General features: G+C 50.2%; 3 protein-coding genes and 1 pseudogene across 5 annotated transcripts; 2 read left to right on the top strand and 2 right to left on the bottom strand.

The window, feature by feature from the left end:
• Positions 1 to 763: 763 nt before the first annotated feature.
• On the bottom strand, positions 764 to 32,691 carry ANKDD1A (ankyrin repeat and death domain containing 1A). The gene is given in 17 exon segments (XM_029236391.1): positions 764 to 825; positions 1,810 to 1,881; positions 1,884 to 1,913; positions 3,871 to 4,075; positions 6,826 to 6,887; positions 6,890 to 6,920; positions 7,991 to 8,073; positions 8,076 to 8,088; positions 9,509 to 9,607; positions 12,953 to 13,051; positions 15,934 to 16,032; positions 16,567 to 16,665; positions 20,027 to 20,125; positions 20,796 to 20,900; positions 25,673 to 25,771; positions 30,023 to 30,151; positions 32,581 to 32,691. Coding segments are annotated over 17 exon segments (1,434 nt in total). The 5' UTR covers positions 32,629 to 32,691.
• A 50,840-nt stretch (positions 32,692 to 83,531) lies between these two features.
• On the bottom strand, positions 83,532 to 106,041 carry PLEKHO2 (pleckstrin homology domain containing O2). The gene is made up of 6 exons (XM_029237949.1): positions 105,898 to 106,041; positions 99,798 to 99,947; positions 94,805 to 94,921; positions 90,445 to 90,549; positions 88,829 to 88,927; positions 83,532 to 86,515 (listed from the first exon to the last, which is right to left on the bottom strand). Exons 1-6 carry the CDS (start codon positions 105,907 to 105,909, stop codon positions 85,490 to 85,492), a joined length of 1,509 nt encoding a protein of 502 aa, XP_029093782.1. The 5' UTR covers positions 105,910 to 106,041; the 3' UTR covers positions 83,532 to 85,489.
• Positions 106,042 to 114,917: 8,876 nt separating this feature from the next.
• PIF1 (PIF1 5'-to-3' DNA helicase) lies at positions 114,918 to 125,109 on the top strand. 3 transcript variants are annotated; one of them, XM_029237528.1, is made up of 12 exons: positions 114,918 to 116,265; positions 116,981 to 117,557; positions 118,416 to 118,548; positions 118,633 to 118,758; positions 118,877 to 119,030; positions 119,122 to 119,236; positions 119,312 to 119,418; positions 120,636 to 120,775; positions 121,142 to 121,248; positions 121,951 to 122,038; positions 122,195 to 122,340; positions 122,957 to 125,109. In XM_029237528.1, the coding sequence occupies exons 2-12, from the start codon at positions 117,000 to 117,002 to the stop codon at positions 123,356 to 123,358; spliced, it is 2,076 nt and encodes a 691-aa protein (XP_029093361.1). In that variant the 5' UTR covers positions 114,918 to 116,265; positions 116,981 to 116,999; the 3' UTR covers positions 123,359 to 125,109. The 3 variants fall into 3 exon arrangements, with proteins under 3 accessions (XP_029093361.1, XP_029093362.1, XP_029093360.1); XM_029237529.1 differs by lacking the exon at positions 114,918 to 116,265 and having other exon boundaries at positions 116,856 to 117,557; positions 122,957 to 123,148; positions 123,359 to 125,109; XM_029237527.1 differs by lacking the exon at positions 114,918 to 116,265 and having other exon boundaries at positions 116,856 to 117,557.
• Positions 125,110 to 135,381: 10,272 nt separating this feature from the next.
• Positions 135,382 to 137,152, top strand: LOC114904090 (annotated as a pseudogene).
• The last annotated feature ends 5,245 nt before the right edge of the window (positions 137,153 to 142,397 follow it).

Below are 142,397 nucleotides of genomic sequence, written 5' to 3'. Positions count from 1 at the left end.
AGCAAAAATAAATTAATTAATAAACTCCTACCCCCAACATCTAAAAAAAAAAATAGTATCCTAGCAGTGTTACTTTCCTGGTTATGTAAGATGTTAATATTTGGGGAAGCTGAGTGAAGAGTATTTGGAAATTCTTTGAACTATTTCTGCAGCTTTTTCCTAAGTCTGAAATGATCTTAAAATTAAAAGTTTAAAACTTTAAAAGGTACTTTGAAAAAGGGAAAAAATGCGAGTGTGTGCCTCCTGGAACTGTCAAAATGTACAAATGAGCTGAGAATAGAAACAGTTATGGAGTGAGCACAGCATTCATAAAAGTCAGGGATTGAATTAAGGGCGGTCCTTCTCATAAGGGATGGATGGAGCCCTTCACCAGGTTGGGGAGACAGGAATGCTCAGTTTGGCCCCTGACCTCACCACCTGATGAGCTGCTTATCCACCCTGTGCCCAGAGTCCTCTCTGAAAAGACATCCCTTGCACCACAGGGGGCTGCTGTGAGGCTCCAGTGAGATGCAGGAGATGAAAGTAAACTGAGAGCTGCAAAGGACCATACCTCTGGGAAGGGATTACCTGCAAAACCTGAGACAGGCCCCCGTGAAAAAGATCACAAACATTTGCCTGCTGGTCCTGCCTAATACGGGTTTCAGTGGAAGCAGCTGGAAGTCTGTTTACAGTAATTGTTTTTTAAGCCCTTAAACGGTGGTCCTCCTCTGTTCAGTGGCCCCCACTCTGAGGTTCCATGCTCCTGAAGGTCCAGGCCCTCCAGTTACATGGCTGTGCACCTCCTCGGGGCGCTAGAGTCATCGTTTGCTTTCTTCCTGATGCTTTCTGCCAAAGACAAGAATCCTGTTGCCTCTTGTTGCCTGAGCGCTGCCTCACAAGGCTAGTTTGATGTTTTAATTGCCTGCAAGAGTTTGTGTTAAATATTATTCTGCATCTTCTTTTAAGAACATGCTGGAAGAAGAACCAAGTCATCCCTAATTCCTCCCCTCTGAAATGACTGTTTTCACACCTTGTGTGTGGCAGCTAGGGGAGACCGACCACACAGGGGACTTTCCTCTTGCCCCTTGATAACGTGTTATCGACGCTTTTCCTTGTTGCCAAGTGACCGATGTACCTTCATTACTATGGATGGCTGCCTAGTACCCCATCCTGTGGTTGCCCTGTAATGCACCATGGCAATGGAGGTTACAGAGTTTAAGCCTTTTTCATCATGAGCCAATTTTGTTTTTAATGAGGGATCATTACTAGAACCTGTTACTCCGCTTGCCTGATGGTTCTACATGGTGCCCTGAATCGCAAATCCCAAAAAACGCTTTTGGGATTGACAGACTCAAATAGGTTGTGACGGCCTCAGAAATTTTATTTGACCAGATCTTACTGGTTCAACTCATCTTAAGCCAGTTTTGGCCCATAGGTCTTAATGTTTGTGAAAAACAACCCTGCAGGCTGTTCCCACCTTATTCCAAACTGGAGAAAGAAAAAAAAATCAATGTAGTATAGAGAGCTGGATAGGAAGAGATTGTAGCTTCAGTGGCCTTGGGGCTGTGAAGGTGATAGGGATCGTCTGGGTCACCCTCATGGCACAGATGGGGAGACTGGGGCCAGGAGGTACTGTGAGTTGCCCGTCTCCGTCTGGGTTCCAGGAGGAGGCAGGGCTAGGACCATCAATCTGAAAGGTTCAGAGCCAGCGCCACAGCGCCGTGGTCTGAGCAGCCTTGGAGGGCCCTGCCGCATTCCAGCGGGGCCATGCAACTCTGACTCTGCGCCCGGTGCTGCCCTGAGCAGCAGGTGGGCAGGGGAGACACTTACCAGCCAGGTCCCTCCTGCCAATGGCGACGAGGCCTTTGAATAGCACTCTGCTGGGTTTCTCACTGGCTGTGACCGGTGCCCGTGCTCCCGGTAGCTCTTGGTGCCTGAAGATCATGAGGGGAGAAAGAGAGAGAGAGAGAGAGAGAGAAGGCGCCAAGCCCGCCTGCCTTACCAGAGCCAGGCCTGAGCACACCCCTTACCGCCACCGGAACATCAGACCCTCCTCTAAGCGCCAGCAGAACTCAGCCCAGATATGGGGAGGGCATGGGAGGAAGGGGAGGAGCAGCCTCAGATGGGATGGGGGTGGAGTTTCGTATCAGGGACACCTGGATCTCCCCAGTGCCAGGCTTTCCCCTGAGCATCCACCATGTATCCTATTGGTGTCACTGGGAAGAGAGAAAGAATTGGCATTCACTGTGGTACCACAATGCACACACGACTGTACAGTTCATCTCTCTGGCGGCTCACAATAACCTGTGACTTGCAAGCTAGTGGCCCTGTTCTTTCCCCTGAACCAGTGGTTCTCAGCCATAAGTGCTCATTGGAGACACCTGGGAGGCTTTAGCAAACACTGACACCTGGGTCCCCCTCCCCGCTCTGAGATTCCTAGTACTTGAGTCTGGGTGTGGCCTAGGCAACAGATCAGTGTTAAGCCTTCCCAGGTGATTACAATGTTTGGAAAATAAGTGCCCATGCTCTTCAGTGCTGGTGGTGGGGTTAACTTGTTATTCAACTGTGACCAGGTCAGCTCTCCCAGCTGGGGACAGATGGTCTGGCACAGCCATGGGGGCACAGCCATCAGGTCCAAGTCAGTCAGCCACTGCGTCCCTGATGTTCTGGTGTCCGTGGGCCCCCAGCAGGCACTTCCTCCTGGTGCTGCTCGTGATGTAGCAGTTTTATTTGACCCGTTTATTCACTACCCCTTGTCCCCAGCCCTGTAATTTACCAGTGCTCCTTTATCGTCTATGAAATCCGCATCGGTAATAGAGTTCGCTTGTGGACTCCCCACTCTAGTCCACTACCTGATTTGCATATGTTTCTGTCAGGTATCTCTCTGTGTTAAATATTCTAGCTTTCTAACGTTGAGTCTGGTTGAGTTAGACCCTCTTCGCTTTTTTCCTCCAGAATATTCATTTATATATTCCCTGTTTCTTCTTTCAGACGAACCGTAGAATCCTTTAGTCAAGTTTCAAAAAACCTCCTATTTTGATTTGATTAAAATTGGATCAAAGCTTTAATATGGGGAAAATTAATATCTACATGACACTTCTTTTAGCTGGAAATACAGAATGTCATTCTACTTACACAAGTCTTCTTTTACAGTTCAAATAATTTGTATTGTCTTACTCATATGTCATTCATATTTCTTCTTAGAAACACACACTATTGTAAATGGAGTATATTTTTACATACATTTTAAATATATATTATATATATATTTTAAATATTTTAATATATTTAAAATATACATTTTTACATATATATATATTTTTTTACATATATATACCTCTATATATTTTGCCCACTTATTGATGGTACAGAGGAATACTATGGTGTTCGTATATTTCATCATGTTTAGCCATTTCATTGAATTATTTTATTCTAAGAGTTTTTCCGTTGATTCTTCTGGACTTCCTGTGTGTGTGTGTGTATCTTATCTGAAATTAATAAATCTCTCTCTTCCTTTCCAGTATTTACACTCAATTTCTATTTCTGTCTCATGCCTTAATACCAGGGCCCGAATTTCCAAATAGATGTTAAATAATAGTGGCAACAGCAGCTCCTCTCCTTTTTACAGGGAGCACCTTTAGTTTCATGTGTGAATGATGGGTTTCAGCTCAAGCTGATTCGTGAAGAATGTGAAGTTCACAGGTCAATGTGGAGGGAGGGGCAGAGGGCCCAGTCTGTGTAAAGGCCTGGAGAGGGGAAGAGCACGTGATGGGTTGGAAGTGGCGTGTGGCTTGCTGAGGCTTTTCCCCCAGAAGAACAGAAAACTGAACACACCCCACGTGCCCCCACCCCTCCACCCGGTTGCTCTGGGGCACCAAGGCAAGGTGGTACCTGTCCACTGTTGCTCGATGGCGTGGACGTGGGCCTCGGTGAACTCCCAGCAATACGCCAGCTTCTTCCACTCGTGGGGCTGCAGGTACCTGGAGGCCAGTCACCACAGCACAGAGCGGAGCTGCTGTGTTTCCTGCCGATGGTCCTGCTTAAAGGTCAAACTCTTCCCAGAGGGGTCACAGAGGTCCCTGCATGAGAGCTGGTCCTGTGGGGCAGATCCCAGAAGTGCAGCAGCTGTCTGGGGGAAATCCCTGCCAGGCTCTCCCTTGTGAGCCTGGACACAGAACTGGTGTCATCACAGGCCTGGAGCATAGTGTCCATTACTCTGGTTTCTGACTCTGTGCCTTGCTTTGAGTGTTGGAAACTGAGTTGCTTACACTGTTTCTTCATCCAGAATTCCTTTTCTCACCTCCCTGTCTCTCAATCCCATTGCCACAGTCAAAAGACCACCTGGGTGCCACCTCTTCCAGGAAGCCTTCCCATTTCTCTCTTTTCTTTGTGTTCTTATAGCACGAGTGTCAGTAGAATGACTCAGCAGCTGTGGCTAAAACCAGGCAAGCCAAGAATCAGGCACGAACTAAACTTGCCAAACGACAACAAGTAGAGAAGGTCTGCATTACAGAATTCTTTCTATGCAAAGCAGGTGATAAAATGAGAGGTTACCAAAAATTATGTAATAGCTTAAGTTAAACCCACAAAAGTATTACTCAGCCATAAAAAGAAACGAAATTGAGCTATTTGTAATGAGGTGGATGGACCTAAAGTCTGTCATACGGAGTGAAGTAAGTCAGAAAGAGAAAGACAAATACCATATGCTAACACATATATATGGAATTTAAGAAAAAAAAAATGTCATGAAGAACCTAGGGGTGAGACAGGAATAAAGACACAGACCTACTAGAGAATGGACTTGAGGATATGGGGCGGGGGGAAGGGTAAGCTGTGACAAAGCGAGAGAGTGGCATGGACATATATACACTACCAAACGTAAGGTAGATAGCTAGTGGGAAGCAGCCGCATAGCACAGGGAGATCAGCTCCGTGCTTTGTGACCACCTAGAGGGGTGGGATAGGGAGGGTGGGAGGGAGGGAGACGCAAGAGGGAAGAGAGATGGGAACATATGTATATGTATAACTGATTCACTTTGTTATAAAGCAGAAACTAGCACACCATTGTAAAGCAGTTGTACTCCAATAAAGATGTAAAAAAAAAAAGAACCTGCTGTATAAAAAATCAATAAAATTCAAAAATTCAAAAAAAAAAAAAAAGCCACAAAAGCCCCTGGAAAGGATGTGGCTGCAGATTTCTAGTTGTTAAAAAGCTCAGGTGACCACTGCAAAGTAAAGCAGCTGTTACAGTGGAGGATTACTGGACAGAATGTCAATATTATGACATAGTATGAGTGTGTTTCGTGTTTGTTAATTGCAATCATTGTTGCTTTTGTTGTGGTCATCCATTTACAATGCTTGGTGTCAGTTTATTTATCTCTTGTAAAAATAAAATACAGTGTGTGTGTGTGTGTGTGTGTGTGTGAAAAAAAAAAAAGCTCAGGTGAGTTCTAGCATCTGCAGCTCTGAATCTTACATCCTGGTTAACTGTGTCTGGCCAGTCACCTGGGAGGTGACGACCTGGGAGCTTGGCTCTCTCCTTGGGTGGTAAAAACTGTTTCTTTCGAGCTGTGTTCTCAGCTGCATCTTACATTGGGATCATCTGGGAGCTTTAAGAACCACTGAAGCTTGGCCCTTATCCCTTAGATTCTGATTGAATTGGTCTAGGGGTAGGAAGGAGGGATTTGTGATTCTAACTGCACCACTGCCTTAGTGTTGAAAACTTTTAAAGCCTGAGGTGGTTTAAAATTAAGCATAGAGATGAATCAGTTCATCAAACCGTTGGTATTAATATTTAGGAGTAATCTGTGGTATGTAAAGGGGTTGTAATATTTACAAGAATCCAGCACGTCAGTGAAAGAGAAAATCTTATGATTCCTATGGAAATTTATCAATTGATTGAATTTTGGACAGTGATTTTTTTGAGAAGTGTAAGAGAAATTTACTAAATTTGTAAACAATATCAGAATGTTTATGGTATTTGAGATTCACTTTATAGGTTTAATTTATTGCATTTAATGGGATAATTTAAGAATTTAGGAAGCATTTGAAGTGCTTAAAAAGAAAACCTATTATATTAAATTTATTCTTTCAGTTTAAAACCTTTAAGGTAGTTTAATTAAGCTTAAACATGGGACCAAACTTTAATCAAAAGGCTTCCTTGAAAGTGACTGTTAAAATTTACTAGTTGTATAAATGTAATAAGAAGATTGTAAAAATAAATTTAAAAGTTTGAGGAAAAGTAGGATTTAAATTTTGTAAACAATTCAGTATTAATTTCTAAAACTGAAATAAATGCAAAATTTTATTTTCTGTGTATAAAAGCAACCATTAAGGACAACAAAAAATCTCTCAACCCACCCCCATTTGCCGACACTGGAGCTGTAAATGCAGGACCTTACAACTGCCACTCCTCTTTCCCAAATCCACAGCAAATATCACTAATCAATCCCAGCACACTTTCCTTCTGGGCTCAGAAAGTTGCTTAAGTAGAACACCCCAAGCCACAATTCCAATCACCTGGAGCTGACAGTGAGCTGGAACCAATTTGCCATTTCTTTATTCATGCATGAATGCATTCATCCATCAACCAGGAGCTAGAGCAGGGTCTACTAGTATCTCCACACTGGCACGGACCTCAGTCAGCCTTATTTCAGTGTGGTTTGGGTGTTCACCCATCTCTGGATGCCCTCAAAGAACCCTAGTGTTAGGTAAGGCAGGGATTATCACTCGCTTGGAAACTGAGGGGCCCCTGAATTGGTCAGGGCTGGGGTTCAAAGCCAACTCCACCTGAAGCCATGGCCACTCCCTTTCCAACACGGAGAGACCAAGCACAGGGTCTCAGTACCTTCTCCCATCTGTAGAAGCGATCGGCTTTTATGATCATGTCCACCAGGCTGACATGGTTGATGTGGTGGCCACTGGCAAGGCAGTTTTTCCTTGCTGCGGGTAAGAAGGGAGAAGGGAAGCCAGAGCTCCTATAAGAGGGTGTAGGATGGCCTCTAGCACTGACTACAGACCCTCCTGCCCAAAGAAAGTGGTTTCCAGCAGTCTACACTGGAGAGCAGAAGGTTTTCTGGGAGTAACTCTGGGTGTGGAAAAGTCACAGGTAGAATAAGGCAATAATTCCAACAACCACCTCTTGTGTTCTTCTAGAATAGGAGGACTTAAGGCTTATAAAACTCAGCCTGCATAAGTCTTCAAGGTCACCTGTGAGATAGATGTTACCAGCCTCATGTCTCAGATGAAACCAGAACCCAGAGAAGGGGCTTGGGCTCCTGTGTCAAGTTTGCTGCCTCCCCTCAGGTTTCCAGCCCTTTGCTCCAGGCCTCTGGCACAGTGCTGGCCTCCACCACCTCCAGGGACCTGCGGGGAGATGGGAAGCTCCTCTTCAAGCTTGGCCAGCTGCCCCGGGCCCCAGCTTCCCTCCCAGGAAGCAGGAAGCCCTTCCCAGGTCCAGCCTCAGGGCCTGTTCCCTGCCCCCATCTCTTTCCCACACCATCCCAAGGGCTGGGCCACATGTGCAAGGGCCCTTCGCCTCATGAGCCTGTGACCTCTTCAGCCTCATACTAAGCCTTCAACTCTTCTCAAACTTCTGGCCACCTGAGGAGGTGGCCACCCCAGAAGCACCGTGACCCAGGAAGCTTCCCCCAACCCTGTTTCACATGTACGGAGTTGTGGGGTGGTGACATGCCGTTCCTCTAACTCTCTTCCCCTCTCCCCAGCAGATGACTCAAGGAGCTCAAAGTCTGATGGGGGCCATGAAACAGAAGACAAACATATCACAGGCAAGGACCAGGAGAGGGGTGGGCCAAGTGCTGAGGGACCTCAGAGGACGCAGGGGAAGGTGATGGAGGGGCAGGAAGGCTTCCTGGAGGAAGTTGCCTTTGAGCTGATATATAACAGATGGGAAGCCTTGAACATTCTGGGAGCAGGAGGCATTTGCATCAGGATCTCTGGCAAAGAGGGAGTCATGAAAGCTCGCAAGGGAGGCTGGTTGTGAGCAGAGGTACCTTATCTCTCAGGTTTAAGTTAACCCCAGCAATGAGGAGAATACCTACTATGTCCTGCCAGGCGTGCTCGGCGGCAAGGTGAGGGGCGTCTGCTGCCTCTGGAAAACAAACCAAGAGGACGGAGAGCAGAAAAGCATGTAGAGATGGTCTGTGGCTCAAAGCCAGGACAGGACCAAGGTGGGTACACTCCCAACTGGGCCTTAACAGAGTTTCTCTAAGAAGTTATGTGGGGCTTCCCCGGTGGCGCACTGGTTAAGAATCCACCTGCCAATGCAGGGGACACGGGTTCGAGCCCAGGTCCGGGAAGATCCCACATGCTGCAGAGCAACTAAGCCCGTGTGCCACAACTACTGAGCCTGTGCTCTAGAGCCCATGAGCCGCAACTACTGAAGCCCAGGTGCCTAGAGCCCATGCTCCCAACAAGAGAAGCCACCGCAATGAGAAGCCTGCGCACCACAACAAAGTGTAGCCCCCGCTTGCCACAACCAGAGAAAAGCCCGCGTGCAGCAACGAAGACCCAACTCAGTCAAAAATAAAAAAAAAAAATAATAATAAAATAAATTTATATTAAAAAAAGAAGTTACGTGGGAGGGTAAACTGGATTTAATCATAAACATAATACTCAGCAAACTTAGTAAATAACAAAGAAGTAGAAAGAACAAAGACAAAATACCACTCGCTATCCCACCTAAGTCAACCTCTGTTAACAGTCTTAGTACATTTCTTCTAGTATTTTCTTTAATGCAGAATGTTTTTAGTTTTATGGTTTTACATATTTGAGATCATCCTGTGTATACATTTTGCATCTGTATAACTTCCTGCATATTATAAACTCTATAAACACCATTTTTTATAACTCCATAAGAGCCTATCTACGCCTATACCATAATTTAACCGATCACTTCTCTCTTATTAAGTATTTGGGGTCCTTTTTGAAATGAAAACTGATAGACTGCTACAACAGATATCTTGGTGCATGAGCTCTTAATATATTTCTTGAGGCTCAATTCTCAGACGTGCAAATACTGACCATTTCAAAGGTATATGTTATATTCTGTCAAATTGCTTTCCACCACTAGTGGTTGTGCGTGGCGGCCCTGAGGATTGTATGGTTGGGGGGTGGATTGTGGGGATGGGGATTTTAAAACGCTCCTGATGGATCGCAACTTCAGGACTCAGAGACCTCTTGTTATACGAGATTAACCCAGTCACCCCTGCCCTGGGAATTTTCCCTAAGGGAAAAAAAAAATCAATGAAAGGAAAAGGTTGCATGTAGCAAAATGTTTACCACAGTGTTCTATACATCATGACAGAAACTTGGAAATACTCAAATGTTCAAAATAGAGGAATGGTTGATAAAATAATGCTACCTTCAACAAATATTCAAACAACTTTTGACAAGCTGAAAGAGCGATTCCTCAATTCTGGGCCAGGCTAGTAGACCACAGTCAAGCCCTGCCAACCTGGGAGGGTGCCCAGAGGCTCCATGGGGCCCAGATGGTTTCTGCAGCCACTTACATTGTCAACGGCGTCCAGGACACTGCCGGTGTCAATGAGGAGCTGCACCAGGACGGGGAAGTTGTGCCTCATAGCGATGTGCACAGGAGAGGCGCCCTGCTGGGGGCGGTGGAGAGGCACAGATCAGTTGATGGGTCCCTCCCAGGACTGCCCAGCTGCAGGCTGGTGCTAGAAGATGGGAGTTGGGAGGAGTACAGTAAGTTCCCTACGTACGAACCTTCAAGATGCGAACTTTCAAAGATGCGAGCGTGCATGCGCATGTCTGATCACATAAATTAATTCACACGTCTGGCGTACATTGTCAGATGCGTGCATCCTCTACTAGTCGTGCTTTTGTGTACTTTACTGTACAGTACTTTTGCTGTGCAACACGAGGAGCTTACTGATGAAGACCTGATGGAACTGGCTCAGAGAAAGGACAAAGAGACACAAGAGGAAGAAGAAGTAACTGAAGAAACGAAGTGATTCACGACGCAGGAAATGGCGAGGGGATTTTCTTCATTTGAGGAGGCACTGTCAGTTTTTTTTTTTCATTTGACAACTTGTATCTTTTTTTTTTTTTTTTTTTTTTTTTTTTTTCGGTACGCGGGCCTCTCACTGTTGTGGCCTCTCCCGTTGCGGAGCACAGGCTCCGGACGCGCAGGCTCAGCGGCCATGGCTCACGGGCCCAGCCACTCCGCGGCATGTGGGATTTCCCGGACCGGGGCACGAACCCGTGTCCCCTGCATCGGCAGGCGGACTCTCAACCACTGTGCCACCAGGGAAGCCCCACTGTTAGTTTTTGAGGCACAGGACCCGAACACAGAAAGGTACACGAAAGTTGCAGCAGCCGTTCCGAATGCAATCCAGTGCTGCTGTGTCACGTATGACGAGAAAAAAAGAGCTACTACCCAGACATCACTGAATCATTTTTTAAAGAGGGTAGATAGAATTGAATCCAGCAAGGAACCAGAACCTCTGCCGTCAAAGTCAGGCATGAGTGAAATTGCAGCTTGCCCTCTGTCTCTTATTGCTGACGATCCTTCAGCTCTACCATCTCCCACCTCCTCTCCCCCCTCCAGTCAGTGACTCTTCTTGCCTGTCCACTCAGTGCCAGCCCCTGTATGCCGGCTGTTGTACTGTACACTACTTTTCAAGGTACTGTACTCTAAGATTTAAAATGTTTTCTTTATTTTGTGTGTTTGTTTTTTATGTATTATTTGTGTGAAAAGTATTATAAACATATTACAGTACAGTACTATACAGCCAATTGTGTTAGTTGGGTATCCAGGCAAACGTTGTTGGACTTGTGAACAAATTGGACTTACGAATGTGCTCTCGGAATGGAACTGGTTCATGTGTAGGGCACTTACTGTATAGATAGTGCTTCTGAGTTTGGACCTTCTCACATCTCGGATGACATGAGTGGCCTGAGGAATTTACAGCCCACAGCCTGAATCCCTTGGGCCACAATTGATCCTCATGGTGGGCGGGAGCCTGAAATCCCAAGTTTGAGACCTTGCCATGCCAGGAACTCACTACGTGACTTTGGGCGAGTCATCTTCATCTGGCAAGTGATGCTTGCTGAGGTCCCTTCTAGCAACAGCACCTTAAGATTCTCTGCTATCTCATTTACTCCACACATGAACCTAGCAAGTATATAGGAATGGTATTCTTATTCGTACTTTCACCTTACAAATGAGAACACTTAATAAGTTCATAAAACTTACATGACACACCCAAGGACACGTAACTAATAGAGACCCCGTGTTACCGGACTTTCTACCCCCGGCATCTAGGTAGGTGCTCAACAACTATTTATGTATGAAATGAATGAATGAGAGAGCCAGCCGGGACCAGAACAGAGGTCTCACCCAAACCCAACATTCACCCAAGGCCTCACTCAAGGCTGGAGGACTCCATCTCCAGTGGTTCCCTGTGAGCACTGACTACATGACAAAGTGGAGATACTGCCACAGCAAACTTCTGTCTAGGTGTATGGTGACACACATCTAGTAGAACAGTACAAAGCCAGAAAAGTCAATGGGATAGATCTATACTTACTGTGGAAAAACACCCTCACATGTTGAGTACCAAAAGGTGACAGAACAGAACACGCACACATACCACAAAAATGCCCGTGACTGCCATTACTAGTTTAGGCCAGAAAAAAATAGTTTATGGATATTGGAAAAGAAGATTTAAATTATACGATTACTTGTAGGCAACGTGACTGTATATCTACACAGGTCAAAATAGTTATTATACCCCCACCAAAAAAAAAAAAAAACCTCTAGCAAAATCAGTGAAAAGTCATATAGAAGATAAAAATACCAAAGTCAGTAGCATTCCTGTATTGAATGCCCACAAGAAATGATATATTTTAAAAAGATAGTCTATTTGCAATGACGGTCAAAATATATAAAGTACCTATGAAGAGTATAATTGGAAATGGCTATTACAAAGGCAAACAAAAACCATAGAACATCACTGAGGGATTCAAAAGAAGACATAAAGAAATGGCAAGACACGTTTGTAGTGAAAAAATAAAATATTACAAAGGTGACCATTTTCTTTTATATTATTTACAGGCTTAATGTAATCCCAAACCCAAATAGCAATAAATGACAAAAAGTATTCTGAAACACATCTAGAAAAAAATTTTAAAACCTAGGTAAAACTACCACAGAATTTCAGCAGTGTCCTCAGATCATTGCTAGATAACTGTGAAATCAAAATCAGGCCAAAAGAAGGTCTCCTGTGAGAGTGAATGGGCAGACACTGGAAACTGGCTCAAGTGCACAACGCGGATGAGCTAGGAAACTTATCAGAGCTCTAATGGTGGCTCTCCAGGAAGCAGCAGGCCACGGAGATAAAATAACCAAGGAGGCTGGATATGGCCTCCATCGTCCTGGAAATAGGTCTGTGGGAATGTGGTAGGAAGGGGGAGTGGAAAGAGAGCAAGTACTGCTTTTCATTGGTTTACATTTTATTTATAGAAACCTAAAGAACCAGAAAGAACAAAAGGTATCTGGTGAAAAGCCTTCTTCCCACCCTCAACACCCATCTGCTCTGTTCTCCCCACTCCAATGGTAACATCTTAGAAAGCCACAGTACAATATCCCAACCAGAACACTGACATTGATAATACCCACCATCTTACTCAGATGTCCCCAGTTTCACTTGTAGTCATTTGTATACATGTGTGTTCTATGTAATTTTATCACACGTGTAGGTTCGTGTATCCCTTACATAGTCAAGATGCAGCACAGTTCCATCACCATAAGGGTCCCTTGTGTAGTCCTTTTATAACCACACCCTCCTCCCTTCTCTGCCCCACGCCCCCATCCCTAGCCCCCCGCCACCACTAATCTGTTCTCCATTTCTATTTTGAGAAGTGAGGTCCTGGGAGACTCAGCAGTGTATCCCCTGCCTCCCCCCCTTCCATCCAGGCCCCACACGTACATGATCAGCCACGTTAGTGCTTCCTCCTGCATGGACGAGGGCCCAGGCCATGTCCTCAGAGCCACCGAGGGCTGCGTAGTGGAAGCAGCTCTGCTTTTTCTAGAGGGAAACAGGCATCAATGCAGCATCCTAAGGACCCCTCACAGCAGGGTTTACAAAGCACTTTGAGATTCATTTCACAGCTCACAACCCCCATGGGACTATTATCCCCATTAAACCCTGAGGCAGGAGAAATCAATGACTTGCCCAGGCCTGGTGACTAGTAAAAGGAGTTCACTATGGTCTCAGGATTTTCCTCACCTCCAGTCACAGACCCCAGAACAAAGGCCAAAGCCTTCACAGTTCCTTAGCCAGTAAAGACACGTGGAGTATAGATGCTGAGGAGATGGTTTTCAAGGAGGGGGACCAATAAGATTTACCTGCACAGGGCAAATCCCACCCAGCATGTACTGTCCAGCTGGAGCTGGTCTAAGCACATCCACAGAGGAGCCTGGCAGCGCCAGAGGGAGGGCTTCCTCCTGGATGAGACTTCATCTCAGGCGGGACCCACTAGGTAACCAACTGTCCCAGATTGCCTGGGACTGAAGGTTCCCTGGATGCGAGACTTTCTGTTTTAAAATCAGGCAGTATGGGTAGACCAGGATGAGTTGGTCACCCTCCCAAAGTCGAGTCTGAGCAAGTTTACAGGGTGGGTGGGAATCCATCCACCTCCCCGTGGGAAATGCAATCACTTTGGGTTTGCCCCCTCCTCAGAGACCCTGCTGCGCGACACTGCCAGAGGTGGGAGTGTCGGAATAGACCGTGGCCTCTGCCAGAAACCTCAAGTCAAGGCTGGAGCACGAGAGCCGGTGAGGTGGGCAGCTCCAAGCCACCAACGACCACCAGCTGGATCTAACCCCCTGAGTCTCTAAGCTCCTGTGCTGTTACTGCTGGGGAGGTGGCCATGGCATGACCTGTCTGTGCCCCCTCCCAGTGCCTAGTGCTGGGCACAGAGAAAGGGCCTTTCTGACTAAGGAGCAACACCTTGCTGATGGAAGTGAAACAGGAGTGAAGAGGGCAGGGCACAACCTTTAAAAGAATGACATATGGGCTTCCCTGGTGGCGCAGAGGTTGAGAGTCCGCCTGCCGATGCAGGGGACACGGGTTCGTGCCCCGGGCCGGGAGGATCCCGCATGCCGCGGAGTGGCTGGGCCCGTGAGCCATGGCCGCTGAGCCTGCGCGTCTGGAGCCTGTGCTCCGCAACGGGAGAGGCCACAACAGTGAGAGGCCCGCGTACAGCAAAAAAAAAAAAAAAAAAAAAAGAATGACATAGCCACAGTACATGATGAAAACTAATGAGAACCAACTAGGTCCAAGATGGCAGAAGATTCGACCTCCAGTAGACCTTGAGCCTCATTGTACGCTCACCGTAATACCTTAGCATGCTAAATGACACACCCACCAGCGCCATGACAGTTCTGAGGCTAACCGTAAAAGGCCAAAAAGTGGGCAGTGGCCCAATTCCTGGAAATCCCCATCCCTTCCTCAAAATAGTTGGAATAATCCTCCCACTCTTTAGCCTATGAAATTACCCAGTCCATAAAAACTAACCACGCCATATTTCGAAGCCTCTTCCTCTTGCCTTCCGAGATAGCTCACACTCTGTCTGTGGAGTGTGTTTCTCTCTAAATAAATCTGATTCTTACCTATCACTTCGTCTCCAAATTCTTTTGCAATGAAGAAAGAACCTTAAATTCACCAGCAACAGAAGGACATGGCTGGTGCCCTGGGACAGCTACTTTCCCCCTCTTGGCTGTAATGTCCCCCGCTATGTCCCTGGGGTAGTAGTCTCCACACCTTCCAGGGGAGCAAATTAAATGTTTTGTGGTTTATAAAGCATTATTCACATTTAAGGGAATTTACGATTTATATTATTATTATATTTACGTTTGCCATTTTGCTATTTCTTTTCTTTTCTTTTTCCGGCCGAGCTGCGCAGCTTGTCAATCTTAGTTCCCCGACTCGGCAGTGAAAGTGCAAAGTCCTAACCACTGAACCACCAGGGAATTCCCTTTGCTATTTTTTTTCTGAATGTCTCTTGTTTTTTCTTGTTCTGTTTCCCCTTGACTGCCTTCTTTTGTGTTAAATATTTTTAGCATATCATTTTCATTCCTCTGTTTTTAAACTATTTTTGCTATTATTTATATTATTCACTATTAATATTATTTTTGCTACATTATTGAAATTTAGAACAAAAAGAGAATTCCAGACTCTGCAGCTGTTCAACCAGCCAAGAAAGAGTATTTGTCACTGATCTAAAAATAAAAAGCAAAACAAAACAAAAACACCAACTTTCTACCTAAAGAAAGGCCACAACCCCCTTTTCAAGGACACAGAGAATTTCTAATGGCCAACTCACAGAGTGCAATGGTAAGGGAGAAAGAGGCCTGTCCCAGAGTCACACCCAGGCTCCGGCTCTAATTGCGGTGTGGGCCTCATGTTGCGGACACCCCACCCCTACCCCTGCTGGGCAAGGCAAACGTTTCAGGCCATGAACTCTGGAGTCAGGGGAATAGGCTTTTCAGACTCAGCTTCGCTTCTTACCAACTTGTGACCTGGGAAAGTCACTGAACCTCTCTCATCTGTAAAATGGGGGGAATTTTTCTGAGGTAATAGTTATGAAAGGGTTTTGTGAACTGTCACGTGCACAGCAATAAGACACTAATGGGTACTGAGCTCCTATTATGTCCCAGGCAATATGCTAGGTATTTAGCCTTCATAGCAATATAAAATAGTATATATCACCTCCAATTTATAGTTGAGAAGCGAGGCTCAGAGAGATTAAGTAACTAGCCCAAAGTCACAGAGCTCAACAGCTGAGCCTGTTCCCTCACAGCCTTGTTCACACAATGTTCAGGAATCATCGTGGCTCCTACAGTTGACACAGTCACGTCTCTGCAGGCAGCCGAGGGCACACACCAGTCGTGAGGAGGCACGGCTACCTGGGTGAGGGCGTTCGCGCTACTCCCGGCCCCGAGGAGGAGTTGCACACAGTCGGGGTGGATCCCTTCAGCAGCTGCGTGCAGGGCAGTGAGACCTTCCTGAAACACAGGGGAGCGGTGTGAGGATGGCAGGAGGCCGAGGCCAGAGCCCAAGACCGGAGGACACCCCTTCTGCCAGGGCGCCAGGGCTCTTTGAGCTCTCCCCTCCCTGCAGACATGACCTGGCGATCTGTGGTTCCCTGAGCCCCGCCCCTGATTCTCACCTTGAGGGGCATATGGTGTATTCACTCCCTCCGCCACAGCTCTGCTCGTGTTCTCCTTGCCCTCCAAGCCGCCTCATCCCTGCTCTGTCTATTCCCTCCTACTCCATCCTGGCCACAGTGACCTCTCCCTTCTTTGAACGCACACTGTGCGTATGACTGCTCCGTGATCCCTCAGGCCCGGTGCCCCTCCGAGCCTGGAGTTTTGTGCTGCTGCTATCTTTTCCCCGTGGGCTGTTTGAGAACACGTCCTCGCTCTTGGCTTCAGAGCCCCTACCAGGGGAAATCAGGCTGCACCACGGGCTGCGGGCTCCTGGAAGGCAGGGGGCAAGCCAGTGTCACACATCTCTGCATCCTCCAGGTGGTGACTCACCGCATTCCTCTCCTCCAGGCCCAGCCTGACGTCCATGAGTCGCTGCAGCACTGCCAGGTGGCCCCAGCGGGCGGCCAGGTGAAGGGCTGTGTTCCCCTCCTGCAGGGAGAAGGGCTCCTGAGGGGTCAGTGGAATCATAGACCCTTGCAGGCCCTGGGGACCCACTGCAGCTGAGATCCAGAGAGGGGAGACATGTCCAGGGTTATAGAGCAAGTTGGTGACGAGCTGCAGCCCTGCACGCTGGGCCAATGCCACCCTGCTCTGAGAACTGTGCCAAAAACTACCAAAAACCAGGGGCACTTTCAAGGGCCAAGTTCTGGTCTCTTTTCGTACACTTTAAGACGGACATATTACTTTAAAAAAAAAATTTTTTTAATCCCTATTTTTCCATGCTCCAGTCTAAAGCCAGTCCCAACTCGGTGACCCCGGATGCATCCCCTCTCTCTGCTCAGGCCACAGCCCCAGAGACTCTCCTTGTGCTCAGGCTGTGCCCAGCAGCCACACGGCCCAATCGCTCGCCTCCTGCGCCTTTGCTCAAGATGTCAGCTTCTCATTGAATAGTGCAGCCCACCGTGACCACAATACTGAAAACCACAACTCCCACCTCCTGTTCTCCTGATCCCCTTACCCTGCTCCACTTTTCCTGTTCCCCCATAGCACTGACCACCTAACACCCTCTACAATCCACTTGTATACTATGCTTGTTGTTTATTGGCTGGAAATAAGCATCACAAGGGCAAGGATTTTTGTCCATTTTGTTCTCTGAAATTTCCCCAAGTACCTAGAATAGGGCCTGGGCATGTGACTGACACTCAGTAGATATTTGTTCAATGATAATACATAATGTGATGCAGAGCTTGACCTGTGTCTCCTGGAACTCGAGAACCAGAGGATTGGGAGCAGCCTCACCCTTGAGAAGTCTAAAGGTGACAGTGACAGAGCCAAGAGAGGGGGCTCCACTGGGCGGGCAAAGGGCACAGTGTTCTTTGCGTTGGAAGTGGTCCCACAGAGGGCAGCCTATTTGGGATCGTCTTTAAAGGGAACTTGCTGCAGGAGGGTAAGGGGCCCCAGGGAAGAAGAGGCAGCTGGACGTGGCCAGCCCGAGAAAAGGTATGTCCCTACAGAGGAACCACAGATGGGGGACCAGGACAAGGACCCTGGAGGGACCCACAAGAGCACCCAGAAGGGAGGACCCAGCTTCAGCCATGTATCATGCCCAGAAGGCCATGGGGACGATCGAGCTGAACCAGTGCTTTCCTCTGCCCTGGCCTGTCTCAGTACCTTCCCCAGAAGACGTTCAGTTTAGGCACAGATATCTATAAAGGGCTCAATGAGGATGTGAACACATACAGAAGCCAAAGCAGTACTTAAAGTAGTTAAAAACATACCCTGCCCCCGTGATAGATAAACACACACACATAAACAGCTCTAACTATCTTACAGGGTCAAGGAGGAAACATCTACATTTCCTTTATGATCATTATATTATATTAATAAATAAAATTAAGTTTAAAAAATCCCCTCAACAGCTTTTTTCGGCTCTTCTCCCACCCGCTCCGTGGTCGGCTCGCCACAGCAGGCAAGGGTCAGGCTGTGGGCGGTGTAGCCACAGCCTGAAGTCTCTGTGTTCAAAGAGACCGGAAGGAAGTGTGTGAACATTGGGGTTTGGCACGTGCCCCCAGTTAGCAGAGCTGTGGAAACAGGGCAGGGCTTCCCTCTTCCTTCTGGATTATAAATATCTACTTCCTACCCTTTGAAGCTGCAGATGGCACGGACCCCCTGCCAGGGTCCTCACACTCTGCCCAGGCAGGACAGGGGGCTGGGTGGAAGGAGGCCTCGGCCTTGGGCCTGGCCTCTCCCCTCCACCCGTGGGGACATCCAGCCTCTCCACCTCTGTGGGGCCCTGTCAGCCTCTCCTTGACATTTCCGAAGGAATTAATCACTCTCTCCGGGCTCTCAATGCCTCCCTACCATAGCACCTGCAGCGTGAGGTATGTTGTCATCCGTTCTGACAGGTCTGTCCCCCTACACGGGCTGGCGGGTCCTAGCACGAGTCAGGCCTTCAGTGGCCCAAAGCCTTGAAAAGCGTACTGTGCCCTCTCCCCAGATAAAATTCAAAATGAAAACATTCCTCATTGGAAAATACAACACTTAACAGGGACATGTAATTTTAAAAGCTTCTTCCTAGCATTTCTGATTGCAAGATTCTGGGTGAGTTCACCAAAGCTGAACTTTTCTTGCTTTCTAGTTTGGTGCTTCTGCTCTCTTGGGGCCCTGAGTACATCATTTTTTTTTTTTTTTTTTTTTGCCTCCTGGGTAGATGTGTCCTGGCAAGGGTCATTCTTTACCCCTGTCCGTACTCCCAGTTCCTGGCTCAGGGCCTGGCACAGAGCACAACCTGCTCCGCCCATGTTTCTGAAATGAAGGAAATCAGCCTGATCTGAATCTCAGAACCTAACTTAGCCTTTTCATCCTGAAAGGCTGAGTGTCGGTGGACAGATTTGGTGCAGACCCCCAGGGCTCAGGGCCGCAGGAGGCAGCCTGATGAAGGAGGAGCACAGGGGGGCATCAGGATGCTGGCCCCAAACCCAGCTCGACCTTTGGTCTTGCTGTGTGACCTTGGCTACAGTATCCCCTTCTCTGGGCCTCAGCTTCCACATCTGTAAAACGAGAAGGTTGAACTGGCCCTTGATCTAAGATCCTGTGATTCATTGGTCTGTGAGCTCTGTCACTAGCTTTGTAAACAGAACTCCTTGTATCCTAGCCAAGCATATTAATCAGAAAATTAACAGTGGAATTCTTCCCTTTGTTGGAAGCACTGTTTAGAATTTGCTGCAACACATTTGCCTAATGATTCGCAATGGTCCATTGATACAAGTCATTTGTAGGGTAGTCCCCTTGGGTCCCAACCCCTCATCTATTCTCAGATAGGTGAATTCCTGCTCATAAGCTCTCCACCCTGAATGAACTGCTCCCTCCTCAGCGGTCTCATCCTACTTTTGCCATAATCATAGTAGATTACTAAAACACAAAGAAAGCAAATAACCAGCAGGCATGTGGCTACCGTCCCCCAACTCCTGCCCATTCCCCCCAGCAACAGACATCCCCAGTGGAATCACAGCCCTGCTCAAACCCACTCCAGGCATCACTACCAACCTATCAGATTTGCCATCCTGGCTCCCCACATTGGCTCACAGCTCTTTCCTAGGATTGTGGTTGAATTCCTTGATTAAGAAACTGTGTCTTGGGCATCTTTGTGCTCTTCACCCATAGCACACGGCTGGCCCATAGTGTGTGCTCAAAAAATGCCTGCTGCATGAGCATCAGACACACGCTGGTCTTTGGGCCACCAGCCCCTCTAGCACGCTGCAGCTGGCAGTAGACACAGGTGAGCTGCCCGTGACCACCCCGGTCAGCAGCCCAGAGCCCGGCCCTCCCCCGGGACCCATGGTTACAGTACCTTGTCTTTGACACTGTGGTCACAGCCAGAAGCCACAAGGAAGTCCAGAGAATCCAGCTGCCCGTGCTCTGCAGCCCGATGAAATGCTGTCCTTCCCAGCTGGCGGGGAAGGAGAACAAAGTGAATCTTCCTCGCCCTGCCCACCTGGCCTCAGTTTCCCAACCACACTGGGCTTGCAGTGCTCCAGACACTCTCCCCCACCTTGCCTTATACACCCTGCCTGGAAAGCCCAGACCATCTTCCCAACAAGACCCCACTTGGTGGGTCCCTCCCCCACTGAAATCCTCCTGTGGCTCCTGAATAAAGGACCCATTTCTGAGGCTGGGGGTTGAGATCTCCATGAAGGCCCCTAACAACCTTTCAGGCCTTCATTCCCAAGATTCTAACCCATCTGAACTCACACACCAAAAGCTCTTTTCCTCTAAAGCTCTAGCAATTGTCTCTCCATCTGGAATGTCCCTTGCTTTCTAATCTTACTGATGAAATCTATTCATTTACCAAATTCCACCTCCTCCAGGAAGCAGAAAGAACTGTCTCCCCTCTCTAACCTGTCTAGTCCATATCAGAGTCTCTCTGAGGGATCTGACCATGTGCTGCTGGCGTCCTGCTCATTTGTGCCCTAATGCCCCTTCTAGACCAGCAACTCCCTGAGGTGGGGTCCAGTCTGCACTACCCATGGCTGAAGGGATGCACTCAAGGAATGTACAGGAGAGGCCCCAGGAATCCCAAGCCCGATGGGAAGGACACACAGCCTTGAGGCCACACTCACCTTGTCAGTGTGGTCCAGGGCCACGTCCTCCAGGTCCTCTGTTATGAACGCCAGCACTGGCATATGGCCTTTTTGGGCTGCGCAGTGCAGTAAGGTCAGGCTGTCCTGGAAACAAGGCCAGGGTGGTCCCTGCAGTCTGCGAAGGGAGGCCCTGCTCACGCAGTGGCTGTCTCCCAGACAATGAGTGTTTAGAATCAGAACAGCTTTCCAAAGGAAACCACACTGAAAATGGGGATAGGCCCCTGGGACATCCGCAGGACCCACTTAGTCTCGCGGGGGCTGGTGGGACTCAGGATGCCAGAGTTCAAATCCCAGCTCCAGCATTTATCAGCTCTGGGGTCTTTGGCAAGTTACCTATACCTCTCTGAGCCCCCATTTCCTCATAGGTCAAGTTAGGATAATACAGGCTTATTGTGCTTCGCTTTACTGAAGGTCTCTTAGCCCCAGAAGCAATATTTAAGTGAGGGAGGTTTGCAAATCCTATGTTTATAGTCCAGAGCTTCTACCCTGGCCTTGCATTACAGCTAGATTATTTGGAGTACTTTTCCAAATAGATTGTAACCATCAATGGGTCATAAAAATCAATGGAACAGTCTTCTACATCTTGACAGTGGTTTGGGTTACAGAGGAGTAGCACTTGTCAAATTTCAGTGTGTAGGGACTTCCCTGGTGGTGTAGTGGATAAGACTCCACACTCCCAATGCAGGGGGCCTAGATTCCATCCCTGGTCAGGGAACTAGATCCCACATGCACGCCGCAACTAAGAGTTCACATGCCACAACGAAGGAGCTGGCAAGCTGCAGCTAAAATGAGGAGCCCTGGAGCTGCAACTAAGGAGCCCGCAAGCCACAACTAAGACCTGGTGCAACCAAATAAAAAAAAAAATATATATATATATTTTTTTTTTTTAAGACTCAGCTTGGGCTTCCCTGGTGGCGCAGTGGTTGAGAGTCCGCCTGCCAATGCAGGGGACACGGGTTCGTATCCCGGTCCAGGAAGATCCCACATGCCGCGGAGCGGCTAGGCCTGTGAGCCATGGCCGCTGAGCCTGCGCGTCCGGAGCCTGTGCTCCGCAATGGGAGAGGTCACAACAGTGAGAGGCCCGCGTACCGCAAAAAAAAAAAAAAAAAAAAAAATAAGACTCAGCTTGTATTTCATTGTATACAAAGAATTTGAACTCTAGTTACTAGTATGCATGCTGACATATTTAGAGGGAAGTACACTGATGTGTGCAATTTATTTTGAAATGCATCCAAAATCTACAGAGAACCCTAAAAATTCATCAATAAGAAATTACCCCAATTAAAAAATAATCTGCACACCAAAGAAGATATATGGAATGGCAAATAAGCACATGAAAAAATATATGACATCATTAGTCATTATTGAAATGCAAATTAAAACGACAAAGAGTTTCTAACAATAGAGTATGGAAAGGGAAAAATGCTAACATTCCAGTGGAGAAACCTGGCCGACACCACTTTAACCAAGTGATCAAGCTTGATATTATGATTTATAATAAGAAATATATATTCAGTCTTTGTCCTGGCTCCTGGCACAGAGCTCCTAAAACCCTAGGAATCTCCTAAATGGTAACAGTGATAAAGGTGTCTTTTATGATGTTAACGAGGTGACTTGAAGCCCCTAAGTAAATAAAGGATGGGGGGCTGGTTGCCAGGGGAACCAACAGTGATTAGAGGGTTGGAACTTCCAGTCCCACCTCCTCACCTCTGAGGAGAGGAGAGGGGATGGAGGTTCAGTCAATGACCAAGGGCTGAGAATTTAATCTATCAAGTCTATGTAATGAAGCCTCCATTAAAACCCCAAAAGGACAGGGCTTGGAGAACTTCCAGGTTGGTGAATCAGATCACATCCATGTGCCGGATCCCAAACTCCATGGGGACACAAGCACCTGCGTTCAGGACCTTGACCTATGCATCTCTTCATCTGGCCATTGATGATTCATATCCTTAATATCCTTTGTAATAAACCAGAAATATAGTAAGTAAACCGGTTACCTGAGTTCTGAGAGCTGCTCTAGCAATTAATCGAACCTGGGGAGGGGGTTGTGGGAACTTCTGATTTACAAGCAATTATATAGCTAGGCAACCACCTGGGCTTGTGATTGACATCCAAAGCGTGGGTAGTCTTGTAGGACTGAACCCTTAACCGGCAGAATCTGACACTATCTCCAAGTAGTCTCAGAAATGAGTTAAATTTGTGGACTCCCGGTCAGTGTCCACGGGGAACTGAGTTAACTGCTTGGTGACGTGGAAAAAACACACATTGGAATTGGTGTCAGAACTGGATCAAGAGACCATCACCAGTGACGAATCACAATGGTATCACATGCCCCGTGATAGGAGGTAGTGAGAAGGGCATTTGACCTGTGGGGTCTTCTTCCCCAAATTCCATAACCCCAATCTAATCATGAGAAAAACATCAGACAAAACCAAATTGAAGGATATTCTACAAAATACTTGACCAGTACCCTTCAAAAGTGGCAAGGTCATGAAAAACAGGATGGACTGAGAAACTGTCCCAAGATCAAGCAACAGGACTGTGCTACTCTTCACATCAAGAGGAGGAATCCCATATTTTCCTCCCCCTGAAACGAGGCTGACCCTGTGATGGGCTTTGACCAGTAGAATGCGGTAGAAGTAATATCTCAAGAAACCTTGCTACTTCTACTCCTGCTCTTTTGATGTCCTGGGGCTGTCAGAGAAGGAAGTCTCCATGAATGTCAGCTACCACCTGGAGACACTGGCCACACCATCCGCGACGTTCCCTCTTCCTGCAGAGGCCCCAGACGTGTGTTGACTGTGTCCTCATAAGTGAGCCCAGGCAAGGCCGGAGTAACTGACCAGCCAATGATATTATGAAAAATCATAATGTTACTTTAAGCCACTACATTTTAGAGTGGTTTGTTACCAAAAACAGAAAACTAATATGGAGTGGACCTGCTTAACTAGAAGATCCACTACTCAGAGCCCTGCCCTCCACACACACTTAAGACCTCACCTCCCTCATTCTAGAACACTGAGGCTCATTCTGTGTTGATAGCAAATTTCATCGCCAACAGCTACTGGATTCTGCAAGACCACTGAGACTCTCTCTAAGGCTAAGCCAGACAGGCAGGACTGGACAGGAGGGCCCTCAGCTTGAAACTGGGCTTGGATCCCACACTCTGGGCTTGGATCCTGTGGCCCATAGCCTAGGGGTATCCTTCACTGAGAGCTGTCAGACATTTCTACCACTGCCAACAAGATCCTAACAATGGTATAGGGCAGACCTCCTGTGTGCCATGGCCCTTTTTGGTGTCTGGTGAACACCCATCTATTATCTTACAGTTCTGGAGGTCAAAAGTCTAAAATGGGCTGGGAGGGCTGCTTCTCTTCTGGAGTTTCTGGGAGAATCCATTTCCTGGCCTTTCCAGCTTCTAGAGCCTACCTGCATTCCTTGGCTTGTGAGTCACATTACTCCAACCTCTGCTTCCTTCAATCACATCTCCTTCTCTGACTCTCCTGCCTCCCTCCTTCTTTCCCCTAAAAGGACATGTGGGCACATGTGGATAATCCAGAATAGTCTCCCCATCTCAAGGTCCTTAACTTAATCACATCAGAAAAATTCCTTTTGCCATGTTAGGTTCTAGAGTTCACAGGTTCTAGGGATAGGGATATGGACATCTTGGGGCAGACAGTATTCTGCCTACCAGAAAAGAAAAACAATGATATTGAAATAGAATTATCAAAATATTAAAACCCAAATTTTTTATCTAGTAGCATATGTGCTTTATTGATCCATTAAACAACAAGATCTAGGAAAGGTCTAATAACTACCGCCATGATTTCAAAGTAATGATGAGCGTAAACAGTATTTTGAGATAACTGCAAAAACTGTAATGTGATATGAAAAGAGCTACATTTTGTCTTAGAGACAATGTCACAGGTAATATTAATTCTACCTGCATTCATCATGGAAAGAAATGCTAAAATTTTAAGCAGAGGGCAGTTTAAAAAAAAAAGGTCCTTGTTTTCCCTTCAAAGTTCATGGATCCCCAAATTCTGTCTCTCTAAGGACCAAGGTTGAGAACTCCTGGCTGAAGGTATTTGGCCCAGAAATGTTTGCATTTTCATAAGGGCCACCAACCCCCTAAAAGTTGAGACACCAGTTCAGGGGTTCTGGGCACTCTTGACTCCCTGGGGCTCTCCTCCCTCAAACCATAGCACACACCAGTGAGCAACGGGGGACTTGCCAGGGTCGCTAACATGCCAGGCACTGGGCCAGGTACTTTAGACACAGAACTGCAATTACTTCTGCCTCAGCTCAGAGATGGGTACTAGCACCCCTATTTCCAAATGGGAAAAGTGAGGTTCAGGGTGGTAAAATAATTTGCCCAAGGTCCCAGAGTTTGGTAAATGGTGCTTTGCTCCTTCTACCTGGCCATACTGACCACAAGGGAGCCGGGGCCCCGTGGGAGGGAGAAGGTCCTACCTCCTTCTCATTTAATCTTCTGAGAGTGTTTCTTTAATTCCCCTTTGTGAACAAGAGGCTGGCCAGAGGACTGGGGACTGTCCCAACATCACAGAGTGGTAAAGAGTAGGGGGATCAGAAGCCAGGGGCTTTCAATGCTGATGAAAGAGGCATCCCCAGGCCCTTCTCCCAGCCCCAGTGGAAGTAGTGAGGGTCCCAGCTTCACAAGGCTGAGCTCAGGTGGGGGTTCAGGACACTTCTCAGAGGGTCGAGGCAAGCTGGGGCAGACAGAGGCACATGAGGGGACAGAGGGGGCAGTGATGGGGACAGGCAGCAGAGGTGGGGGCAGCCCTGTGCAGCAGGAGGTAGAGAGGGGGCAAGTGGGCTGCCAGCTGAGGCCTTACCTTGTTCTTACAGTGGATCTTGGCCCCGGAGTTGATCAGGATCTGGAGGATCCATAAGTGACTGCACCAGGCAGAAAGGAGAAGCGCATTCATCCCAAACTAGGGGAGAGGACATGGGGGGGGGAAGGGAGGAGACTATGAGGGGGCGTGGCTGTGCCACCTGGGCCCAAGTGTGTTTTGCACAATCGTGTAACCATAAGGGACCTTAAGTTTCACCCAGGCCGGGGAGCTCTGGGCTTTAGGAATTTAGAGTCCAGGAAATTGTTTTAAACAGAGGCTGATATACTATTGCAAACATTTCCGCCCCCCAGTTTTATTGACAAATAATTGACATACATCACAGTATAAGTTTAAGGCATACAGCATGATCGTTTGATTTACATATATTGTGAAATGATCACCACAGTAGGTTCAGCTAACAGCCATCTTCTCACATAGATACAATAAAAAGAAAGAAAAGAAAAAAGGGAAAAAGATTTTCTCCCTGTGATAACTCTGAGGATTTACTCTCCCAACAACTGCAAACTTTTGTGGGGATACCGAATAAACCTTAAAAATAAAAGAGCTGCCATCTCCTCTCACCACCAGTTCACAAAGATGAACCGTTTTACCACAAAAAAGTTTGGAAGGAGCTGATCTCAGAGTATACTCTTTCCAAATACAGCTTCATGAAACATACACTCCATTGTTCTAATTTTCTGATTTGCTGTGACTGGTGAAGACCTCACCCTGGACTGGCATTTGAGAATCAACCGTTTGAATCTCCTGCGAAACATCCTCCAGGCAGATGGCTTAGGTCTGCGCACATGAAGGGACGGCATCTCGCCTCTGCACGAGACAGCCACTGCACCGTCAAACACTTCTCACCGTGAAAAGCCCCTCCTCATGCGGAACTGAAGTCTGCATCCCTGTGCTTTCTACCCTACTGGCCCTTTGGAGCAGCTGAAAATACATCTAGGCCGCCTTCTGATGGCAGCCCAGATCCTCTCTGCAGGATGCTCTTCCTCAACATGTGCAAAGTGTTTCCAGGTCACCAGAGCCCCTGCACTGCCCTCCACCTTCGTGCATCTGAGGGCAGCCTTCATCCCCACCTCTGCTGAGTCTTTCCTTCTCTGTGAAGAGCACCCCCAGGCCTCCAAACTCACCTCCCGGAATGCACTGACAGCCAGCCACCCTCTTAGAAGTGGTTTCTCTCTGTCTTTCCTTGAGTGTGGTGGGATGTGGCAGGGTCTGAGCAGAACAGAGGTCTGGGAGATCATCACCACCTTCTGCCTACAGACCGCACTGGCCTCCCTCAGCTTTGGGCAGCCCCAAAGTTTGTCTCCAAGTTGGGCGTTCAAAGACCAGAACATATTTTTCCCACAGAAACAGGGTCATGTGTGGCTCTGGGTCCCCTGGTGAGGCCAACAGCCTGTCATTCATAGAATGAGCCCACAGGGTGACCTGGTACTGACGGGCCACAGAATCTGCCCACAAGCATAAGCAGGCTTGCAGTGGGAAAATGCTCCCAAGTCCAGCTGGGAGCAGAAATGCAGAGCCCACCTCAGGAAGGGCTAAGGGATCAGTGTCCCCTGATGTGTCCTCATCCCCAGCACACTCTGAGCTGCCAGAAGAACAGGGTTGGCCTAGTCCTGAATCCGCCTCAATTTCACAGTCTGGACCTCTGGGGGAAAGGGTGCCTCACCCCAGCACCTGCACAGAGCACCCTAGTCACAACCGCTTCCCCACTTGGCTCCACAAAGAGCTTCTGGGGAAGCACCAGGAAAAGGGGTCTTAGTGGCTGGCACCAGAATCCCTCTTAGGGACAGAACTGGGTTTGGGTAAAAGCTGTGACAAGTGGTTGGGATGAAAGGTGAAACCCAGAAAGGACTGACTGGGCATGATGGCAGGAATTTGGAGGCAGGGCAGGGACAGTGCAGACAATGACAGCATTGAAAGTGGGACAGGGGAAGAGGCCAAGTCCAAGACAAGAAAAGGACCAAGGGACTTCAAAGAACAGGAATGGCACAGAGAACAAAATTGTGGTTGCCAAGGGGGAGCGGGGGAGGAGGGAGGGATGGGCTGGGAGTCTGGGGTCAGTAGATGCAAACTGTTACATATAGAATAGATGGACAAGGTCCTACTGTATATATAGCACAGGGAACTATATTTAGTGTCCTGGGATAAACCATAATGGAAAATAGTATAAAAAAGAATGTATGTATATGTATAACTGAGTTACTTTGCTGTACAGCAGAAATTAACACAACATTGTAAATCAACTATACTTCAATTTAAAAAATAAATCTAAAATAAAGAAAAAAAGAAAGCATATGGTAAAGGAAAGAAAATAATAAAGAACAGGAATGTCAAAGACAGGATTTTAGGATTTTTACATTGTTTTTGTGTGTAATGTAAATCCCCTCCACCTCTTATTTTGGAAAGCCTGCCCCACATCAAAGTGTGTGAATGGAAAGTGGGGAGAAGGACTGTGATCCATGTTAGGGGTGATGCCAAGGTAGAGACAAAGGACTATGTGCAAAATTTCAAGAGGACGGCGAAAACCGAGTAGAAGCTGGAAGTAAGAGTCAAGAGTGACCACAAGAATTTAAGCCCTTCCTCCTGAAACCTTGGGAAGGTGCTGGATCCACCATAGCACCTCAAATGGGGACTAGAGTTGGTCTCAGCTAGAACCAAAGAGGCCAGGAGACCCAGCACTGGCTCAGAGTTCAGCTACTGGTAGAATATCAGTAACTGTGGGCTGGCTGGCTGACGAAGGACAGAGTCCAAGGGGAGAAGCCCACAGGAGCTTGGGAATGAAAAGGGTCAAGGCTCAAGGCTGGGGGAGGAGAGTCATGGGAGACAGAGCCTCTTGCCAGTTCGAACCCCAAGATATCTCACTGTCCTAGTTCCAGGAACTATCTAGGACAGAGCCCTGTGGCTTTTCACTAGAGACCTTCCCCCCAACAACAGGATTTCCCTTCTCCAGTGTCTCCTCTACCCTCCTGTTATTAAAGTAGGCACGCTTACCAGCCTTCTTATTTTTCAAAACGTATTTATTGCTGTTTGCAAAGGAAACAGAGAAGATTTGTAAGCACCCTCTCTTACTATTCTCCCTCATATCTTCTTTTCTCACTCAGTCCCTCAAGGAAGAAATAACAGAGCATGGTGGTGATAGTAAGGGTCTTTTTTTAAAAATTTATTTATTTTTGGCTGCGTTGGGTCTTCCTTGCTGCACGCAGGCTTTCTCTGGTTGCGGCGAGCGGGGGCTACTCTTCGTTGCGGAGTGCGGGCTTCTCATTGCTGTGGCTTCTCTTGTTGTGGAGCACAGGCTCCAGGCGCACGAGCTTCAGTAGTTGTGGCACATAGGCTCAGTAGTTGTGGCTCACGGGCTATAGAGCGCAGGCTCAGTAGTTGTGGCGCATGGGCTTAGTTGCTCCGCGGCATGTGGGATCTTCCCGGACCAGGGCTCGAACCCGTGTCCCCTGCATTGGCAGGTGGATTCTTAACCACTGTGCCACCAGGGAAGTCCCAACAGTGAGGGTCTTTGTGGGCAAAAGGCTGATGCAAGAAGTTCCAGTGGTTTATTGGGACACTCAGACTAAGGAAACCAGACACTCTCCTTCCAGGGTCATCTCTAAATGAGGTCTAAGCAGGAGCAGGGAGGAGATGGGGTGAGGGAGTGGGGAGGTAGGTGTTGCTGCCCCACCCCCAGCCCTGATTTGTAATCAAGCCCCCTTCATGGTGGGTCCTCAGAGCAAAGAGAAGTCAGGACAAAGAAAAGTATTTCCATGGAAGCTAAGTTTCTGCAGAGAAGTTTATAATTTTTAAAAAATGTATCCCTGTCAAATGCCGTTGTCAGATTCAGCTCTTTATCCAAACCCGTAGAGATAAATTTGTAGACCTTGTTATTATTCTGCTCTCTCTCTTAGCAGTGTGCTCCCTGCCAATTTGTTAAGTAAGGCTGTTAGTCTTTATCCAGGTTGTGGGTTAGTGTTTGCCAGGGCAGAGCCCTGTGGCATATCATGAGAGACCTCCCTCCCGATGACTTTACTAATGAGGCCTTTGTCAACCCACCCAATTACCTGTTCTATAGCCCATATTTCTCCCTGTTCACATGACATCACGAGGGACTGAAAAGGCTGAGAACTGAAAGGCCCTTGAAAATGAAGAGATCTTTATGACTGTGCAAAGGGAAAGTAGGATTGGTACAGTGTCATTGGCCCCTGAAGACTCACCCACTGCCCAGCCTGCACCTGTTCGTCTGTGTATCAGTGACAACCTCGGCAATGACAGCTGGCTCATAGACCCAGAATGAGTTCTGATGCCCCTGCCCCACCCTGAGACAGACAAGAAGACGAACATGCACACACAGACATGCCTGCGTGAGGGGACCCGTACCGGATCCTCATCATCCACAGCAGCCTCGTGTTCCAAGAGCAGCCGCACAGCCTGCTCGTGCCCTGCACCCGCAGCCCGGTGCAGGGCCACCCTGCCCACCTGCCAGGAGGGAGAGGAAACCTGTGAGGCACCAGCTGGCTGCCCAGCCCACCTCGCACAGCCTCCCTACCTCCCGGCCAGGACAGCTGGTCTGCGGGGTGGAAGGACCTTTGCTGGCTCTGGTGACCAGTCGGCTGGGGCCCCAGCCCCACTCTGACCCCCTCCTCTTCCACTCTGCAGCTGCTGAAATGAACACAGTAAAACACCATGTCTAGATCCGTCTGTCCCCCACCTAAAACTCTTCCCAGCTTCCCACTGCTCTTGGATCAAACGCCTAAACCTTGGGCCTATGAGGCCCTGCATGGCCTGGCACTGCTTCTCAGAAATGCCAGACAACATCCTGTCTCTAAGTCTGCTCCTGTTGCTCCCTCTGCTGGGCAGCCACCTGTGTCTGAGGATTATTTTCCAAATCCCTGAGGAATCCTGAGTGCCTGGGTTCTGTCCCCTCCTTCCTTCAGAACAGGGTTGAAGGGCTCTGACCTACCCCCCACCCCCAAACTCACTGTCAAACTGCCCTGGCAGTTCACCCTGGTCTCTGGCCCTCAGCACATCTGAGCAGGCCTGGGGGAAGCCAGCCTCCAACCCATGAACCCACTTCCCTCCACAGTTTTCAGCATGTGATGGGGCAACAAAAGAAAACACTAATTTTCTGTGTGGTATCTCTGGGGACGAGTTGTCCCTTCCTTTCCCATTCTGTCCCCTCTGCCTGAAAACACTGCCCTTTTTCACTGGCTCCCACAAAAATGCCACTTCCTTGGGAGGACTTCTGGCCGAGAGGGCCCCTCTGACGCCCACATGCTCTCAAATTGTGACAGTGGGAATGAACTATTTGTGAGATACTCTATTTAATGTCTGTTTTCCCCCACAAGACCATCAGCTCCAAGAGGGCTGGGACCATGTCTGCCATGGGTTCTGCTGTCCCCATCACCTACCACAGTGCCAGCACAGAGTAAGCCCTTAATACTTATTGAACAAATGAATCATTCAACAAGTAAATGAATGAATGAATCTGGCATTAGCATCCTATCATCCATAAGATGCAAGTTCAACTTGCAAGTCCATGTTTCTTTGCAAGTGCTTGTCCAGGAGATGAGACCAAGGCTCCAGTCACCAATAATGTGCTGTGTGACCTAAGGTGACTTGCTGCCCTCCTCTGTACCTGCCTCCATCTATAAATAGGACCAATCCTTCCTGCTCTCCTCCCCTCTCCAGGGGTGAGTGAGAACCACCAGGACACAGGTAGATGAGTGCTCTGAAAACCAAAATACACCAGACACACCCTAGAATTCCTACTACTATTACTGAGCCCTAGGCAGGCTGTGAAGACCCAAGTTGTACCCCTGTCACATCAAACCAGACAGAGGATAACTGCTGCAGTCAGGAATCCTGCATCCAACCCTTACAGCCTCCACTGACCTCTCACCCAGGCCCTGGCATCTCCTCTAAGGTGCTCCTGACAGCTAGAAGCCCCAACACATGGAGAGGCTACCCCACGTGGTACCCAGGCCCATCCCCAGTGTCCCCAACCAGAAGAATGGCTTTTCCCTCTGCCCCCTTCTCCAGCAGGGCTGCGAACCACCCCACCTGCACCCTTCCCTGAGGCCTGGTCTGCCTCCCCACCAGGCCAAGGGCAGGCCTGGGCCCACAACAGTTTTACACACTCAGTAGGCACAGCGGGCCCTCAGAGAACTGAACTGCCTAGGAGACATTCAGGCCAGGGAGGGGCTGTTCCCCAATCCTCCTTACACAGTGTCGGGGGTCCTCCGCCCTCATCCTGCACCCCTTTTTGTCCACACAGTGCTTCCTCTGGAGAGGCAGCTCCATGAGGCTGCCCGCCAGAACCACGTTGGGAGGATGCCTCAGGGACCTGGTGGTCCAGTGGTTAAGACTTCGCCTTCCAGTGCAGGGGGTGCAGGTTGGATCCCTGGTCGGGGAGTTAAGATTTCACATGCCTTGTGGCCAAAAAACCAAAGCATAAAACAGAAGCCATATTGTAACAAATTCAATAAAGATTTTAAAACAAAACACTGTAAAAAAAAAAAAAATTGCAACTGACACATCAGCCTCCCTTGGTCCAGAACCCCTGGACTTCTGACCAGAGGCACCAGGCCACGTTTGTCTCTCCAGGTGCCTGTCCCTATCTGCCAGCCTCCGACTCCTGACCTTTGACCCCCATCCCTCCTGACTCTAAATCTGTTTCTTGGAGGAGCCTTCTGGATGGGTCACAAGGATTAAGAGTTAAGAGCGCTGGAATCCTGACCCTGACTTTGGGCCTCAGAGATTTTGAGACAAAGTGGACAAGGAGGCCAGGGCCTGAGCCTCCCCCAAGTTAACACGTGCCGATGTGCCTGCCCCAGGCTCCGGGAACTGTCCCTCCTGTGTGGAGGTGACACTATAGCATTATTCCCAGCCGGAGCCCCTTTACACACGTGATTTCTGGCCCTGATGTGTACTCTCCTCCCGATCGGCTCCTTCATCCTCCCTCCCAGGGAACAGCCCCTTCCTGGCTTGAATATCTCCTGGGCAGGGGGTCTTCCAGCTCAGAATGGTGGGTGGATGCTTCTCCTCTTTCTTAATGTTGGAGACTTCCCCAGACAGGCTGCTTCTCCTTCCAGCGCACCTCATGTCCATGTGACCAGGACTCGGCAGAACCCTAAAGCTGGGAGACCGTGGGCAAGACCATCCACAGGAGCCAGGTGTGTGCCCCTCCCCTCTCAGAGGTGCCCTGTCATCCAGTTGTCCTGACTGCTATTGCTGTTCTTGAGGAAGGAAATGCAATTCATTCCCACTGGAGTCGATAACCACCTTTCCCATGGCTCCATCAGTGAAGCAGGCAGCCAGGATTTACCGAGCCACCCACTGCGTCAGGCCCGGGCGAGGCCAGAGGCGTGTGTTCACCCGGCTTCTTTGTCCTCGTCCCTCCACCTCTTCTCTCCTCATCCCCTAATCCTAACCAGCTTTTGCCTCCTGGTTGTGGGGCCCTCTCTGATTGCCTTCTCTGTGGTCTCTGCACTCCTCTCATCCTTGTCGCTGCACCTTCACCTCAGTCTCAGACTAGAAGGAACCTCCAAGCCCCGCTTCCAGCCCCTTGCCATGGCCAGCGGTGGGCTCAGAGGGTTGGTGGCCAGGCCAGGGGGACTCAGGCCTGATGACGTGGTCCAGGGCTCATCTCACCAGAACCCCATGCTGCTGTCATCCTGACTGCTCTTGGCTTATAAGGATGTCCTGTCTCTTTGGCTGGACCTCAAGCTCCTTGGGGGCTCTGGCCACACCTGACACTTGCCAACCCACCCACACTTCACAGTGGGCCCAAAGCTGAGCACATGGAGGAATCCACAAAACTCTGCTTCCATGAGTGACACTGATAATCCCCAAGCTGACAGATGCCTGTCCCCACTTCAGAAAGGCTTAGATACACAAGCACAAGGGACAAATATTGGGCTGGCCAAAAAGTTCGTTTGGGTTTCCCCATAACATCTTACAGAAAAACTCGAATGAACTCTTTGGCCAACCCAATATTGGCTGGCCCTTTGCACAATCAGTACAGGGCATGTAATTTGAGGTTTTATTGCGGCTGAGCCTACATCCTGCACATTTGGTCCACTACAAATGTCCAGACCCAGCCCCTCTGTGTATCCAGGGACAGATCGCCAGTGTCTTGGCAGGGAAGGCTGGGATGCATTAAAGTGACAGAGAAGACTGCCATCAATTTGTTTTTTCCAGATAAATTCCACGTGGCTTTCCAAATACAGGAGAGGGTTTGGGGCTTTCTGAGGCCTCACAGATGCAACCTATGGACCTCAGAGCTGCTGCCCTGTGGCTGAGCCATTTCCTGGCTGTGTGACTTAGGTTACTTAATTTCTCTGTGCCTCAGTTTCCTCATCTGCAAAATGGGGACATGAGCTGCCCTGCAGGGTTATTGTAATGATTGGATATAAGTACGTGAAAAGCTCCTAGCATGGTATCTGGCAAATAGTACCATCGTCATCATCACTATTATTCCTCCAAAACAAAGGGTCAGAGAATAAATTCTGGTGGCCAGAGACCTGGGGGTTGGTGGGGCTTCCTTCGTTCAGGGCTCTCTGAGCCAGTGAAGCCCCAACCAAGGAAACACCCTCCCTACCCACCTCCCTGCACTGCTTTTCTCCACACCACCCCTCACCACTGGCCTATGCTATATTTACATATTTATTAGCTTTACTGTCTGCTTCCCCCATTATAATATAAGCCCATGAAGGGAGAGATTTTTGTCTGACTTGTTAACTACTATATCCCTAAATTCAGGCCCTGGCATATATTTGCTGAATGAATAAGTGACACACAAGTCATTAAGTCTCTTCAGGGCTTTTGAACTATATAAGATGTGGCCCCAGCTGAGACTCATTTGTTCCCTGGAAAACCAAACCACAAGCTCAGGTAAATGGCAGGAAAGAGGTGTATGGGGACAGGGGGAGCTTCATGTCAATACTTCAGGGGAAAGGGGGAAACATCTCCTTCCAAGTGTGGTCCCCATTGATGGCGCCACCCTTCCTCACCCCTAAAAGGGTCTGCCTTTCCTATAGGGGAGGAGAGGGCCCTTCTGGAAGAATCCCTCTCAGATCTCAAACACCTCCGGGAAGCAACTGTGTCCTGAGCATTCCTTTCCTTAAACTCTTGGACGAAAACCACCACGATCCAGGTTCAGCAAAAGATCTGGTAGTTCAGGCGTAAGCTTAGGGAAGCTGGGGTTTAGTTCCCGCACTGCCACCTTCTAACAGCAGGAAACATCCCCCTTGGGGGCCTCAGTTCCACTGTAGAATCAGGGGAGGGTGAAAAAGTGATCTGTAGAGATTCCTACCAGCTCTGACTCCCTTTCTCTTGACGGAAGCCTGGGAGAGTGGCCTGGTTTGTGTTGGCAAACAGCCAAGAGCCTGAAGAAGAGCATGGAGGCCCTGGAGAGCGCCAGTGAAATCAACTTCAGTCTCATCCCTTCCATGCACCTCAATCCATGCATCCTCTTTCTGGTCGCAACAGACACACACTGCACTCTGGCCTCTGAGCCTTTGCCTATGCTGGGTCCTCTGCGCAGAATTCCCTCCCACGCACCCCAATGATCCATTGCTGCACATTCTTTAAGGGCCTGCTCAAGTGATGTCTGCCCCAAGCAGAAACCTCTACCTGTCTGAAAGGCTTAGCACCTGATAGAACCCCCACTCCCATCTGCATCCCAGTGAGGAAAATGGCACAGTCCTTCTCTCCCTTTACCAGGCAGTGCAGCCAAAGGTCCCCCAAGCTGGCTGAAGTCCACAGGGATGCCACTGCCTGGCCCAGAGGCCCTAGCAGCCAGGCACACTCCTGGAGGGGCCTTTGAGGTGCCCTGATCCCCCCTGCAGCACACCATACCTCCTCCACTCCCCATCCAGCCCCGACATTCTAAGGGAGCTGGGACCCTCAGCATTTCTACCACTTTAAGGCTGTGTGACCTTGGGCAACTTGTTTAACCACTTTGTGCCTCAGCTTTCTCTTCCGCAAAATGGAGATAACAGTAGGTCCTACCCAGAAGGCTGCCGTGGAGATCAAATGAAGTGCCAGCCCCGGCTCAGTCCGGCACACAAAGTAAGCACCCAATAACGGATCGTATTCCCATCTTCTTTCGAGCTAATGTCTCCTCCACCAAGCTCCCCGCTCCAGGGCGGGGAGCACCCCCAGTCCCGGGTGAGCAGCCAATGTCCCCTCCGCCAGGTGCGAGCTCCTCTCGGGGCCACAAAGAAGCCCAAGACGCAGGTGGCCACGCGGACCGCGCAGATCTCAGGCTCGGTCGCCCCCGCTGGGCTGCGGCGCATCCTCTCGGCCTCTACCCGCCCCTGTCCCGGCCCCCGCTCCGCGGAGTCACAGCCCTGGGTCTCCCACGCCAGCTCCTCCTCCATGCCGCCGCTCCGGAGCTCCTCTATGTTCTGCCTGGTCGCGAGCGGCCCATCGGCCCGACCGGGCCCAGGAGCTGAGGGAGGAGGAGCTGAGCTGGGGGTGAGGACGAGGCTCCCGGGAGCGTCGGAGTGCAGGTGGCAGCCACTCCTCCAGAGCCCTCGCCCCTCCTCGGCTCTTGGGTATGATGCGGGCGCAGCTGCTCCGACCTCCCGACCGCCTCCCATCCCGGGCCAGACTGCAGGTCTCTCTACGGGCTCCCTCGACCAGCCCACGGCCCAGCGGTTCGGAGCCACTTGGGGCTCCGCAGGTCCCCCTGGGAATGTCTCCTCTGCGAGCTGTCCCAGCCTCCCGGTCCCGGATGCACGACCTCCCGCAGGCCCGTGGCTCGCGACTCGGGAGCCTGGTCTGGCGCCCCCAGGCGCTGAAAGTCAGACCCCAAGCACTTGGGTGGGCATTTAAGGAACAGTAACCTCAGCAAGCCTGCAGGCATATGAAGAGATGGTCGGATTTGTTCATGATCAGAAAAATACAAATTAAAATGACAGTGAGATACCACTTACACCGATTAGACTGGCAAAAATTAGAAAAACTGGATAATGCCAAATGGTGGTGGGGAATGAGGGGTGTCATGGCCAGGTGCACTGCTGGTGGGGGTAGCCTGGGACAGCCATTCCGGCAAAGAGTCTTGGCAGTAATGAGGGAAACTAAACACAGCGAACTCTGACCCTAAAAGCCAGTTCCTTCTCTTGCAGGCTCATCAGGAGACATGTTAAGAGGATTTTGTTGCTGGGTTGTTTTGTCGTTACTGGGAGCTGGAAACAACCTCTGGGTTGTTTTGTCGTTACTGGGAGCTGGAAACAACCTAAGTGTCCACACTGGGGGAATAGATGGATAGGTAAAATGTGGTACTACTATGCAACTACAGATGCAAGGACCACGTGTATTTACAGCAACATGGACTGAAACACCAAGTGCTGAGCAGAAAGAGTAAAACAACCAAATGAGACCTAAAACACAATACCAATAAAAATGCTTGCACACAAAACAACACAGATTTGCAAAGGTACATACAGTACAAACAAAAAGATACACATTAAACATATCAGAATGGGTTGTACTTCAGACCCTGGGGGATGTCCATGTCTTCTCTTCTTTGCCTTTTAGGCATCTACAGCCTCTTTAGATTTGGGGATAGTGGGGTCCCACGCATCTCTATCCCAAGGCGAGAAGTCATTGCTATTTCTTGTGGGATCAGAGGAGGACAAATATCTTTCAGTCATTAGTGTAGATCAGAAAGGCTTCCTGGAGGAGGAAGTACTTGGAATGGCCTTTGAAAAATAACATAAGGATAATAGCTAACAGTTAATGAGCCCCACGGTAAGACTTTGTGTGGATTATCTCATTTTGTCCCCCAAACCACCCTGTGAAATGGACATTATCACCACCAGATTATGGGGGTGGAACTGAAGCACAGGGAGGGTAAATAACTCTTCCTACCCCCCACAGTAAGTGGTGAAGCCAGGGTTCTAACCCAGCTGGTCTGATTTAAGAGCCACAGCATGAACATCTGGTAGGTGGAAAGGACATTGATGGAGCCAAACCTGCAGACAGCTGGTGGTTGGTCACTCTCCAAGCCCTGGCCTCCCTGATGGATGCAGAGGTGCCAGGGAGCAGTTGGCTGGCACAGCTGCCCAGCTGCCATTCTTGATGTCCATGGTCCTGAACCAGCAGAATGAAGTGACTGCTGCTTTATCATCTTCCTCCTGCAGCCACTGCTGTCTGGAGATAGTCTGTGTCTCCACACCTTCCCTGGGGCACCTGGAGGTGAGACCCAAGTGACCATGAGTCAGCATTAGAGAAACCCTTGGGAAGTGGGTGACTGACAGAAGCCTGGCTGTCCCCACCAGACCAGCCGCCCTGACCCAGGCTAGGCCACACCCATCCAGTGCTTCCAGGTAAACCCAGAGGTTTCTATGGGCTTCCTCTAGGAGGCCTCCCCAGCCTTCAATGATCCCACATTCTGGCCAGGGATTTTTAAATTCATTATCCCACTTAATCCTCACAGCAATTCTACAAAACAGACATTGTCACCCCTATTTAATGGATGAGGAAACTGAGGCTCAGAAGGGTCCAATAACTTTTCAAGGTCACAGCAACAAATAGTAGAGGCTGGATTCAAACTCACTGCACCACACTGCCATTTCGGTCTGGACCAAACTGGCCCATTATCCAACCCCTTTTCATCCTTCAAGTTCAACTCCACAGCACCCACCCCTAGCCTCCAGCCTCCCAGGAAGGCTCCCTTGTAGATGCCATAACTAGCTGGTGATCTAGGTCAGTCCCTTCCCCTCTGTGGGCCTCGGTCTCCTAAAACCACTGGGTTGGAGGTGGCGCCTGTGAGCCATCCAGCCCTGATGGTCCATGGTTGGACAAGGCACAGTGACCTTTCCTAAGATCACTCAAGTGGGTTGAGGGCCTCTAGCACTGGTGACACGTTTCTCCACAAGATGGCCCTCCTGGTTTTTCTTTGTTCTTACCTCGTATCTTAAGAAATTAGAGAGGGTTTCTTTGTTTTACAAAATAGAACTGTGACTTGTGTTTCACAATCTACCTAGTTGATTTCATGCTCCTTTGTTATTTGGGTGACATTCCGTTAGAAAGACAGAATCCCAGGCCCCACCCCAGACTGACTGAATCAGAACCTGCATTTCCACAAGACCTCTGGTGATTCCTGTGTACATCAAAATATGAGAAGCACTGCTCTAAGCTGTCAACGCTACTTCATTCCAATCCATCGTTTTCGGGCTTTTATGCCTATTTTCCCAAGCAGGTCTAATTAATCTCTTTGAGCTGTCGTCATTTCTTGAGCAACAGCTGTGTACCAGCCACTGTATCAGTTCTTTATCAGCATTATTCCCTGTACTCTTCCCAACCTCCCTATGATGCCTTTTCTTCCAGAGAGAGGTCACAATTTGTAATTTTGGAACACACAAATAACACTGGGTCCACCTATTCCCACTCAGAGCCCAATGCCCTTTCATTTCATACTCAAAAGAATCACTAGCATGGTTCCAAAGCCTTGAAAAATAATGCAGGGGACTTCCCTGTTGATCCAGTGGGTAACACTCCGTGCTCCCAATGCAGGGGTCTCGGGTTCGATCCCTGGCCAGAGAACTAGATCCCACATGCATGCTGTAACTAAGAGTCCACATGCTGCAACTAAAGATCCCACATGCCACAACGAAGATCCCGTGTGCCGCAACTAAGACCTGGCACAGCCAAAATAAATAAACAAATAAATATTTTTTAAAGAAAGAAAAAGAAAAAGAATACAAGTGATATTGTCTTTGTCAACAGTTTATTTAACATAGGCTCACTGCAGAAATTATAATAATTTCACAAGCTATTAGCATACAGGATAATGTCTCTTAAAAAGCCAATAGAGAGGGAGCCATTTTCAAGAATACAGCATTGAGAGAGAAGTGCATTGTTGAGACCATCTGGATGGTCTACATGAACCCAGTTCAGGCCTCTATATAAATTCTTAAGAATCTCGTGGGTGGGTGCAGAGATCTACTGGTTCTGCAGGCACCAAGAGAAGCCTGAGGATGTCAGCTCCAAGCCCCAGCAAGATATAACAGACTTCACTTTGGATTAGTTCACCCACTCCTGCTTCATTAAAGAGGATTTTGAAAAGAAAACCCCAATCAAGTCCCCTTTCCAACCCCACTTTGTTCCACAATTGAACAGAAACAGTTTCCTGTTCCAGCCGTGTGGCTAAAAGGGTCTTGGTGCTCTGGCCAGGTGTCAGGCCTGTGCCTCTGAGGTGGGAGAGCCGACTTCAGGAAATTGGTCCACCAGAGACCTCCCAGCTCCACATAATATTAAACAGCAAAAGCTCTCCCAGAGATCTCCATCTCAACGCTAAGACCCAGCTCCACTCAACGACCCAAGCTACAGTGCTGGACACCCTATGCCAAACAACTAGAAAGACAAGAACACAACCCCACCCATTACCAGAGAGGCCACCTAAAATCATAATAAGGTCACAGACACCCCAAAACACACCACCAGACATGGTCCTGCCCACCAGAAAGACAAGATCCAGCCTCATCCTCCAGAACACAGGCACCAGTCCCCTCCACCAGGAAGCCTACACAACCCACTGAACCAACCTTAGACACTGGGGGCAGACACCAAAAACAACGGGAACTATGAACTTGCAGCCTGCGAAAAGGAGACCCCAAACACAGTAAGTTAAGCAAAATGAGAAGACAGAGAAACACACAGCAGCTGAAGGAGTAAGGTAAAAACTCACCAGACCAAACAAATGAAGAGGAAATAGGCAGTCTACCTGAAAAAGAATTCAGAGTAATGGTAGTAAACATGATCCAAAATCTTAGAAATAGAATGGAGAAAATACAAGAAACATTTAACAAGGACCTAGAAGAATTAAACAGCAAACAATGATGAACAACACAATACATGAAATTAAAAATTCTAGAAGGAATCAATAGCAGAATAACTGAGGCAGAAGAATGGATAAGTGACCTGGAAGATAAAACAGTGGAAATAACTACTGCAGAGTAGAATAAAGGAAAAAGAATGAAAAGAATTGAGGACTGTCTCAGAGACCTCTGGGACAACAGTAAACACACCAACATTCGAACTATACAGGTCCCAGAAGAAGAAGAAAGAAAGAAAGGGACTGAGAAAATATTTAAAGAGATTATAGTTGAGAATTTCCCCACTATGGGAAAGGAAATAGTCAATCAAATCCAGGAAGCACAGAGAGTCCCATACAGGATAAATCCAAGGAGAAACACACCAAGACACATATTAATCAAACTATCAAAAATTAAATACAAGGAAAAAATATTAAAAGCAGCAAGGGAGGGCTTCCCTGGTGGCACAGTGGTTGGGGGTCCACCTGCCGATGCAGGAGACGCGGGTTCGTGCCCCGGTCCGGGAAGATCCCACATGCCGCAGAGCGGCTGGGCCCGTGAGCTGTGGCCGCTGGGCCTGCGCGTCCAGAGCCTGTGCTCCGCAACGGGAGAGGCCACAACAGTGAGAGGCCCGCGTACCACAACAACAACAAAAAAAAAGCAGCAAGGGAAAAACAACAAATAACACACAAGGGAATCCCCATAAGGTTAACAGCTGATCTTTCAGCAGAAGCTCTGCAAGCCAGAAGGGACTGGCAGGACATATTTAAAGTGATGAAAGGGAAAAACCTACAACTAAGATTACTCTACCCAGCAAGGGTCTCATTCAGATTCAATGGGGGAATTAAAACCTTTACAGAGAAGCAAAAGCTAGGAGAATTCAGCACCACCAAACCAGCTCTACAACAAATGCTAAAGGAACTTCTCTAGTCAGGAGACACAAGAGAAGGAAAAGACCTACAAAAACAAACCCAAAACAATTAAGAAAATGGTAATAGGAACATACATATCAATAACTACCTTAAATGTAAATGGATTAAATGCTCCAACCAAAAGACACAGACTGGCTGAATGGATACAAAAACAAGACCCGAATACATGCTGTGTACAAGAGATGCACTTCAGACCTAGGGACACACACAGACTGAAAATGAGGGGATGGAAAAAGATATTCCATGCAAATGGAAATCAAAAGAAAGCTGGAGTAGTAATTCTCATATCAGACAAAATAGACTTTAAAATAAAGACTATTACAAGAGACAAAGGAGGACACTACATAATGATCAAGGGATCAATCCAAGAAGAAGATATAACAATTGTAAATATTTATGCACCTAACATAGGAGCACCGCAATACATAAGGCAAATGCTAACAGCCATAAAAGGGGAAATCGACAGTAACATAATCATAGTAGGGGACTTTAACACCCCACTTTCACCAATGGACAGATCATACAGAATGAAAATAAATAAGGAAACACAAGCTTTAAATGATACTTTAAACAAGATGGACTTACCTGGTATTTATAGGACATTCCATCCAAAAACAACAGAATACACTTTCTTCTCAAGTGCTCATGGAACATTCTCCAGGATAGATCATATCTTGGGTCACAAATCAAGCCTCAGTAAATTTAAGAAAACTGAAATCATATCCAGTATCTTTTCTGACCACAATGCTATGAGATTGGATATCAATTACAGGAAAAAAGCTGTAAAAAATACAAACACATTGAGGCTAAACAATACACTATTTAATAACCAAGAGATCACTGAAGAAATCAAAGAGGAAATCAAAAAATACCTAGAAACAAATGACAATAAAAACACGACGACCCAAAACCTATGGGATGCAACAAAAGGAGTTCTAAGAGGGAAGTTTATAGCAATACAATCCTACCTCAAGAAACAAGAAACATCTCAAATAAAAATCCTAACCTTATACCTAAAGCAGTTAGAGAAAGAACAAAAAAACCCCGAAAGTTAGCGGATGGAAAGAAATCATTAAGATCAGATCAGAAATAAATGAAAAAGAAATGAAGGGAACAATAGCAAAGATCAATAAAACTAAAAGCTGGTTCTTTGAGAAGATAAAAAAAATTGATAAGCCATCAGCCAGACTCATCAAGAAAAAAAGGGAGAAGACTCAAATCAATAGAATCAGAAATGAAAAAGGAGAAGTAACAACTGACACTGCAGAAATACAAAGGATCATGAGAGATTACTACAAGCAACTATATGCCAAGAAAATGGACAACATGGAAGAAATGGACACATTCTTAGAAAAACACAACCTTCCGAGACTAACCAGGAAGAACTAGAAAATATAAACAGACCAATCACAAGCACTGAAATTGAGACTGTGATTAAAAATCTTCCAACAAACAAAAGCCCAGGACCAGATGGCTTCACAGGCGAATTCTATCAAACATTTAGAGAAGAGCTAACACCTACCCTTCTCAAACTCTTCCAAAATATAGCAGAGGGAGGAACACTCCCAAACTCATTCTATGAGGCCACCATCACCCTGATACCAAAACCAGACAAAGATGTCACAAAGAAAGAAAACTACAGGCCAATATCACTGATGAACATAGATGCAAAAATCCTCAACAAAATACTAGCAAACAGAATCCAACAGCACATTAAAAGGATCATACGCTATGATCAAGTGGGGTTTATCCCAGGGATGCAAGGATTCTTCAATATATGCAAATCAATCAATGTGATACACCATATTAACAAACTGAAGGAGAAAAACCATATGATCATCTCAATAGATAAAGAAAAACTTTCGACAAAATTCAACACACATTTATGATAAAAACCCTCCAGAAAGTAGGCATAGAGGGAACTTATCTCAACATAATAAACACCATATATGACAAACCCACAGCCAACATCGTTCTCAATGGTGAAAAACTGAAACCATTTCCTCTAAGATCAGGAACAAGACAAGGTTGCCCACTCTCACAACTATTATTCAACATAGTTTTGAAAGTTTTAGCCACAACAATCAGAGAAGAAAAAGAAATAAAAGGAATCCAAATCGGAAAAGAAGAAGTAAAGATGTCACTGTTTGCAGATGACATGATACTATACATAGAAAATCCTAAAGATGCTACCAGAAAACTACTAGAGCTAATCAATGAATTCGGTAAAGTAGCAGGATACAAAATTAATCCACGGAAATCTCTTGCATTCCTATACACTAATGTTGAAAAATCTGATAGAGCAATTAAGGAAACACTCCCATTTACCACTGCAACAAAAAGAATAAAATACCTAGGAATAAACCTACCTAAGGAGACAAAAGACTTGTATGCAGAAAACTATAAGACAACGATGAAAGAAATTAAAGATGATACAAACACATGGAGAGATATACCATGTTCTTGGATTGGAAGAATCAACATTGTGAAAATGACTACACTACCCAAAGCAATCTACAAATTGCTAATCCCTAATTTGATAGGGATTCAGTGCAATCCCTATCAAATTACCAATGGTATTTTCTACAGAACTAGAACAAAAAATCTTAAGATTTGTATGGAGACACAAAAGACCCCGAAAAGCCAAAGCAATCCTGAGAAAGAAAAACAGAGCTGGAGGAATCAGGCTCCCTGACTTCAGACTATACTACAAAGCTACAGTAATCAAGACAGTATGGTACTGGCACAAAAACAGAAATATTGATCAATGGAACAGGATAGAAAGCCCAGAGATAAACCCATGCACATATGGTCACCTTATCTTTGATAAAGGAGGCAAGAGTATACAATGGAGAAAAGACAGCCTCTTAAGTAAGTGGTGCAGGAAACTGGACAGCTACATGTAAAAGAATGAAATTAGAACACTCCCTAACACCATACACAAATATAAACTCAAAATGGATTAAAGACCTAAATGTAAGGCCAGACACTATCAAACTCTTAGAGGAAAACATAGGCAGTACACTCTATGACATAAGTCACAGCAAGATCCTTTTTGACCCACCTCCTAGAGAAATGGAAATAAAAACAAAATAAACAAATGGGACCTAATGAAACTTAAAAGCTTTTGCACAGCAAAGGAAACCATAAACAAGACAAAAAGACAACCCTCAGAATGGGAGAAATTATTGCAAATGAAGGATTAATCTCCAAAATTTACAAGCAGCTCATGCAGCTCAATATCAAAAAAACAAACAACCCAATCCAAAAATGGGCAGAAAAACTAAATAGACATTTCTCCAAAGAAGATATACAACAGATAGCCAACACACATATGAAAGAGTGCTCAACTTCACTAATCATTAGAGAAATGCAAATCAAAACTACAATGAGGTACCATCTCACAACTATCAGAATGGCCATCATCAAAAATTCTACAAACAATAAATGCTGGAGAGGGTGTGGAGAAAAGGGAACCCTCTTGCACTGCTGGTGGGAATGTAAATTGATACAGCCACTATGGAGAACAGTATGGAGGTTCCTTAAACAACTAAAAATAGAACTACCATATGACCCAGCAATCCCACTACTGGGCATATACCCTGAGAAAACCATAATTCAAAAAGAGTCATGTACCACAGTGTTTATTGCAGCTCTATTTACAACAGCCAGGACATGGAAGTAACCTAAGTGTCCACTGACAGATGAATGGATAAAGAAGATGTGGCACATATATACAATGGAATATTACTCAGCCATAAAAAGAAATGAAATTGAGTTATTTGTAGTGAGGTGGATGGACCTAGAGTCTGTCATACAGAGTGAAGTAAGTCAGAAAGAGAAAAACAAATACTGTACGCTAACACATATATATGGAATCTAAAAAAAAAAAAAAAAAACAGGTTCTGAAGAACCTAGGGGCAGGACGGGAATAAAGACGCAGACCTACTCGAGAATGGACTTGAGGACCCAGGGAGGGGGAAGGGTAAGCTGGGACAAAGTGAGAGAGTAGCATGGACTTATATATACTACCAAATGTAAAATAGATAGCTAAGGGAAGCAGCCGCATAGCACAGGGAGATCAGCTCAGTGTCTTGCGACCACCTAGAGAGGTGGGATAAGGAGGGTGGGAGGGAGACGCAAGAGGGAGAAGATATGGCGATATATGTATATGTATAGCTGATTCACTTTGTTATAAAGCAGAAAGTAACACACCATTGTAAAGCAATTATACTCCAATAAAGCTGTTTTCTAAAAAAAAAAGCCGGGCTTCCCTGGTGGCGCAGTGGTTGAGAGTCTGCCTGCTAATGCAGGGGACACGGGTTCAAGCCCTGGTCTGGGAGGATCCCACATGCCGCGGAGCAACTAGGCCCGTGAGCCACAACTACTGAGTCTGCGCGTCTGGAGCCTGTGCTCCGCAAGGAGAGGCCGCGATAGTGAGAGGCCCGGGCACCGCTATGAAGAGTGGCCCCCGCTTGCCACAACTAGAGAAAGCCCTCGAACGAAGACCCAACACAGCAAAAATAAATTAATTAATTAATAAACTCCTACCCCCAACATCTTCTAAAAAAAAAAAAAAGCCAATAAAGAAATAACAGGGCTTCCCTGGTGGCGCAGTGGTTGAGAGTCCGCCTGCCGATGCAGGGGGCACACTTCGTGCCCCGGTCCGGGAAGATCCCACATGCCGTGGAACGGCTGGGCCCGTGAGCCATGGCCACTGAGCCTGCACATCCAGAGCCTGTGCTCCGCAACAAACGATAGATTAATTACACTATTGTTCCAGGCAGGGGCAGATGTAGAGCACAAAGCCCAAATTCAATTGGGGTGTACCCTTTCTACCAGTTTTGGTTTCTCAGGAGAGACATCTTTGCCAACAGACAGCTACATTCAGCTATCAATGCAAAAATAAAAGTCCCTTGTTGCTAGATCATGTTGCTAGGCAACGATGGCACCTGTATTATCTGGCAGGCAGGTGTCCTTCTAGGCTGCAAGGTTTGTCACCACCGCTGATAAAGGAGTAGTCTTTACCAGGGCAGGAGCTAATGCCCCAGGATCTTCGGAGAGCTAGATCAGCAAAAGGTAGCTTTGCCCAAACTGAAACTCTCATATATCCCCCGCAAAACTCTCAGTATTTATAGTTTAAATGCCCCTTGCCATAGTGGCTTCTCCACACATTCTTACTGATAAGCCCCCATTGGGGCCCCTCAGCAGCTGAGCTACTAAGTGCTTATCAACAGCAACAGATGAGATGAAGGCATCCTGACACAGCTTACTTCACTCATATCAAAACAAATTTACTTCTAAAAACAACTCTTTTTTTGCTTGTCTTTGACACAAATAAGTAGATTAAAACAGCTGCACGTAAGTCATAAACAAGTGGGTTTGAAATCATATCAAACCAATACACAAGTGGCAAGGATTTCAGGGAAATTCAGACACTGAAAAATGTCCTAAAAGCCGTATTTCAATATCTCTTTCCCCAAAGGTCCACTCATCCCAGTAGGGCCCCTACTTCTTCCAAATCTCCTCTGCCGCTCTTCTCCTTAACCAGACTGTTTGTAACATCCAAATATTCTCTGCGCAGCCTTGCTTTTCATATAGAACAGTTTTGTCTGCTCTGAGCCTGCGCGTCTGGAGCCTGTGCTCCGCAACAAGAGAGGCCGCGATAGTGAGAGGCCCGCGCACCGCGCACCTCTTCCTGCCACTGGGATCTCCTCCACTGCCCCAACAGCCCTGTGGGGTGCCCCCAAGCAGCCAGTCTCCTCCTTCAGAGGCTTTGAAGACTCCCAGCTTAATACTTTTGAATATGTCACGTGAATGTTTGTTTACTGGCTTGTTAGCTACCTCCCCTACTTCCCTTTAAGCACTTTTGTTCACCATTAAATCACTGGGAGGGACAGTGGAGGGCAAGTCTCAACTGTACAGGACTCTCTAAGTTGATGGGAGCCCTGAACGAGAAGGTCTGAAGTTCCAGGTGCCCTAGGCAACACTTGGGAGGAGTCCAGAAATGCCTGGATTTTATTCCTAGCTCTGACCTTGCTGGGTCGGGGGGGGGGGGGGGGGGGGGGGGGGGGGGGGGGGGGGGGGCTGCTCCAGGTGGTATCCTGTGACCATAAGACTTCTTCCAAGCCCAAAGGACTGTTCAGAAGGGCCCCTGGGGGCACAAGGTCTGGGCTGTGAGGACTCCTGCTGGGGCAAAAGGATTAAGACAAAGCAACTATTTCTTTTCTCCTAATGTTTTGTTTAGAAAAATTTAAACCTACACAAAAGTTGAAAGAATAGTACCACATATTAATATTTTGCCATCTTTATCTTATCTAAGAGATATGAGTCTTGTAAATACTACGGAAATTTTTAAATATACTCAAAGATAGAGAGAATAATATAATGAACCCCACATACCTATCTATCATCCAGTTTCAACAATTAACAATCCATGACGAACTTTCTCCTCCTCCTGAATTATTTTGAAGCACATTCATAAATACCATCTGATCCATAAAGGTGAGTATCTCTGTAAGTAAAGCCTCATTTTAAAACATAATAAAAATACCATTTTCACACCTAAAAATTAACAGTAATTCCTTAATATCATCAACTATTCAGTCGGTGTTCAACTTTCTCCAATTACTATAGTTTATTCGAATCAGAATTCCAACACGCTCCATACACGGAAATTGGCTGATTTGTCTTAGTCTACAAGTTCCACTCCACTCCCTCCCTCTCCCTCCCTCTCCCGCCCTCTCTTTCTCTCTCCTTCCCACCCTCCCTCCCTCCCTCTCACAATTTATTTGTTGATTCACTGTACTGGGTCGTATATCGTGTAGAGATTCCCACAGTCTGTTTTGCTGATGACTTCCCTAGGATGTCATTTAACACGTTCCTCTGTCGCCTGTGTCTCCTATAAACTGGTAGATTGATCAAAGCTTTGTAAACGGAGTTTTGGAGAGGCTCCTCTCTATCAGAAAATACACAACGTCTTGTCCCTCTTTGTGTGTTAGCGGCCGTTGATGATTTCCTAAATCCATTTTTTAAACCACTCTGATATTGTGATTCATAATAAGAAATATACATTTGGTCTTTGTCCCTGTTCCTGGAGCAGAGCTCCTAAAACCCTAGGAATCTCCCACGTGTGGAGAGCAAGAAAGGTGTCTTTTGTTATGCTAGTGAGGTGATTTGGGAAGCCTCTAGGTGACCTAAGATTGGGGTCTGGTTGCCTGGGGAACCAATTGAGATTAGACAGTGGGAACTTTCAGTCCTCTTCCCTCCCCAGCCTCTGAGGAGGGGAGAGGGGCTGGAGTTTGAATCAGTCAACAGTATTCAATTATTTCATCAATCAGTCCTATGTGATGAAGCCTCCATAAAAATCCAAAAGGAGGGCGTTCGGAGAGCTTCCAGGTTGGTGAACACGTGGAAATTCCAGGAGAGCAACGACCCAGAGTGGATGGGGAAGCTCCACACCCTCTTCCCATACTTGCCCTGTGCATCTCTTCCCTCTGGCTGTTCCTGGGTTATATCCTTTTATAATACATTGGTAAACATAGGGATGATAACTGCTACTGGGTTGGTCTTATTTCTGGGACCTTTCAGTGGATAGGGCTAGGAAATGTTTGTTCATTTGTTTTTCTTCTGATAAAATGCATCATGAGTTCATACTCATGACTATCAGCTCAAATTCAAGACAACAGGGTTTTACCTAACATCATCAAAATTACATCTGTGTTTTCCTTCTCCCATGTTGGAAATCCTGCATTCACTTTACCCTATAATCTACTCACAGCAGTCTCGGAATAACAATTTCAACATAATAACCAATAACATGATTCCTGAAAACTGTTTTTAAAGTTTGTCTGGTCATTTGGATATATCCCACTAGGGGCATACAGTTGGCCCTCATATCTGCAAGACCTGCATCCAAGGATTCAATCAACCCCAGATCGAAAATATTTGGAAAAAAATTCCAGAAAGTTTCAAAAAAAAAAACTTGAATTTGCTGCATACTGGCAACTATCTACATAGCATTACACTGTATTAGGTATTACAAGTAATCTAGAGATGATTTAAAGTATGTGGGTAGGCTATATGCAAATACTATTGAAACCGTGCAACTCATATTGGGACTTGAACCCACGTACCTGGACTCGAACCCTGCCAAAACCCAGATTGGGACTTGAACCCACAGTCTTTTAATTGAGATCACACATCTGGTTTCAGGACTTAATGAAGCTCAGCTTCTTGATGTCTCCTCGAAGAAAGAATTCAGTGAGAGACAAAGGGATAGATAAGAAGTGGATTTATTTAGAGAGAAACACACTCCACAGACAGCGTGAGCCATCTCAGAAGGCAAGAGGCCCTGAAATATGGCGTGGTTAGTTTTTATGGACTGGGTAATTTCATAGGCTAATGAGTGGGAGAATTATTACAACTATTTTAAGGAAGGGGCAGGGATTTCCAGAAATTGGACCACTGCCCACTTTTTGGCCTTTTATGGTCAGCCTCAGAACTGTCAGGGCACTGGTGGGTATGTTATTTAGATGCTAACATATTACAAGGAGCATGTAATGAGGCTCAAGGTCCACTGGAAGTTGAATCTTCTGCCATCTTGGACCTAATCGGTTCTAACAAGTTTTTGTCATGTCCTATGGCTGTGTCATTCTTTTAAAGGTCGTGCCCTGTCCCCTTCCCTCCTGTTTCACTATGCCACTCCATAAGGAACTTGAGCATCTGCAGATTTTGGTATCAGGGGTCCTGGAACCAATCCTTCCAGGATACTGAGGGATAACTGTAGAGTCACACCACTGTTTTAAAGCCACTTGGAACAGTTCCTCTCTATGTGATTATGCTACTAACTCAACAGGCATAGGTTTGTTTCATTTTGCTTTTTAGATTTTTTTTCCTTCCAGTTTTATTGAGCTGTAATTGTGCTATAATTGACATACAGCACTGTGTAGCTTTAAGGTGTATGGCATAATGATGTGACTTACATACCTTATGAAGTGATCACCATAATAAGTTTAGTGAACATCCATCATCTCAAGTAGATACAACATTAAAGAAATAGAAAAAAATTTTTTTTCCATGTGATGAGAAGTCTTACGATATATAACATACAGCAGTGACTCTTTAGATTTTTTTTTTTTTTTTTTTTGCGGTACGCGGGCCTCTCATTGTTGTGGCCTCTCCCGTTGCGGAGCACAGGCTCTGGACGCGCAGGCTCAGCGGCCATGGCTCACAGGCCCAGCCGCGGATCTTCCCGGACCGGGGCACGAACCTGCGTCCCCTGCATCGGCAGGCGGACTCTCAACCACTGCGCCACCAGGGAAGCCCTTTAGATATTTTTTAACATTAATTTTGTTTTAGAATTATGTAAAATGTTTACAAGTTTCAAAGTCAAGTCTCTGAAGGTTGTCATAGTCAGTTGTCTAAGACCTGCAGCTTCCACCTTATTCTCTCTCTCCTTCACTCCATATCCAGCTTTTATTCCCAGCTGATGACACAGTTGACCAATAGTGGCCTCCTGCCACCACAGATGCTCAGCGGCAGACCCAGTGGCATCCTCTACACAGAGGAAACAGCTTCCCACAGACCTCCTGCAGCTTCACCTCTGGTTGCATTTCACAGCTGGACCAACTTGGTTTCTCAGAGTGGCTAGTGCCTCCTCTGATGCTCTTACTCTCCTTCTGGTCTCTGTCTTCCCCAGCTCTTCCACAATTGTGCAAAGCGAATTACCATCAAAAAGCCTCCATCCCGGACTTCCCTGGTGGTCCAGTGGTTAAGAATCTGCCTACTAATACAGGGGAGACGGGTTCAAGCCCTGGTCCAGGAAGATCCCACATGCCATGGGGCAACTAAGCCCATGCGCCACAACTACTGAGCCCACTCACCGCAACTACTGAAGCATGCACGCCTAGAGACCGTGCTCCACAACAAGAGAAGCCACCGCAATGAGAAGCCCACGCTCTGCAACGAAGAATAGCCCCCGCTCACCGCAACTAGAGGAAGCCTGTGCACAGCAATGAAGATCGAGCACAGCCCAAATAAATAAATTAAATTTTTTTAAAAAGCCTCCATACCACAACCTCAAAGTGATTCTGTTCCCCAACTGAATCCTGACTGACACCTGACTGATAAAACCTTTATTGTTGTTGTCGCTTACCCTTATATTGTTTAATTCAATCATATGTACATAATTTTTTCTCCCTTTCCTACAGTAGCATGCTATACACACTTTTCTCACATTGTCTTTTTTTTAGTAACAGCTTTATGGAGATATAAGCTACATATTGTACAATTCACTCATTTAAGTGTACAATGCAATGGTTTTCATGGGTAATCATCACCAGTAAATTTTAGAACATTTTCATCACCCAAAAGAAACCTCATACCCACATACCCTACAGTTTTCCTTCCCCTCCCCAGTATTCCCATCCTCCCATAGCCCCAGGCAACCACTAATCTACTTTCTGTCTCTACAGATTTGCCTATTCTGGACACCTACCTTGCTTTATTTACAGAACAGCTCACCTCAGCCATCCCTCTGCAGTACTACAAGCTCTTTCTTATGCCTTTTGCAGCCTCAGAGTCCTCCAGCATGTGGCTTATTCAACCAGTTCCTGCTGATGGATGTTTGCCCTGTTTCCAGTCTTTTGCTATTACAATAGCGTTATGGTGAGTAGCCTCCTGCAAGCATCATTTGGTAATTTTTTAACCAGTGCATCTAAAGGATCTATTCTTAGAAGTGGATTTCTGGGTCAAAGGGTCAATACACACTACACACGCAATTTTGCTAGCTATTGCCAGATGCCCTACGTAGGATCTATACTATTTTGCACTCCCGTCAGCAATGTATGAAAGTGTTTCCTCACAGCCTTCCCAACAGAACTTGTCCAACTTGGATTTTTGCCAATCTGATAGGTAAGAAATGCTAACTCAGTGTAATTTTAATTTGCATTTCTATCATTATGAGCAAAGTCTTTTTCTATGTTTAAGAAACATTTTCTTTTTTTCAGCGAACAATCTGTTCTTACCTCTAGCTCATTTTTATGATTGTTGGCTTTTTCTTTTCTTCAAATTTTTATTAATTTACTTTTGGCTGCGTTGGGTCTTCGTTGCTGCGCACAGTCTTGCTCCCCTGCATGTGGGATCTTCCCGGACCAGGGATTGAACCCGTGTCCCCTGCATTGGCAGGCGGATTCTTAACCACTGCGCCACCAGGGAAGTCCCGGCCTTTTTCTTAACAGAATTTTAGAGCAACTTTTATTTCTTGTATTATTAATAATGTTTATTACTAAACAAAATTTAAAACGCAAAGAAGGAAAAAAACACCCACAATTCATCTACCCAAAGATGCCACTGTCAGTCACTTGCTATATATGTTAGCCCCTTTCTGACAAGTGCACACGCACGCACACAAGCACACACAGTGGTAAAATATTGGCTGATCTTGTGCCAGCTCTTGGGAGCCAGAGGCTGCACTGGTTTCCTCTCTGCTTAGAGCATTACCCCTGTGAGGGGAGAGAGGCCCAGAGTGTGTGCAGGAGGGAGAAGAAGGGAGTGGCAGAAGGTCCTGACAAGTGGTGACAGGAGTGGCCAGTGGGCAGCCCCTGGAGAGGAGCCTGTACTGAGTGGGCAGTTTGATTGTGGGTGGGAAGGAGCATTCCCCCTCTCCTAGAATTGCTCCCCCCAAATCAGGAGGATGGGTGGAAGAGCAGGAGCACAGGGACAGAACCGAGCTCCAGTCCAGTTCTCCGCTGCCGGGCCATGTGACCCTGGACAAGTCTCTCCCTGGCTCTTCATAAGGAAATAGGCATGGATGGTCTTTTTTTTTTTTTTTTTTTGCGGTACGCGGGCCTCTCATTGTTGTGGCCTCTCCTGTTGCGGAGCGCAGGCTCCGGACGTGCAGGCTCAGCGGCCGTGGCTCACGGTTCCCAGCCGCTCCGCGGCATGTGGGATCTTCCCGGACCGGCGCACGAACCCGCGTTCCCTGCATCGGCAGGCGTACTCTCAACCACTGCGCCACCAGGGAAGCCCATGGATGGTCTTTTAGGTCCCTGCCCACTGAGGCATTTTATCAATAAGGCATGAATAATTCATTATAAGCCAGCATTGATTAACGACACAAAAGGAGGCAAAGCTGGATATTCTTCAGGCCTCTGAGCACACCCCTAAACTCACAAACCTTGGACCACCACCCACACCCCCAGCACTTGTGTACCCATGTCTACCTGAGTCCAGTCCCAGCTCTGCCTCTCTGGACGTCTGGGAAAATCACTAAATCTCAGTTTCTTCCCTCAATTTCTTCATCTGTGGATGATACCTTTTTATAGGGCCATTTCAAAATGCCTAGAGCAGTCCCTTGCACACAGTGAGTGTCCCATTATGATGGTGATTACTATCTTGCTCTCCACCTGCCACCTGGATCATCCCATTGAGTTACCTTACAACCCAAGTGCTAATAAATCTAAGCTCCATTTTACAGAGGAGACAGGTGAAGTTCAGAAAGGTTAATGACTCGCCCAGAGACACACTGCAAGCAAGTGAAGAGTTCAGAGTGGGCTTCTCCAAAGGCGAACTCAGTGGTCCCCAAGGCGCCGCAGCCAGTGCTGGTCCCGTGCAGGGCCGCGGGAGCGGCTACAGATGAAGCCCGAGTACGTCTTTCGGGCCAGCTTCCGCTGGGCACCCCAACTCTAGGGGGCAGCTCTGGCGTCAGGAAGGAAAGCGATTTGGGGGGAAACCTCAGAAAACAGCGCAAGCAAGTCCCCCTGTACGGAGGAAACAGACGAGAGAGTTACCTCGCGCGTGACGGCCCGGCTTCCAGAAGCGGCGCCTCCTCCAGGAACTCCGCCGGAAGTGGGCGGAGCCGGTTTGGCTCGGCTGCAGTTCCTGTTTTGGACACACTGGGGAGCCAGAGCCGGCAAAGAGCCGCAGTCAGGAAATACCGTAATTCCCTCCAGTGTGCGCATACGTAATCTGTTCCCATCACCAGAGAGGCTGATGGACACAGGCTGTAGTCTGACCTGAGGTTGGCCATGTCCTCCAGTGAAGGAGGAGGCTCTCCCTGCTGGGTCCTCCACTCCGGGCTTCCTGCTGCTCTGCTTTATGAGGCTTTCCCCAGAATTCCCAGTGAAGGTCCTTGAACGCCAGGCTAAGTACTTGGGTGAGGCCGGGGTGAGGGAGAAAGAGTTGCGGCAGAGATGTTAGTAATGTGGGGTTAACTGCCAGTTTAATTCCCACTCCCCTTATTTCCCACTTCACAAGGACCTGAGGGAAAAGATAGAATGACTTTATTCACACAGAGCTTTGGGTAATTACTGTGGGTTCCTGTCAGAGTGATGTGCATTTAGAAAAATGTAGAATGTGGCAAATGCTTAACCCAAAAGAACTTCTGAAGGCCTAATTTCTGAAGGAGATGTTTGCCTGGAGAAGGGATGGGATAGGATGACCTAGCATTCCTGGGTTGGGAAATGAGGCAGCTTCGTGTGGTCTGGGCCTCAGAGCAGTGGCAGGGGCGAGCCTGCTGTGAAAGCCCAGTCCACCTGGACAGTGGGGTCTGGGTCCAAGGCCTCTGGAAGGAGGATACCCAGCCCTGGGCAGAGTCCATAGGCAAGTGCCCACAGCCCAGGGCTCTGTCAGCCTAGCCAGCATGGCACAGGATGTGGGGCAGGAGGCTGGGGGTAGAGGTGATGGGGGAAGCACAGCAAAGAGAAAGGGAAAGGCATTTAAGAGCTGGGAGGATGGAGCTGGGCAAGACCTTCATTCTCCAGGACTCAGTTTCCTCATCTGAAAGGTGGAGATAATACTACTACTTAATGCAAAGGGCTATTGTGAGAACTTAATGAGTCAGTGTTCTAAAAGTGCACTGTAACCAGGGCAAAGGTTAGGCAGGACACCTTCTCAGTGGGGACTTCCCTTATTGCCCCAGACCCAAAATGCTACTCTTTCTTGGGGGTTCCCAGAGCCCATGGTCCAGCCTTTGGTGCCAGCCCTGGCCTTGATGGAAATAAATGTTTGCAGCTATCATCCCCCACTACACTGCTCTCTCCACTCCATTCCTTGCCAGACAGTGAACTTTTCAAGGCATGCATGGTGGCTGATTCATCCCTAAACTCATTCGAAAACAAGGCCTGATAATACTTGGCAAAACGATACTAAAGTTCACTTAAAAAAACAAACATGTGAAAACAGACAGTAAAGGTATGGAAACAAAAGCAGTGGAAGGAAACTGGGACCAGATAGTGAAACAATTTGACAGGAGTTATCAGAATTTTTTAAAATGTACGTAGACTTTATGCTGAACACCTCCATTTGTAAGAATCTACACCACAAAAGTAATAGCAGTGAGAGGGCAGAGATAAATGTGCAAGGATGTCTGCTGCAGTATTGTCTGTAATGATAGCAAAGAGGTGGAACCAACCCAAGAGTCCATCAACAGAGGATGGTGAAATAAATTGAGGTGCAGCAATTCAATGGAATGCTGAGCAGTTGTTGAAAAGAACTGAGTGAGTCTATGAGTATTGAGGTAGGAAGAATCTCCGAAAGATAGCAAGATGCAGAATAGAAAGTACAGGATGAGTCCATTTCTTTTTAAAAATTTTTTTATTTATTTATTTTTGGCTGTGTTGGGTCTTCGTTGCTGCGCGCAGGCTTTCTCTAGTTGTGGTGAGCGGGGGCTACTCTTCATTGTGGTGCGCGGGCTTCTCATTGCGGTGGCTTCTCTTGTTGCGGAGCACGGACTCTAGGTGCGAGGGCTCCAGTAGTTGTGGCATGCGGGCTCAGTAGTTGTGGCTCAAGGGCTCTAGACAAGTTCAGTAGTTGCGGTGCACGGGCTTAGTCGCTCCGCGTCATGTGGGATCTTCCCAGACCAGGGATCAAACCTGTGTCCCCTGCATTGGCAGGCGGATTCTTAACCACTGCGCCACCAGGGAAGTCCCAGGATGAGTCCACTTCTTGAAAAACATTCTCCCACCACTGCCTTCAAGCCTTTATTTGTTGACTCTCCCTTCCCTGTCCTAGGATGGCAATCTGGCAGATCCTTTGCTATGCAATCCCTTTAGGATATTGACAGTCTTGTCCAGCCCAAGTTAAATTCCAAGTTCTTTGCATCTTCAAAGTACATATAGCACAGATACATACCAGGCTTGTCATTTTAACTCGCTTATTTCTCACCACAGCCATCAAGTAGGTACTATGATTATCATCCCCATTTTACAGATGAGGACAATGTGGTGTAGAGAGATTAAACAATTTTTCCCAAAGTCACACAGATCATAAATTATGGCAGAGACAGGGTCTATGGCTCCAGAATCTATGCTCTTAACTATTCTGTTATGTCACCCGAAGCTCACAGGACCATGAATGAGACTTTTTCTTGTCTCAGGATTTCAGCGGGCACAGTGTATAACTAGATGTATTAGAATTGATTTAGCCATTCCCCTAATGATGGGCAGAGAGATTTTTCCAGTCTTGTGCTATCACAAACAATGCTGCGATGAATTTCTTCAGTCAGGTGTTTTTGTGCACTTGTGCAAACATCTCAGTAGGTCAGATTCATAGAAGTGCAACTGCTGGCTCAAAGAATACCTTTAAATCTGGATACTGTTCCAGGTGCCTATGGCTGTATAACACACTACCCCAAAACTCAGTGTTTAATGCCACCATTTTATCTTACTCGTGATTTGGTAGGTCAGAAAGGGCTCAGTTGGATGGCTCATCTTTTATTCTCTTCCGAGCTGGTTTCATCACTTACATAACTGAGGCTCAGTGCTCATTGACCTCTCTCTCTCCACATGCTGTTATATCCTCCAGGGATTTGCCACATGGTTTGACCTTCATAAGAGCAGGTGATGTCAGGTAATCACAGTTTAAGTAAGAGGTAAGAAGTGGAACCCACTGGACAAGTTAAGGGAATACACTTGGATTTAGGGTTATTAGTCAGAGAACTCATAGACTAGCCCAAGTTCAAGGGAAGGGGACCCCATCTCTCTGTGGGAGAAGTGTCAAAGTATTTGTGGATACCTTTACTTCACCACAGTAGCTATTTCCAAATCGCCCTCCAAAATGTTGGTCAATTTACATTTCCACCAAAAATGTCCAAGTCTGACTTTCCCCACAACCTCACTGACACTATCCATTGTAAAACATTTTAATTGGTGCCAATCTGGCAGTTGAAAATGGTATATTTAATTGCTGTTTCATTATGCATTTCTTTAATTTTGAGTGAAGATGGGTATCTTTTCATGTAATAACTGTTAATTAAAATTTTTTCTTTCCTTGTGAATTGTCTGTTTACATACTTTGCCCATTTTTAAATTTGGTTGTTTTTTTTTATATTGATTTCTGAAATGTGTATATTAAGGAGATTAGCTCTTTATCTGACATTGTGTTACAAATAGTTTTTATAGCCTTTTGCCTTTTTTTGTAATTTTCTCCATTCAGGTTTTTCAATGTTTTTACATGTTCAATTTATCAATCTTTTACTTTAAGACTTCTGAGTTTTATGTGGAGTGTTCCTTTCCTTTTTCAGAATTTTCCTGCTAGTTTCAAATGTTTATTTTTCCAGAAGAAGATTCGTATCATTTTCCGAGGCTTCCTCTCGGAAGCACCTATTGGTGCTTGGATTGAAATAGCTTTCAGTTGACAGACCCCGTAAAGAAAACGCACAACTTTACAATTGGAGGGCAGGGCTGGAAGTCACCTTGTTTTGAATCTTCTCTTCCATAGGACATCGAGGCTTAATGAGGGGGTGGCAGTGCCATGTCGGGGAGCCCCAGCACTCTGGGTACCTATCGAGAAAGAACCCAAGAGCCCAAAGGGCAGCCCTGGGGTCAGACAGGCTCCCCACAGCCCTCTCTGTGGGAACCTGAGGCCTGGCCATAACTCCTAGACCTCCACTGCAGGGTGAACTCAGGCCTCCTTGAAAGAAACATTCCTTACAGGCCCAGGAGAGGGGCCAGATGTGCCCTCAGAGAGCTGATTCACAAGGTAGGAGATTTCACAGAGTGGTGCCTTGTTCAGGAGATCAAACACAGTAATGCCTTTGCCAAGGACAATCCTCTGGTCTCAACATCACAACCTTGGGGAGAGGCAGGGATCTGCTCTGGGAACCAGAGATAGGGGAGGCTGCTCTGAACACAGGCCTTCAGGCTTGCCTCCCACCCCAGTCAGGCTCCGCCAGCCGGCCGATCCTGAGCCCCAGACAATAGCGTTCTCCACCCACTCCTTCACCAGGCAGGGCCCAAGGGACCCAAAGGCCTTCCCCCAGGTGCCTAGGGAGACTGAGTGGGCATTCATTTATTCAGGGATTATTTATTGATGCCCACTATGTGCCAGTCAGTGTTCTTGGGATACAGTAGAGAATAAAAGAGATCAAAATTCCTGCCCTCCTGGAGCTTACAGACAATAAAAATAACCAGAGTGAAAATGTAAATATGTTAGGAGAAGTACCCTGGAAGAAAACAGAGCCAAGCAAGAGGACTTGGGAGTTGGGGGCAGAGGAGCAGAGGTTACTGGGGGACGTGCATTTGCCCTCCAGCTGGATGCAGCCTGTTCAGGGGAGGCAGGAAGGAGAGGAGAGGAGAGCCTTTCCCTGGGGGGGGTCACAGCTCTGGCCAGGTGGCCCTCGCCCCCAAGCTCTCCTTTCCGATTCTGGCAGCCACTGCTTTCCCTCCCGCTCAGGCCAAGGAGTAGCAAAGGTGCCCCACGCTGCGCTGCACTCTCCCTTGGGGTTTCCTTACGTCCCATCCACACTTCTGCATAGTCCTCGAGTAATCCTAACTTAAGTGCTGTATTCTGCTGAAACGCTGAGAAATACAGTGACATTTGAGCAGGCTGAGTATCAAGCCATGCTGACATCCAAGGGAAGAGTGTCCTAGGCAGAGGGAACTGCCCATGCAAAGGACTGGAGATAGGATGGTACACTTGACTTTTTTGAAGAAAGGCCAGAGTGGCCGGAGCAGAGTGAGGGGAGCAGTAGGAAGTGGTATCGAAGCGACATGTGTCGGGAAAGGGGGCTATTGGCGGGCTTCGGTCTGAGGAGTGATATGATCTTTAATGTTATCACTCTGGCTACTGTGTTGAGAACAGATTCTGGAGGCCAAGCGTGGAAACAGGGAGGCCAGTGAGGGGGCTATTGCAGAGTCTCGGGGGAGAGACAATGGTGGCTCAGTTGGCAGTGGGGAAGGAATGAGCCAACAGGGTTTGCTAACGACTGGATGTGGGGTGTGAGACAACGGAGGCAAAGGTGCTCCAAGGATTCTGGCCTGTTGGATTTAGCTGGGCTACTGGATTTCTTGTGGCTTCTCTGCATCCACCCAGCCTGGGCCTCTGAGTGCTGCAGGTGCGTGTACATGCTTGCATGCGTGTCTCCAGTCCCTGGGGCTGTACACTGCAGACCCATCTCCTCTCTGGCAGGCTTAGAGGTCTGCCAGCCTTGGCCAGGAGGGGTCCTTGAGCAAGACGCAGCCCCCTCTGCTCAGGGCCATCTCTCTGTACGTCCCTGGTTCAGGGTCAGCCGTGGATTCAGCCCCTGGGGCGCTGGGAAGGGAAGCTAAGCCAGATCCCCAGAAGCAGCCCCAGTGAGTGAGCTGACTGAGTTGCCGTATCGGTGACCTGCTTTCTGGGGCACTCCCAGACCCACGCTCTTTTTTTTTTTTTTTAATGTAGAGAAGGTACTATTTTTATTTTTTGAGGAAGATAATGTACACAGAATTACAAACAATAATATATCCAAGACCTAGAGTTAATAATGGTTGACATTTCTTCATATTTGCTTCTAGATTTTTTTAATCTAAAGAGATTATTATTATTATACACTCTGGCTATTATAGATATGACTAACCTTTCCTTTTACCAACATCTACATTCCTATTCTTCTTCCAACTCCAGAGGCAACCAATACCAGACATTTAGTATTTATCATTTTATTCCATTTTACACATAGAGGAACGCATTCACAAACAATCCAAGAGTATTATTTTTGGTGTACGTTTTAACTGCCACACATTAAAAGATGATGTATAGATAGATCCTTTTACTTCTTGCGGCATTATATTTTTGAGATGTATCCACAGTTTCTCTGCTTTATGATGCTCCATCCTGAGATCATGGCCTAACATATGAATGTTTTTATCCATTTCTCTACTTGTACATACACAGGTTATTCCCTTGATTTTGCTGTTAAGGAGAAATGCTTCTTTGTGTGTGTCTCTTTGTATGCGCGTGTAAGAGTTCTATTAGGTATGCACTCAGATGTGCAAATGCTGCATTGAGCCATGTGGTGCACACATTCTTAAATTCACTGCTGAGTGCCAAATTATCCTCTAAGGGACCCACGCTCTTCAACCTGGGTTCTGGGGGTCAGCCAGAACTGAATGTGACCTGCTCCTTCTTCCATCACTCACTCGACTCGCTTCCTCTCGGGCTCCAGCCCTCAGTGGGGGCATCCAAGGCGAGGGGAGAGTAAAGGTCCTGCTCAGGGGTGGCCCAACTCCCTTCCTCAGGGCCCTGAGCCTTTGCCCCTCCTGCTGGCCATGGTTTTTCCAAATCCTGGCTTGGAGGACCTCCTCCCACAGCATCCCGTGGGGTCACCTGGCTGGGTCAAGCCCTGCCCCAGCCCATGAAGTCAGGCTGAGCACCTTCTGGGACAGCCGGGCCTGGGCTCCACAGATAACAGCACCACCCTTCTGCGCTTTCCCTGGGCCGGCTCCATGCTGAGCTCTCTGCAAGCCTATCCTCACAGGCCCTCTGGGGTCCATCTAGTACAGAGGGTTGGTTAGAAAAGTGGGTTCTGGGGCACAAGCTCTGCCACTCACCTGCACTTGACCTTGGGGAGTCACCTAACTTCTCCAAGCCCCCACTTCCTCAGCTGACCTCGTGGTGTCCCTTGCACATTGGAAGCCCTTGTAAGTACTTTCTGAATAAATCACTACATATAATATGCCTAACACAGTGCCTGACCCATAGTATGTACTCAAGAAAAGTCAGCTGTTTAAGTTGTCCCCATCTCCAGATGAAGAAACTGAGGCTCAGAGAGGAATGGAACTTGTCCAAGGCCACAGCGCTGGGAAATGGTGGAGCCCAATTCCCCTGTGCCCGCCCCTGCACTTGTCCCCTTCTTCCCTGCCTCTATACGGCCAGCACAGAGTAGGTGTCAGCTCACAAATGGAGAAGCCAGGAGCTTACACTCTGAGAACCCCCAAGGGGAGGGGAGGCTCCTGTCATAATGGGAGATACAAAGATTAATTAAACACAAGCCCAAAAGAGGCTGCTCATTCTGAAGCCAAGAGCCACAGCACTCTGGGAACAGTATCCTACATAAAGGATCCAGAAACCTCTGTGGAGGGGTGACACCTGGGTCCCTGATACAGGACTGGCTCATTGAATCACAAAGGTCATAAGAAATGGTAAACATACAACCTGAATTTTTAAAGACAATCCAAGTTTCAAATATTCCAACCCACTGTTGGAATAAAGCATCAAGAGCCCCAAAGAATCCAATATTGTGGCATCTAAATAACTTCTCACGGCTAGATGGGTCACAAAACTCCATGTGACTTCACATGTCCTGAGTTCGACTTGGGGAAATAGAGTCCCCATTATTCCAGGCACAGAGATGCCAGCTGTCCCCGCTTCGTGGATGTGTGCATGTCCACACAGGCACTAACACCAGCCAAGGCTAAGGGTCACCCAGTCTTGGGGCATTAGGTGACTCCATGGCTTGAGGAGTGCCCCTTCCCCCTTTCAGCAAAGATCCTAACCCCCGTGTTAGGCACCGTAATGTCTGGAGGGGCCTTTTGAATCCTCAGAGAAAAGAGCCTCTGGCCTTGCACACTTCTTGTCAGCATGAAGGGCAAGGTCTGGTCTAGGTGACACCAAGGTTGCAGCTAGGGAGTCTCTGACCAGTCAGTTATGAAGGCTGTGCTCTTTCAGTGCCACTTTGCAATCTTAGCATCTTGCTGCAGATCTGCTGTTCACGTTGACTCCTGCCAGGACTTTTGGTTTCAGTTTCTGAGAGCAGAAACGAGTCCTACCCTTTCCCTCTGCTGCCCGCCTTACTCTCCTTCCTCCTCCCTTGTCTCTGTCCTTCCTTCCCTCTCCCACCGTGGTGGGACATGGCCCCCTGCTCCCTGGCTCTGTGGGAAGGGGTAAGGGAAAGAAGAGAGGGGATAGAGGGGATAGAGAAGTGGGAAGAGGTGCCAGAGAACTCACTCCATTTTCAGGGCTGGGCAGCCACTCACAGTTGTACAAGTTGTGCACTGCACAACTCTAGGGGACGCAGTCACGTCAAAGTCACCAAAATTTTCAGTTATTGGCACACTTTTCAGGCAGATGGCAGTAAAGTTCCTGAGAGGGGGCATCTGTCTGAAGTGAGCCGAGTGGGATGAAGGGGCTGAGTGCCTTTGGGCTCTGATCTCCAAGAAGCCCCAAGCCATCCCCTGTCCCACAAGCCACCGCTCCCCGCCAGATCTGTGCTCTAACCCACTTGTCCCTCATTGCTCAGCTTCTCAGCTGGGCTAGAGCTCCAGTGAGAGACTCTTGTTCAAAAGAGGCTGGCCAGTCACCTCTAGGGCCATTTGTGGGACTCCAAGCAAGTCTGTTCCTTTCTGAGCCTCAGTTACCCCATCTGTAATATGCAGAATGGACAAAATGATCTCTAAGGGGCTCTCTGGATTGAACATCTGAGTCTGCACTGCGGGTGCCTGGGAGGCAGATGAGTTACAGTTAGGTTGGCCTCAGAGTCCCCTTTTCACTGAAGGAAGAAGGCTGTCATTGCCCTGACTAAAAGCAGGGCTCAGAGAGGATCCCTTTGTTGAAGGATGATGGTGGAGGCCCCATGAGGTCACCCAGAGAAGCTGTGTGATCTGGGTCAAGTCCCCTAACCTCTCTACACCTGTTTCCTCCCCCATGAAATGGGGGTGATACTCACCTTGCAGGTGGCTGTGAGGATTAAAGGGAATACTGTATGCAAAGGCGCTGGCACAGAGAAGGCACTCAGAGAACGGCAGAGGAAAGGAGCCCTGGGGGACACAGCGGAGCCAGGCTCCAAGGCTCTGATGGAGGGACAGCAGCCCTGCAAGGCACAGGCCCACCACTGCCTGAGCTCAGGTTCTAGGGCAGGAAATTTACCCGGCTTCCTCTGGGCCTGACAGCCTCCCGCCTTCCTCCCCGTGTGGGCTCCCCCAGTGTGAGCTCCCCTCCCCTCTCTGCATGACCGCACTGCTGACAGGATGCCTTGTGCCTGCACAGCTCGGCAGGAAACCCAAAGAGCCTTTAGCCTGGCATGCGAGGCCCTCCCCTCCGTCCCTGCCGCTCCCCAGCCACGAAGAGTTACCTGACACCCCCAAACAAGCCATGCACTGTCACACCTCCATGCCTTTGTCCATGCCCTGTCCCTCTACGTCACATGCCTTTCCTTCTCCCCTCTCCCTGCCCCCCCCCCCCCCCCCCCCCCCAGGAGAGCTAAATCCTGCTCATTGTTTAGGGCCGGGCTCAAATGTCACCCTCTCTGGGAAGCCTTTCCCTGTCCTTCCAGTAAAGAAAATAATCACCCTTCCTGTTGGCTCCCTCAACCCAGGACTCACAGTCAGGAGTGCTGTGGAGCTGAGTCAGTCACACCCTCACGGAGCCTCCGCGCCATTATCTATAAAATGAAGGCAAGTCACCTCTACCTAAGGGGGAGGGTGTTGGAAGAATTCAAGAAAAGGAGATGTAAAGCCCCTAAGCACAGTGCGGACACACAATCGGTGCCCAATAAACCCTACGTGAAACTTCAAGTCCAGCCGGCCGAGCCTGCAGTGGGCAGGAAGGATGTGTTAGGCACGTTTCCATTGTTCTACCAGCTCTTTTCAGTGGGTCCTCAGGTTCCTGCCCAAGGATACCGCCGGCCCACAGCTCACTGGAAGATCAATAATGATTGACAGGGTCTGAGCCCAATGACTGACCTAGTCCTTCCTGGAGCAGGTTGTCCACCGCACGGCTCTCTTTGGCACCTCTCCCTGAGGAAGGCAAAGGGCAAGGTCATTTTTGGGGTTAGGGCTGATTTTCATGGCAGACTTGTGTCAGCTGTGCAGCCCCACTGATGAATCAGGTCTACTCCCCACCCTTCCCCTTCCGGAAGAGGCCCTGTCATAATCACAGTTGCGCTACATAAAAATAGCTTCAGTTCACAGATGCATGAGCACCAGGCCTTTCCACTGAGGGAAGAGGAAGGCCATTTCCCCACACACATTCCCCTGGCCCCTATTCAAAAGGCAGATCCTCTGGGGCGGGGTCTTAACACTTCTGTGTGAATGGCTTGAGCAGCAGCTTCCTCCCCAGCTTTGGTGCAGAAGGCTTTTTGTGGCTTTGCAATCAACCTCTCACATTTTCTCATTTGTCTCTCACACCAGAGATATGGGGCACAGCAACTAAGGTTGCTGTACCCATCTTGCAGGTGTGGAAACCCAGACCAAGGGAGGGATGGTGATTTGCCTCACACAGTGAGCCGATTGTGGGTCCCTGACTCCTGCTACAGTGCTCTTTCCGCTCTGGCATGTGCCTCCTCCTTGGAAAATGCTGTGGTCACAGTCAGAGCAAAGAGAAAAAGGGTAGGAGAGAAAGGCTGGACAGGGCACAGCTTCGAGGAGCAAGACATTCATGCAACAAACATTTGTCAAGCTCCTGCTACATGCCAGGCACCATGCTAGGCTCTAGGGACACAGTAGAAAGCAAAAACGAGGTCCAGTTCCTGCCCCCCATGGAGCTTACAGTGTAATAGAGTGAGAACTAACATTTACCAAGCATGTTCCTTACACCAGATGCCTTGCTAAACACTTCTACGTGGAATAAATCATTTAATTCTCACCAACATCCCCATAAGGTAGCATATCGGACATTTGTCATTCTTGTTGGCCATCCAGCATCTGAAACCCCTTCCTTTGTGTGGGGTGTTCTTCATGCATGAGGAAGAGCCAAGCTTCCATTCCTGAGGCTAAGTATGCCAGATACTCCCTTTCCCAGCCTCCCTTGCAGCTAAGGCTGGGCATGTGACCAGGCTTGGCCAATCAGCACAACCACCCCAGACCTGGTATTGTGAATCGGTAACTGTACAGATCCATCACAGCAATCAGAGCCGTAACAACGGGAGCCCCACTTGACTTCCCAGAGGCACCAGCAGCCATTTGTAGGGGCAGGTTCCCTCGTTCACTGCTGGTGGAGCCCGTGTCTGTACCCAGTGGTGGGAGCTAGTGTTGTCCCTCCAGCTCTGCAGAGAAATTTTTGTTCTGTTTGTTTTGTTTGTTCGTTTTCTGCAGAGAAATTTTGAGTATTTCTCCTTAGAGAGAAAGGAGAGAAAGGAGAAAATCCTGCTCTGCTTGCAGGTGGGGTCCCTGCTGCTTCCCCCCGGGGAAGTAGAGGAGGTGGGTAGAAACTGGAAAGGTCAGGGAGTCTGGGCAGAGGTACGATTTTCTCTGAGAACTTCCAGCCTGTACCCAGTGGCCTGGACTGGGGTGGAGGTGGGCACTCGGTGGTCTCAGGACCTCTGCCTGGTGGCTTCATAATCCTCCCTTCCCCTATCTCTTCTCAGGCTGTCTCTCTTCTCCCACCCCCCCTCCTCTCCATCCCACTGTCCCAGGCCTGGTTCTAGCCCCACAACCTGTGCTTGGACACTTTCTTCCTCAGCCTCTCCTCCTTGCAGCCACTCACTACCATCCTTCATCCTGGAGTCAGAGTGAGCCTCTGGAACACAGGACTGATGGAGGCACACCCTTTTTTAAGCACCTGCCAGGATATCCTGACACCCAAATGCCTTTGCCTGGCACCCAAGGTTCTTCCAACCCCTCCAACCTGCACATCAATCCTCTAGCTCCAAATCAGAGCTCTGATCACATACCTCTCGGGCCAGTTGCCCCCTGTTCCACTGTTACTGTGCTCTGCCCTGTCCCTTGCACCTTCTTGCACTGCCTTTGCTCATGCTGTTCCCTCTGCCAGGAATGTCCTTCCCTGTACCCTCCGCTCATCTAATAATCTCATTCATTCTTTTTTGTTTTTTTAATTTATTTATTTATTTATTTATTTATTTTTGGCTGCGTTGGGTCTTTGTTGCTGCACGCGGGCTTGCTCTAGTTGCGGCGAGCAGGGGCTACCCTTCGTTGCAGTGAGCGGGCTTCTCATTGCAGTGGCTTCTCTTTGTTGCCAATCACGGGCTCTTGGCGCATGGGCTTCAGTAGTTGTGGCTCGCGGGCTCTAGAGCTCAGGCTCAGTAGTTGTGGTGCAAGGGCTTAGTTGCTCCGTGGCATGTGGGATCTTCCCAGACCAGGGCTCGAACCTGTGTCCCCTGCATTGGCAGGCAGACTCTTAACCACTGTGCCACCAGGGCAGCCCCCTGTCATTCATTCTTGAAGCAGCTTCAAATGCCAACTCATCTATGAAGCCTCCCTCAACCCCACTTAGACACCCAGTGATACTGTTTCCTTCATTTTGTCCATGAGAAGTTCTGTGCATCAGCCTCTTTGGAATGAAGAAAGGTGTGCCTGTGGAACCAGGAACCTGGGCTCTTGGTCAAACAGACCGGGTTCAAATCTAAGCTTTGCCATTTCCATGCTGGGCTATTGTGGGCAAGTCGGTTAACCTCTTGGGGGCCCCCACTCTTCGGCCTTACTGACACTCCCCAAGACACATTGGTGGTTTCCCTGTCAGTCTGCCCTGTGAATGAGCAGCCCCTCCATGCCCAGGACTGATGGGCATCAGCCCTGGGGCCCAGCCTGGGTCATGGGGGCCTTTGCTACCCATTAAAGCCCTGCCCAATCCCCTTGTTTCACTTCTACCCCTTCAAACCCACCCTCCACTACAGAAACAAAAGGCAGGTCACAGCGCACCAGGTGAGAGCCTCTGATTGGGCATTTCCTGGCATCAGGGAGAGAAGTACACAGATGTGTCTCATCTATGTGCCTAAATGCCAAACAAGTACAAGCAGGTGGCTCTGTGTGTGTGTGTGCACGCAACCGTGTAAAACTTCGGGGTGGGTGTATGTGGGGGCATATGTGCTTATCTGTATGTGTGTGTAGCCGCTGTGGTTGTCAACTCAGAGCAAAAAAAGCCCACGCTTCCTGTTAAGAATCAATTAGAGCATCCTTTATAGAAGCCCCAAATCTCCCTGAGAGTGTCATCAGAGCTCGGGGAGGGGAGGAGAGGTGGGAAGGGCAGGAAGGATGGGAGCAGAGGGCAGGATTCTGCTGCCAAGTCATTGTATGACCCCAAACAACACCTCTCTGGGCCTCAGTTTCCCTTTCTGTAAAAGCAGGATGGGGGATTTAGGCTAGGTGACCTCGGAACCCTCCCACCCCCTCATTTATGGAGACAGATTAGTATCCAGAGTACACTCTTCAGATGGAGACACCATGCACAGTCTGAAACCCCACCAGCCATGCCCTTGACCTCACATTGATCTGACCTTTCCCAGACCATTGTTGGAAACCTAGGCTAGACTCTTCCCTGTGGCTGTATGGGGGAGGGGAGAGGGAGGATGTTTCCAGTGGGGAAGGGCTAGTGGCAGCCAGTCTCCCACACTGATCAGCAACTTCCTCTCCACTCCCATCCCCACCCTGACCTGCTCCCTCCCGGTTCCCACATCCTCAACCAGAAGAGAAACAAATTAGTTCCTCTGTGGGAAAGGGCAGGAGTCCCTGCCCCTTCCACGCACCCCATCTGCAGTGGGGGAGGGTAAGTGGAGGAGAGGCCAGGTTCACAGTCAAAGCTGGCCCCCCACATTTTACAGATGAGAAAACACACAGTGAGACAGTGGCGGTGCCAGGATTGCACCCAGCTTCCCACATGCCTTTCCACATCATCAGGCTGCCCCTCAATGAAGGAGTGTACCTGACAAATTCTCATTTCCACGGAGGGTGGAACGCAAGAACAGGAGCTGACATGGTAGCATGGGTACTTAGGATAGATGCCAGGAAGCACTTCCCCAGGGATTCACCAGGACAGGCGCCAAAAGAACACTCACCTCCTCCCAGGCATGCCTTTAGAGTATAGGCTTCCCTGGAATGCAGTAGCTCCTCACGGTTAGGAAGAGGGCTGGAGAGACCAGGCTTCCTGCCTAAGTTATCCTGCAGGGAAGGGGGCAAGATTCCAGGAGGAGGAGGAAAGCTACCATGGCTGGGCTCCATGCTCAGTACTCACACCTGTGCCCATTTTACAGATGAGGAAACTGAAGCCCAGAAAGGTTAAGTGACTTTCCCAAGCTCACACAACTAGGACCTATATGGTATGACCCCAAAATCTTTCTTTGTCTTTCCACTAACAAGTTCCCACACACAGATCACAAGGTGAATTTAAAAACACCATCCATAAAGTGAGTTTAGATGATATGTGGGTGAACTGTTTTTGTTTTTTTTAACAATATATTGATCCCAGGATTCCCTGGCAGTCCAGTGGTTAGGAGTGTGTGCTTTCACTGCCGAGGGCGTGGGTTCAATCCCTGGCAGGGAACTAAGATCCTGCACACCATGTGGCGTGGCCAAATTAAAAAAACAAAAACAAAATGAAACAAAACCAATGTATTGATCCAAATATAAATCAGGAAAAAATAAATCAGCTGTCATACTCGTGAATTCACAGACATCATTGCTTGGGACTAGGCTACGTTTTGAAAGGAGCTGAGAAATATTAAATGGATAATAGTTTAGGTAGCAAAACTCTGGAAAGTGTTGCACGAATGGCTGAAGCTTTAGAAACAATCCTTGAAATCTCTTGGTTGGAGGCAGTGAATACGGGCCTCTATTGGCAAACAACAGGGTGACTCCTGAGTGTGTGCTCCACTCCCACCCTGTCCACCTGTCCGTCCTGGCCATGCAGCTCAGACTCTGGTGTGTGTGATGGGGGCAGTTCATCCTAGGTCATGCAGGCCCCAGGGGAGGTGAGACAGAGGAGGGCAGGCTGAGCTGCTGTGGAGGGAGGTGGGCGGGAGGAAGGGGAGCCTGTGGAGGCTCAGAAGAGTGAGATGCAGCCCCTGGGCGCTAGTGTCAACTCAGGGGAGCTCTCCACTCAGCCTGCCCTGTGTGGGTGCCCCCTTCCTCTCTCGGTTTTAGCTCATTTTGGGTCTTGGTTCCTACTCGCCTATGTCCCTACCAGTTTCAGCTTTGCTCATTTTCTTTATTATTTTTTAATAATTTTTTTTTAATTAAATTTAATTTTTGGCTGCGTTGGGTCTTTGTTGCAGCATGCGGGATCTTTCATTGCGGCATGCAGGCTTCTCTCTAGTTGTGGCATGCAGGTTCTCTCTCTCTCTCATTGAGGCGCACAGGCTCAGTGGTTGCAGCGCACGGGCTTAGTTGCCTCGCGGCATGTGGGATCTTAGTTGCCCGACCAGGGATCGAACCCGCATCCCCTGCATTGGAAGGCGGATTCTTTACCACTGGACCACAGGGAAGTCCCTTTGCTCATTTTCTGAGAAGCCAGCCAGGCAGGAGGGAGACTCTGCGCCTCCCCCAAGGAGGCAGCTCCACTCCTGGGCCCTTCCTCATGGGTCTCCAGGCCTGGCCTAGAAGCCAGTTCCAAGCAGCTGAGCATCAGGCCTGGCCCCTCGCCAGCTGCCTGGACCCAGGGGACTGAGGGAGGACGCAGAGCCCGGCAAGGGCCTGGCTGGCTGACCCGGCAGTCTGGGGTCAGCTCCACAGGGGCTGGCCATCAAGGAGGTTGAGTGAGCTCACTCCAACGCCTGACACAGAGGAACCTCTGGGCAGCATCTTCCCTGTGTCAGTAGGAAGCCCCATGGTGGCGGTGGGGGAGGGACTCCATCTTCTTTCGACCTCCTCACCGCACTAGCCCCCAGGTGGGCCCAGCCTGCCTTAATGACTCACAGCCTATTCACCCACCTAGGATTTGAATCCTGAATGATCAAGATCATATTCATCAAGAAACACTTTTCAGGTGTTTTCCCCAAAGCTCTGGGCCCAGTGCTCTTGACACAGGATTTTATGGACCCTTCACAACACTGGGGTTGATCCTGTTATTATCTCCACTTAATAGGTGATAAACTGAGTCTCAGAGAAGTGAAATCATCTTGCCCAAGGTCAGACATAGGTCAGGGAAGAGCCAGGATTCGATGTGATTCTGAACCTGTGCTCTTTCCCCCATCCCTGTGAAGGGAGAGCTCACCATTAGAGAAGAAGGTGGTTCCTTCCACCTAACTCCATTCCCAATTTCAGTACCAAGCGCATTGAGAATAGCCATCCTTGAAGCTTTAGCCGCCTATACTTTACTGTGAGTGAGTGGATGATCATTGTCACCGTGTACCATAAATGTTTTCTCACTTAGCATCTTATTTAGTCCATGCCCAAAAGAGCAGATATCATTATGCCTATTTTACAGCTGAGGAACACAAGACTCAGGGAAGTGTGGTGACGGGTTCTGCAATGCCCTGGCAACCAGCCCCTCTGTTGGGTGGGTCACTCCATCCACCCCACAGCCCTTCTCTCTCAGGACCTGTCTCCCAGAGCACATTTTGTTAAGAGGAAGGGGAGCCAGCGTGAGGAACCAGGACCCCAGAGAGAGAGGGCAATGAGGGAGAGAAGTGGGCTGCAAGGAGAAAACAGAGACTATCTGGATGATCTCCGGTCATCCTGATTTTGGCTGTCCTTGGTGGGCTTCTAGGGCTGCTTGCAGGAATGTAAGGGCCGCCCTTCATGAAAGCAAGACAGCTGTTCTGTGTCCTCTCCCCGACAGTCCGCCACCGCCATCCTCTTTTCTAGCCCTAAGACCTCCATTCTTAACCATTCCTCTTAGGACATTGCCTAATTACGGTGAGTATGAGAGAAACATGCGGACGACTCAAGGTTGTTTTTCAGTTACGTTAAACAATGTCAATGCCTGTTTGGGGGAAAGATTTCTCTGCTAATAGGCTGTTAGAAGTGTTCACCTGGAGAGCTGTGGGTTGCTCACTGTCCGATGATGGCAGGGAGTTGAATTTCACTCGAGTAAGTAAAATAAACAGATCAGCATTCAACTTTCTTATATAACTGGAAAATAGTTTTTTAAAAATCAGGATCCTCTCAAAATACTGCAGGGCAGGCCTAGATCAGGGGCTCGTACCCTTGTGTGTTTGTGCCATAACTTCCTTTGTCATATGGTGAAGCCTATGGATCCCATCTCAGAATGATGTTCTTAAATGCATAAAATAAATAACATAGGGCTACGAAGGAAACCAACTATATGAAAATGTAGTTATCAAACAGTAAAAAAATTTTTTTGATGTAGATGGTGCTTCCTAATTAATGCATGAAATATCAAGATCTAGCAATAGGTCTAACAACTACTGTAGTTTTAAAACAGTGATGAATGTAAACCATATTTCAAAATATCTGAAAAAGGTAATTTGAAAATATCTGTAATTCTGTCAGTGACACCATCATGGGTCCTGCTAATACTGCTGTGGTTTGTTGCCACATCTTTGAAGAGGAAAAAAAAAAAGTTCAGGTAGAGGTCAATGAAAATAAAGATGTATTTTTTTTTCTCTTCCCGATTTTCAGACTCCTGAATTCTATCCTTTGATCTCTAGGGATCCCACAGACCCCAGATTAAGAACTCCTGGTGTAATTCTATCTTTTATAGCACATATGTGTAATTGTATCAAATGCAGTTTTCAAAACCTGATTAATTTTACAAATAAATAAAGTGCCTGACAGGTAGGTCTCCATAAATGAGAATCTCTGTGCTCAGGGCCTGGAGCTCCTGCTAAGGTTACTCCATTCGTTCTTCTAGGGAAAACAGAGCCTCTGTTTGCTCACCCACAAAGTGGAGCTCCCAGAGCTACATCAAGACGTTGTGCCCCAGATGCCCGCAGACTGCTTGGCACTGAGCCAGGCCTTCCTCCACCAGAGGGGCCTTTGTGCCCCTCCTCACACTGATGCCACTTGGCAGGAGAAGAATTGCGTTGGGTTTGGGAAAATTTTGACTGGCCCTCAACCCTGGGAGGAGGGTGGCTTCACAACCAGCCCTGGGGAGCCCCAGCCTCCGAGGCACCCTGAGGCTCCCTCACCCAGGGCCTCAAGCTGCCTGCATCCCGGAATTCCCCGGAAGCCCTTAGGCACCTGCTTCCCCTCTTGACTCATTTGCGGTCACATGAGGAACACAGTCACGAGCGAGTGTGACCAGGTCATTGCTGACAGGCTCACGAGACACTTGGCAGGGAATCAGGCAGTGGCGGCGGAGCTGGAAGGTCCTCAGAGCCCAGAGGGCAGGTGGAGGCCTACAGCAGAGGCTAACTCCAGGCCGTCAGGCTCTGACTCCCTAGAGTTCGTGCCCCACTCCTCCTTTTCAGCCTCCCCCCATGGCCAGGCCACCCTTCCCCGTGCCAGAAATGTCAATGCCCTGGGGATCATGCTCTTCCCTCTAGCCAAGGTCTGACATCCAACTACCCCTTCTCCAGAAACTTTTCCCTTCATCCCTTCCACTTTCCTATCAAAACCCATCTGTTCTTTGTCCTGTCACCCTCTGCTCTAAGGCAACTAACTTCCAGTTACCTGAGGTACGAGGAATTTGGAGTTAAAGACCTTCATTCAACTCCTGGCTCTGACTAGCTATGAAGTCCTCTGCCTCTCTGAACCTTGTTCAATGTCCTCATCTATTACATGATGTGTTTAAATCGCTGCCCTACCTTTCATACCTGTTATGAGGACCAAGAACATTTTTACATGTGAAATCACTTCATAAACTGTAAAGCATTTTCAGAGCTGTAATATGGGACTCATCATGGCTGACAAGCTGTCTGATGTGTTTCAATTATCCGGGTCCTTCTGGAGAAATGACGGTGGTGGTGTTTCAGGAGGGGTGAAGATCCATTTAGCTAGAGGGCCCTGCCACATTGTCCCACCCCATCCCCTAAATCATACCCCAAGCAAGACATGCTCTTGTAGGCAGAGTCTGGTCTTGGATCTGAGTGGGAGTTTGAGAACTCCGAAGAAATAAACGCCCCCTACACCCAACCCAGGAAATTGACCAAATAGGTGCTGGGGGCGATAAAGATTTGCTTCTGCTTTAGATGTGATTCATCCAGTTTGTCTCAATCATTGTCAAGCCCAGAGGGAGACGGCAGGATGGAGCATCTGTTTCTGAGGAGGGAAGCTGGAGAGGTGCTGCACCTCAGGAGCTGAGGGGTGCATCTGTTGGCTTGCGGGCCTGGAGGGTGACCTGCTGGGAATCATGCAGGGTTTAGCAGCAGAAGGCCTGAATTCCAGACCCTGCTCTGCCATGCCGAAACTGTGTGTCCGTGGGCAGGTCACTGGCCATCTCTGAGCTTACACACCCTGTGAGTAAAAGGGCTGCGATAACCCCCAACTCAGCAGGGTCTTCCTAGGATTCATGTGTTCACTGCGTGAGACACAGAAATGCCTGCGGTTGGGTCTCAGGGTGAAGTGCCACCCACCCTGCCTCCCAGGGTGCCAGCCCTCATGCTGCCACCCAGCACGGCACTTGTCCAGGCCTCATATGTGTTGATCTCCTCATTGGGCTGATTCCTGCAAGAGAGAACAGTGCTTCTCGTCTTATACTCACAATGCCGGGCACCTGTAAGCAGGGCCCAAAGCCCAGGAAGGCCCCTTACCTCCCTGTGAGACTATAATCACATGTCTACAATTGTATTGTTTCCAGATATTTCATTTAGCTTTCCGCTCTGGGATCGCAGAAAACCTCAGCGCCAGCTGGCATTTCCCCAGCGTCTGGGAGATTTTCATCAATGCCCTCTCTTCCTTCTTTGGGGCTAGACTGTCTTGTTGAAATCCCAGCTTTGACACTTACTAGCTATAACCTTGGGCAAGTCACTTAACCACTCTGTGCTTCGGTTTCCTCATTTGGGAATAACAATTCAAACTACTGCTGGGTAGATGTATATTCAGCTTAACAGGAAAATGTCAACTTTTTTTCTTTTCTTTTTTTTTTTTTGGCCATGCCTTGCGGCATGTGGGATCTTAGTTCCCTGACCAGGGATCAAACCCGCACTCCCTGCAGTGGAAGTGTGGAGTCTTAACCACTGGACGGCCAGGGAGGTCCCTCAAATTGTTTTCTAAAGTGGTTCTGCCAATGTAGATTCCCAATAGCTGTGTTTAAGAGATCTCATTGGGCTTCCCTGGTGGCGCAGTGGTTGAGAGTCCGCCTGCCAATGCAGGGGACACAGGTTTGTGCCCCGGTCCGGGAAGATCCCACATGCCACGGATCGGCTTGGTCCGTGGGCCATGGCAGCTGAGCCTGCGCGTCCGGAGCCTGTGCTCCACAACGGGAGAGGCCACAACAGTGAGAGGCCCGGGTACCGCAAAAAAAAAAAAAAAGATCTCATTGTCTATGTCCTCTTCTACCTTTGTATTGTCAAACTTTGGCCAGCCAAATGGATGTAAAATGGAATTCATTATGGTGTTTGTTTGCATTTCCCTGAATGCTAATGAGGTTGAGTACCTCTTCATGCTTACTAGTCACACATATTCATATCTTTTGTTCATTTTTCTGTTGTATTGTTTATCTTTTTGTTAACTGATTTGTAGGAGTTCTGTTTTTTTCTATATATTCTTAATACTAATCCTTTGTTGGTTGTATAAAATAATTATCTTCTCCCCCTCTGTAGCCTTGTCTTTCATTTTATTCAAGGTGTCTTTTGATGAGCAGAAGTTCTTAATTTTAATGAAGTAGCACATCAGAAAGATATTCACCAAATTTTTTTCTAAAGGTTTTGATGTTTAACTTTTAATTTCTTGATCCATCTAGAGCTGATTTTTGGTGTATGGTGTGAGGTGGGGTTTTTATCTTTTCCATGGGGATGATTAAATTTTCTAGCTGCATTTGTGGACCAGTTCTGCAACCAACTTTCTTTCCCCACGCCACCCCGCCCCCCGCCCAACCCCGGAGCCAATCTTAACAGATCTTGAGGGGACAGGAAGGGAGGGCCCAGATGAAGTCTTAGTGACACAGAATTCCCTCCTGACAAGGACTTCCGGAAGGAGGGGTCACATCCAAGGAGGCCAGAGACAAAAGAAGCCACATGGCAGCTTTGCCCAAGCAGCCCCTGCCTGCATCTGAGCTCAGCATTAACTATTTTATTAAAGATGTAACACACAGGGCTTCCCTGGTGGCGCAGTGGTTAAGAACCCGCCTGCCAATGCAGGGGACACGGGTTCGAGCCATGGCCCGGGAAGATCCCACATGCTGCAGAGCAACTAAGCCCGTGTGCCACAACTACTGAAGCCCGTGTGCCTAGAGCCCGTGCTCTGCAACAAGAGAAGCCACCGCAGTGAGAAGCCCACACACCGCAGTGAAGAGTAGCCCCCGCTCATCACAACTAGAGAAAGCCCGCGCGCAGCAACGAAGACCCAACGCAGCCAAAAATAAATAAATTAATTAAATAAACAATGATGTAACACACAGATATGGCAAATAATGATAATAATAATCCAAATAGTGCTCAAAAGTATCAAATGAAGTTAAATTTTCCCACCTCCAGAACTCCTGCCCAGAGGTAATCACTTCAGTAGTGGCTTAGTAATGATTTTTAACTCTCATGAATTCTCTCCTCGACTGCAAATAATATGCTTGGTGCCTCTATTTCTTGATTTATCAACTCTAGAATAACTCTAGTTATTCTCTGCTGGAAAAGTTAGTTTCTTTACATCTACCCCATCTCTCCTCCCTTCTCACCCCATTCTCAATATTTGTTTGTTTGTTTTTTGGAGGGGGTACCCAGATCTGAACCGGGGACCTCTTGATCCACAGTGATTTTTTTTTTAATGAATGCTAAATGTTATGTCAACTCCTGCAGTTGCTGCCACAGCTGTATTTCAGGAAGCCCAGCCCATTGAGGCTCCCCCACCCCACCCCACCCCCACCCCTGGCAGGAGGACGTCAGACAGGACGCCATCACCCTGCTTCCTGATTCCAGGCATCAGAGCTGAGCTGGACAGAAGGAAAACAGCCTTTCGGTGTCTGGGGCTCTTCCCAACAATGGTGCAAATGAAAGGACTGGGCCTGTTTCCTGAGGGGGGTGGAGAGCCCTGGAGAGGGCGGGAGGAGAATGCTGCAGTGAATCCAGGCCGGTTGATACCCTGCCGCAGGCTCCCTGTGTGACCTTGGGCAAGTCCCTTCCCTGTCTCTCCATCTGCAAAATGCAGGTTACTGAGATCCCTCCCACCATGGACTTTCTGTGATAAGATCACAGTGGTGGCTCTGAGGAGACCTTCTGATAAAGGGTAGAAAAGGCTCTCCTGAGAGACAGTATACTACTAATACAAAGACAAGAAGAACAGCTGCTGTTTCCTCAGTGCCTCCCATGGGCCAGGCACTGTCCAGTTCACTTGCCTGACCTTAGGTAATGCTTATAACACTCGGGGGGCATTATTCTCCTCATTTAACAGATGAAGAAACTGAGATCAGTGAGGTTAGGCAACTTGTCAGAGGTCACAGGGCGGGAAGGTCTGTGCCACCAATCCAATCCATCATCTAGCCCTGTTGAAGAACTTGGATATTTCAAAGTGCTGAAAATCTCCAAGGTCCCTCTGGGTCTCCAGAAACAGGTTGGGAGGCCAGAGTTATCCCTTCCTGAGCTTGCGGATAGCTTGCCTCCCAGACCCACTGCGGAGACTGACCCTGGCCCAGGTCCAACAGGTGATTCTGAGGTCAGTTTCTTTCAGGAGGCCTTTGCATAGCCAGAGAAGAGTGGGCGGCTGTTCGGCCTGGGGAGACCTTTGCTCACCCACAGCAGGGACCCCAGGCAGTTCAGAATGGCCTGGGGGCTATCTCTATCTCTAGCCCTCCCCAGGGGTAGAGCTGTTCACACACTCCCCACCCACGGACAGGCACACTCTTGGCCACATTGTGTCCTGGGGACTCTGAGGACCCACAGGCCTAAGCCCAGCATGACCTGGCACTGGCCACAGTTGGGCAGGCCTGCTTCCCTTCAGACCCAAGGCCACAGGCCGGGAAGGAAATGAAGGTGGGAGGAGCCCAGAAACGCTGACTTTGTTGGAAAGCTGCCTGGGAGGGAGGAAGCACAGAAAGGCCCGGCCCAGGGCTGTGGGCAAAACCAGCAAAGCCGCCCTGGCGTCTCTGTAGATTCAGGGCCACAAGGGCCTCTCCTGGGCCACCCAGCCCTGGCTTGTGGCTAGGAGACTGGGGGAAGAGGCCTGATGATGTCTCACTGAAAATGAGGGACTGAGCCCAAGCCTGGCCCTGGCTGCCCAGACTATGGGGCTTTTTCCCTCACCAGCAGCCAGGGGCGGGGGTGGCAGCTGGTGGGCAAAGAAACACCTATAGCTTAAACAAGCCCCTTCCCTGAGAGTCCAGCCTGGGAATCTGCACTTTTGAGCCCAACATCAAGAAACTAATAAAACAAAGATACGCAAATGAAACAAACAAACAAAGGCCCTTTGCTTTTGTAAGAGGGCAGAAGCCCCTCCAAGCTGAGGCAAATCTGACAAAACCCTTGAGCCTAGATCTGAGCTCCTGAACCCCCCTGGCATGTGGCCCACGGGGGACAGGTGTCTTGCCGGCCCACAAGTGACTTGACCACTCACTCTGCACTCACTTTCCTGGTTGTGGCAATGGGACTATAAATTGTCTGCCGAGGTCAGGGTTTCTCAACCTCAGCACGACTGACATTTTGGGCCAGATATCGTGGATGGCTGTCCTGTGCCTTGTAGTATGTTTAGCAGCATCCCTGGTCTCCCCCGCTGGAAACCCCTCCCAGTTGTGACAAACAAAAATATCTCCAGCCTCTGCCAAATGTCCCCTGGAGGACTACTTGGTCCCCAGTTAAGAACCACTGCTCTAGATCCATTCTTCCCTTCTTTGGTAATAAGACTTTTGATTTTCAGCTGACACATAGCCACCGGGGTCAAAGACCAAGGTGCAAGACCACTCTTGCAGTTATGTGTGGCCATGTGACTAAGATCTGGCCAAGGAGAGGTAGGCAGAAGTGCAACTTCCAGGAAGTGTCTTTAAAGGGAAGGTGTATGTCCTTATGACCTCTTGTCCATTCCCACTGGGTAGAATACAAGTATGATAACCAGAGCTGGGTCACTCATGGGTCATGAAGTTGTTGGCAAGTGCTAAGATGGCAGAACACATGGTGAGAGAGAAAGAGGCTGGGTCCTGGGTGACCATGGAGCTGCTGTGGTAGAGATGGGCTCTCCCGCCGGACTTCTCACATGGGAGGACTGAACTTGAGTCACTGCTATCTTGTCTATCTCCCCCAGAGCCGATTTTAGCCTCTGATGAACTCTCCTGACGCCATGGCCTCTTGTCAGTCACAGTCAAATCTAATCCTGAGTAACACATGAGATATAACTCTGCTATCCTTGCAGCTGCAATCACCCACCGTCTACATGTCTGTGACCTTCAGATTTGCCCCAGCCCAGTTCTGGTAGTTCACTGGACTTCTCCACACAGCTGCTGTTCTCTCCCCAACCCGCCCCTCCCCGGATACTCCCCATCTCAGGAAAGGGCACCTCCACACCCCCAGCACCCCCATGAGGCATCTGATTCCCCTCCCCCCACTCCATCTCTCACATCCACAAGACCCAAAATCCCCTATTCTGCTTCCTAAAAAGGATCTATTCCTCCACTCCACCTCCAATGTCAGTGTCCCAGCTCAGGCTCTCACCACTCCACAACTGGTCCATCGCAACCACCTCCTGACTGGTCTCCCTGCCTCCAGTCCCCACCCTGCAGCCTGTCCCTGCCTTCTTTAAAACCCTCCCATGACTCTCTTTGGTCCAAATTTTCTGGGGAACATCATGATCCCCTGCCTTCTGCCACCTCATTTCCCATCCCCTCACCCTTCCCTCAGCACCTCCTACTACAGGATACTACACAGAATTTGCCCAGTTCCAGGAATATGCTGTGATTCTCTGTTTCTGCACATGCTGTTCCCTCTCTCAAATACTCTCCCCAGCTCCTGTTCGGTAACCTCTTACTCCTCCTTCAAGGCCCAGTCAAAGGTTGCCTCCTCCATGAGGCCTTGTCTGATTCCCTCAGCAAAAGCAGCCTGTTGATCTCTCCTCTATGCTGCTGCAGAACTCGCCCCTCTAACTCGGGGCTGATCCCACTGTGTTTGCTGAGTCAGGATGTCTGTCTCATTTTGTCGTACTTGGAATCCACAGGACCTAATGTAATGTTGGCAAGGCGTGGGTGTCCGACACACAGTACTGTTGCCCATTTACTAAGCCCTTACTCTGTGCCAGCCTCTGAGCTAGATGCTTTATCGAAATTACCTCATTTTATCCTCAAGATCACGCTGCTGAGAGAGATGAGACTGAGATTCAGAGAGGTTGAGCAGCTGCTTCAGGTCACACAGCTTGTGCACAGCCGTGTCAGAGACGGATTCTCCATCTGCTACACTTGATTCCCCCTTAGGATCTGGCCTCACCCCCACTGCCAACCCGAGGGTCTCCAAGGAAGCACCGATCACCAGAGCTAACCAGACCTGGGTGTGGAAAAAGCTCTTTGTCCTTTTCTTCAACTAACAAGTTGGGATTTGTTGAAAAGGAACTTTAAATAGGAAACCAAGAAAAAGCACCCCCAAATAATTTTTTTTTTTTTAACAAAACAGATGGGCAAGTTCAGGTCCTCCCTCTGAGCTGTTACTTCCTCCACTCTAAAACCAGCAGGAGGTACTCGATGGTCTCAGAGATCCTTATCAGTCCTGATATCCTGTGATTCCTCAATTAGTTTCTCAGATGGACCGTGGGCTGGTAGGTTTTGTTGGGCCACAGCTAAGGAAGGAGGAGGGTAGGGTCCTGTTGCAGGCTGCCTAGCCCCCACCCAGCTCTCCTCCCCTTTAGGACTTGACCTTAGAGGGCGAAGGGAGAGAGACACTTGCCCAAGGGCCTTCTCCTTCCTCCTCCCAACTCTCTCTCTCCTGCCCTGCCTGACCAGCTTGAGGGCTGGGCTGGGCTAGATAGGCCTACAGCTTGGAGTCCAGACTGCATGCTTCCTGCAGGGTCTGCAAGAGTCCTGTCCCCTCTCTTGGCCTGTTTACTCATCTCCCCTCCATGGGTCACCACCCACTCTGACATCCCAGGCCCTGGCTTCTCCTCCCCACTCCTGCCAGTGGGACCCTCTGGAAAGCCCCACTCAGAGCCGACAGGAAGGGGAGAGGGGAGGCTCGTGGGCGAGTTCCTGTGGAGGCTCAGGCTCTCAGCCGTAGCCGTTGGAGCCTGTCGTTTCCCTTTCCCCCGCCCACCCAGCCCAGCCGGGAGGGAGGCCGAGAAGTTTCATCACTGCCGAGTTGTTGTCCTTATAAGGGAAGGGCCTCCCGAGCCTCTCCCTGGGGCCCTGGCTGGCTGGTGGAGAGCCAGGCCAGCCTCAGGGTGTCCTTCAGGAAAGGTGGGGATGCCCCAAGCCCCAAGTCAGCCCGAATTCCCCTGGGCTGAGTGTCCATCTGAAGTCAGAGACTCTCCAGAGAAGAAACAGGAAGCAGTCGAGTGTCAGCCCAGGTCAGGAACCCAGAGGGTCAAATCCCAGGTCCCAACACTAACCTGTGGTCTCCTAGGCACGTTGTTTAAGCCTCAGTTTCCTAAGCTGTCAGAGGAGTGAACAGAAATACATCTTCCTCATGAGACCACTGGTGACAGTGAGAGACCAAAACAGGCCTGCCAAGTAGTAGGTGCTCTGTGAGGCCGGGTGGCTGGGGTTTACTAACCTCATCTTCTGTGAGGCAGACCATGGGCTAAGCGTTCCACAACAATCCTGTGAAGAAGGGAGAATTAGCCCATTTGACAGACAGGAAAAACTGAGGCACATTTTACCTAAGGTCACTCATTCATGGCTGGGGTTTGAATCTAGATATGTCTGCCTCCAAATCTAAAGTCATGTTTTTCTACTTACACCCTGCTGCTTCCTCCAGGAACTTTGTTCCTGTAAACACAATTATGACAACAGGGCAGAATTTCCACCATCACCTCTCCACCCTCCACATCCCCCAACAGAGCCTCCTCGTAACGTCACAGAAACCTCCACTTGAGTGAGTTCGTGAGGTCTTTTCTGACAGTCCTGCCTCATGTCTGGGACATGAGAGTAGGGGTCAGGGAGGCTGGGAGGCAGGAACACAGGACTTGGAAGGCATAAAATATGGTGGCTCCAGAAAGACACAGGGAGCTTCCAGGGTCCAGGCTCAGGTGGGGGCAGAGGGAGGGGCAATCTGGATGTCCCCTTCCCCACCAGACCCTCCCGCTCTGTCCTGGGTCCCGCCTGAAGGCAGCCACCTGTGTTTTGCAAAACCGCACAGGACTTCAGGCCACTGAGATATCGGGGACGGGTATTCAAAAGAAAAAGTCTCCGTTTCTCTGCACAGGCCTCCAGCCCCTAGGGCCAGAAGGAAAGAAAGTTCTCACCACATCCTTCCTCAGTCTTGCGGCTGGCTGGCCACTGACACCTTCCCAGCAGCTGCTCCCTTCAAGGCGTCCCTCGGGAGGAGACTTTGTTCCTGCGCCAGGGTGGGAGTATGCCCCCGTCGATAAAGGGACTTCTCTCCCTTACTTTGGTTCCTCCTTAACGATAAGGTGAAATGGCCCACCTTCTGCAGTCCACCCACTTGGTGTGGTGGACACACGTCCGGTCAGTGGCAGGGGAATTCAGGAGGGATACGAAAGTCATAGAACGGTCAATAAGCCCGGGCCAGGTGCTTCCTGTTGTGTTGACCGCCAGGCCTTTCTAGCAGCCCTCACAGATAAGGAAGGGAGCCGGCCTTTGGGGAGCACTGTGGTGCTTTCCCACGTGGGGAGCGGGTGGCACTGCAATCTCCCTTTTATGGGTGAGGAAACTGAGGCCCCGAGAGGCTGAGATTCACTGAAGCCCCTGGGTGGGACTTGATACCTTCCCAGCAGCTTGACTTGAGTGGAGCTCTGTCTACTGGCCCAGGGGTTTCCAAAGAGCACTCAGCAAAGCCCTGGGGTGCTGCTGAGATGTATTGGGGTGCCACAGGCATAAGGCAGGGCCCAGGATCACCCCAACCAGGACCAGGCTCTGAGGTTAAAATGACAGCTGGAATCATTTTGAACCATCATAGGAAACACCTGTTCAGGCAAGCATCATCAATGGAGATTAGATCTAAGGGGAAATTTTGATGTGGTGCAACATATTTGTGCATGGTCTTTAATAAAAAGTCTCCCAGATTGCTTATTAGTTACATGAGAAAAATATGTAACCATACAACAGAAAAATCAGACACTTTAACTGGGTGATCCAAATAAGCATCACCAGTAAAAGTCGGATGGAGGCTGTGTTTCCAGATGTGATTCCCTGAGAAGGACCTAGTATCGCCTACACAGTTCTCTGGCTGAGACTCTATAACCTTGATCTAATTGTGAAGTAACCGCAGACCAACCCCAAAGGAACAATATTCTATTAAAAAGCCGGGGAGGACTGTATTCTTCAAAAATACCCACATCATGAAAGATAAAGGCTGTGGAAACATTTCAGATTAAAGGAGACTCGAAGAGACATGTATGTAATATTCAACCCTACACGGGAGGCAACATGTGATTAAACGATATTATTGGGTCTAAAGACAAAATCAGAATATGAACAGTAAGTATTCTATCGGTGTTAAATTTACTGAAGTTGATAACTGCACTAAGATTAATGAGAGAATATGCTTATTTTTAGGATATACACACTGAAGTATTTAGGGGAAAGGGGCCATGATAACTAACTCTCCAAAGACTCAGAAAAAAAATTGTGTGTATAATACAGAGAGAAGGCACTCGAAAGACAGGCCAACAGGTCAATCTGAGTAGAGTATATGCGTGTTCTCTGTACTATACTTACTCTCGCAACTTTTCTCTGTGTTTGAAATTATTTCCAAATGAAGTTTTTAAAAACTGAAAAGCATTGTTCCCTATGACACTTGGCCTCCGGGCTGTAGAAACATGTTGGGGGCAGGGGATGAGACTGGAGCACCTGGCCGAGTTTAGCGAAGGTGGAGCACTGAGGGAGGGCGAGGCCCCCAGCCTGGACTATGGGAAGTGGGCCCTCGAAGAGAGCTTGGAGGAAAGGTGATGCCCCGGTCAACCACCACCTACCCTCTGCTTCCATGAGGCCCTGGAGCTGGTCCCCACACCAACAAACAGGCTTGTGGCAGCGAAGTTCCATGAAAAGGGATTTATTGCCAAACTTCAAGAAAGGCGCTTCATAAGCAGAAGGCATGGAATGCCACCCTCCTCAAGGAGGCAGGCCAGGCAGCCCCTGTGAATTCCCGATCCTCTCCCCTCCCCTGGAAGCTGGCTTCCCCCTCGTGTCCAGGCTGCCAAGGCACAGGAACCCCACAGAAACCAATGGCATTAGGCCACTAAGGTGACCCCAGAGCTACTTGCTCAGCCTGGTCACTTATCAGAGGAGGAAACTGAGGCTCTAGTCCCAGGAAGGAGGTGACTTGGCTAATGCTCCAGCCAGCCCAGGCTGCTGGTGGAGCAAGGCTGTTCCCCAAAGGAAGACTGCAGGGGGCCACGTGACTGTGGGCCCCTGGTGACATTCTTGCTCTCATACTGGAGACAGATGGAGAGACATCAGACTGGGGCATGGGAGCCTAGTCTGTTCAAGGAGTGTGGCTTAGGGAGGCCAAGGCGGGCTCACGAGCCATGACCTTGCTGCTTGCCCCCACCCCTGCCCAGTACAGGCTGCAGAGTGGACACGTGCCCCTCCCGATCCCTGGCCACTGTCCTCAAGAACCAAGGAGAAGGCAGTGAGCTGTGCCAGTGGGCCTCAGAGGGCATGACTGGTGGCTGGGGGTGAGGCAGTGGGCAGGAAGGCCAGGCACACAGCTGTGACCCTCCTTCTCTTTCAGTAAACAAAAGTGCACTTGCAGAAACCCCTGAGCAGGCCTGTCAGAAGCTGCGCCTACTCCCACAGGCCCCAGGGAGAGTGGCTGTGGCCCTCAGGGCCTCTGCACCTATAGACTGCCCTCAGTCCGGCCGCTGCAGCAGGATGGAGACTGGATGTGCTCCTGCAGCCCGAGACGACGGCGGGGAGGGGCTCGGGAGAGGCCCAGGGTGCAGGCACGGACCACGAAAGGGACAGGAGCTAATGCTCCTTCCACAAGAAGTTCAGGAGGAGCAGTCCCTCTAGCCTGAGCCAGAGGGGTGAGGGGAAAGGGGAGAGGGAAGTGGGTTCAGGTCCCAACACACTCCCAACGGCATTTGAAGAAATAACTGGGATACCGGACCTGTTTGGGTTGAGAAGCAACCACAGAGACCCAGATATAAATCCCATCTGGGAGGCACAGAAGTTGGGGCAGCTTCTCTTCTGAAGGTTGATTTATAATGAATTACATACAGGATGTTCTGATGTCGACATCGGGTTCACCTGTACAGGAATGTGCAAGGCTGGACACAAGCAGGTCCAGGGGCAGGGACTAGACTACGAGACCCTTCGAGTTCCTCCTCCACCCTGGAGTCCTCCAGTCATGGCTCACTAGAGGGGAAGGCCTGCAGAATAGGAAACAGGCCCAGGGAGGAGCCCCACAGCTAATGGCTTTCTCACACAGATGCCTCCCACCTGCTTTCAGAGGCCTTAGCTGGGTTCCAGGTCTCACTCAGCTGAAGGACAAACCTCTAGTCTAGACCCAAGGCCCCTGCAGCTACTAGGAATAGGGGGGGTGGGGAGGGTTGCTTATGGCTTGAAGCTGCCTCTGCCTGGGAACATCTGGACATGGAGGCGGCAGGGGGGCTCAGCTGTGCTCTATTCAGAAGTCAGGAATGTAAACTATTGAGGGCGCGAAGCAGAGATGACACCGCCCTCAAAAACCCGAGCGCTGCGCCAGGGCCCTGGGGCTGTTCGGAATGACCACGCCAGCACAGAGGTACCGCATGCGTGCTCCCAGCCCAAGCCTAGAGCTGGAGGCCCGGCCAGAGAGCAGCCCTGGGTGGCACTTGGCACCTCTGGCCAGGGCAGGGCGAGAAGGATCCCAGGAGTCTCTGCAGGTCCTGGCCAAACCCTGACATGCCCGATGGCCCTTCTACAGCCTGGAAAGAAGCACATTTCTCGGCAGGGCTGGGCTCCAATGGACTGAGCTGGCCGGGAGGGACCATGCTCTGGGCTGGCAGGCCCTAGGGTGCACTTCTCCTGTAGAGGGTCACCAGCTCCTTCCGCTTCTCCCGGAGCCCAGGTGCTTCCTGGCTCAGCTCTCCCAGATCTCTGATCTCCTGCAGGACCTGGGTGGCCTGCCTCAGCTGCTCCACAGCCTGGCTGAGCAGCGCCTCGGCATTCCCAGCAGCCGGCTCACTGCCCAGCACCTTGTTCAACAGTTTCTCCGTCTGTTCCGAGGCCACTTTCACCTCCAGCTGGGCGCGATACAGCTGTCCCCCAGGCTTCCGTGGACGTCGGGGGCCTTCCCCAAGCAGGTCCCCCAGGGAGGAGCAGCGGGGATGGAACTGAGGCTGCGGGTCCCAGTGGGGCAGTGCTGTGGACGTTGCTGCATCCTTTGGGCAAGTTCCTGGGGTGCCTGCATCCTGGGATGGCTTGATGGGCTCAGGGCTGTCATCCATGCCATTCACCGAGACCTGTGCTGGGCCTTGGGCAGAGGGCTCAGAGGCCCCAGGACTCTGGGCTGGCCCAGAAGCCTGCACGCCACTCATGGAGGCTCTCAGTTTCTCCGATAAGATCTTGGCTGGGGGTGTAGGGGGTGGAGCGGGCTTCCCACCCTCCCTAGGCACGGCCTTGGAAGTCCCAGAATCGGGCACCTGGGGCGGTTCTGTACTCTCAGGGTCAGGGGGCTCCTCAGGGCTGGGGCTCTCCCAGCTCACCTTCAGTTTGTCAGGCAGGACCCTGCTGGGGGGCTGCTCAGAGCCCCTGTCCTCCCCCACTGGAGTCTCTGAGTCTTCTCGGCTTTCAGGGTGGGCCTCAGAGCTTGCTGGGACGGGGGTTGAGGCTCTCTCCCCTACAGGGGTCTCCACTCCGTCACCAAGACTGGTCATCTCAGGTGCTGCGGAAGGCTTGGTAGGAGGCATGGGCGGCCGGGGTGTCTCCCGGGGCTGGGCTGCACTGACATCATTGCTGGGGGCAAACACTGGCAGCCCGCTGTCAGGAACATCAAGGTCCAGGCGCGAAAGCCCATCGGATGCTGCACTGGCTACCTGGGTGGAGGGGCAGGATATGGGCATCAACTTGGATGACCAGCCACTGGGTCAGGTGTGCCCACCTACAAGGTATTTAAGCCCTCCCATCTAGGCTGCCCAGGCCCCTGGCCCCCTACTCTCCATGCCCTCTGCTCTGGTTTCCAAAGCCACCTGATTAGAAGCTAAAGTGATTCTCTGATGAATCCTCTCCTGTCTCTCACTTCCATAGAATTCCTGGTTTTGAAATCACAGGCCAGGAAGCCAGAGCTAGGGTGCGCTCTCAGCGCCCCAGCCTGGCTTCTTCCAGCCTGTGTGATAGGCCGCTCTTTTGAATGGCAATTGTGCTGGCCTGGGTGTCAGGGGACATGGTTCCACCCTGGCTGTGGGCCTTGGGAGGGTCCCTTCTCTGCAACCACCCACCCAGGGTCCCCACAGTCAGCAGGCGACAGGACCAGAACCCACATATGGGTCTCCTGCGTCATCCTGAGCTTGCTCGCCCTGCAGACCTCTGTCCGGTCGGCCAGCCCTCCGGGCCAGAGCTCTCTAGCCTTCGCCTGCCCAGCTGCTCAGCAGCTGGTGCCCACTCTCCTCATGCTGTCACTTGTGGCCCCAGACACGGGCAGCCCCAGACCACAGCTGAGTGCCAGAGGAGAACAGCTGCACCCAGCAGGCAGCTGGCCCCATCTGGCCCCAGGGGCCCACAGGGACACCCAGCAGCCCCACGGTCATGGGGAAAACTCCCAGGGAGCCTCAGAGGGCCTGGGGCGGGGCTGGGCAGGAGGCCCTTCCCAAGGTCCCTCAAGGTCCCTCACTCCCTTTTACACACACAGGGTGACCTGGCCTACACATGCGCTCAATCACTGGACACGAGTGTCTCCCTGAATTCTCAGAGGGTTCCCCTCTCCAAGGCTGGCCTGCCCCACACCTCCTAGGCCTCCTCCCTCAGACATGACTTTCCTCTCTGGCTACTTCAGTCACTCCCTCTGCAGGCTTTTTTCCCTCCGCTGACAGACATGAACAGGCTATCTCATCTCACCAGCAAACCCTCCAATGACCTTGGCCCCTTTCTGTCTCCCTCCTTCCCCGCCATGGTCTATCTCCTTCTCTCCAGCATCCCCAGCCCTGCACCCCATGACAGCCCTAAGCTGAGAAAATGTGCTGTAAACGCCACCATCTGCCTTTTCCTCAGTCCTGCCTCGTGACTTGTGGCTGCCAACCTGGCTGATGACCCCCGGTCCTGTGCCCTTCTCTCCTGATGCGCCACTCTCTGGCTTCCTCTTCCTTTGCTCCCTACTGCCCCCCATTCCCCAAAGGCAGCATCTGCTGAGGTTCTTTCCTGGCCTCCAAGGTCTCTCCCCCAACTATCAACACCCATCAGTAACACTGGTCTGACGAAGGGCTCCTCCCTTCCCCCTCCCCCTTGCCCATAACTTCTCCCACATTCCCTGTGTCCAGGGCCTCCCTTCGCCGGGTCTCCAGGCTTGGGGGCACTCCTGACAACCCTCCCTCTTCGTCCAGTCCGCCTCCCTGAGTCCCGAATTCAATCACAAGCCCAGGTGGCTCTTGCTTCCCAGTGTCTCTTGCACCAGCCCCTCCCTTTTCACCCCCTCCTGGGGCCTAGAGGCCCCACCCCTGCCTCTATTTCCTGGCCCCCTGCCTTTCCCTTCATCAACCTGACCCATCCTACCCAGGGCCTCCAACTGACCTCTGCAACGCACCCTCCCATCCATCCTGCCCCCGACTCCTGCTTTCAAGGCCTCCACAATTTCCTCCCCCCTACCCCACCTTCCCAGACACATCTCCCAGCCAAAGGGACCAGGCACACCTCAAACTCCCCTGCCCTGGGCCTCAAGCTCGCACCATTCCCTCCACCCAGGACCTCCCTCACTCCAAGTCTGCCCACTGAAACCGTTCCCGTGCTTCAAGGGTCAGCTCAGGTGTCTGTGGGTCCTCTGTGGTCCCTCCTGCTCAGCCTGCCTGAGCCGCCCTCTGTACCAAAATTAGACAGCGCTGCTTGGAGCGGTCCGTGGACAGGTCTCCTCTCCAGCTGGAAGCTGAGCTCCGAGAGGCGGGGACTAGCCTCAGGCTCTCAGTTTCCCTCCAGCACCAGCTTGGGTTAAGGCCCGTGGACTCAACACGGGAAGCAGGCGCACCCACTCCCTGAGGACATACAGCACTCGCGCCTCCACACCGACACCCCGCATGCCACTCAGGCAGCCCGATACCAAGAGTGCTCAAGAAAAAGGTGGCCCAAGCCCGCTGCCACCTAAGGAGCTGTGGTCCCAGGCTCATCTGACTCCCAACCTTCCCAAGCTGGGGCCAAGGCCCTACCTCCTTCAGGTGGACTCTTGTAGGGGGCCGGCGCCGCTGACCCCCACGTACACGGTCCCGTGTCACGTGCTCCAGGGCACAGCTCTTGTCCACCTTTACCTGGGAAGGACAGGGAACCACGTCAGTCCCCAGCAGGCCATGAGGAGAGGAGGAAACGCCCAGGCGTTAACCTGAGACTCAGAGGCAGGGTCTGCACCTGCATCCTTGCTTGGCAGGGTCAAGGGCCCCAGCTGTCCCTCTCTTTGAGGCACCTCCCTGCTTTTCCCCCCGCCTCTACACAGCCTGTGTCATCTCTCTACAGTCTGAGGCTCTCCCTTCTCTGCAGCTGCTTGCTCAGCCTCAGTCTTCCTGCCCAAATGTGGGCTATCAGCCCTCACCCCTCAGTCCACTGCAATATGTAAGCAGCCCCGAGGCTGCTCTTGCGCTTAGCTTGGGGGGGAGCGGGGAGAAGACAGCCCATGATCCCCTAGTACCTGGCTTCCAGAAAAGACCTTCCCTGGCCCCAGTCACTCTCCCAGGACCCCTGGGGATAGCTCAAGAAAGAGCAGGGCCTCCACCCCCAGGGGTCAGGGAGTCTGGGGGGCAGCATCTCCTCTCTAAGGATAAGGAATGGGGGTGGGGAGTAGCCGGGAAGCCATAGGAAGAGTCACGTGGGAAATCCAGACTCTGAATCCCGGAGCAGCCTGTCCCTGTGGTGGGGGGTGGTGGGCTAAGACTCTTCTGCCCACAGGTGAGGCTCAGGCCCACCTGAGGGTCTTTGCAGTGGAGAAGCTGGTCCTGCTCCGCCAAGGCTGTGGGCCGAGACCCAGCCCATGCTCCTGTGGCCTCCAACACTCTCTCCCCTGAAATGGGGACACTTTCCCAAGCAAGTGAAGGGCTGAGCATAGCACAGTCACGTAAGACGTGATCCAGGAGCCATGGCTGCGAGGCAGGGAACCTGGGTGTTAAGAGGGAACCTGTGTGGGAAAATTCGCTCCCCTTGGGTCTCAGTCTTCTGCAATCCAAGGGGTCACTCTAGGTGGCCCCCCCAAGCCCATTTTTGCCCAAACAGCTATGAATCCATGATGTCAAAGATAAACCCTCCCTAGGAGATCTGGCCCCCTGGGACACCCTGCCTGCCGAAAGCCTGATCATGGCCCTGCTGCCATCACCACTACAGCACAGGGGGCTGGGTGGCCACTGCAAGCAGATAAGGAGGCCCAGGGTTAGAGCCAGCCAAGCTTGGACTTCACCGCCCAACTGAAGAGTGAGCTGTCAGGCTCTCAGCTCACCCACAGGCCTCTCTGCTGTTTCCTGCTGTTTCCGGCTGGGGCTGGGTTGGAAAGGATGCATGGCTGCACCCAGTTAAGTTCTACCCCACCACTTACCCACGTTTTAACTTAAAACAAGTTACTTAACTTCCTTACACCTCAGTGTCCTCATCTGTAACATGGGAACACAACCACCTACTTTGAGGGGTGTTGTGAGGATTAAACGAGGTAACAACCACAGATGCCCCAGTGTTTGTAGCAGTGACATAATCAAGGGGTTGTCAGGGTGGGGTGGGGCAGGGTCCACTCTGAGATCACACACGGTGGGAAAGGAGACCCAGAGCCGTCCACAGGACCTCATCGCACCTCGTCGAAAGCCTTGTTCTTGCCTCGGTTGATCCCTTCATTGAGGGCTTTGATCCAGGATTCCTTCTCCTCCCCATTGGATGCCTGGAACTTGATGTCGCTGACCTGCAAGGGGCATGCGTGGGGTGGATAGTAGATGTTTAAAAGGGTTCCCATTTGGGGTCTTGAGGAAGCTTCCCACCCCAGATTGAAGTCTGCCCCCGCACAGCTGGTCAGGAGCAAACCACAATGACCCCCACATCAGGTCTGACACTGGGGCTTCAGAGCAAGGGAGGGGACAGATCCAGCAGAGAAGGGGCCCTCTCCATGTATACAGCTGCCAGAGATTTGGATTCTAATCAGCCTTGCCCAGATCTGGTCTCACTCCATGTGACTCCCCCAGACCAGCTGCCTGACCTCTGAGTTTTCTCTGTAAAGTAGGAGTAGTCCCAGTCTACTTCCACCAGACTGAGTACAATGACAGAGGTGACAGGCATGAGGGGTGTCCATTGGTGAAGGCCCACTGGAACCAGGGCCGCCTGCAGCTGCCCAGTGGGCCCCACAACCAGTCCTGGACAAGTGAAAAAGTCCCAGGGTCTCCTTTCTGGCCTTGAATCACAGGCTGCAAGAGAGAAAGGGCATTAGGGGGTCAATTCCAGCCCCCTCATCATATAGATAAGAAAAAAGAGGCTCATCAGATGGGATGGGACTTGGCCAAGGTGGCCTAAAGTAACCCCATGACTTGACCTCACACCCAACCTCATCCCACGCCCCCCCACGGGTTCCTTCCCACCTCAGGCAGGAGCTCCAAACTCCTACATTAGCATCAGAAGGCAGCTCAGAGAGGCCCCTTCCTGCCAGGCCCCATGGTCAGACAGGAAACAGTGGAAGGAGTGAGGCCACACAAACCCAGGAGCCGCCCCTATGGTGGACACAGCAGTAGGGCCTCTGAGCTGGACAGACCAGCACTCACAGCTGGCTGGCTCGGAGCCTCAGGGAGCTATGAAGATCAGTGATGTAGCAAAGTGTTAAACGTGGAAGTGGGCACAGAGCGGGTGCTCAGTAATAGGAATTATCACCATTTATCTCCTTCTGGACAAAACAGTCCTAGTTTCCTCATCTGGAAAAAGGGATGACACCGCCTACCACAAAGCAATGCTGAGGGAATTAAACATGGCTAAAGCCACAGCCTGGCACATAGTAGGTACTCAGAAATGGTTACTGAATGAATAGCTAATCAATGAATGAACTGGCCCAAGGTTCCTGTTTTGGGGCCGCTGCGCACTCTGACACTAAGAAGCCCTAGTTCTTTGTCAGGCGGGTCGCCAGCTGCCCATCCCTGCCCGGGTGTTAAGATAGCGCTCTCCCTCCTGCTGCTCTCCCAGTTATGTAACATGCAGCCCGCCTGGCCCCCTCAGCATCCTTGTTATATAACTTCCTCCTGGCTGCCTCTGCCTTCTCCTCACACAGGGCCCTGGTTCCACCCACCTCCCCATGCCAGGCACAGCCCAATGCTCATTTGCATGACCAGGGTAAATTTGATCCTGGCAGCAGATCGGCAGCTAAGTCGAAAACCCCAGGGCACCTTGGCAACTGCCTCAGCCCAGCCATCAGGGCCGGTAGGGGCTCAGGAAGGGACAGTGCTGCATCTGGGATCTGAAAGGGCCCACCCAGCCCTGAATGAGGGCTGCGAGTAAGGTGACCCAGGGCAGCCCATGAGCCCAGCTACGCTTCTCCTGCTCACAGGCCCTGAGTTGGTGGGGTCCCTGCCTGGTGCAGGACTTAGCATCCCAGAGAGCTTGAGAGGCATACACTTGAACTCAGCAACAGATGCAGCAAGAGAAAGAGCACTGGCCTGAGAGTCAAGTTCACAGCGTTCTAGTCGCACCAACCTGCAATGAGACCTGCACAGGTCTCTTTACTACTCAGGGCCTCAGTGGGACAAAAACACAACCACTGGACTCAACCCAAGCTGTGACCCTTTCCCATTGACAGCCCACCTAGGCAGGCTGGGGGGAGGGTGTTGGCCCAGGGGCTCCCCTAGGAGAGGGAATACAAAGTTAAATGGGACCCAGCGTCACCCTAAGGAACCCTGAAATCCTGCTGAATGAGCCAGGCATCCTGCAAGGTGGTCCGAATGGGGACAAACAGGAGACCAAGAAGTTGCTCCTCTTGCCCCACCCCTGTGTCCTGAAGGCCGCACACGTCCCTCCTCAAGCCCTTCCTAGCACAGGCCCCACTAGGAGGTTAGAAGCTAACGGGACTGGACACAGAGAGGGCCCACATGGCTGGAAAAGGGGGGAGGACAAAATGGCAGAGAGGAAAGAAGCGGGAGGGGGAGAGAGGAGACAGGAAAGAGGAAAGGGCCAAGCTGGCTGAAACCAGCGAGGCAGCAAGGCCCAGCAGAGGCCACCCTGCTTCCTGGCAGCGTCTGCCTGTGACCTCATGGCAGGGGCGTGGGGACAGGGAGGCAGGAGGGAGAGGGGCACGCAAGACACTGGAGTCTTTGTTTATTTGATTAGAGGGAAAAAAAGGCGTCCTCTGGACCAGACAGCCGGGGTCATGTGACCTCCCGGCCAGCCTGCAGCCTCCCTGAGTAGGGGAACACCCAGGGCGATAGGAGAGGAGAGAGGATGCTGGGGGGGGGGGCGGGGCCGTCTACCATCTGGCCTTTGGAGAGCACCCACTCTCTGTGTGAGCTCCTGGGTGCCGAGGGTCAGGGGCCCTTGAGCCGGAACCAGCGTGGGCTGCGCTCCCGCTGCCCAGCAGCCCCCACAAATCACCCCACGGCCCTATCTCCCCGACCCTCGCCCTGCTCCCAGGGTCACCCAGAGCTGACCTGAACTCTTGGCACGATTCAGGGATGAAAGGGAGGGTGCTGGCCGAAGCAGCTGACAATGCAGCTGCACAAACAGGCCTCTCGGAAGGTGACGCCCCCCCCCCCCCTCAGTGGGGCCCGACCCACCTGGCCCACCACCAGATGATTCTCAGAGCCGCGAAAGGAGGTGGCCCACAGAACCGTGCTGGCAGAGGACAGAGAAGAAGGTCCCCTCCACCTCACATCCACATACGCTCACTAAGGGACACACAAAGACCCAGGCAGCCCCTGGGCCAGGCGAACACTCAGCGGCACATAAAGAGGTGCACACACGCATATCAGGCACACAGGCAGACCTTCACGTATCGCGCACTCTACACCTTCCCCAAATACACACACACAAATACAGCGCCACTGAGAGAGGAAGCGGATCTCCAGGACAGGGTCGGGTTCCAGGGCCTGAAAGACCAAAATGTGGCTCTCCCCTTCCTCACAGAGCCCTAAGCATCAGAGGTCAATGAAACCTGCCCCTACCCTGGGCACACACCCCCCGCAGGGTCAGAGCTCCACGGTGGCTCCCTTGCCCCCAACCACCGCCAAGTGGGACAGAGGGTTAGTGAGTAAAGCATCATGGTCTCCTCCAGGGCCCAGAGCTCCGGGGACCACAGAGGACTGGGTTCCTGGCCCTTAAACCTATGAAAGAGACAGAATGGCTTCGGGCAAGCCCAGACGAGGCCCACTCTCCAACCCCCAGCCTCTGTGACTCAGCCCCGCTCTGCGAGGCCCCACATGACATGCAGAGGTTGGGGCGAGGCACGGCCCAGCTGCAGATTGGCGTGAGCTGGCGAGAGGTGCTGTAAATGCCAGCCTCCAATCTGATCTCCCTCCTGACATCTGTGAAACTCTACCACATGTTAACACCCACCCGGACTCCCTGCCAGAGGTGCGGGGTGCATCCACACACACAGAGTGTCCCAGGGCAAGAACCTCTCAGGCAAGAGACTTCCTCCAGCTTCAGCCAAGAAAGAACAGTGCAAAGGGAGGAAAGCTGGGGGGCTGCAGGTCCAAGCACTGAGCCTAGGATGAAAGGTAGGAGAGGTGGCCCACCCAGGAAGGCCTGGGATGAGGGGAGGGTGTGGCTGCCTGACTATGTCAGGGTGTCAGAGGCCTGGTGGGGTGAAGGCCTCATCCCCAGCTTTCTTGCCTCAGTCCTGGGCCTCCTGGGTACGGGAGATGGCCAAGGGCCCCATCTCCCAAAGACTACTTTCCATCTACAGCCTGGGAAGGAGGCCCCAGGGCCTAGAAGGGGAGAGGGGAGCAGAGCTCTCAGCAGAGCTCTAAATGCGCCTCCTACCAACCAGGGGCTGGGGTGACTTCAAGTTAAAAGCAAGCCAAAGGTCCAACCTGTGGCAGCCCCTGGGTCTGAGCCTCAGCCACATTCAACAGAGAACCTGCAGACTTGCATCCAGGGGCCCAGCCTGTCTTAGAGAGCCTTCCAGGGGTGACCTTGCCCAGCAGACCCTGGCCTGGAGCGAGGTCAGTCAGCAGCAGGCCTTGCCCTACCTTGTTCCCTGGGGACCGCAGCAGGATAAAGCGGTGTTTCCGCTTGAGGAGGGCACGAAGGTCCTGGCACTTCTCATAGCTGCCCAGCTCCACTGTCTCCACACACTTCTGCTCATCCTGGGGAGGGAGACACAGGGGACATGGTGAGAGCTAGATGCCCTAGACCCTCAAACACCCAGGCCCTGCCCCAGACCCTGATCCCACTCAGTGACGGCACTGCTTGGTCAGAGGGGGCCCTCGGGCTGCCAATCAACCACCAAGATGTAGCATTCAGACCCTGGCAAGGAGACGGTGTTCAGTCCACGCGGTTGGAGGGATGCCCTCAAGGCTCACCATCCATATGAGAAATGGGGCTCACAGCCCGAAGGCGGGTAGCAGGGCTGACTCAAATGTGCCTAAGGTCAAAGGAGGAAACGGGGAAGCTAGAAAGGCTTAGGAAAGTGTGCCTGGGAGTCCACGCAGGCCCAGGAGCCAGGCAGAGACCTGCGAAAGAGGTGGTCTGGAAGGAGGAGCAAGTTGTCACAAACGAGGGGAAAAAAAGGCTTTCCAGGCAGAGTCAGAGAGAAGCGTGAATAAGGCTGTTTGAGGTTACACAACCCGCCTTCACCACAGTGATCCAGAGTTGACTTCCCCACTTGGCATCTTCCACTGTTGACCCTTGGCTTGGGGTGAAAGGCCACTCTCCATGGCCTGCACAATGGAGAAGGCAAGGGTTCCTTCTAGAGTACCCCCTGAGTCTGCCACCATGAGGCCTCATCACTAGTAAGGCTGGTGGCCAGGACAGTGGCCAGCCTCTTCTCGGCCACCCCTGGACACTGGCTGGGCTGCCTTTCTGCCTGCCAGCCCTGGCGCTTGAGTGTTTTCTCCTCATGGGCTCTACCCACCAGGTGCCTCTCCAGCCAGCTGTCTGGGACACCCTCCTCCCTCAGTGTTGGTCAGTTGGTTCCACTTCCAGGGGACACCCAGCTGGAACAGCTTCCTGGGTGTGGCACACTCGCCCCCTGGAGACTCGAGGGAAGCAGATGCAGGCCCTGGAGATGGGCACACAAGTTAAGCCAACTCCTGCTGTTGGACATCATGCAGAGCATCCAACCAGGGACCGCCTCAGTGCTCCACAGTTTGGGGTGGAATATCCGGGAGGCAGTGACTCGATTATTTGCAGAGGAAATGCCCCAATTTCCCTCCATGATAAGTCGCATATACTAAGAAACCCTGACACTTAGCGAGCACTTTTGCATCCCTGATTCTCCTGAGTCCCTCAAGCACCCTGAAATCCTAGAGCCCCAGTATTTGTCTCATTTTATAGAGGAAGAGAATGAGACCTGGAGGCGAAGAGATTTACCCTTGGGCACAGACCCAAATGTAAGGAGCAGGGCCAAACGCAAACACCCATCCTCTGACTCCCAAGCCAGAGCCCTTTGTAGCATACCAGACTCCTTCCAGGCAAAGCCAGAAGCTGGACAGTGCCCTAGCTGCAGGCTGCTCTGCACCAGTGGTCCCCCAGGTGTGGTACCTGGGCCAGCAGCCACAGCATCACCTGAGGACTTGTTAGAAATGCAAATTCTCTTGAATAAAAAATATATATATATATCCCACAAGGACTCAGAGGCAAAACATATACAAATCAATTTTCACTGCAAAGTAAAGGAGCTGTTACAGTGGAGGATTCCTGGACTCAATGTCAATATTATGACATAGTATGAGTGTGTTTCGTATTGGGTAATTGCAATCATTGTTGCTTTTGTTGTGGTCATCCATTTACAATGCTTGGTGTCAGTTTATTTATCTCTTGTAAAAATAAAATACAGTGTGTGTGTGTGTGTGTGTGTGTGTGTGTGTGTGTGTGAAAAAAAAAAAGTTAATGCAAAGTGTATCTGGGGACCAGCGCTGGTTTGCACATTATTTCCTACAGGTCTTCGTCAAGATGTAGTTTACCCCTATGTTACGTTTGTTCTAGTTAAATTTATTGAAATATAATTTTCTGTCTGTTAAATCTAACAATAAAAAAATTGGATAATTGGAAAAAAAAAAGAAATGCAAATTCTCAAGGCCCATCCCTACTGAATCATAATCTTGGGGGAATGGGCCTGGCAATCTGAGTTTTAACAAGCCCTTATACAAAAGTTTGCGAACCTCTGCTCTATACCAGAAATTCTCAACCTTGGCGGCACCTGGTAGCTTAAAAAAACCCCAGTGCCCAGGCAACATCCCAGACCAATTACATCAGGATCCCTGGGGCGCAGAGCTCAGACATCAGTATTTTTCAAAGCAGGTGATTGTACAGCTAAGGTGAGTAACCACTGACCTACTCTCCCTTCAGCCTTTCAGGGAAAGGGGAACAGGTGGCCAGGGTGGCCTGATCTTTCCCATCTAGATTCAAACAGGTGTCTTTTCCCATTTTTGCCTCCACGCACCTCTTTCCAATCCTTAGTCTCCAGTCCCTTCCAGGTTCCTGCACTCAACACAAGGGCTGGTAAAATCCACCTGCTCCAGGAAGCTGCCCTGCTCACCTGCAAGAGCCCAAGCCTCAGTGCTCTCTCCCTCCTCTAAGGGTCCCCATCAGAGGGCACTTCTGCAGGCATCTTACTAGGTGCTAGGGACACCCTGTCATGGGGAAGAATGGTCCTAACTCCCTGCTGAGCCATCTCTCTCTACCCTCTGCTGCATGTGTCTGCTCTCCTTTCTGTTCCCCCTACAGCACCCTACAAGGGGCAGCCCTCAAGAGGAAAAGTTTGCTGAACTGAATGCCTGACTCAGAGTGAGACTCCAGAAAGGACGTCCCCCCGACCCCCATCCCAGAGAGAGAGGTTCACCTACCCCATGGGCACAGGCCTCCCCCGACTAGGCAGCTACCGGCCCAAACATACCCTCCTCTGTCTGGAAACAAAAGTCACTCCATCTCCACCACCCAGCTCCCCACGCTGCCTGACCTGGGTCTCCTCTCAACTTGAAATGCTGAATCATCCGGCCCTTCTGCATCTCAGAAAAGGCCCTTCTGCATCTCAGAAAAGTCGGATAAACCAGCAGGCACTGGGCGGGGGCAGCATTTTTGGAATGTCAGCCTCACTGACAGCAAAGAAACAGCCAAGAGTCATTCACACTCACCTAGTTCCTTACATCAGAAAGAGGAATTGAACTAGTAAGCATTTCTCAACTCCTTCTCCTGTGCCAAGCTCCCCCACCCCCGAGTGCTAAGTTCTTAAAACTGCCCTGAGGTTTTGAATAGTGATTTTTTTTTTTAAAGCATGATTTAGACTTTTTTGTGTTTAGGGGATATGAAATCCTTCCTGCTTCCCAGAAGTGGGCCAGATGTAGAGAGGTGACCCAGGACAAGTCTGGTAGCGCCTGATGGCCTGACAGCTGGGGGGCCTGTCACTGAACTCTTATGGCAGCTGGGACTGGAGGAAGCTGCGACAGCCCCCTTTATTTATAAAAATAGCCCCCTGCTGCCGCCACAGCACATCCTAATTTGGGGACAGCAGCAGTAGAGAACATCTGGGGGGCTGTCTGCACCATTCACCCCCTTGGCATCCTCCGGCTGCTTCTCTGACACCCCAACTCCATGAGCCTGGGGACTTGGTCAGGAAAGGTGAGATGCTTCTCAAAGGCAGCTCCTTTGAACAACCTAGATCTTTCTTGGTCTGCGACAGTTATGAATTTGCCAAGACGGCCTGAGGCATGCTGACAGAGGCCGATGGGGAACAGGCAGGATCCCCCTTCCTCTGCCCCCAGGCCAGTTCTTCCCCGTGTACTCCGTCTGTCAGAGTCATACAGTAATAGCCCAGTTGCAGTGGACAGGCCCTCTGAGAGCCTCAACCCCAGAACATAAACAGCATCTCTAAGTAAAGGCCACCTCTCCGCCTCAGGTCTTCACCCAGAACTTTATTGACACTTATTTAACACACAACTTCCACATCCTGGGCTGTCCAAGTTCCAAACCTGCTGAAATGAAAAGGGGCACAAGTCTGAAGTGGGAAGATATGAGGACTGTGAGAGGCACAAGGACGGCAAAAGTGGCAACTGGCAGCCTGATGTCAGAGGAGAATGCAAAGCTGAAAAGTACAGTCTGGCAGTACGGAACAGCCTGATCCTCAGTGACTCTGAGCCACCAAGGAAAGACTCCGTTTAGGCCCGTACCTTCTGTTGAAAGGCAGACAATATCCAACGTGTTTTAGAGGACTTCCACCAAGAATAAGTTTTAGAGTTTACTTGCTGACATAGCTGGGTGGAGAGATCCTTGACTTTGGTTCTAGACCTGACCTTCATTCACTGAGATGCTGAACAGGATTTGAGCACCCTGGGCCTCACGGTGCTCCTCTGTAGAATGTGACATGATGACCACTCTTTTTTAAAAAATATTTATTTATTTGGCTGTGCCAGATCTCAGTTGAGGCATGCAGGATCTTCGTTGCCGTGTGCAGGATCTTTAGTTGCGGCGTGTGGGCTCTTAGTTGGGGCATGTGAGATCTAGTTCCCTGACCAGGGATTGAACCCGGGCCCCCTGCATTGGGAGCACGGAGTCTTAACCACTGGACCACCAGGGAAGTCCCCATGATGACCACTCTTAAGGGACTATTGTGAGCATCCTCCAAGAGGTATGTAAGACCTCCAAACAAGCATGAGCAATAAGTATTATTTCTACTATCATTACTGAGTGGAGCAAGCTTCAGTTTTCTGGAAACTTCACAGATGTGGAACCTAGCCCCGGGACAGGGAGCTGCAGTGCAGGTGGACAGCTGAGGAGACACACACAATCCTGTACACATATGCTTCAAAGAGCCCCTCATCCAGGAGTCCTACGCTCGCACCTAGAGGTATCGTCCTTGTACCACACCGACCCAGAGAAAACCAGGCAATCGCCCAAGGTTGCACAGCGGGTCAAAAGCGAAGCAGGCCTTCCAGTCCGGGTTCTGGAATCCTCTTGTGGCCTGGGCTGCCCTCACTTTGCTCCCTGACCCAGCACCCCCAAACTCAGGACCAGGCAGGTCCTTACCTCGTTCTCGTAGACCAGCAGCTGGGCCTGGCAGAGGAGCAGGTAGCGGTCTTTCCAGAGGCTCAGGAAGCCCCCGCTGCTCTTCTTGATCCAGCCAGCCTTGTCCGCTGTCTGCGCTCCCCGAGGCTTCTGGCCCCCCTCCTTCACGCCCTGTAACACAGCATCCGGACGCGCCATGAGGGTTGCTGCCGTGAGGCCACACAGGGATGTGTCCCTCTGCTGGATACCTACTGATATCACCCCATTTGAGCTTCCCCACAACCCCTGAGGCAGATATTCTCAATCCAATATCAGAAATAACAGTTAATAACAGCAGCCACAACAATAACAGCTGCAGTCACCTTATACTGAACCACTGTATTATGTTTTACCCAAACTGTCTCATTTAACCCATGCGACTACCCTCCCAGGTGGTAGCATCATTATCCACACGTCACAGCAGACTGAAGCTCCGAGAGGGGAGGCGACTCGCCAGAGTCACACTGCTGGAAGGACAAAACCAGAATCCAAACTGGGTCTCTCTGACCCCATGTTCTCCCCTCCACCATTCTGCCTCCCGTGTATTCATTCAACCTCGTCAACACACGCTGTACTGAGCACCTACAATGTCACGGATGCTGGAGTAGGCAGGGAAGAATAAAAAGAACACATCTTTGCCCTCATGGGGCTGGCAATGTGGGGAAGGAGGAGCTGAACAAATAAACACCAGACATAAATACATTAACAACCATGAAATGCTATGAAGGAATCAGTGAAGGGGAACTGAAGAGGAGGGAGTGCGAGAGGACAGCGGGGGACCTGCAGGTCCGCGTGGCTCAGGAAGGCCTCCCAGAGGAAAGGACGTTCACGCAGGATCCGAAGGATGGGAGGAGGCAGGCAGGCAGAGTGGTAATTTTCCTCCCTACCCCTGCCCTTCTAGAGAGTCCACTCTGCGGCCCCTGCATCCTACCCCAAAGCAGAAGGTTCCGCTGCCCTCATCCCTGCCCCAGGCCAGGACTTTAGGGTAGCCACCTTGTCTGGCGAGGGCTCCAAGGACACTGCCTTCAACCACAGGCAGGTACAGGAGGTAAACTCAAACCCTTCTCTAGGACATGGCAGCCACCCTGGAGTCTCCAGGCCAGTCACTGACATCTTGTGCCTCTTGATTACCTGCTTGAGTAGCTGGGCGCCAGGTATATGCCTACCTGATGGGGTCGAATTCACATTTGGTCCCCAGAGCCCAGTACCGTTCCTTTACACATAATGGGTGCTCAAGAAATATCTGTGAAATGAAAATAAAAATACACCCAATTTGCTAATCACTTTGCTTCAATGACTGGTACCCACAGTGGTGAGTGTGAAGGGGCGAGTGGAGGAGAGGGGGGCTAAGAGCATGTCAGAATCCACAGGATGCTAGAAGGAAATCAGCACTGACTAATTCTGACTGCTTTATAATTTACATAAAGCTTAAAAATGGGGCTCCAGTTAAAAGGAGCATACCTCTCCCCAGGGATACCCTGTGGCCACAGCTGCCTTTGGAAGGCCAAGTCCAGACAGAAGTGTGGTAGGCTGTCAGGGGCTGGACAGGGCATGGCCTCCCTGTGCTCCATCATGGCAGGGAATCCCCAGTCTGGTTCTTACTGTGGCCCCCTCCCCCTCTGAACTGCGTACTCCAGTGGTCAGGAGTCTGAGCTCTGAAGCCCAAGTCACGCAGACCAGAGGCAGGTCACTTGGTCTCTCTAAGCCTCAATTTCTTCATCTGTGAAATGATGATATTAACAGAAGTTGCAAGGATTATAACTCCGTGAGGGCAGGGGTTTTTGTTTTGATTACTGCTGTATCCCCAATGCCTAGACAGTGTCTGGCACACAATAGGTGCTCAATAAATGTTTGTTGCTGAATAAAAAGATACAACATACAAAGCAATGCCTAAGATACCCTAAACTTAGTAAATGGCAGCTGTCATTATTGTTGCTGTTGTCACTGCCATCCCCTCTGGCTCTCTGGAACCCTTTCCCTGGGCCTGCTTCAGAATTCAGGACAAGGCCTTTCTGGGCTTAGCTGCTGGGCCTCAATGCTCCCAGGAGCTCCAGGAATACGAGATGCCCCCTCAGGGTCTCTCCCTAACTTGTAGATGGCAAGAGAAATGGAGAAGTGGAATGGTCCCAAATGGTCTTCCTGGATGGAGAAATGAGGAAGTGAGAGGCTTGCTGACAGGCCAGTTATGAGCCACCCTGATCAGGGAAAGAGGGGACTTCAGGGCCCTTTGACAAGAAGAGGGAGGCTCTAGCATCCTACCATGCACCCAATGCCCGCCCCCCCCATCACCAGAGACCCTGTGTTCAGCCCCATGGGCTGTGTGACCCGCTGGGGCCTCATCCACACAGAGACCCCTCTATGCTGGCCTCCACCAGGGCTGGAGGGGTAGAAGTGGGAAACCCCACCTCAACATCTGACATGTCACACCCCTCCATTAGCAACTACAGCAGCTGGCCACCCCCTAGGCCTGCAGACTCTAGGCTTCTCTTAAACAAGACCGTGGAGCATGCTGCCCAGATCTACTTTTGAGCTCCAAGCTCGCCTCCTGTTTGCAGAGGCCCACCCACGACCCCATGGGATCTCACATCCCCCTCCACTTGTGACCTCCCCTACTTGCCTCACCCACAGCCTGAGATATGAAAACTTCCTGCCAGCTGGAAGCTCCTGGGGGCCAGGCTGGAACCTGGTACCCTGACCACCATCCTCTCCGCATGGAGCAGAGAAGTGCCCGGTGAATACCCTGACTGGATTAGCTAGGGAAGCCAGTCCAGAGCCTTTAGGGATGGGAGTACCAGGATGGCACTGAGGAGAGAAGGCACTTGAGGATGGGGGGAGTGACAGCTGAGGGGCTGGAGGTGGCATGAACCGAAGCCCAGGAGAAGGTCTCCTTGCCAGGAATCAGCCACAGCAAGAGCCACCAGAAGACAGGCCTGGCTGGAGGTCAGAGTCCTGCCATCCTTCACCAGCCCCTCTCCCTGCCCCTCAGACACTCTCCCACCAGGGGGCCGGAGATGCCCCAGTAAGTTTTAATAAGCGGGCCCTCCCCTTGGCAGGGCTCACAGGGGAGGTTTTGTCCTGCTCAGCCAGTTTCTCAGCCTCCTCTCCTCTTATTGACCAGCTGACCACTGTTCTTCCTGTTTCGCTCTCTCTTCTCCCACCCATCCTCACTCAGGCCCTCCCCCCGCCCACCGCGAGCAGCTCCTGAGGCACCCCTGGGCACCAGCCTGGCTCTGCTTTGCCTGAGATGGGAGGGCCTCTGGGTCATTCATTAAAAATAAAAAAATAAAAAAAAGGAAAAAGACACCAGGTCAGTCAGCCCAACACTGTGCACAGAAAGGAGCATGTGGAAAGCCACAACACAGGCCATGACAGGGAGATAGAGACCAGCAGAAGAGAACTTGTCGGCACCTTACATCACAGGGAGATTAGGATAATGACCTTTGCCCTTTGACTAAACCCCATGATGCCCTGACCAAACTCTGCTAAGAACCTACCATGTCAGAGCCCTGTGATGGGGCAATCAGAGAGAGGAAGCACAGGCTCTGACCTGGAGAACTTCCAGTCTGATGGGGGCAACACAGACCCTGCACGAGGGAGATCCCCAGTCTGGGGGTTGGGTAGGCATCCCCTGCTTGAAAGGATCCCAGCCCACTGGGAGGGCTCTAGCACTGACCCAGACGGATACCCCGGTCTTGGCTCTCTGGTAGGGGAAGGACTTGGGGTTAGTTTGGGAAGCCCTTGCAGAAGGAAGGGTTTTGGTAGGACTGTGAGGAGGGAAAGAGACACACATCTTGGCCCACAGAAGAAGGAAAGGCACAGAAGGTACCAAAGACCCTATACTCTCAACCCCTTCACTACAGGATGAGAAAGTGCAGGCCAGAAAGGGTCAAAGATTAGCTTAAGGTCACAAAACCAGTGTTGCGACAGGACACTGCCCTGCATCTCTCTAGATGCATTACGAGCAGCCTGGTGCCACTGGAGGCCAAGCCAGGGAAAGGCATGACTGAGAGGAAGAGGGGCAGAACCCCAGGGCGGAGATAGAAAAGCCTGAGTCCAGTTGCAACAATACCTCACACTGATAACTGAAGCTTTCAAAGCTTTTGCACATAAACCATCACATTTCTGGACTGCCCACCTCCCTCATTTTATAGATGGGGAAACTGAGGCCCTGAGAACACAAATGGTTAGATGCCCCATGCCCAGACCTGCACTTCTGCACCAAATCTCAGGCTGATGGGGACTACCAACCCCTTGCATGGAGGAGGTCACTGAGGCTGAGGGGGCTTGGCATCAGGGTTCCTGGGGCATGAGGAGGAAGTTCAAAGCCAGGGGAGGACTAAAAGCAGCCATTTGGAAGTGAGGTGATGAGGCCAGCCTGGGGTCATGGGGCAGAGCAGACGACTAAGATCTAAGAGGTGTTTTAGAGAAAGGAGGATGGGCACTGAGGCCTGGAGAAACAAGAGGAAGTTAAGGGGAAAAGAAATGAGAGGAAAAGAGGGATGTCAAAGGAGGGGCGGGGTAGGGAACAGGGAGCTCCCGGCTGTGTGGGGAGGTGGTGGGCAAGACCGTAGATAGCCCAGATGTGCGGGGAGCTTTCGGCATCTGGGAGTCAGTAAGTGGCAATGTTAGAGACTCAAGACCAGAGGGAGTACAGGGCTGGGCGGACCTCCAGACAAGCCATTGGCCCAGGAGGCCCCAGGAGAACTTCCCTTAATTGGGGGCCAGAGCAGATCAGGAGATGGAGTAATCCTGTCCCAAATCCCCTGGGAGAAGGAGAGGGGCCACAGCCAGACAGCCCAGCCCTCACAGCAGGGGTGGGGAAGCCCCACCCCTGTCAGCAAGAAACCACAGCCAATCATAGTGGCCTGACTTTGCCCCCTATTTCCACCCACTCTGAGAGAAGGGGCTACAATCAGGACCCAGGGAGGAGACCAGGCCCTATATTTTATAGAAGAGGAAATGCAGGCTTAGAGGGGAAGTGACTTATCTACCATCCCACAGAAATGCAGGGCCTAGCCTGGAGAGAACTCTGACGGATACCCCAGCTGCCCCTGGGCAGTGGTCCCAGGAAGCAGGGAGACGAGCACTGATGGGGACACAGGCAGCCTGGTCCCCAGCTAGCCAAGGTTGCCCCAAGAGTGAAGGTTTCATCTTTCCTCCCCACTTATCCAGGCAAAGACACATCTCCTCCCCTCGGTCTGGGAGGGGCAGAAGCTGAGACCCCTTGGGGGACCAGAAGCAAAATCCTCTAGCCACAGCAGGCCCCTCCCTAGTTTATGCATTCCACAGTCACACATTAAGTGCTGGCAGTGTGCCTGGATGAGGGGGCTACTGAGAGAACTGAGTCTGCAAGTAAAGGGCAGGGGTCACAGAGTGTCTGACCCCACCCCAGACCAAGAGGGTCCTGAGGGGGAAGAGGGAGGCTCAAGGGGCATTGCTGGTCCAGCTGCCCAGCTCCTCCAGGGAGTCAGCCCTCCAGGGATGTGGGAAAGGCAGGGGAAGGGATCAGCCCCTACAAGGGCCTGACACCCAAGCAGGGGAGAACGTAGACTCACAGGGGAAAGGGGACTCACAGGGACTTAAACAGGGGAGAAAACGCAACTTTTCCAGTCCTGCGGCCACCAGGCAGGGTCAAAACCTCAAAATTCCTTGAGACAGGGACTCCAGAACCCACAGACCCACCACAAAACACACACACACACACACACACACACACACACACAGTGTGCCCTAAGGATCCGACGTGGACGGCACAGGGAGTCAGTGGTAACCAGGGCTCGAGCCCAGCAACCTACGACACTTTCAGCAAGTCATCAAACTGACCAGAGCCTCAGTCTCCCCATCAATCCAATGGGAACAATAACAACCACCATGCCCATAGTTGGTGAGAGAAGACAGAAATAATGAAGGAGGATGGGTCTGCTATCCCTACCCCCGCCCCTGCTCATCTCATTTGCCTAGGCTTTGCCTGGAGACCCGCGGGAGAGGGACTGGCTGGAACAAGGGCCTGAGCCAGGGACCCCAACCGCCGCGAGGGTCTCGAAGACCCCAGCCCAGGTCCCCCGACTGGCCCGGCCCTCACCTCCTCTTCCATGACGAGTCCGCTGAGGTCCGGCCGCTCGACCGCTCGGCCGCTCACTCCCGGCGCCGCGCGGTCTCCGTTACCTCCATCCACTGTCGGCCGGGCGGCGGCTCAGTGCGTTCTGTCCCACTGGCTGCCGGGGGCCCAAGAAACTTCGGGGGGGCGGGGCCGAGGGCGGGGAGAGGCTTCCGGGGGCCGGGGGCGGGGCCCGAGGAGGGGACTAGCGGGGCCCCGAGGCCCTGGTCTGGGGCGGGAAACTAGGGCCGGGGCCGGGCTGAGGGAGGAGCCTGGGCGGGGCCGGGCGGGGGCTCGGGGACTGGATGGAGGAGCCGGAGCTGGAGGAAGACGGGGGTGGGGTGGGGAACCGAGCGGAGAGAGGTTTCCCTGACTCGCGGAAGGAGTGGGACTGGAAAGGGATAAAGGGTGTGGGGCACCGGCAGGGGGAGGGGGAGGGGGCTTCCGGCCAGAGGCAGAGGCGAGGGAAGCGGGCGGGGTCCGAGGGCGGGGCCGGGGTGGGGCAAGACCGAGAGAGCGCCCGAGGAGGTGGCGGCTTCTGCATTTCAGGTCTCCTGACCGAGTGGGCTGGGGTTGCCTGACTGGGCCAAGCCGGCCTGGGCGGCCCAGAAATGGGGGCATCCAGAGAGTCCTTCTTTCCTACCTGACGCTAGGGTAGTGGTGACTACCTGGTCCTCTTCTCCCTGGAACCGCTTGGCAGGGCGGCGCCTGGAGCTCGGATCCCGTCCGGAGAGTCGTTTAACGGGAAGACCTGGGGCTGAGAGTCTGGACTCCAGGGTCCCTTTGGGGGAGGAGGTCTGCCTCTGACTCTCGGGGGTCCCCAAATGCAGTGTTCTCCTGCCCTCGTTGGGCATTGCTCAGAGCCGACCTCCTCTGGTTCCTATATCTGAGGGCCCCGCCCCCACCCCATCCAGCAGTGAATCTTGCAGCCTTGACAACCTTGCCGAGGAGTGAAATGTAGGGACCAGATAATGGTGTTAGTTATACCTTGTACTCTCACTTTACACTTAGAGAATCAGAGGCCTAGGGAGAGAAAGTGACTGGCTACATCCCAACCTCCAGCACGGTCCTGTTCCCTCCACACACACACCTCTTCCCTCTTAGCTCTCTGGGTCAACCCTGCCCAATGCCTCTGCAGGAAGAATTAAGTGCGTGTGGAATCAATGGTGACCTCCTTTGGCTCTGGTTGCCATAGCAGCGGCTGTACCAGTTGACCCAGCTCCCCTTTCACTGCCTTCTGCTGGCCCTCAGGCTTCCAAGTCACTTCCAGTCAGCATGGAAAAGGGCAGCCTGGAGCTCCAGGGCCAAGGGGAAAGAAGATGGAGTCAGACTTTTTCTTCATACCTGGGCCTGGGTTCCTTTATCTAAAAGGATGAAGAAAATCCAGCCTGGGAAACTGAGAAAATCAGTATACATGACAACCACCTCTTGTGGCCACCACACGGTTTTATTCCCTCAACTTGCAGAGCTGTGCAGCCGTTGTACCCTGTGCCTGAGGACTCAGAAGATCCTGTATCTGGAAACTCATGTTCCGCCTGCTGGAGACCAGAGCCCCTGGGGAATTCATGCTGTTGCACAGAAGCAACTCATGGTGGGTTGGGGGTGAGGTCAGTTTTGATATCCAGGCAGCTCTGTCCCTTGAGAGTGAGCCACTGATAACCACTTTGGTCTCAGTTTCCCCACTCAGCCCATACTGGCCCTCTGGTTGTTGCCTCCACACCACACGCATTTTTTTCATCACAAATATTTTATTTGCCTTGATTATTCATCAGGCCCTACACTAATGGCTGGAAGATAATGGCAGGACCCGGGGTCCCTGTCCTTTTTCAGGAGAGAAAGGCATGTAAACAGAGAAAACTATGTGTTAAATGTGAGGATAAAGGCATAGAGGAAGGAAGGGCACTAAAACCGGGACAAAAGGAACAGGCATTCCAGGCAGAGGAGACAGTGTGAACAACATGGAGGCATGAAAGAGTATTGTGTGCGTGTATGTGTGTGTGTGTGTGTGTGTGTGTGTGTGTGTATAGGGAGGCCAGGCTGGAGAAGCAGACAGAGCTCAGTGTAGAGAGGACCTTGAAGCTGTGTTGAGGAGACTACATTTCAACTTCAGGCCAATGGGAAGTCACTGAAAGTCTGGGGCTGTGGAAGGGATGGAGTCTATTTTGCATATGTGCCATTTAATCAACAAAGTTTATTGAGTGCCTCTGAAGTGGGGTGTTTTCCAATACTTCATCCTGGCATTTATCTGTTCACTCAAAAGAATTTGGGGCACCTCTGTTATCTGCTCACTGTACTAAACTCACAAAAGTAGGTACCCATCCATGAAATAAATAGAATTTTTATCCTCATTTTACAGATCAAGAATCCAAGGCTTGGACCTGTTTAAGGTCTCTTGACTGGTAAGTGGTGGCCCAAGGATTCAAACCTCTCCTGACTCCAGTGCTCTCTCTAAATGATGTGTTTTGGCAGCACTGTGTGACCAGGCCACAGAAAGGCCCAGGCCCTGGCTTGTAGAGCTGATGAACCAGTAGGAGGGTAGACATGTCCTGAGAAGGGTACACGGTGTGTGCTGAGAGCTGGTTCCCAGAGGGGCTGGAGTAACTAAGTTGTATTCTAGCAGGGTTCGATGGATGGGGGAGAGGGGGTGCAGCGGGAATTTAGGACGTGGGAACATCTCACAAAAGTAAGAACTTGTAGAAGACCCTGACTTGTTAGGGGACTGTAGGCAGATTTCTGTGGTCATATGCATGTGATGTTGGTGGGGAGTTCGGAAAGATGGCACCAAGGAGGGAGCAGGAGCTAGGGCACTAAGGGCTTTGAGTGCTGACCTGAGAGATTTGAAATTCCTCCTGCAAATAGCTGGGGGCCACTGAAGCAGTGAAGCAAGGCCTGACATCATTTTCATTCTGAAACCTCATTTTCATAACTGCTGTGTGAAGAATGGTGACAGGGCAAGAGAGACATGGAGACCCATTGGGTCAGAGATTGTTACAGAAATCCAGGTTGGAGGTGACGGAGCTTGAACAAAGCCAGTGGTTATAAGGATGGCAGGAGCAGATTCAAGAGATAGTAGAGATAGAGGGGTCGGGACTTGGAGAGAATGGTTTCATTATTCATTGATAAATATCCACTCAATAAATATCTGTTGAGAGGCTACCATGTCTCAGGCACTGTTCTAAACACAGGGCACAAAGCCATAAACATGACAGGGGTGATCTCTGCCCTCTTGAAGCCGGAAGAGAAAGATGATAGGCAAATAAACAAATGACCACGATAACAACAGAATGTGATAAGTTCTCTAAGGAAAGTAAACAGGTAATAAAATAATAATTGGGGAGCCAATTTTAGATATGGTGTGAGTGGTGGGGTGGAGCTTTTCCACAGAGTGGAAATTTCAGCTGAAACCTGAAAGATGAGAAAGGGACAGTCACCAAAAAGAGGCAGACAGTCACAGTGAAAGGTGGAAGATATTTCATGCAGAAGAAAGAGCAAATGCAAAGCCTCCGGCATAGGGTCTTCAAGGAACACCAAGGAGGCCAGTGTGACAGAAGTATAGTGAGTAAAGAAGAAAGTGGTAGATTTGAGATCACAGAGGAAAAAGGGGAGGGAGTTGGCCTCAGGCTATGGTAAGAACTGTGGATTTTATTCTAAAAGGAATAGCCTGGGGAGGCATTGAGAGCTTTTAACTAGAGCAGTAGCAAAATCTGATTTATGTGTTTGAAAAGATCCCACCTGCTGCTGTTCGGAGAAGAGATTATAGGAGGACCAGAGTGGAATCTAGGAATCCAGTGAGATTATGAGACTACTGCTGTAATCCAGGGGAGAGCTGACAGGTTGCTAGTTCTAGGTTGTGGGGTGGAGGTTGAGGGAATTGAATAGATTCAAAATACATTTTGATAACCTATAATGGAAAAGAATCTGAAAAAGGATATGATATATATATATATATATGAATCACTTTGCTATACACCTGAAACACATTTTAAATCAACTATATTTCAATTTTTTCCTTATCCATGTATATGTTGGTGGCCATTTAGGTTGCTTCCATGTCTTGGCTATTGTAAATAGTGCTGCTGTGAACACTAGGGTGCATGTATCTTTTTGCATCAGAGTTTTCTCCTGATACATGCCCAGGAGTGGGATTGCTGGATCATATGGTAAGTTTATTTTTAGTTTTGTTTTTTTTTTGCGGTACGCAGGCCTCTCACTGTTGTGGCCTCTCTCGTTGCGGAGCACAGGCTCCGGACGCGCAGGCTCAGTGGCCATGGCTCACGGGCCTAGCCGCTCCGCGGCATGTGGGATCCTCATGGGCCTAGCCGCTCCGCGGCATGTGGGATCCTCCCAGACCGGGGCACGAACCCGCGTCCCCTGCATCGGCAGGCGGACCCTCAACCACTGCGCCACCAGGGAAGCCCTATTTTTAGTTTTGTAGAGAACCTCCATACTGTTTTCCACAGCGGCTGCACCAAATTTACATTCCCACCAACAGTGTGCATTCTCCACACCTGCTCCAGCATTTGTTGTTTGTGGAACTTTTAATGATGGCCTTTCTGACGGGTGTGAGGTGATACCTCACTGTAGTTTTGATTTGCATTTCTCTGATAATTAGCGATGTTGAGCATCTTTTCATGTGCCTATTGGCCATTTGTATATGTCTTCTTTGGAGAAATGTCTATTAAGGTCTTCTGCCAATTTTTTGATTGGGTTGTTTGTTTTTTTTGTTGTTGTTATTACTGAGTTGTATGAGCTGTTTGTATATTTTGGAAATTAAGCCCTTGTCAGTCGCATTCTTTGCAAATATTTTCTCCCAGTCCATAGGTTGTCTTTTCATGTCAACTACACTACAATTCTAAAAAACAAAACATTTTGGAGGCAGAAACAACAGGTTTCGATGGTGGATTGGATGTGGTAGGTGAAGAAGGAATCAAGGATATGGTATGGGTTTTTAACTTGAGCCAAAAATGGAGGTGCCATTTACAGAGATGATGAAGACAGGAGAAAAACAGGTCTATATGGTATTGGAGAAGGAGATTAAAAGCTCTGTTTTGGAGAGAGTGAGTTTAGCATGCCATTTAGGGGCTTCCCTGGTGGCGCAGTGGTTAAGAATCCGCCTGTCAATGTAGGGGACATGGGTTCGAGCACTGGTTCAGGAAGATCCCACATGCTGCAAAGCAGCTAGGCCCGTGCACCACAACTACTGAGCCTGCGCTCTAGAGCCCGCACGCCTAGAGCCGGTGCTCCGCGACAAGAGAAGCCACCCAATGAGAAGCCCACGCACTGCAATGAAGAGTAGCACCCCCCCCCCCGCCCTCACCGCAACTACAAAGAAAGCCCATGCGCAGCAACAAAGACCCAACACAGCCAAAAATAAGTAAATAAATTAATTAATTAAAAAAAACCATGCCATTTAGGCATCTGTATGGAGATATCATCAGGAGGACAAATGGCAATACAGTCTGGAGTTCAGGGGAGAAGGGCAGGCTGGGGTTATAATATTGAGAATCAGCATGTAGCTGATAATTAAGCCATGAGATTGGAAAAGATAGGAAAAAAGAAAGAAAGTCCTCCCACATTGAGAGGTCTGGTTGAGGGAAAGGGATTAGCAAAGGAGACAGACATGAAGCAGCCAATATGTAGGAAAAACGAGGGGAGTATGTTGTGGAAGTTAAGAGAGTATTTCAATGAGGTATAATCAGCTGTACCAGAGGTTCAATAAAATGAGTGTCAGCTGCCCAAAGAAGCAGCTACACGAGGTGAAGTGCTCTGGAAGCTGGAAGACCGCGAAACACCCTTTCAGCTCCTCTGCCAGACTGTTGTAAGCTGAGGGCTGTAAAGGCGGAGAGGGCAAAAGCACAGCGAGAAAGGACCGCAGGGGGAGAGGAAGGAAGGGGCTGGCTCTTTCAAGTATCAAATGAGAAAACGCCGAGAGTGCAATTAGTAAACCACCTAGTCCTGTGCTGATGCCGTCGTTACTATTAGTGAGCCGGGGATTGGACTGAGACCGCCAGTGGGAGAAAGCAGGTAAGACGTATAGAAAGAGTTCTGGAGGAGGAAATTTCATAGTGAAGAAAACCCGTTTCTCCTGACAGCTTGCGTTAAAACCAGGCTTTGGATTAGGCGAGGAGATCGGGAGCAGTGTTGCGCTTCACTCGGAATTGACCCCTCGCGGCAGCAGCGAGCAAAAACCCCGCGGATGCGAAGAGGGCCCAAAGCCCAGAGGGAGGAAGTCCGGCCCCAGATGTGAGGAAGTCCAGCCCCAGATGTGAGGAAGTCCGGCCCCAGATTTGAGGAGTCCCTCTGCCTCCGCCTCCCTCCTCCATCGGCCAATCAAGATCCAGCTGACGGCCGGTGGCGCTGGGGCGGGGAGGAGGGCGGAGTCTGAGGACCGTTAATCTACAGCCAGGCGGTATCTAGCTTTCCTCCGACTTCTTTCGCTCCAAAGACTCACTGTTAACCTGGTGGGCAGAAAACCACTTTGGAAAAAGCTCTTGCAGCTTCATATAAAACTAAATTATAAACTCCACGACCAGCAATTTCTCACCTAGGAACTTATTCAAGAGAAATTAAAGCATAAATCCCAGATCTCCATCAATAGGAAAATGGGTAAACTGTAGTATATCCATACAATGCAGTATTACTCAGCATTAAAAAGGAACCAACTGGGACGTCCCTGGTGGCTCAGTGGTTAAGAATCCGCCTGCCAATGCAGGGGACACAGGTTTGAGCTCTGGTCCGGGAAGATCCCACATGCCACGGAGCAACTGAGCCCATGTGCCACAACTACTGAGCCTACGCTCTAGAGCCCGCGAGCCACAACTACTGAGCCCGCGTGCCACAACTACTGAAGTCCACATGCCTAGAGCCTGAGCTCTGCAACAAGAGAAGCCACCGCAATGAGAAGCCCGAGCACCGCAATGAAGAGTATCCCCCACTCGCTGCACCTAGAGAAAGCCCACGGGCAGCAACGAAGACCCAACAACGAAGACCCAATGCAGCCAAAAATAAATAAATAAATTTATTTAAGAAAAAAAAAAAAAGGTAAGCATAGGGACTTCCCTAGTGGTCCAGTGGTTAAGACTGCACTCCCAATGCAGGGGGCCAGGGTTGGACCCCTGGTCAGGGAACTACAACCCGCCTGCTGCAACTAAGACCTGGTGCAGCCAAATAAATAAACAAATTCTTTTTTTTTAAAGGTAAGCATAAACTCTAGTTAATTCTATGCATGTTGAAGTGTTCAGACGTGAAATGAACTGTTGTCTGCAACTTTGAAATGAATAACAAAAAAATGGATTGACCTCGGTGCTTTGTGACCACCTAGAGGGGTGGGATAGGGAGGGTGGGAGGGAGACGCAAGAGGGAGGAGATATGGAGATATATGTATATGTATAGCTGATTCGCTTTGTTATAAAGCAGAAACTAACACACATTGTAAAGCAATTATACTCCAATAAAGATGTTTTAAAAAATGGATTGATGAATGGGGAGATGGATAGATGGTTAGATGTGTTAAAACAAATACAGCAAAATATTAATTGTAGAATCTTGGTGGTAGGTATATGGTGTTCACTGTGAAAGTCTTTCTATCTTTCTGTATATATTGGAATATTTTCAGAATAAAATGTTTGGGGTACCAGGGGCTGAGAGGAGAGAGGAATGGGGAGTTGTCTAATGGTTGTCTAACCATTGTCTAATGGGTACAAAGTTTCTGTTTCGGAATAATGAAACTTTTCTAGAAATAGAGGTGATGGTTATACAACGTTTGAATGTACTTAATGGCAATGAATTGTACACGTAAAAATAGTCAACGTGGTAAATTTTACGTTATGTATATTTTACAATTTAAAGAACCTTGGGGGCTTCCCTGGTGGCGCAGTGGTTGAGGGTCCGCCTGCCGATGCAGGGGACGCGGGTTCGTGCCCCGGTCCGGGAGGATCCCGCATGCCGCGGAGCGGCTGGGCCCGTGAGCCATGGCCGCTGAGCCTGCGCGTCTGGAGCCTGTGCTCCGCAACGGGAGAGGTCACAACAGTGAGAGGCCCGCGTACCGGGAAAAAAAAAAAAACTTGAGGGAATTCCCTGGCGGTCCAGGGGTTAGGACTCGGAGTTTTCATTGCGGGGGGTGGGTTTCGATCCCTGGTCGGGAGCTAACATCCCGCAAGACGATTGGCGAGGCCAAAAAAAAAAAAAAAAAAAAATTGAAAGCCAAAAGAAAGAAAATGTTAGGGGAAAATTCATGTGGAAGCCTCCATGCTTTCTCTAGAACTGGTCTGGGGTACTACACAGAGAGAAGGGAGAAGGTAGCCGACAGTGTGAGTGTGCTAGGCCCACTGAGCACAGGGTAGTGGAAAGAGAGAACACAGGCTTTGGAAATAAACAGACATGGGTTCATAATCCCAGCTTTCGCTTTCTAGCTTATGATTGTATTTGTTTCTTATTGCTATAGCTGCTGTAACAAATTATCACATAATTAGTGGCTTAAAACAACACAAATTTATTATCTTACAGTTCTGGAGGCCTAAAATGTGTCTCACTAGACTAAAATCAAGAGCTGTGTTCCTTCTGGAGAATCTAGAGGGGGATACCCACTCCCTCACCTTTTCCAGCTTCTAGAAACCTCCTGTATTCTATGGCTTGTCTCATGGCCCTTTCTTCCCTTTTCTGGGCCAGCAGTAACATCTTCAAATCAATCTTTCTCTCTCTGTCTGTCTCTCCCTCTTACACACACACACACACACACACACACACACACACACACACACTTCTGCTTCCTCCTCATCACATCTCCTTCTCTGACTCTCTAGCCTCCCTTATAAGAATCCTAGTTGGGCCTACCCAGACAACCCAGGGTAATCTCCCCATCTCAAATCCTTAATTTATCACATCTGCAAAGTCCCTTTTGCCATGTAAGGTAACATATTCACAAAAGGAATCTGGGGATTAGGATGCAGACATCTTTGCAGTTTGCGGGGGGGCGGGGGGGGCGGCGGGGGGTCATTATTCTGCCTACCACAGTGACATTAAAAATTTTCCTGTGCCACTAGTACTCATATGTCAAGACAACACTTAAGAGGAAAAATATTTCTCATGATTTTTTCCTAACAGTTTTATTGAGATATAATTCACATACCATACAATTTAAAGCAAATAATTTAATGCTTTTTAGTATAGTCACAGAGTTGTGCAATCATCACATCTTCATCTTTCTCCATTTTTAAATATGAGGAAACAAAGGCTTGAGACATTAAGGAAACTTGCTTAGAGTAACATCTGACTGGCAGGCCTGGGGCAATGCACTGGCGGTCAGGAGCTGAGATTCCAGTCCAGGGCTGGACTCCCTTCACCAAGTTAGACCAGTCACCTGGGAGCAGTGTGGTGTAGCAGTTAAACTAGCAGGCTTAGACTTGGGTTCAAGGCTTTGTTTTGCTATCTACAAGCTATGTGACATCTGGTAAAACTTCTTGGAGCCTTGGTTTCCTCATTTGAAAAATGGGGGCAATTCAATAAATGAGCAGGCTGACTCACCTGTAAGATGCCTTCTAGCTATGTCATTCCAAGATTTAATGAGGGAGGAAAAAGATAATTAAAAATAAATTCCCTAAGCATTCAGTTCAATGAGAGGGATGCGAATTCCCGAAGACAGCGGCCCACACACTTCCCTTGTACTCTCTGAGCACCTGGCCACAGGTCTCAAGAGTTCCTCACTGACGGGTCTCAGACACATGGGAAAGACAAATGCGTAAAATGATGGTTACAGAGACAGGTAAGTGTGTAAAGAGCTGTTGGGGGCGGGGTGGGCAGCGACAGCAGTAGGCCATGGGTGTGTGTGTGTGTGTGTGTGTGCGCGCGCGCGCGCGCGAGGGTTTGGGGCGTCTGCCCAGAAATGGGCAAAGGTCCAGTGAGTGTAAACAGAGATGAGAGGGATCAGAGGCAGCTCTTCCGCAAGGCCAAGTTCAGCCTTAGTGCGAGGGCTAGAGAGGAGGGAGTGTGCGTTGGAGGTATGGTTCTGAAAATAAACCTTCAAAGACGCGATTGGTGACACAACACCACGCGCGGCCCCGCTGCAGTCCCCGCCCCCTCCCACCACACCCACTAGTCCGCGCGACTTGGTATGCTCCGCCACCACAATAAGCCTCCTTCCTCCGGCGTGCTATTGGTACAGCCCAAGCCCCGAGAGTTGAAACCCAAAGAAAGACACTCCCGTTGTCACGCCCGGTGTCTCTGATTGGCTGGAAAATTTAAAGATCCGGCCGGTGATAGGGTGATTCTCTACACCCAGTATTTGAAAGTTTCTAGTGTCCTACTTTTGACTGCATGCCGACTTTGTTCAGCTTGTTCGCCCGAGTGCTGGCGCAAGTGAGTGTTCACCCGATCCTAGAGGTGGGAGGCAGAGCGCCTGCCTCTTCAAGGGGTCCCTGCCGGGAGGGTGCGTACGAGTGGGTCAGACGGGGGTGAACGGAAAGCCGGACGCCAGGGTCCCTCCGCGATTTCCCTAGCCAAATATTTTCTACCCCATCCCACCTTGGAGATGGGAAGCGCCGGGGCTTCAGAATCACACAAGCCCTGACTCCCACCAGCCGTTGTGGCCTCTCTCAGCCTGTTTTCCACTTCTGTACACGGGGAATAGTGAGACCTGCTTGGCTGCATATAAACCAGTGAACGTACCTGGAAGACAGAAGGCGCTGATTACATGTCAGTCCCCTGCTTACCTCCACACGTGAGAGTCCCCTGCTTCCTCGGGGGGGAGACTCAGGATTCTCGTGCCCGCCCTGGGTCTCTTGGAAGCAGGCTTCTTTTCTGCTCAGGGGATCCCTTCTGTGGCCCTTGTCGGACAGCCGAGGTTCCCCAACCCTGGGTGTACTTGACGCTGCCCATCCGCCGCTGTGGAAATTATTGTGTAGGAGAGTAATTTCTAAGAGAATTTCCGGTTCGCCCCAGGACCCTTTTACCTTCTCCGTGAACTCTTTGTGTTACCAGTGACAGCCCCGGGACCCTTTGTGGCCATGACCCGGCTCCCCGTCCTGACCTCTATACCACCTGTGATGACCCCTGCTCTCCGGTCTTTTTGCAGACCTGCAGAGTTGGTGGCGATGCTGTCGGGCACCCAGGCAGTGCAAGCGGGATGCGCGGACGCGGAGCTGCGGTGCCGTGTTGCTGTGGAGGAGTTGAGCCCGGGCGGGCAGCCGCGAAGGCGCCAGGCCCTACGCACCGCGGAGCTGAGACTGGGTCGTAACGAGCGCCGCGAGTTGATGCTGAGGCTGCAGGCGTCCGGGCCCGCGGGGCGGCCGCGGTGCTTTCCCCTGCGCGCCGCGCGCCTCTTCACGCGCTTCGCCAAGTCCGGGCGCAGCACTCTGCGGCTTCCCGCCGACGGCGCTCCCCGGACCGGCGCGGTGCAGCTGCTGCTCTCCGACTGCCCCCCTGACCGCCTGCGCCGCTTCCTGCGCACTCTGCGCCTCAAGCTGGCCGCGGCCCCGGGTCCCGGGCCGGCCTCCGCCCGCACGCAGCTGCTTGGCCCGCGGCCCAGCGACTTCATCACCATCAGCCCGGTGCAGCCCGAGGAGCTGCGGCGCGCGGCGGCCACCTGGGTCACGGACTCCACGCCGGTGAAGCAGCCCACGGAGTCCCGGTCCGGGGCCAAGCCCAGCACCGTGAGGACAGGAAAGGGGGGACGCCTTGGGGAGTGGGTGTGCCACTGAGACGGAAGAGACCGAGAAAGCCCAAGTGTGGGGGGAAGATGGTGGAGGTATTCGAGATGGCTACTGGTTATCTCAGACGAGATGCTCATCAGACTTATGAGAATGACAGGAATATGGGAATTGTGCATGTTTCTCATGGTGCAATCCCTGAGACTGAGTAAGGAGACTAGGAAAAGGGGGCCAAGGTCACATTAAAAGAGAAAGCAGAGAAGGTGCTTCAGAAGAAAAGTGGGAACTTGGTCGCCCTGGAGGAGGAGAGGAGGTTTTGGAGAGAATGAAGCGGTCAGCTGTGTAGGGGCAGCCAACAGGTCCAATCAGATAGGGGGACAAAGTCTGGTGGGTCTGACAGTGTTCGGGAACTGGAACAAATGGATCACAGACCACAGAGGTTTGAGACAAGCTGGTGAGAAGAAGGAGATGCGGCAAGAAGGCGCCCTGGCTAGGCAGGGTTTTGCTTGGGTGTTTTGAGGCAAGAGAGACACATCTGTGACAGGAAGGGTAGTGAGAAGGAAGGATGGGTAAGAGAACCAGTAGAGTTAGGGAACCCAGGGGAGAAAGCTGAAGGAGAATCTGGACCCGCACACTGGGGTCTTCAGGGCACCAGGAGTCAGTGGAGATCCAGCCTCGGTCCCTTCCTCAAGGAGAGACCTGGACCCCTGTGGTTACTGGCAAGATCTCCAGGTGAACCGAGGCTGCCCAAGGGCTCCAAGGAGAGAAGCCAGCAGAGACACAAAGGGCTACCAGGCCAAGAAGGGAGGGGGCAATGCCTAGGGAATGTGGGGAGGCCCTGAGACAGCCCTATCCCCCCAGGAAGTCCCAAGGTGGCCCCTGCCTGTGAAGAAGCTGAGCTTGCCCCCCGCCAAACCAGAGCTTTCCAGGGAACAGGCTGCTGTGCTGAGGGTTGTCCTGAAAGGCCAGAGCATTTTCTTCACTGGGAGTGCAGGTAGTGGGGGGTAGAGTGGGTGTGGGGAGAACAGTGGTGTGCTAGGATGGAGGAGAAGTGGCCCTGACTTTGCCTTCTGCCCAGGGACGGGGAAGTCTTATCTGCTGAAGCGTATCCTGGGCTCACTGCCTCCCACAGGCACTGTGGCCACTGCCAGCACTGGGGTGGCAGCCTGCCACATCGGGGGTACTACCCTCCATGCCTTTGCAGGTAAGTGAGAGCCTCTGGGACTTAAGCTGGGAGCAAGCCAGGCAGGTGGGAAGAGAGGGGAGGTCAGGGTTGAGACAGGGCTGGGATCTCAGCCCAGGCTGAATAGTGTCACTCACAGGCATTGGCTCGGGTCAGGCTCCCCTGGCCCAGTGTGTGGCCCTGGCCCAGCGGCCAGGTGTGCGGCAGGGCTGGCTGAACTGCCAGCGGCTAGTCATTGATGAGATCTCCATGGTGGAAGCGGACCTATTTGATAAGCTGGAGGCCGTGGCCAGGTCAGTATGGGCAGTGAGGACTGGGTTCTGGTGTTCTTCCATGTGGAACTCGCTCACCCCAGCGCCTAAAGCACCACATGCTCCTCTCCAGAGCTGTCCGGCAGCAGAACAAGCCATTTGGAGGGATCCAGCTCATCATCTGTGGGGACTTCCTGCAGCTGCCGCCTGTAACCAAGGGATCCCAGCCCCCGCAGTTCTGCTTCCAGGTAGCACTCACCCTCTGGCCCTAACCCCCATAGGGGTCTGCTCTGCTCCCTGACGCCCCATCTTGCCCCCACCAGGCCAAGAGCTGGAGGAGATGTGTCCCAGTGACCCTGGAGCTGACGGAGGTGTGGAGGCAGACAGACAAGACCTTCATCTCTCTGCTGCAAGCTGTGCGGCTGGGCAGGTGGGCCCTGGTGAATAGAGAAGGGGCCATGGGATGCGGATCCAAGCGTGGGTCAGAGAGGAGCACAGGAACCCAGAGAAGGGAGAGAAATGCTTCATGGCCCCATTGGGGATGGTCACTCTGTGAGCACTGGGGCCCAGCCTCCCCCAGGGTTGGGTCCCTACCATCCAGCACAGGGCCTGGCACAGAGTACATCTCAGGGAATTATGGGCAGATGGAGACACAAGAGTTATTCAGAGATGTTAACACTCCCATTTTACAGATGCAGAAACTGGGGTTCAAAGAGGTGAAGTGACTTGTCCAAAGTCATGGCTAGTAAGTGGCTGAGCTAGGATTTGAACTCAGGTCTGACTGTAAAACCCAAGTTCCTTCTACTCTTTGAGCCTGTGCGGCCACTTGGTGGGGGAGAGGAGGTTGCAGACATGATCCCACCCCAGCTAGGACAAAAGGTTGAAATGCTACAGGTATTCTAACTTGGGAGTGGAAAGGAGGCCAGGAGGGCAGAAGATATGGACCGCAGCTGGGTCTTGGGACCCAGGTCAGGTTGGGATGGGATGAAGGAAGCAGGTGGTGGTGGTGAGGGGCTTTCTATGCCTGGGGACAGGAGGCAGGTAGGCAGGTGCACAGCGTACACAAGCAAGTGTGGGGGACAAGAGAAAGGCTGAGTGGCAGAGCAGTGAGAGGTGTTCCCAACTTCTTCCCCCTCCTCTCACTTGAGTTGCTGCAGCACCCAGGCTTCCCTGGAGGAAAGCTTGAAGTGCGGAAAATAGAAACACAGGCTAGATTTTTTTTTTCCCCTAAGGCAGCAGGCAAGGGGCTAGAAAATTGTAGCTTGGAGGCCAATCTGATTATAGAGTACCAGTATTACAGGGCATCAACGTCAGAGCCTCACCTCAGTCTCTAAATCTCTGGCCTATGCTCACTCCTTATATCTAACTTCCTCAGGAGAGCGGCTAGCTCCAACCCGGGGGCAGACACAGGGAAGGGTGCCTGCCCATGATCACAGCCAAGCACCACTCCCATGCTCATTCTCCATGTCTGGGGTCCAAGTGAGGAAGGAACAAGTTGGCCAGCTTGGGGAACCAGCAAATCTTGCCCTGGTGCCCCATCCAGTCCCCAAGCCTGGTCCACGGCCTGCTGCATGGGCCGTATCACCCACGTGCCCCGCCTTCCCTGGTGTTCAGGTAGGCTCCGCCCTGATAGCCTGGCCTCTGCAGGTGCTCAGATGAGGTCACCCGCCAGCTCCGGGCCACGGCTGCCCACAGGGTGGGGCGAGATGGGATTGTGGCCACGAGGCTCTGCACCCACCAGGATGATGTGGCCCTTACCAACGAGAGGCAGCTGCAGAAACTACCAGGTGAGCAGGGAGCTGGGGCTGGGCCAGACCAGCTGGGAGAGGCCATCAGGCAGGCATGGCCCCACAGGCGGCCTGGGCCCTTGGTGTCATTTAGATATCTCGGTCCCAGCCCCTGTGACCATAAAGTCCCTTACATTTGCAGATGTAATTGTGTCTTTGAGAGATGTGACCTTTCCTGGGTCAAAGTCATTCAGCCAGTAAACACTAAAAATGAGACTTGAACCCAGGCCTCTGATTCCAAAGCCCCAGCTAGGTTTGAGCTGTGCTCACTACCTCTCTCCATGCCCTGGTCTAATATGTGTTTTTTCGGAAATTGAGCCACAAGTCAGTGACTTGTAATCTGTTTGCCCAACTCTCTTTTCCCAGGTGAGGTACACAGCTTTGAGGCCATGGACAGTGACCCTGAGCAAGCCCGGACCCTGGATGCCCAATGTCCCGTTAGCCAGCTCCTTCAGCTAAAGCTGGGGGCTCAGGTGAGTGGGAACCAGGGCCTAGACCCTGTGAGCATCGGCCTCCCTGATCCTAGCCCCTCTGCACGGGCTGCTTCACAGCCAGAGGGCCCAGATGTGACCATAGCAAACTTCTTCCCTCCTGTTCCCAGTCACCTTCCTGCTTTCCATTTTCCACTGCCCTCCTCTTCCTCCGCCTGAAGCTCCAAGCAGCGTTGCTTTAGACAAATCCCTTTCCTTTGCTGAAGCTGGGTTTCCCCATCTCTAAATTCAGAGTAAAATACCTACCGCACTCAGTTGTCTTCTGTAGCGTAGCCTCTACTGTGAGCATCCTCCTTCCTTCCACAATGGTGAGGGTGGGATCCTTTTCTCAGGTTCCAAAGGGCACCTAGGGGGAAATGCAGGCACAGTGGTTGGAAGAGGGCTATCCCTCAAGATTGAGGTCCATACACATTCCCTCTAATAGACATGGTCATTGTGCCCTGTCACCTTATTGTTCTTTACCCCCTCCTTCTGAGGCAAACTGAGCAAATGTCATTCCCCTTTGGCACAAGGGGAAACTTGAGACCTAAGGAAATAAAGTAGTTTGTCGCAGGGGCCCCAGCAGACTCAGTGCCCCTCCGTGACAGACCCCAGCCTCAGAGATCCACCGAAGCGACCCCTGGAGCTGAGGCCAGGCGTAGGGATGCCCTGCTGTCCATGCCTCCAGTTTTCCTTCTCTCGCAGGTGATGCTGGTGAAGAACTTGGCAGTGTCTCGGGGCCTGGTAAATGGTGCCCGAGGGGTAGTAGTTGGGTTCGAAGCCGAGGGGAGAGGTAAGTGATAGGGGAGCAGTCCTACTGCTCGGGTTTGCAACAGGGCCCTGGGGTTAGTGTGCAGAGGAAAAGGCTAGCATGGACAGGTGAGGCCTGTCCTCACCTTGGAGCCCTGGAGCGGGACTGAAAGGTGGGACTTCTCCACGCCTCCCTCAGGGCTGCCCCAGGTGAGGTTCCTGTGTGGAGTCACCGAGGTCATCCGTGCAGACCGCTGGATGGTGCAGGCCACTGGGGGCCGGCTTCTCAGCCGGCAGCAGCTGCCCCTCCAGCTGGCCTGGGCCATATCCATCCACAAGAGCCAGGTGAGTGTGGGGATGGGGGCAGGATAGGCCTGGGGCATGTTGAAGGGTGGGGGGTCTTAGAGGCTTTTTGAGGGTTGAACTTGCCCTGGATGGAAAGTTCCAGACCAGCTGTAGAATAAACCTTTCTTTAGTGCATTTCCCATCCCACTTCCTCTCTCTTTCCTAGACACATACACTTCCCCTCTGTCATCTCGGGCCCTGCCATTTTCTGAGCCACTGTTGGATATGTTAATTTTAACATATTACGACAACTGTAGGAGGTATAGTTGTAATAATTATTCTTGTTTTACAGAAGAGGAAACCAAGGCTCAGAGAGGTTAAGTAACTTGTCCAAGGTCACACAGCTAGTGCCCTGCAGAGCCGAGATTCATTTCCATGCCTGTCTGACCCAGACCTGAGCTCTTTCCTTTCACCCTTATCCCTCTACTCTTATCTTGGATCTGTATTTCCTGGACACCCCCCTACTCAGACACCCATCCTGTCTCTCTGACTCTGAATCTCTGGACTGGGCAAGGAGATCAGGGGCAATAGCTGGGCTGGTGGAGGTGGGGTCAGGTTCCTGGGCACAAGTGAATTCAGGCTGAGCTGGCTCCAGCCCTGTGCCTCCATCCCCCAGGGCATGTCCCTGGATTGCGTGGAGATCTCTCTGGGCCGTGTGTTTGCCAGCGGCCAGGCCTATGTGGCCCTTTCCCGGGCCCGCAGCCTGCAGGGCCTATGTGTGTTGGACTTTGACCCCATGGTGGTTCGCTGTGACCCCCGTGTGCTGAGCTTCTATGCTACCCTGCGGCAGGACAGGGGCCTCAGCCTGGTAAGAGGGAGTCACCCAATGGTGGGCCATGTGGCCGTGGGCAGCCTGGGAGCTAGGACAGAGGGAAGGCCAAAGGACCATGGGGAGGGGGTGGCAGAGCCTCCTCTGGCTCCGTTGGCAGCAGGGGCAAGAGGAAGGAGATGCTGGCCCCCAGGCTACGACTCGGGGGTGGCACAAGCCCATGACTGGGTTTCTCTGGCTCTGATATAGGAGTCCCCAGATGACGATGAGGCAGCCTCAGACCAGGAGAACGTGGACCCGAACCTTTGATCTGCAAAGAGAAGACAAAGGGTGGTCTCCCCCTCTTCCTGCTCCCTGGTGGGCCAGGCCCCAGTGGATACCTGGGGGAGGGTAGTGAATGTCCCTTTCTCCCTTCATCAGGGGCTCTCAGTCTCCTGGCAGGGCTCAGGAGAGAGTGCTTCCCATCCATTCGCCAGCTGTGCCTCAGTTTTTCCCTTTGCCCGGGGTGAGCTGCTTCTGGCGTCAGGAGTTGGCAATGGGCCTGCAGCGGTAGCTGGTGTTATAGGACAGAGCTCTCTGCGAGGGGCTGGCCACAGGGCCACACGGTTGTGAATGCCGCTCTCTTTAGGCTGCAGACAGGAGAGGTGGCAGGTCCTCCAGGAGCAGAAACAGGCTGTAGGGGTCCTGGCAGGGGACTCAGGTCCCAAGCAGAGAAGGGAACCTTGCTGGGGGAGGGGATCTTCACAGCTAGACCCAGCCCAGCACAAGCCAGGGCAAACACCCTCCTGAGCCTAACCTGAGAACATGCACTGCAAACTGTGTGTCTATATCTTACGCTGCTCTTTTGGTGAGGAAGTCGTGTGTAGGAGTATTGAAATGCATGTTCTCAGACTGTATTTATTTTGGACAAATAAACCTGTGAACTGTGTGAGGACTGTGAGTTGAGTCTTATGGTCCCTTTAAGAACCCCTACCTGGGGCACTGGCTGACCCTTTCCGGGGTGCTACCCCTACCCCACCCCGCATACCTGGTCACACAGAGGTGTCTGTTAATGGCTTGATGGCTGAGCTCAGAGCACCCTTATATGAGGTTTTGTTAGTATCACTGGTTATTTGGCAAAGCTGAGTTACCTGAGGTTGGTGACTCATAGCGAATTGCCGTCACCCAACAGTCTGACAAGGACACACTAGAGAATTCACACGATGGGAAATGGACCTGTCACAATGTCCAAATGCTGGGGGCCTCGGTTGAAACTTTCTCACTTTGTGCCTTACTAGGGCTCCAGCTTGGATGTACTGATCATCATAGCTTCAGCTGATCAAAAAGCCTGATGGAAATTGCTCAGGGGCCCTCATAGGCTGGCAAAGACTATTAAGGTTCACTGCTTATGAGTGAAAAGGTTATCAGTTCTGGCTGATAAATACAGGTTATAGTGGAAGCGTGCAGTGGCAACTCTAGAGAGCAATGGTTAATTAAATGTAAAATTGCCAATGGTGGGAGACCTTAAGAAGGCGGAAACCATGCTGGTTGCTAGGGGATGTGAAATCTCAGGTGCTTGAAGGTGTTTGTCTTTGTCTCCCAAAAGCCAGCAGAGGCTCCAGCGCACAAAGATTGGGTGCTCAGGGAGTGTCTGCTTAAATGGGGGCTCAGTGCCATGGTGTTTCAGAGGGGCTACAGGGCCTCAGACATTCACGGTGGGCTTCGTGGAGGAGGCACAGCCTGTGGAGAATTTGACTGATGGTTATAGATCAGGGAGAGACCTGGCTTTCCATCCTGGTTTTACCACTCACCAGCTGTGCAACTTTAGGCATGTTACACAACCTCTCTGAGAGGGTTTCCTTACCTATAAAGTGCAGGTGGTAACTGACATCCACATAGGTTTGTTGGGAGAAAGGCCAGCCACATGGCAGGAGGTCAATCAGTAGCTGTTATTAACATTTATGGGACTTCCCTGGTGGCGCAGTGGTTTAGAATCCGCCTGCCAGTGCAGGGGACACGGGTTCGAGCCCTGGTCCAGGAAGATCCCACATGCCGCAGAGCAACTAAGCCCGTGCGCCACGACTACTGAGCCCACGTGCCGCAACTACTGAAGCCTGCGCGCCTAGAGCCCGTGCTCCACAACAAGAGAAGCCACTGCAATGAGAAGCCCGCGCACCGCAACGAAGAGTAGCCCCTGCTCGCTGCAACTAGAGAAAGCCCGCGTGCAGCAACGAAGACCCAACACAGCCAAAATAAATAAATAAAATTTATGATGACTAATGGTTATCATCACCGTGGTGTCCGTAGAGCTCAGTCCTGCCTGTTCCTACACTGGCTCCTTTGACAAACAAGATGTGGGGGCTTAGAGTGGGTGTGGGTGCCAGCCGGGCCCCCTGGATGACCCCTGCCTGCCTTGCACTTGCCACCACCCTTCCTGACCCTGAGGAGTCAACTGTTTTTCTGTGGCATGAACCCTTTCCTCTGCCCCAAATACAAGACAGTCTTAGGAGAAGCCAAGCCCATCAGGGTGACCTCACACACACAAGTGGGCAACCATGGGGGCTTTTAAATGTGGTGCCATTCAAGGATCAGGGTGTTGCCAAGTCAAGATAACTTGAGCGGGAAAGGAAGGTGGCAGAACAGAAGCCCAGTGCAAAGAACTGATATGAAGCCCAGAAACCCAGGCTTGGGAACCAGGGAGGCTAGTCACTGAAGGTGGAGCTGGGAGCAGCTGGCCAGGAGGACCTCTGCGGCCACCCCTGGACAGCGAGCACAGCCACCAGGGAAGAAGTCCTGAACTACACAGGTGGGCATGTCTCTGGTTGAGCTTGGTCTCCTGTGCAGAGCCTGCAGCCACTGACAAGAGGCTGAATATGCTCTCAGGGTGCAAGAAGGACCAGGGCTTCTGCCCAGAGATGAATCCCCCATCATCCTCCAGAGCCAGGCTCTTGAAGGTGTCTTGGAGATGCAGTTATTTCTTCTGTACACTCTCCTGGGACTCTCCTCTCTGACCCCGCCCCTCAACTTACACTGCTGAGGCATCCCCACCACCTCCAGCCCCTTTCCCTTCCCCAGGGACTGATTTCAGCTTTCCCTGCTCTCAGATGAACTCACCCTGCTTAAAGATGTCTTCCTCATGAGACCATCTGGGCACCAGAAAGTCCTGTCCTTAGCAATCCTCTCTCAAGGTGAGGATGCTCTCCTGAAGGCCCCTGGAGGAGGGCAAACATGTTCATAGGAGGGGGAGCTCCAGACATCCCTGCCCCTCAGGCCAGATCATGAGAGTAGACTGCCTCATGAGGGAGGTGTGCAAGGAACCTCCCAGTTCTTTATTTTCTTGGCATCTCATTTAATCTAACTTTAAACCTGAATCCCTGGGGGGTGTAGGGAAACCCCTATCTCAGTCAGGATTGGGGGCTCCCCACCCTCAGGGACATACAGGCAGGAGCAGGCCTCTCAGCTCCAGGGCCTCATGGTAGCTGCTGACACCCGCAGTGACCAGCATCCACAGGCCATAACTCTGCCCAGGCCCAGGGGCAGGGTGGGGGAGGGCTTTCCCAGAGCCATAACCTCTCTGGGGGCCTCACACCATGCCCTCTGGAACCCTGCATCTCCCTGTGGTACTCCCAGGGGACCCTCTGATCACTGGACCCTCCCCTGTCTTGGAGACCTTCCTCTCTGATTCTCCTTACCCCCAACATAATCCCCTCAAGGAAGTGGACCTAGGATGCAAAAGCCAGGAAACACTGTGTCCTCAGATAGCTTCCAGATTTGAGACAAAGAAGCCTGGTGACCCCACTTAGAATTTGGGGGCGGGGTGGAGGGATAAGGACTGACAGAACCAAGAAAACATCCTCAGTAATATCCTGTCACACTGGGATAAAGGAGACCTCCTGCCCGTCTTGTGCGTTCATTTATTCATTCATTCATTTCACAAATATTTATCCAGGTGCTGGCTAGACACTGGAGACCCCACAGTAGCAAGAGACCTGGCTTAGATGTCTTTGTGCACCAAAGCACTGAGCACAATTACTTTAGAAAGGAGACACTTCATAAAATGTTTGATATTTAAAGAATTCAGGGACAGTGCCATCCCCTGAGAGGTGGGGATTTTTACTCCCATTTTGCAGAGGAGGTAGCTGAGGCCTGGGGAGCTAGGCAGTGGCAGAGCTGGAACTGGAACCCTGTGCACTCCACTTGGTGTTCACGGAGCTGTCCAAAGGGAGTAAGAGGTGGGGCTGAGACAGAGGTACTGCTGGAGGGCCCACCTTCACCCTACCCTCAGTCGGAGGCATGGGGAGGGTTTAGCGAGGCATGACCTGCTCCTTTCTGAGATCCTGGCACAGTTTGCTCACCCCTACAGGGCCAATGGTGGTGCTCAGACCGCTGCATCCCAGAGTAGTGGGCCTCCTGCTCCCCAAGCACCACACACAAGGCACCACTAGGTGGCGCCAAGTTGTCAGTCGGTCTCTGCCCGGAGACCTGTCTGGTCCTTTGTCTTCCAGTCTCTGTGCCTGGGTGGGCCACCCTCAGGAGCTGGGGCGGCCAGTAGGCATAGGGAAGCTTCTTTGTTGAGAAGCTAGTACCAGGTATCTGTTGAGTGTCTCATGGTTTGAGTTCATTAGCCCCCTTGTTTTTCCACAATAACTCCAAGAGGAGAGTGGGACATTATCCCCATCTTATGGGGAAAGGAAACTAATCCCTTGTAAGGTTAGGTGACTTGGCCAAGATCACACTGCAGGCTGGGTCTGGAACCCAAGTCCCAGGGTCCTGGGATATTTGCAAGGTCAGCAGAGGGCACTGAAGCCAGATACTGGCTCCACCACTTGCTGCGTAACCTTGGACATGCTGCCTAAAACCTCAGCCCAAATTTCATCATTAGCCATGGAGTTAGGACAGGTAAAGAGCTGGGGTGGGGACAGGCATGTGGTAAACCCTCATGGTTAGCTCCTATTGGCCTTTATTGCACTTACCTGAAGAGGCCACCCTGCAAGCCTCCTCATCTCTCCCTCCCCCTGTCCCCCAGCCTCTAGGGTAGCCAGAGAATAACAAAGAGAATTAGCAGGAGCCCAGAGTAAACTCTCTTTCAGTCTTCCCTCCTGGAGGACCCAGGCTGTGCCCAGCCTCTAAGGGGAAGGGGAGAATGAGGTCTTGTCCCCTCTCCTTCCCAAAACAAACTGGAGTCCCAGCCCTGGTCGGTGACTGTGTGTATCATAACTGCCCCTCTTCTTGCCTCTGTCTACCTTCTTATCTGAGCGTCTTTGATGACTCTATGAGGGGGATCTTTAGACCTAGTTTACAGAGGAGGCTCACAGAAGGTGGGCAGCTCAAGGTCACAGGGCTGTAAATGGCAGAGCCAGGATGGCACCCAGGTGTCTGAAGCCTCACCTTGGTGTTCAGGACCTTTGCAAAAAGGAGGAAGCCGGTGCTGCTTCCTTTCCCTAGCTTTGTTCCTGAAACCCCACACTCAAGGCTCCATTTCCTTAGGATTCCAAGAGCATCACCTGCTGAGACATAAATGGCCGGGAGGGGATGAGATGGAAGGGGAGGGGCTTGGTAGGAGACCCTGAAGGGGGCAGTGAACCGGGTGCCAGACTAGCCCTGCGGGGAGGAAGCTGATAGTCAGCCCACCTTCCACTCCTCGGACTCCCACCACCTCCAGCCCCCTCCTGCAGCCTCGCAGCCTCCCGGCAGATGCCCGCCCCAGGGGTGCCTCCTCACTCCCCTCCCCCAACTGGTGTTGGGTTCAGTAAGCAGAGCCCCAGCTCACCTGGGAAGGTGTCGAGTGAGGAGGGCGTCCAGTTACAAGCTGGGGCTGGGAGGGCAAGCAGGGGCAACCCGGGGGCAGGAGCCAAAGGCCTGGGACCTGGTGGTGGGGGTAAGGTGTCCGGGGGAGGGCTCAAGACCTACCCCCCAACCCTGCAGGGGCCTCCTCCCTGCTGCAGGAGGCCCCAGCTCCTGGGGACTGAAGCAGAAAGACCATGGCATCCTCCTCAGATGCCACCTGGCAACTAGCCCACCCGTCAGGTCCCTAAGCTAGGCCTCAGTTTCCTCATCCTCAGAATGGGGGTAGGGTGGGAATAAGCCCCGTGTAACCGATCCACCACAGCCCAGGACTAATCTGGGTAAACTGTGAAGGGCTGTGCACACCCTTAGGGAGGGTGTTCTCTCTGTTCAGCTCCAGTCCTTTCTCTCCAACACCCAGGGTGGCCTCCTCCCCCGCCCTGCACCCTGGGCCCTGGCACTGCACTCCATGCCTATTTAAGGCAAATCTCCTGATCTCCTTTTAAATAACATTCACTCCTTGTTGTGGAACAGACAAGCAGGGCCTGAGCTTAGAGAAAGGGGAGGGAGTTGCAAATATCCCATCAGAGAGTGGGGGGAACACGGTGGTGAAGCAGGTATGGGAGGGTCCTTGCACTCCCTACCCCAGCCTCCCATTTGGTCCCCTCACTGCACAGGCCCTGGATTGGCTCCAACCCCTTTAGAGGGACTGGGGCACTCCCAGAAGGCTTCCTGTAGCCCCAGGGACTGTGGTGGTGTGGGAGACTGAGGAATAATGCCACACCCAAGGCCTGGGGGGTGGCGTGCTTGGTTAAGAAGTGGCATTTGACCAGCAAGGGGAGTGGGAGGGCCTGGGGTAAGACTGACATCTGATCTCACAGCCTGCCAGTAAGGATGAAACAACTGCTATTCCCTTCTAGAATCAGAGGCTCAGAGAGGCCAAGAGACCAGCCCAGGGCCACACAACTAGTGAGTGGAAAGGTCTGAAATCTAGGCCTCGCTCTGCTCCAAATTTATGCTTTCTGCCCCTCCATGCCAGGTCTCCTTGTGTCTGGGGCTGTATGTGACACCAGACAGTGACTCATCAGGGACCAGGCATCATTCAAAGTCCCCCACACGGGACTTCCCTGGTGGCACAGTGGTCCGGAATCCACCTACCAATGCAGGGGACATGGGTTCGAGCCCTGGTCTAGGAAGATCCCACATGCCACGGAGCAACTAAGCCCGTGCGCCACAACTACTGAGCCTGCGCTGTAGAGCCCGCGAGCCACAACTACTGAGCCCGCGTGCCACAACTACTGATACCCGTGTGCCTAGAGCCCGTGCTCCACAACAAGAGAAGCCACTGCAATGAAAAGCCCGCGTGCCACAACTACTGATACCCGTGTGCCTAGAGCCCGTGCTCCACAACAAGAGAAGCCACTGCAATGAGAAGCCCGCGCACCACAACGAAGAGTAGCCCCTGCTCACTGCAACTAGAGAAAGCCCGCGTGCAGCAATGAAGACTCAACGCAGCCAAAAATAAATAAATAAAAAATAAATTTAAAAAAACGAAAACAAAAACCAAGTCCCCCCCACACTCTTCCTGCCTGCATAGCTCTCAGGCAGGGACCCTGACTCCTTTGCTTCTGCCTCCCTCTTCTTTTCTCCAGGCCAACCACACCTCTCCTTCCCCTCCTCCCGGGTTCCTGGCCCAGGCATCCCCCTGCTTCTGGCCTGGCCCCCAGATTAGCTCACCTTAACTTGGTCACGTACTCAGAAACTTACAGCCAGAAAGTGGCATGTCCCACACTCCTCCGAAGGAGTGAAGCAGCGAGGCTAGGCTCCTTCCCACTGCAGGACCCCCCGCAGGGCCCTTCCCAGCCACTCTGTTCTTCCCCCTTGAGGCCCGGAGGCCCTCCCTCTCCTGCTTCCTTCTCTCCCTCTTTCCCCCAGGTGTCCTGGCCGCCTCCCCAGCCTCCCATCTCAGAGTGGCTAATCCCCCTGTGGTCCTCACATGACGGAGACGCCCTCTTTGGGGTTCGAAAGGAGAGGGTCAGGGATCCTTTACAGATCATGTTGCCTCCCCAGGCATGTAAGCCCCAAGAGGCCAGCCCCACCCGCGTGTCAGTGTCATGCTGGACTAGGGGGTGGGGGACCAGAGTGAGGAAGAAGCCCTAGCCTTGTCTTCCTCTGGGCACATAGAGCAGATAGGGGCCAATGCGGTCAGCTGGTCCAATGGCCTCATTTCACAGATGAGCAACTGTGGCCCAGGGAAGAGGAGGAGAGGCCCCGGGGGCTCACAGTGAGACAGAAGCTGAGCTGGGTCTTACTGGGACCCCTGGTAACCTCAGGTGGGGCTTGACCCAGGGGAAGAAGGGTCAATTATAGGAGGAAACTCAGCTCAGTGTTTAATCGGGGTGGGGTGTCCTTGAACTTTTCAGGGTCTTTCTAGCTTGGTTCTACCTTTTACCTCTTGTTTGCCCTTGGACAATCCCCTTTCTCTCTTTGGGTCTCAGTTTTCTTGTGTAAAACAAGTGGGTTGGGTAGATGGTCTTTAAGATCCCTTACTGTTTACATCTTCTGCAGCTCCCATCAGCCCAGCCCCATCGCCCAGGCCTTTCCAGCTCTCGCCCAGGCCCAGGTCTGCCTCATAGCCCCTCAAGATTGCTCCAACAGGGAATTCCCTGTGGTTGGGACTCGGCACTTCCATGGCAGGGGGTGCGGGTTCGATCCCTAGTTGGGGAACTAAGATCCCGCATGCTGTGCGGCACGGCCAGAAAAAAAAAAGATTGCTCCAACAGCCTCTACACTGTCTCTAGCCTCCGCTCTCGTCCCCTGCAATAAGCTGCCCCAGACATCGCCCAGGTAACCTACTGATGCTTAGGAATCTCCCATGGCCCTCCACGGCCTCCCTAAGAATAATCCAACTCATCACCTGGCATTCAGCACATCCCACCCGCAGCCTTGGACCCTGGGCTCAGTTTCTTCATCTACCAAGCACTAACGACCCCTCACTTAGGGACTGTGGTGTAGACACATAGTGGGGCACAGGCCAGGAGCCCAGGAAAGGTGGGATGGCCTGAGTGGCACTCAGGGTTTCTCTGTGCTGAAAAGGCTGCCCATCCCACCCCCACTCCTTCATCCAAATTGGTGAGGTGCTCCAAGGCTGATTCAAGCTCCATCCCCTCCTAGAGAGGCCAGGCCCCCTGGGTGGCCCCATTAGAGTGACCTTGCCCATGTGGAGCTCCCACAGGCCAGATTCACTCGCCTGCCTGTATCTGCAGCTCCCGCCATCCTGTGGGGAAGGTACAACTGGCTGCTCCTGGAGAACCAGCTGGCAGGCACTTGCTGAGTGAACCCTTGGGTCTGTGGGTTCCTGCCCAAACCCCTCTCCTTCCCCCAGGGCGGTGTTTTTTTTTTTTTTTTTTTTTTTGCTGTACGCGGGCCTCTCACTGTTGTGGCCTCTCCCGTTGCGGAGCACAGGCTCCGGGCGCGCAGACTCAGCGGCCATGGCTCACGGGCCCAGCCGCTCCGCGGCATGTGGGATCTTCCCGGACTGGGGCACGAACCCGTGTCCCCTGCATCGGCAGGCGGACTCTCAACCACTGCGCCACCAGGGAAGCCCCAGGGCGGTGTTTTTAACATGGGATTTTCTTTGACTCTCAGAGACTTCCTCACTCCCAGCTCCACAAGCTCATAGCTGGGCCTCGGGGCAGACTCTCAGCTGGAGGTTTTAGACCCTGTCTTGCCCTGATCCAGTGACTGGCCAAATGGACTCTCAGAAGCCTTCCCCAAAGGCCCAGGAAGGAGTAGCTGGCAGGAAATACCACTTATTAGAAGAGAATGCTAAGGGAAGAGAAGCCAGGACCTAGAAGCCAGGACCTAGAAGCCAGGACCTAGAAGCCAGGAAGAGAAGCCAGGACCCACCCTGGGGTTTGACCACTGCTTCAGCCACTTACTAGTTTCAGGGTCTTGGGAAAATTACCTAATGTCTCTGAGCCTCAGTTTCCTCATTGGGAAATAATAACAACTATTTCATCCTATAATGAGAGAATTAGATGATGCACGCAAAGTGCTGAGCTCACGGCCTGACACCTCGTAAATGCTCAAAAAATGGTAGCTATAATCCTTATTGAGGACAGATGGATCAAGGCCCCCAGCTGAGGGAGTGCAGGCTGTTGGTTGTTCAGCCAGAGGTAGGCAGCTGGTTAGTAGCTAGAATACAAACACAAAGTCCCAAGCCTGGTGCTAAGCAGTCTACATACATCATCTCATTTAAACAGTCCCTTCCTCTCTCAAAAGTAGGGGAAATTTCCTAAGGCTCAGTGAGTACTTGTAGAAGGTCTGCAGTTTACAAAGTACTGTTTACTTTATAGAGCCAACCTCTAATCCTGTGAGCATTCTAATAGTTGTCAATGGTCACAAGACTAGATCTGGGACTAGAACCAGGGGACGGCTCCATCTTTCCCCAGAGGCTGGTGGCAGACACTCTGAGGGGCTTGGTGAGGCCTGAAATCCCCACCCAGGGCCTAGGGTGGGACAGGGGCTTTGAAGACAACAGTGTCATGTCTGGCTCCTGCCCAGCATCTGGTTCTGTGCTGGGCGGAGACCTGGCTCTGCAACTCATCAGCCCCACCTGTCAGCCCTCCCAGGCAGGCACGTGGGGCCTTCGGTTATCACTAAGGAAAGCGCGGCTGAGGGGGGCCTCAGTTCAGGGGCCTGGTCTCCCTTCCTTGCTGGGCACCTGCAGGCAGGGAGCTGTGTTCCCACCGGCCAAGCACCTCCAAGTTGACTGGGCTCTGTTATATGACAGGTACCCTGAAATATGCAAAGACCGCACTCATTCAATAAATATTTACTGAACACTGACAGTGTGCCTGGCCCTGAGCTGGCTGTGGGGTATTGGACAAAAATTCCTGCCTACATTCTAGTAAAAGAAGCTGTAAAGGAAAGCATAAGTGTGGTGGAAATAAAAGAGAGCAATTAGCTTTACACAGGTTAGTCTGAGAAGGCCTTTGAGCTGAGGGAGGGAAGTACAGCTAGAAAGAGCATTCTGGACAGAGAAGAGGGCCCACGCAAAGGCCCTGAGACAGGAAAATTCGGAGTGTTTGGAGATGAGCAAGCCTGCTGTGAGGTGGGCACACAGCGAGCTTGCCCTCAATAAATGGCAGCTGAACAAATCAACCAAAGATCATAGGATTTCTGCATCCAGCTGAGATGGGGTAACAGGCACTGGATTTACATTCCCACCTAAGACAACTAAAATACCCCGCAAAATATATGAAACGGTGGTTCTCAAGACATTGGGTGCCAGACAGGGAAAAATAGTGACTTCTGGGAGTAAGGAAACAAATGAGGTGAGCCCTATAAATGCCCCACCTCACTGCCTGAAGAAAGTTTCCAGACCAGAGCGCAGCGAGAGGAAGGCGGGTGAAGTCTAGCAGCCTCCCCACACTGAGAAGACACTGAAAAGCTGGGAGTACGGAACACAAGGCAGAGAACCAAAAGGGCAAGAGCTGCACACAGAGAACTCTAGAGCTCTACACAGGGTACCTCTGCAGTCATTCTGCTCAGTGCATGCACGTGAGGAAACCACCAGAAAGCACAGTGCGCACCACCCAAAAGGATGAGAGAGGATAATCCTTGGAGCTCACAGAGAGCTGCAAATAGTGCTGGTTCCCACAAACCAGAGTAGAAACCACACAATTAATGGGACACTGAGTAGAGCCAGCGTCAGAAGAATTTTTGGCTCGGAAGTGGGAAAAAAGTAGACACTGCTATGGCCCCCTCTAACAAAAGTAAGATCTGAAAGGACCAAACTGTTTTCAAGTAACTTTTGCACCCCAGGACAAAGCTCAAGGACATTTATAAGAATACACACACACACAGGGCTTCCCTGGTGGCGCAGTGGTTAGGGGTCCGCCTGCCAGTGCAGGGGGTGCGGGTTCGTGCCCCGGTCTGGGAGGATCCTGCATGCCGCGGAGCGGCTGGGCCCGTGGGCCATGGCCGCTAAGCCTGCGCGTCTGGCGCCTGTGCTCCGCGTGGGGGGGGGGGGGGGGGGGGGGGGGGGGCAGCGGGGGGGGGCCCGCGAACCGAAAAAAAAAAAAAAAAAGAATACACACACACACAAATCCAGCAATTGATAAAATAAAATTCTTAATGCCTGGCAACCAATAAAAATTAGCAGGTAAAAAAGAAACAGGAAAATATGACTCATAATGAAAAGCAAAACCAATCAATTGAAACCTACCTAGAAATTACCCAGATGATAGAGTTATTACAGACTTTTTTTTTTTTTTTTGGCTGCACAGCATGCAGGATCTTAGTTCCCCAACCAGGGATCAAACCCATTCTCCCTACAGTGGAAGCACAGAGTCTTAACCACTGGATCGCCAGGGAAGTCCCTATCACAGACATTAAAACAGTTATTCTAACTATATTCCATATGTTCAAGAAGATAAAGAAAAGACTGACCATGTTAAATAGAGATATAGAAGGTATTTTTTAAAAGACCCAAGTTGAAATTATGAAAACTATAATGTCTGAGATAAAAATACACTAGATGGATGAATAGAGCACTAGACATGGCAGAAGATTAGTGAATTTTAATACATAGTAATAGAAACTATCCAAAATAAAACACCTAGAGAAAAAAGGCTAATAATAATAACATGGCATCAGTGAGCTGTGAGATGACTTCAAGCGACCTAATATTTCTATATATGTAACCTGAGGGAAGAAGACAGGAAAAAATATTTGAAGGAAAAAATTAACTGAAACATTTCTAAATTTGATAAAAACGATAAATCCATAGATCTAAGATAATTAACCCCAAGCACTATAAACATAAAGAAACTATACCAAGCTCTCTGGTCTTCCCCATCCAACAGAAAGCACAAGAGAGACCAAGATTGAACCTGGGCCCTCAGCAGTAAAAGCACAGAGTCCTAACCACTGGACCACCAGGGAATTCCCAAGACAGCTGCATCTTCTTGTGTAGTGCCAGCCGTGTCACTGAGACATGATGGTGAAGGCTGGAGTAAACGAATACAGCTGTATTGGGTGCCTGGTCACCAGGACTACTTTTTTTTTAAATAAATAAATTTATTTATTTATTTTTGGCTGCTTTGGGTCTTTGTTCCTGTGCGTGGGCTTTCTCTAGTTGTGGCGAGCGGGGCCTTCTCTTGTTGCAGAGCATGGGCTCCAAGCGCTCGGGCTTCAGTAGTTGTGGCTCACGGGCTTAGCTGCTCCCTGGCATGTGGGATCTTCCCGGACCAGGGCTTGAACCTGTGTCCCCTGCATTAGCAGGCGGATTCCCAACCACTGAGCCACCAGGGAAGTCCCACCAGGACTACTTTTAACTCTGGCAAAGTAGATAATGTCTCCATCAATGACCCCTTCATTGAGCTCAACTACATGGTCAACATGCTCCAGTATGATTCCACCCATGGCAAATTCAATGGCAGAAAGATGAGAATGGGAAGCTTGTCATCAATGGAAGGCTCATCTCCATCTTTCAGGAGTAAGATCCCACCAACATCAAATAGGATGATACTGGTGCCAAATATGTTGTGGAGTCCACTGGTGTCTTCATTATCATGGAGAAGGCTGGGGCTCATTTTAAGGGTGGAGCCAGAAGGGTCATCATTTCTGCTCCTTCTGCTGATGCCCCCATGTATGTCATGGGCATGAACCATGAGAAATATGACAACTCACTCAAGATTGTCAGAAATGCCTACTGCATCACCAATTGCTTGCCCCCGCTCCCCTCAGCCAACATCATTCATGACAACTTTGGCATCATGGAGGGACTCACACCCACAGTCTATGCCATCACTGCCCCCCAGAAGACAGTGGATAGCTCCTCTGGGAAGCTGTGGTGTGATGGTCATGGGGCTGCCCAGCACATTATCCCAGCTTCTACTGGTGCTGCCAAGGCTGTAGGCAAGGTCATCCCTGAGCTGAATGGGAAGCTCACTGGCGTGGCCTCTCATGTCCCCACCCACAGTGTGTTGGTTCTGGATCTGACCTCCATTTGGAGAAAGTTGCCAAATATGATGACATCAAGAAGGTGGTAAAGCAGGTATCAAAGTGTCGGTTAAGGGCATCCTGGGCTACATTAAGGACCAGATTGTCACCTGAGTCTTTAACAGTGACACCCACTCTTCCACCTTTGATGCTAGGGCTGGCACTTCTCTCAATGACCACTTTATCAAGCTCATTTTCTGGTATGACAATGAATCTGACTATAGCAACAGGGTGATGAACCTTATGGTCCACATGGCCTCCAAGGAGTAAAAGTCCCTGGACCATCAGCCCTACTAAGAACGCAAGAGGAAGAGAGAGGTCCTCAGCTGCTGGGGAGTCCTTGCCTCAACTCAGTCTCCCAAGACTTTGAGAATCTCTCGTTCTTGACAGTTTCCAAGAACAAGAAACTGTGACCCCATCACAGTTGGGGCTCTCCCAAGCCCTACTTTGGAGGACTCCTACTTTGTCATGTACCATCAATAAAGTACTCTCTACTCAGCCAAGAAAAAAAAGAAAAAGGAAAAAAAAACCTATACCAAAGTATATCAAAATTGTTTTTAAAAAGTGATAAAGAGAATTCTCAACCTTTCTGTGGTTTGGGGTTGCTGTCTGCCTCATAAAGCAAAGTAGAGGGTTTGTCTTCTGGGAAGACAAAAGTCGTCTTTTCCTCTGAAAAAGGCTCTTACATAGTTGGCTTTGGCATCTTCCAGGAATAGGAGGGCAGGGATTGAGGCCTCATGAGTCTGGGATTTCAGTTGGGATAGAGAGAGAAGACAGTGGTTATAACCAGAAAGTCAGAGTTGGGTGTCATTACCTCCAGAACTCATCACTATTAACTCAGCCTGGACTTCATAAGTCATAGAAGTGGATTCCTTAATAAAATACTAGTTTCCAAAAAAAAAAAAAAAAGTGATAAAGAGAAAGACTTAAAAGCAGCCTAAGAAAAAAAGACACACTACATATAAACAGACAAAAATAAGGATAGCAGATTTTTTTTTGTCAGAAACAATGCAAGTGTACCTGTTATACCTGGGTTAATACTTCTGGGAAAGTTGGTTACGTAACATTATTGAGCAAACTTGACTTAAGAAGATGACTCTTTCAATAGGGTCTTTCTTTGACTTATTTGATTCTGATTGGTTTGGGTCTTGGGGACCATGGCTCCAAAGTACACTCCAAACACTGGGAATTCTCCTGCTTATAGTCATCATAAAAATCCCCCTGGTGCATTATATTCTCTCAAAAGCTTTGAAATGCGTGTTCACAGCTGTTAAATGTCAAGCAAATGATCTCCCTAAGACTGGGATGTCAGAAAAGGAACAAGGAGAATGACCACTTTAAGGATTAGGAAACTGGAACCATGACCTGTGAATGTCACAGGGATTAAACAAAACATTATGATCTGTGGATACCACACCAAGCATCCATAGATACATAGCTCAGAGTGGCACTAATACCTTAAATTTTGATCACATCTCTCACGGTGAGAGTTTGATCAAAAGGGGGGAATTGTTAAAAAGAAGTAACAAGCCCAAAATGGAGTTATTTGCCCCCAGGACAGCAAACCAAGACTTAATTGTACTTTCAACCTCTCCCAGGAATGTGGTTTTTAAATAAATACCTTAAATTTCCTAATTAGCACTAATCAGTGAGACAATCTGCATAATGAGACCCCCCACCCCACCCCACCCTTCCTTTCCCGGCCAAAGAAGATGACCTGGCCTGAAACAATTCTTTTTTTCATTTTGCTAGTAACCTCCTTGCCCCACCATCCTTTTGCCTCTAAAAGCCTTCCCCTCTGGGCCTCCTTCTAGTTCCTAGATAGAATGCTACCTGACTCAGAAATCACCTAATAAAGACAATTAGACCTTCAAAAAGATACATAGTGGCTAAATGGATAAAAAGCCAAGATCTGTTGTCTACCAGAAACTCACTTTAGATTCAAGGACACACATAGGCTGAAAGTGAAGTGATGAAAAAAGATATTTCATGCAAATGTTAACCAAAACAAAGCAGAAGTGGCTATATTTAAACCACACAAAGCTGACTTTTAGCCAGAAACTGTCACTAGAGACAAAGAAGATCATTACATAATGATAAAAGGGTCATTCAATAGGAAGATATGGCAATTGTAAACATATATGCACCCAGCATCAAATCACCAAAGTATGTAAATCAAATATTGGCAGATCTGAAAGGAGAAATTGAGAGAAACACAATAATAGTAGGAGACTTTAATACAGGACTTGCAATAATGGATAAAACATTGAGGACTTCCCTGGTGGCACAGTGGTTAAGAATTCACCTGCCAATGCAAGGGATGCGGGTTCGAGCCCTGGTCTAGGAAGATCCCACATGCCACGGAGCAACTAAGTCCGTGTGCCACAATTAAGCCCATGCTCTGCAACAAGAGAAGCCACCGCAATGAGAAGCCGGCGCACCACAATGAAGAGTAGCCCCCGCTTGCCGCAACTAGAGAAAGCCCGCGCGCAGCAACAAAGACCCAATGCAGCCAAAAATTAATAAATAAATAAAATCTATGTTTTAAAAAAACAAAAACAAAAACAAAAAACAAAAAACATTGAGACAGAAATCAATTTAAAACATCTGTGGATCTGGACAACATTATAAAAAATGGATCTAAAAGATATATACAAAACTTTTTGCCCAATAGCAGAATAATTTACATTTTTCTCAAGCAATCACAGAACTTTCTCCAGGATAGATGACATGTATGTCACAGTAGAGTCTTAATGAATTGAAGAATATGGAAATCACACCAAGATTTTCTGAACAAAATGAAATGAAACTAGAAATCAACTGAATCACAAAAATAGGAGAATCCACAAATATGTGGAAACTAAGTAACACAATCTTAACCACTGAGTCAAAAAGGAAATCAAGAGAATTGGTGACCACAAAATTTGAATTTGAGAATATATATAACTAACCTCTTCTCTCCAAGTTTTTCAAGTGAAACTAGGCTCATCACAAGGCAAGTAATATCCATGATTTATGACTTATTAACTGTGACTAAAGGCAAATTATACTCCTACATAAAACTTAAGTATCTCTCATGTGAAACATTTACTAACCTCTTAGGAGTATTGATTTATAAAATGAGAAGGAAAGAAAAAAGAAACAATGCAAGCAAGAAGACAGTGGAGCCAAGTCTTTAAAATACAGAAAGGAAAAATAAATATCAACCTAAAATGTTTTACCCAGGAAAAATAACTTTCAGAAATGAAAACTAACCCACATGGGATAAAATTAGAGATCAATGACAAAAAGAAATTTAGAAAATTCACAGATACGTAGAAATTAAGCAACAACTCTGAAATCACAGCAGAAATCACACACACAAAAAAAGAAAACAAAACAATACAAAACAAGAAAATAAAGAAGAAATCATAAGGGAAGTTAGAAAATACCTTGAAATAAATGAAAATGAATACACAACATACTAAAACTTATGGGATGTAGCTATGCCAGTGCTTAGAGGGACATTTGTAGCTGTAAATACCTATATTATAAAACAAGAAAGATCTGAAATCAATAACCTAACCTTCCACCTTAAGACACTGGAAGAGGAAGAGCAAACTCAGTCTAAAACAAGCAGTGGTAAGGAAATAATAAAAATTAGAGTGTAAATTAGTGAAATAGAGGATAGAAAAACAGAGAAAATCAATAAACCAAAAGCTGTTTTGTTTTTTTTTAAAGATCAACAAAATTGACAAACCTTTAGTTAGAACTATCAAGAAAAAAAAAAGGGGACTTCCTGGGTGGCACAGTGGTTAAGAATCCACCCACCAGTGCGGGGGACATGGGTTCGAGCCCTGGTCTGGGAAAATCCTACATGCTGCGGAGCAACTGAGCCTGCGTGCCACAACTACTGAAGCCCACGTGTCTGGAGCCCATGTTCAGCAGCAAGGGAAGCCACCACAATGAGAAGCCTGCACACCGCAACGAAGAGTAGCTCCCACTCGCCACAGCTGGAGAAAGCCCTGTGCGCAGCGACGAACACCCAATGACCCAATGCAGCCATAAATAAATAAATTTAAAAAGACAAAAAAAAAGACTCAATTACTAGAATCAGAAATGAAAGAGGTAACATTCTTACTGACATTACAGAAATAAAAAAGATTAAAAAGAAATACTATGAACATCATATACCAATAAATTAGATACCAATAAATGGACAAATTCCTAGAAAGAAACAAACCATTGAAACTGACTTAAGAAGAAACAATCTGTAAAGACCTATAACAAGTAAAGACATCGAAATATTAACTTAAAAAATTACCTACAGGCTCAGATGTCTTCACTGATGAATTCTACCAAATATTTAAAAAAGAACTAATATCAATGTTTTCATAAACTCTTCCAGAAAGTAGAAAAGGAGGGAACACTTCTCAATTCATTCTATCAGGCAGAATTACCCTGATACCAAAACCAAAGAAATCACAAGAAAACTACAGACCCATATCTCTTAGGAATATGGATGCAAAAATCCTTAACAAAATATTAGCAAACTGAATCCAGCAACATATAAAAAGAATTACACCATGACCATGACCAAGACCAAGTGGGATTTATCCCAGGAACGTTGCAACGTTGGTTAAATATCCAAATATCAATTAATGTAATATACTTTATCAATAGAATTTTTAAGAAGCACATGATTATCTCAAAAGATGCAGAACAAAACAAAACAAAAACAGCATTTGACACAATCTAAAACCCATTTATAATTTAAAAACAAACAAACAAATTAGGAATAGAAGGGAATTTCCTCAACCCAATCAAGGACATCTACAAAAAACCCACAGCTCACATCCTTAATATGATGTTAATACTTTCATAGTTGGTGCTTTTTTCCTAAGATCAGGATGTCTGCTCTCACTATTTCTACTCAGAATTGTACTAGAAGTTCTAGTCAGGGCAATTAGAAACAGAAATAAAAGGCATCAAGATTAGAAAGGAAGAAGTAAAAGTACCTGTATTTGCAGATGACATCATTCTGTATATAGAAAGTCCTAAGATATCCACACACACATACACAAAAATACTATTACAACTAATAAGCAAGTTCAGGAAGGTTTCAGGGTAAAAGACCAATATGCAAAAATCAATTGTATTTCTATATACTAATCAACAATCTGAAAATAAAATTAAGAAAACAATTCCATTTACAATAGTATCAAAAAGAATAAAATACTTAAGAATAAATTTAACAGAAGAAATGAGAAACATTAGAAAACAGTGTTGAAAGAAATTAAAGAAGGTCTAAATAAATGGAAAAACAGCCCCATGTTCATGGATCAGGAGACTTAATATATATATTTTTAAAATATTTATTGATCTATTTGGCTGGGCCGGGTTTTAGTTGTGGCACATGAGATCTTCATTGCCAAGTGCGGGATCTCTGTTGCGGCATGTGGGATCTAGTTCCCTGACCAGGGAACGAACCCAGGCCCCCTGCATTGAGAGTATGGAGTCTTAACCACTGGACCAC

The sequence above is a fragment of the Monodon monoceros genome, unplaced genomic scaffold (genome assembly GCF_005190385.1).
Source record: "Monodon monoceros isolate NGI ecotype Baffin Bay Population unplaced genomic scaffold, NGI_Narwhal_1 Super_Scaffold_21, whole genome shotgun sequence".
Lineage (NCBI taxonomy): Eukaryota > Metazoa > Chordata > Mammalia > Artiodactyla > Monodontidae > Monodon > Monodon monoceros.
Note: the sequence above shows the minus strand (reverse complement) of the source record. Positions and strands in the feature narration are given on the sequence as shown.

Coding starts and splice junctions, on each gene's coding strand:
- PLEKHO2 (XM_029237949.1), bottom strand. Junction 90,550..94,804: donor TGCGGTCCCCAGGGAACAAG/GTAGGGCAAGGC, acceptor TGCCCCTTGCAG/GTCAGCGACATCAAGTTCCA. Junction 88,928..90,444: donor AGAACAAGGCTTTCGACGAG/GTGCGATGAGGT, acceptor TGTCCTTCCCAG/GTAAAGGTGGACAAGAGCTG.
- PIF1 (XM_029237527.1), top strand. CDS start 116,913: ATGACCCGGCTCCCCGTCCTGACCTCTATACCACCTGTGATGACCCCT. Junction 118,759..118,876: donor TACCCTCCATGCCTTTGCAG/GTAAGTGAGAGC, acceptor TGTCACTCACAG/GCATTGGCTCGGGTCAGGCT. Junction 119,419..120,635: donor CAAGCTGTGCGGCTGGGCAG/GTGGGCCCTGGT, acceptor TGGCCTCTGCAG/GTGCTCAGATGAGGTCACCC.